We start from the raw sequence: 144,179 nt of genomic DNA on the forward strand, positions 1-144,179 counted from the left end.
CAGTGCTGCAAAACTGGGTAAGTGCCTTTGCTCTTTGGATATACAAGAGCCCATAACGTAAGGTATTCTCCCTAAAAGTAGTCTAAATCTCATCTGACCAATACGGACACTTCCTCTGCTTTTGTGCACTAGCAACAGGGCTAAAATATGAAGTCTCGGTCTATATTTTGTAGGCATTTGCTTGGGGTTATTTTTTTTGTTTGTTTTTCTATAAGAACATGGGAGAAAGCCTCCCAGCCTTATTCAGCCTTTATGTTTACTGACCCCAATTCATGCTTGCCATGTTTCAGAATGAAAACATTAGTGCAATGAGAATGTAATGAATGTGGCCACATTATCATCAAATAACAACTCATTCAACACACAAGGTAATCTAAAACCTAACTTAGCTGCAGCCACAGTCTTGTGTTGTATATTCATTGTCTAAATACTTCAGTGCATCTCCAGCTACTGAAGAATTAAATAAGCACCAGCAATGGCACATCTGCAAAAATACCTCAGTTGATTTCAGAAGCATCCTATAGCTTCTGGTTCTTGCAGCACTCTAGCACTTTGCTGCAAGACGACCAGAAATCTGGTGTATTCTAAGCTTGAATGTTTTTGAAACGATCTGGATGTTTTGAGATTTGTACCAGGGCAGTCCCCATTGACCAAAAGCAGCTCCCGCAGCCCCCATGGGTCATTCCTAGCCACTGCATAATTAAAACAATCCACCTGCTCCAAAGCCATTTCCTCAGCTGCGGAACGGTACACACAGATGTGATACTTTCCTATTACAGCACCCCTGTTTGGGGATGGCTTGGAGGCTGTCACGCTCACTACAGTCATTCTGCCTGTGAAGTTCGGCAAAAAACATTAGACACCAAAAAACTCCAGCAACTCCTTCCCTTGAGTTACAATAAACTTGCTTCCAATTTGTTGTCCATCCATTGCTAATTTCATTATCGTTTCACGCATGGTAATGAGACATATGCTGGTCACATGACCTTCCCCCTTCCCTCTGGGGCCTAATGAATATATATCATGCATAATTAGGGAGGGCCTGTTTTGGCATACAAATTCATTAGTGTTTTAATATAAAAATGCACAAAGGGGGAATTAATGTTTCATGACAACAAAAATAACCCTTTCTGCTAAAAATGTGACCACACTGAAACCATCTATTTATATGTTTTTGTTTTCTAACGAAGTCAGCATTTAAAAATCTCCAGAGCGCACCACTAAAGACTAGCTGAGTATTTAGAAGATGATGGTGTACAGTTTTTGGCAGATTTCATCCAGATCTCATAATGTTTCCTAACGCTCTGGCATGACTGACATGAGTTTCCTCTATTAGTGCAGAAATTTCTCCGCCTCCAATGGTTTGCTATCAATGTTTGAAATGGAAGCTGTAGCTTCAGTTTGAATGCCACAACAAACAAGCCAATAAGGTTGTCATTTTTTATTTTTAAGCTATAATTCAAGTGCAGCCTTGTATCACTGTAGTAAGGATCTCTTTGTGCAGCATCTACGAAATCAGCTGTCGATTTGGGATTCTCAGATTTTTAGGAGGAAAAATGAAAAAGTGAGAAGTCTGGAAAGTTGTTATTTAAAGTGCACATGGTGACTTAGCTTTTTAACCCTTTCATGCTTGTTATGAGGATTTCTTAATACTATATTAAAATGTAGCATCCTCTGCTAGAGTGCACACGTCTGGTAACACTGTCAACATTCCACTAGTCCAGCACTTCATAATCAGCAGAACTGTTTTGGATATGACCAACTCCACAGCAAAGGCTCAGGGTAGCCTAAACTCAGTCTGACTTATGACTGAAAAATGAGGAAAATGAGAAAGATTCAGATGATTTCTGTGAAAATCGGGGTAAAATCTAAACCTCGTATGTCAGCAGACTTTTTTTTTTGGTACACTTGGACTGAGACACCCATCTCCAGCTTTGCTGGCCTTGAATTCTAAATATTTTCACATTTTCACAGAAACACAGTCAGACTGGAAGACATCTCAGCAGACCAGCCTCCCGCCCAAGGGTAAACACTGAATTAAGACCAAGTTGCTCTAGGTCTTCCAGTCAAGTCCGAGAGATCTCCAATGACAGAGATCCACAGCCTCTCTGGAAAACCTGTTCTTGTCTTCACAGTGAGTTTTTTCCTCCTTATCTCAAGTCAGAACATTCTGTCTTCCAATTTATGGCCATTGTGTCTTGTTCTCCTGCTAGACACTTCCATAAAGCACCTGGCTCCACTTTTTCAGTAACTTCCCTGCAGGGCCGGGCAGGCTGCCACCAGGACCCCCAAATCCATCTCCTCACCAGGCTGAGCCTGCCCAGCTCCCTCAGCCTCTCCTCAGAGGGCAGGGTCGCACACCGCGATGGGGACGGGCAGATTCTTCAGGGATCCTTGGAAAGATGACACAACAGTGTCGTTGTCACGATTAGAACCTGTATTTTAACCCAGATCCTCTGCAGATCGGGTCATTTTGACACATTAATATTTAACACATAAGGCTCACACTGCCTGTGGAGGAAGCAGCCGCTGGTGCAGGTGCCCTGGATCTGTTTAAAGGAGGAGCGGGTACATGACCAGCTTGCCCACGGCTAATGGCTGCCCACCCTATGTGATGGTGCAGCAGGGGCTAGGAGTTAGGGGGCACGGGCCCCCAGCAGGTGCTGCAGCTCCCAACCATCCTTGTGGCCCTCCACTGAATGCTCACCAGTTTATCAATGTCTTTCATTTTAATTAATAGCTATTCTTCTGCAAGCATTAAGGAATAATTTCCAAAGTACTAAATGCTGTGATTAAGTCCTGCTGCCTGAAGGCTCCCGATTCCCAAGAGGACTCTGGGCCAAGAGCTCACTGCTTTCCAAACCTCAGATTTTCTTTTTTGTACACTTGGAGTGGGACACCCATCTCCAGCTTCCCTAGTCTTGAATTCTAGATATTTTTACCTTTTCCTCAGCCTCACTGGATGCTGCTGTTTTCATTGGTCCCCTCAGCAAGGCATTAGGCAACACAGGAGGCAACGAAAGCTGAACATGCCCAGCCAGAACCACTGGATTTCAGGACAATGTGAGCTCAAAGCTGGCTGAGCTGGTAAAAAGTGCCTATAGCAAGTCACCTAAAAGTGCTGAAGCTCTATTCCTGAAAGCATAAGCAGTAACAAGTTTTTTAATACAGGCTTATGAAGACATACACTGTTTATCTGTTTTAAAAGAGCTCTCATAACTGTTCTTCACAAAATTTGAGTGTCTTTATGTTCTGCAGTAAGATGATGAAATTTAAGAGGCTCTGTTCAAGTGTGCAGGACATGTCCTTTGCTACCCCTGTAAAAAATATTACCCAGTTGTGACTGAGTTCAAGCCTCACTCAACAAAGTCTTGGCACTTTCAGGCGAGCAGCTAAGCGTCCCTGGCTTGCAGATGCAGTGGCTGAGCAGGGCTCACCCTCCTGTGCCCACTTGCCTCCTGGGGCACTGCAACTGCTGCAAGATCATCCCTCTCGTACTTTTGTGCCACTTGTGCGGCATGGAGGCTGGAAGAAGTGGGCTTCCCAGGATGGACAAAAGACAAAATCTTGGATGGAGGGAGTGGCAATAGAGGAAGTAATTTAGGACAGAGCTGAGGAAGGCTATGACTTCTTCAGATGGGGATAAGAGATCTTTGGGCATAGAGGCTGGAAATGGGATCAAACAGTAGAAGGGCAGACAATACAGATAGAGGTTGATGTGTAGTAAAAGGGTAGAAATCAAGATGGGAACACAGGATGATCTCTCAAGGTCCCTTCCAACCCAAAGCATTCTATGATTCTATGATTCTGACTGGCTCTTACGGCCTTGTCCCCTTCCCCATACTTGTTTAGTCTGCAAAGGTGCATCTACTCCACATATTCCCACTTACCAAAGGCCAGAGCTCCCAAGATCCTAAGAGAGACTGGGAACATGTGGTCAAAGATGTGAAGATTCAGATGAGTAAAAACTGGAACAAGGAACTGCATTGGTACAGGTGGATACTGCTGAGGTTGAGGAGACACAGCCTCTCCTGGAGGCTTTTTCCTCTGGAGTAGAAACCCAGATACCCAGAGCTGCCAAACGTATGAGCTATCGGCACCTATCTGTGAAACTCACTGCCTTCCTATGCCTCCTCCAGCACCTCCTCACGTATTAGATGACAGTCTGCTACTGCTGTTTCTTACTCAAACAGCAGAGTCTGTAGCACGGATCCAAAGACTCAACCCTACTGATAAGGAAGGTAATGCAGTAACACACACAGATTTTTCACCTGCTAATACTTTTAAGAATCTAGAAAAACATATAGGTGAAAAGTTGAAGAATTCATGGTGCAATCCCAATTTTGATGCAAAGAGGGTGTTGAATACATTTAGGGAAAGCTGCATCACCTTTTTTGTTATTGAGAAAGGAGTAAGCATGGATGAAGACAGACATTGAGTGCTCTAAGCAAATTCAACACACAGCTATCTCCCACTAGGAGAATTCCAGCAAAAGCATCCAGCTCCTGCCAGCAAACTTCATATTTCTAGAAGAAAGATGATGTATGTAACTACGTTATAGTCATAGAACATAGCATTCATCCCACCTAACTGTGGCCAACTATCCCAAAAGAAGCCCTTTAGAGTCCCCTTCATGGGCAATGGCAAAAAATTTTGCCTGATCCTAATCCTAATTCTTCTCTTTATTTAAAAAAAAAAAAAAAATTAAAAATTCAGATTGATCAATCAATCACTAAATTGTCCCATCAATTGTAAAGGCAAAGAGGATGAACAACTAAAATGTAGTTGGTCTAGATTAGGTGAGAAATATTTTACTGCTAACCACTCTGGAACCACTGTATACTTGCAGTTCCTTTGTTTTACGATTTGATTTCCCCTCAAGATCACAACATGAAGCTTGAAAACATATTTTTAAATGACTGCAGAATTTATTTAGAATCACACATTCACCAGCCACTTGTAAGGTAAAATGTGAGCAGAAAAGATTAAATGAATCTTGTTGGACACACAGAGAAAAGCAAAAATTAAGTTGAAAAACAGAAAGAGCAGGAAAAAGCAGTTCATGCACTGGCATCAAAATGTTCAGAGAAAAATTCTGCTAATTAAAAGTAGCAGAAAATGTATAATGTTGTCTTTTCATCAAATTACTTAATGCTTGTATGGTAGAGATGGACTGTGAAAATTATGTTGCTACTGGGAAAGTAAAATCCAGTGACATATATAATAATAATAATAAGTACACTGACCACTCTATGAAGTAAATGCAGTAAGTGGAAAAAGAATTGTTAGAAGCCTTTACCAGAATCTTTTACTCCTCTGCAAGTTCTTGAATCTAACCCTGGCCTCTCAATAGGTGCAAAGGAAGACAAAAAGAGCCAGACAGAGTAAAATGGTCAGGTGTCCAGAGAAGGACAACTTTTAGACTTTTACAATTCTAATAATGGGAGTGAAAAATCAGCTACCAAATGGGGTTTTTGTCATGGAGGATGTGAATCCAGTGTCAGAAAAATTTGTTCTTGGAAAGGAAATTATGTTGATCCTATAAATGAAAAAACTATCAATGAGTCTGAGCCAATGTTCATATCTGCAGCAGAAAGCCACAAATGCCAATATGAGACCAGGGAACCTTAACAGAAGACAAATTCAAGGTCATCCAAGTAGCAAAGCAGACATAGTGAAGTTAAAATCCCTCATCTATTGACAAGCTCACCCACAGGGTTTATTTAACTAATAAACACTTAAAAACTATGAAATATACTTTAATGGACTGGCTTGTGAGTTAATGAACCAGCACATTCCTCTAAATAGAATCAGAACAGCTTGGCTGAGATTCCTAAGCCATGATGGCTTTCTTCGACTCATGTGCCAGATGCCTGTACTTTCAGGCCAGGTATTCTTGCTGTTTCTCTGAACTTTTAAAAGCCCCTGGTCTTTTGCAGTGACAATTTGTAATTTCCGAGAATCAATGGGTTTTCTTTCTGATCGCTGATTCTTTCTTACAGTGAAAAGTTATTTTTTTAGCTCTGTTTTGCCTCACTACCTCATGGCCTTGCTCTGCTCAGTGTTTTTTCCCTAATAAAAAGGCATAATTTTTTAATAGTGTAGCTCTTTGTGCAATTAGGGAGAGCGATCTTACACTGCAGTTTGTCTTTCAGACTGCAGTATGATGTTTTTACATGCTTCTCTGTAAGCCTTACCCCATACAGATTATTAATTCAGCAAAACTTTTCTGCTCAGTGTGGCTTGACTTAAGAATGGCCTTTTAGTGCACACAGATACACCGTGCTCAACCGGCGCTCAGAGGCGGAGCTCATCCTGTGGGCCTTGGGCCATAGAAGGACAGCCCTTAGTTGCCCAGCCTGTGCTGCTCCTGGTGGCCTTTTCCACAGGACAAGTCTTGAGAGTCCTAAATGCCGGGTAGATCATCATGGCAGCATCAGGAACCTACCATGGCTCTCAAGGTTGTTTGTCTTCCTTTCCGACTTCTTCCAGGGTGCCCTGCATTTAAATGGGAACATGCAGCCAAGCCCACAATGCTCCGAGGAGGCGAGCAACAGAAATGCTGCATCTCCCAGTCACAGATACAGCTTCCTAGAGGCCTTCAGAGCCCCTCCTGTACATATGGATATATAACTTCTATGGAGAGGAAGGACTTCAAGAAAAGGTATCATAACAAAAAGAGGAAGGCAAACACCTTCCCATAACCTTAGAGATGTTACCCCTACTACTCTAACTTCAGTGTTCATGCAGAAACACCTGACTGCCAGCTTGCTGCTGTGCCAGATGTAGAAAGTCTCTCAGGTTTCCTTCACAATTTAAAGAGAGCACTAGCACCAGCCAGGAGACACTGCCAGATGCAGAAAGTTTTAGGGCAAACTAACGGTGTTGGATACTCTCCTGCTCTAATCTCAATTCAAATTAGTAACTAGAGGCAACACACCAGGAGCTTTTCTAGTCTACTTCCTCAAGAAGTAAATCAAATCTCAAATAAAATATTCAACATTTAGAGGCTGAGCACAGAATGCTGCAAGTCTGAGCACAGCCCTTAGTGCGCACTTGAGGAAGCACTTTTCCTAAGATGCTGGAAATGTAGGCAGCTCAGTTTGACACCACATCCAGTTTTATTTGTTTTAGAATATATGACCCTCTGAAGGCATGCGAAATGAGCCAGGGTGCTGCGGGGTATTTCACTGCTACCTCTCTTCACCCTTGTACTTTTCTTCTTCTTTTTGATCTGTTGCTATCCACCACCTAGGGCTGACTTCATGTGCTGTACAAACCATGATCTGACCCATCCTCTTCTATCCTGTTGGCCACAGCCAGCCCATCCCACTACACCCAAACTGCCGATACTGTGGCAGGTCCCAAGCCAACACTTCATAAGCCAGTAGTTTTTATCAGGAGGAGATAGGAACCCCAGCACTGGCAGCAGTGCCAGCCCTGGCCAACAAAAATGTTTTTAGAATTATATTCTTGGCACTTTGCAGGATCTTTAACAAAGCTGGCAATGACAGCTGAAAACCTGCCAGGTAGATTTGCCCAGAAGGAGGAAATGGGATGTGGTAGGGTGTGGTGGCGAAGAGAAGAAGATATTTCAGAGCATTTTCTCACACATATTTCTCACCCCCTTAACATTTGGGAAGGGAGGGACATTACTTAGAGGGGCATGCCCCATTCAAACAAACAAGACAGAGGTAACAGACCAAAGAGATCCATCAGCCTTGTAAAAACCACCTCTTTTCCAAGTATGACCTAACAGATCAGTGCAATACTTAGGGGGCACAAGCCCTGTCTAAGTCAATACTCTGGTAAGCTCAATAGCAAGGACAAAATGAATTGTATACAAATGAAGGTTCAGACAAAAGATCTGGGTTTCATATCAAGATCTTCTGCTCACCAGCTGCACAGCTTCAGATACATATTCTTAATGCTCCATGCAAATAAAGCCAGAAGAACACATAGCTACAAGATTAAAGCTCTATTATACTTCAAGACCACATGCTCAACTCCAGTAAAGACTAAAAGTAAAGTCTGAAGACCCTCACACTGCAGCTACTTGCTGAAACTCAGCGACGCTCAAATAAAAATGCATTAGTCTTAAAGGGACATATCCATATAACCATTAATTTCAGCTCCTGTTCTCTGTAAAATGTGGACAACAATTGCTTTCTTCCCTGGATACTGTGAAGTACAGTGTTTTAACATTTGTCAAGTACTTTGTGGTCCTCATGCAGCAAGAAGTGCTGCTTTGGGTACTGTGTTATTCTACCAGACAAAATAGTTGGCTCTCACTGCCAAGGTGGTTAAATTTCTCTGGGGTAAGTGAAAGCAATCACATAAATTAAAATGAAAAACCAAACTAGAGACTTATTTCAAATAGGAAAACAAATATAACCTTGTGAAAAAGATTTTAAAAAAAAAAAGGGCAAACAACAACAAAAAACCCTCTTGACACTGTAACATTCCCCTGCATTCCCTGGTCACAGCTGGTAGATTTACAGAAATACTTGGCCAAATAGCTATGCTTCTAGTGTTATTGACTGGACAAGACAAAGGGAGCAGAGAGTGAACCACAAAACAGCCGTTTTCATGTATTCTCCATACCAAAACAACATTCAAAGAAGTTTCATCAAGAAGACCATACAAGTTCTTATAATAACACTTACCACCACAGGGAAAGTGGAACTGAATCCAGAGGTTATTTAGCTACAGAATTAATTTCTGTAAATCCCATGAAGTCCATACAGCCTGGCATACCAAACACAAGCTTTGGGTTTACACTCCCCCCATCCTGTCTTGTGTCTAGCACTAAGGACCTCTCTTCCATGCAGGAAAACCAGCCATGCCCAGGGAACCAGTTACAATGTGGTTCTCCCTGACACTGACTCAGCAGAACTTTATTCTGCAAAGTAAAGAAAAACTAAACGGTTTATGGCTTTGCTTCTGGAAAACACTGCCTCATGTACTACTTGCTTTTTAGGCCAAGGGCAATAGCATGAATTGCAGGCATGGTTAGAGCACACTTGTGTCTGTTCTGCAAAGTACACCTGGTTTCTCTAGTAGCTGGGACCGGGTCCAAAGGACACAGCTCTTTCTACAACACCACCTTCTGCAGCTTCTGGTAGGCACGGTCACACTGGAAAACTGTCTAGGACTGCCTGACTTCTTTCCCCAGATTTGGACCCAATTAGCACAGTGCATGCAAGGATCACCATGTTAGTCATCCTCTTTTTCTATACCGACTACTATGGCAACAATATACAAAAGCAGAGTCTGGTTCTTCTGTTTCAGAATAACCCCATCAGGGAACAACCAAGATTACCTCGTAGTCTTCAACCAAGGAGATGCCTGCATTTCATAGTGGGCAACAACGGTGTCAGCTGGGAGCACTGCATCCGTATGCCTGACTTGCCCCTAATGTACGTCACACAAACTAATAGGGACATTCAGAGGGTTTCACAAAGCCCTTCAACGTTGGTGACAGTGCCACATGACTGCATTTACCCGTGAGGCAACTGAATATTTTTTAATTAGATATTTCACACCCCTGGAGGAAAAACTGATTCGAAGTGTGCATCTGTGCCCGGGAGTTGACTCTGCAGAGGCTGGGGAGAGCGCCTGCACGGGGGTGACCGACCGCTCGCCTGGCTGGCGAGGCCGTGGCGTGCCAGCTCCGACTGCCGCCTTGCAGAGCGCACGCGGTCACTGGCCTCTGCCGAGAGGAGCTGAGCAAGGAAAAAGACAATTCTGTGAGAGGGAAAACACCCAACAAAAGAGGATGAAATGGAGTAATTAGCTTCTTCCTATGCAATCTCCAGCACGCTGCCAAACTTTCTCGCTGCCGCAGGACAGGCAGACAAAAGGCTTTTTCAGCTGTAACACGTTACACAGCCCTGGCCAACAATGGCAGCTATCTCCTAGTGCCTTTTAGGGACTTGCACGCATGTGCTGCTCTATTTGCAGGCCAAGGGAAAAACAGCCTTAGCATATCAGATGTACGGATACAAAATGCTTGTTGCAGTACTGCTGGCACTCAGCATATGGTTAGCCTGATTTATTTCTGTTGAAACAGAAGCCAGTGTTTCTTCATGCTGAGTCCTTCCATGGTAAAAATAAGGGACGGTCTGTGTCCTGGAGAGTTTAATTCAGCGATAAGGATGACATTTTGTCCTTGCCCTTTTCCATCATTTCTGGATGCAGGCACTTGAATAAAAGGAAGCCAAAGTACCGTATATTATACCTCACACATTTCATTTCCTAGGAACTAAGCGGTGAGTGTTGCTTATGCAGCCTTAAAATGAAAGCGTGTTACAGGAACAGACTGTCCATTTTTGTATTTATATCACTCAGGAAAAACATTTAAAAAGATTCACCCAGCAGCAAGACATTTTTCCTGCAGGACTGCTGGAACATTAGGTTTCTATTCTGTCCATATGCGTGTCTGTATTTCTCACAGACGCTCATGGGAGCTATGGTTTTCAACTATGTGCAGAGGCAGCAAGGGCAAATTAGCATAAAATTAACATGCCATGCTTTGGATTGTAATCGACACAAGGAGAATGACAAACCCACGCTCCCTCTTCCAAACCCTGACTAGATCCCCAAGCCTGACTTCATTTAACGACAAGCAGGAACAGCATGGGAGAAGTGAGGCTCTGACCAGAGCCAAGGGAACAGGGCTCACCTCTAGGTCACCAAGGCTGGTCCTGCCCCACTAGACCCAGTCCTGCCAAGGAGAGGGAAAGCTGACGGTCAGCTACGATGGCATCAGCTGCCCGCGCAAACAGCTCAGACAAGCAGACCTGTGCCATTGCCGAGCCAGGCGACAGGGATGAGGTAGCCTTCTTTGAAGGCAACATACATCTAAGAGCTTCGTCCCCTTGGGCACCCACCACGACAAACCCGCTGCTGCCAATGTGTTCTCGCAACAGCTTCCACCTGTGTTACATGCTTGAGAATTAACGAGATTGTTTGAAGCAGCATTTTGCTAAGGTATCGGGCCAAATGGTAATGCATTCCCTCATGTACTCCTGTAGTTTAAACCACTACAGCATTACTCTCTGCTGCCTGTCCTGAAGAGTCACCATGCAATGTGAAACAACTGCTGCATCGCGCCCTTGCAGAGGCAAACTGTTCCCAATATATACAACATCTGAATGCCCGAGACCAATTGGGACAGAAGACATTACAGAAATAGAGGTTATTAATAACAACAGGACAATATGTAAAATTCAGTGACTCGTTCTCAGGATGTACCTCACAATACCAGTCAAGTTATAAAATTTAAACACAATTACATTCTAGCTGAATATATTTGCCTTATTTTGCAATATACAGTATATTAAACTTTCCCTTTCATGTTTGCATAATAAATCTGAACAGAGCTTTCTATTGCATTCGCACTTGGATGATTGCTTTTGGTTATTTTATAGCACATGCTTTGTATAGGGGGAGGGAGTAAAATTAAGTTTTTATTATGAAACTGTAAAACAAAATTAAATGTGAATGTTCGCCTGCTGTAGAAAGGTGATTAACATACTTCGTGTTAACTCACAGGTGGCACTTTTTATCACTGACATGTAACCACTGATGATATTATAGTTATTGTTGTTATTATTTTGGGGTATGTTTTAGTACCAAAACATAGAACAAAATATGGTTCCACAGTTTCATTTTGCCAGAGGTACACATGCTATGGTGAGGCAGCCAGCCACAAGTATCTCCCATGACTTACCCACAGAATTTGTTAAAGGAGATACAGCGGGTGAAATTCTCCTGTTGGCAGAAGGCCTGCACAGACCCTGAGCAGCATGCCAACCTCTCATCAGCTGTATAGGAGAACACAAATGGGTCTTACATGACTCAGTTGTGGTGGTGGCTCTCAGGAGAGGTGAATTCCCACCTTCTTATTTCTATTCCCAAATTTCACAAACTTTGAGATATAATTCCAGATACAGCTGACTCAGCTGCCAAAATGCCACACAAACTGTGAATGAGAAAAGAAAAACTTGGGGTTTTTCACTCCTGCAAAACAAGGGTGAAGAACCTGCTCCTTGCTAAGGGTCAAACAGATCTTTGAAAACCTTTTGGTAAGTCATATATTAACATAAGCAAAATATACATCACTCGGGGGGAAAAAACCACCAACATTAAAGCAATTCCCTCCCACCTCCCCCAGAGAAAAGCTGTCACAGTAAACTGCAGAATAAATAAGGTATCAGAAGTAAAACATTACATTTGAAAACACAAGTCTTGTACAAACGAGAAAGCTGAAGAAAAGTCTTAAAGAACAACAGAATAAAGGCAGAAAACCTGATATAAACATTTCCAAATTTCCAAACATACCAAGAACAAGGAATGTGAGAGGCAATCTATAGAACCAGTAGAAGATCAAGAAATACGGAAAACCACGAAACTGGTACACTAGAAGCAAAAGTCCATCCAACTGGAGGTCCTGTCTCTGACAGTGATTGGTATCTGGTAATTGAAAACCAGGTTAAGAGAAGGACCAGTATATTTCTTCTCACCTGGCAATCCGCTAGTTAGAGATCTAAAACAAAGCTCGCATCTGCATCTCCCCAGTTTTATACACCTTTGTCATGTATCCTAGTCACCTTTTTTCCAAACTGAAAGTACCGAGGATGAGGAAAAGTATGAAAAGTGTGAGGATTAAGTAACTGGGATACTTCAAGTAAGAAAAAAGATTGGCCTGTGGGCTGCTGGCAGAGATATCTATACGGTCTCACCTCAGGATGGAGGTTAACAAGGGATGATTAGTCACTGTTTCTTAGAATGCAAGAAGTAGGGAGCATTAAAAAGAAATAGCACATACATGCTTTAGAAGCAAGGAAAAGTGGTGTTTTTTCAAGCCACACACGCATTGGGGAACTCACTGCCATAGGACGTTACAGATACACAAAGAATAAACGTGTTCCAAAAAGACAAACTCACAAAAGAAAAGCCTGTCAATGACTACTGGTTATCAAAGGCTCCCTTTCTTCAGAAAGTCCCAAAAGCCTTACCTAGCTGAAAGCAGGGAATTTGTGTCCAAGAGAGGTATGTCTTTATGTAGCCAGGGTTAATATTGTTTTTCTAAGCAACTACTACTGGCGCTGGGCTGGAGGGATCCTTGGCCTTTCCCAACACCCCCAGATTTACATGGGAGAGTAAGACTGTCCCATTAAAACACACATAAATTAAATATCACAGAGCTGCGGCATTATGAAACGAGCTTGCAGATTATAGCTAGGTCTCAACTCTCTTGTCCATACTCCAACTTTCATGCACATATAAATATTAAAATACCAAAACAATGCACTTGAATTTGTAAAATGTAGGCTCATCACCATTCAGAAATGTACCTTTTGTTAGTATGATACTGTGTTATCTGACATAAGTCATTTATTTGCTCATCAGCCCATCATGATTTATGCAAGCCCAGTAAAAGCTATCATGCCATCATTTCCAAAATGGCCCCAATCTCAGTATGCAGTTCTTGGTTTTACACAGATGCTAATTGTTATAACTGCAGGGCAAATCAGCACAACATGACCAAAGAAATAAATTTTGCTGGATGCATAAAAGAAAAAACCCACACCCTGTACTGGTTGGTTCTCCAGAATCACAGTTGCACAATGTTAATACTGTACTCATTATCTTAATAGAAAATAATCCCTTGAAAATTAATTGCCACTAGACATTAATAAGTACTTTGTTAATTAAGCCAGTAAGCCAATTAGGCCCAAGGTGAACTTGAGGGCAATCAACTCCATAAACAGTGTGAGCTATGTCTTAGAAGTGCACTTAACTTTTAAAAAGCCTGTTTTTAGAGACTGGATGGCTTGTGGGATTGCTCATTACAGAGCAAAGCAACTGCCCAAATTCAGCCCAGGTCAGGAGCAGCCAAGAGCCATTATCACTCAGCAGCTTATCTGTGCCTTCAGAGCAGCTGGTCTAGACCTCATTTGAGACCTTACCAACTTGTAATTAATAGCTTCTCTAAGTAAACTAAACCAGAAAGCCAGCAAAAAGTAATTCAAAACTGCCTCCCAGGAAAGATCCTTCTTAAGCTATAAACCAGGGCATGGTGCAGAGAAAGCAATTTACAGCTGACTGTCTTTGGCTCCAGGTAAGCATCAGGCAAGCTGGCCATGCTCCTTCCTCTAGGCTTTTACAGACCATGGGGCGTTCGCAAAACCTGCAGGAGTGAACAGAAATGGCTCAAACCTTTCTGAGGAGATGCAAATGGTTAGCAGCTCTTCCATCTCCAAAAGTCCATATTACGTGGCCTTCCTTATTCACTGGCTACGAATGGAGATGGCACAAGCAGAAATGCAGATACCTCAGAAACAACCATTTCTGCCTTTCCTTTACAGCTGAGAGGAACAGAACCGTTCCTGGGTTTCCATTCCTGCTGAGAACCCCGTGTTTCTCAACACACGGCAAACAGGAAAGCTGATGCGGAGCACCTCGCTGAAACCGCTCCTCTGCGGGCATGGCTGAAGATTTTACTCCCTCTCAAACTCCTCCTGTTGTGGTTTCATTCTATGTCTTTTCACAGGTCTCAGCAAGCTCAAATACTTCAAGCTAAAAGCATCAAACTTTCCTTTCTTCTTAGTTGAAATGAAGGAGGTTTGTCCATGTAGTTAATTTGGCACAGCACTAGAGAAAGCACATTCATTTCTTTAATTGATTATGTTTGAAAAAAGACACCATTAATACTTGCACATTTGTTGACACTTATAAATCTGCCCTAGGTTTTGAGCATGAATCATAACATCTTACAGGTTTGGAACTCTCAGCTCCACCACTGCATGCTTTCTTGCTTCTTTTTTCGGTGGTGTTTCTGAATTTGAATTACCACAACATTTCCGACAGCAATGGGGCAGACCATTGGCTGGGCTCTGGTCCACTGTACATTCAAATCAAAACAAAGAGGATGGGGAAATCACAGTTTCACACCTGGACCTCTCCAGAGGATCAGGTGTAGAATATGGGAAGAACAGTGAACCCGTCAAACGGTTGGTACATGCTGGAGGAATAGTGCCATGCCTTATACTTTTTCTGGGGCTAACTATGCCCACATTACTTCATCTTTCCCACCAGAAGCATGGACTGCAGAGCAATGTATATGAGAAAGTAATACGTATGTAGCTAAAAGGCCTTGAAATTCACAGAATGTAAATGAACAGCCAATTATTCTGTGAATAATGACGAGCTGCTAAGTTGGAACATGTTCAGGTATGTGCGTAAGTCTCTGTAATCATTTTTATTAATTTTTAAGAATACTGGATCATCTCATCTGAAGCCAAAAACATTAATACTTGCAATAATTAGTGTTCATAATACAGTATATCTTTTGAGTTTTACTGCAGTCATTTGAATCTTTCCTTCCAATGACTTTCTAAAAAAGATCACCTTGATGAAGAGGGTTTAGGTTTGTTTTCAGCCTGGTGAAAAATATTTTTCTAGAATAGGGATCTGTTTCCTGCCTTTGTTTTTCTTGTCTGTCTTTTCTGAGTGTTTTTTTTTGTCTCTTCCTGCCTTAGTAGAATATGGGAATAATGATGTAGGCTTGACTATGCATATAAATTGAATAATTTGCAATAATGCTCTAAAATGCCATCGGGATGGAATTCAAAGGGCTGTTTGCAAAAACAATTGCTTTTTTTAAAAATTAATTTCTGAAAAATAAATGCAGAAAGTGGCTAGATGGCTCAGGGGATTGAAAATGGCATAGAGAGACTTTCATCTCCCGGTCACTGCTTCAGATCCTACTTAGGCTGAAGAGCAACTGGAAGCTATTATGAGAAAGATATTTTGGGTCTCTGCAAATTTTAACATAATAATCTGTGCTGAGGTTATGAGCAAGGTTGGAGTTCACTGAGAAGAATAGCAAAGGCTCAATTCTACTACATATTTTGGAGAGTTTATTTTCTTTTTTAAAGTCATTCTACTGATAAAATATAAATCTATCTTTGTTTTTAAATAGCAATCATTTAATCACAGAATTTGTGAAGCAAAACAGCATTCATGTCCTTAGCCATAACTATAACTGGTTACTCCTTCTCAGACCTATATACATTTTTTTGCTGGTGTTATCAGTGCTGCTGATGTATTTTCATGAAAGTAATCACATGTGTCAAGTTGGTTCTGTAACAGGAGGAGGTAAAAGACATTTAAGCCACTTAAATCAGACTGAAAGAAAAAAGAAATTATGTTTTCAGGATGGAGTCATGGTTCAATGGTATTAAGAACCTCAGGCAGTTTAAGATAAATGCGCAATCACTTTACAGTCTTCATCTATTTGGAAGACATCAACAAACACCCTTTTCCTACATAAAATTGCAATATTTGGATATGTATTTCTGTCTGCTGATTTCTGGTCAGGACCAGAACTAGCATTAGAAGCTTTAAAATTATCCACCTGGTTTTATGAATGATCGATCTGGATCAGGCATCAGGTCCATCCCTTCCACAGAGAGAATCAGATGCTTCAGAGAGGTGCTTCACCAAAAGCAGGAATGCCTGAGAATGGGAGGATGCCCAGGCTGCTTTTGTGGATAGGAATGACAGGCCATTGCCTATGGTTTTCCACATGCTATGCCCAAGTTTCACAACCAAACCCCTGCTGATTTCCAAAGCTTCCTATAAGTAGAGTGAAAACATCTACAGGAGCATGCACTTCAACACTCGCTAAGGTGTGTAGTAAACAGCTTAAGAATGTGGTTATTTTTTTCTGGTAATATCTACAATATCTTAAGAGATTTCCAAACAGCAAAGGAGGAATGGACTGTGGCCCAAAAAATAAACAGATTGAAGATTTAAAGGATGTGATGCCTGAGTGTTCAAGAGCTGCCAGTAGCAGCTTTCTACTGATGCAGACATGGTGAGTGGCTACTTTAATGTCAACACAGAAAAAGGTTATAGCATTGGTTTTATTTTAAGCTTGAATAAACCTATTGCCAGATATTCACATAACTGTGCACATCTATCTGCTCATTTCCTACAGAGATGCATCTTCAGGATTTCAATGAGGGGGCAGCAGGATCAGGCACAAAGGGAGCAGGAACATGACCACATGAAAACACGTCAATATAGCTGGCCTTCTAGAAAAGGCCAAGATGATTGGGTTAACCTTGAATTAAATGAGATCCAGATCTGAGCAGAGCCAGCATATTCCCAAGCTTTGTTTGCTCTGCAGTTGCTGCTCTGTGGAGGGTGGATGTCACCACCCAATGCTGTCCATCCAGCACTTCACACAAGTAAAGAGAAGAGAAGATGAAGTGGGAAAACCATCATTGTCACTTCTTTCTAGAGAGGATATTAGTCTCTGCTGCTTCTGAGGAGGGCAGAGTGATTTACCTCAGCTTTATCAGTCACTTGGAAAGTGAGCTCCAGAGCCACAGCTCCTGGCTGCTAAGGACGATACTGTCACCAGAGCTGATCTTTCTGCTGTGGGAACAGCAACAAGGCATGAACTGTTTCTGTACGGCTGTGACTACCCTCTGACCTCCCTTAGATAAAGCGCTGCTCTGTTACAAAGGTGGTATAGCAAACACAGAGAGAAACACAACCTCTTGGGCAGGTAGAAGAGCTCGGTTAACTTCCCTGAATGCCCTTCACAATTAGGCAGTGAAACACTGCATGTTTAATCATGGTGAAGGATAATAGAGATCAGAGAACCAGGGAGACAGCTCAACTAACTCCAGGCATGCTCTGTTAAATGCTGTATGATATAAAAATGGTTTATAGCCCATGCAGCATACTTCCCCTGGATAAGGACCATCACACACTGAAATTAAAAGTAATTAGTGTCCCTTAAGGGTTTAAAGAGAATTGTTTTTATAAAGCATTTCCTTCAATCTTTATATTTAGCCAAAAAAAAAAAAAAAAACCAAAAAACCAAAACGTCAGGAAAGGCATTTTTATGCAGAGTGGCATTTGTTTATGTTTAACACCTTAAAAGATTGGAGCTGACTTTCAGAGCAGTTATTACAGCTACAAAAAAGTTGCTGTTAAACTCCCTAAATGATACCATTGAGACTGACTGGCAGCCCATGCTGTGCGAATGCAAAACACACTGTAATCTGCTGGTCCCAGAGCGGTTTCAGAACAGAGGCGGGGGCTCACTCTGGAGACCCCGCACTTCTGCACTCGCGCAGAGAGAGCATGTAACCCTCACCTTGGCAGCCCAACGCTGCTCAGACGTGGGAGACGGCGCGGTCGTGCGGGTGTGGGTTACAGCCTGCCTGGCCAGGCTAGCAAGTGGGAACCATGGTGCCTATTCTGGTAGTTACTGATGGCTGGAAAACCAGTACAAGCAAAGCCTTCATGACTAAATGCAGGCCTTGGAGGAGGAAGGGGATACGTAGAGGAATGTACTTGTGGAGTGGATGGTGATCCTTCAGATGAGCAAGAGCTGCCCCTTACAACCCTCATTCCACGGTATCCACACCAGAGGGTGGCACGGAGGAAGCATTTCCTATACTTGTCCTCCGGACCTACTGGAAGTACAGGGGTATTACAACATATTTCTCAAGGTTACCTCAAATCACAGAAAGAAAAAGGCTAATACTAATGATACTACCAACAATCTGAAGCATGTTAAATCTTGTTAGAGTTTCATAACACTATGGTGTGTCTACGTATGCAGAGTGGCATTTTTTTTTTTAAAAGACTGGAGTGCTCAGGAATTTGATGCTGACTGGTAATGAACTCTTTCCCCTCCAAAGACTTTGATTCAGCCACCTCAACAAAGTATTTCTGCTTTATTTGGTGATTAATCTGAAGAACTGATTTCCATACTAACATTTAAACGAGCAGCTCGATGCTGAGAACACAATGGCCTACATTTTGCAACTTGAAGAATGATTGCTGTGCTTTATTTATGAGCTATTGGTTTAGCAACTTAGAAAAATACCCATCAAAAGCCACAGAGGTTAAACAACATTAAGAAATGAAGTACAACTTAATAAAAATAAAAGCACTGATAGATTTCCACTCATCATTAAACCTCACATCACCCCTGTAAAACCATGTCCTCAGACAAAGATGAAGAGTTTGAAAAAGTACTGAAATTTCTTTGCCCTCTTTTTAATGCTTTATTAGTTTAGATTCTACCGCAAATTGCAAGATTTACAACCAAATGCTCCAGTGCTGTGTAACAGTATGATATCTTCTAATGTTCCACTCTCTCTGTTTCTAATTGCTATGCTGTATGTACTGCCAAAGCACTACAATGCTTTGAGCTGGACTCCATCTTGCAAGGCTTTCCTACAATTACAATAACATTTACTGATCTTTAAAATTGTTCAACATCCAGAATCTTCTCCCAGGTTAAACCTTAGGAGCTAGCCATGGCATAATGGAAGTTAGCATTTCTATAAAAGGCACTAGATTTGCCAGCGTGAGAAATTGTACTGAATCACAAAATATCTCAAGGCAACAGTAATGACGTTTGCTTTACAGTAAATAAACGTGCTTCAGCTTCATCTGATAGTTCAGTTTACAAGCTCGTTTGATCCTTGAGCCTGCTATTGAGAAAGGCAATACAGCTGCCAAATGTGATGAGGTTTTTGAAAAAACAGACACAGCCATAATGGTAGACAGGAGCCTGAGAGTTTACAACCCCCACCATTCCTCTCCAGGATGTGATCAGCTGTGCCTGAGCCGTTCTCCAGGTGCCTGTCACATCACTCCTGAGCAAGTGCCAGCAACACAGACTATACAATCTCCCCTTGTACATCTGTTTAACAACGCATAACTATCATTACTGTTTCAAAGCTTTTCATCCAACATCTAACTTTCATCTTCCTGTCCGCAATTTTAGTCTATTACCTCTTGTCTTACCAATAGCGTACACGGATAAATACGTGCATGTGTGTCTCCTTTAGAGTTATCTTTGGGCAGAAATATTAATCTGGGGACTTTGAGACTACAATATTATTTAATCTTCTAAACACTCCTTTACTTCCTTCACATTGTTATGATTGAAGAACCCATTAGCTGACTGCACACACGCGCACAAGAAGAAAGAAAGAATTATAAGTACAATATTAAGCAGCATATGGTAAACCCATTTATGTCTGTCTGTCTACGGCAGGTCAGGTACTGAATGGGACTCATTTCCCGGAGTCATTGTTAGCAGTGTGGGGACTACATTGGTGGGTAATGGCTGGAATACAGAGTGCTCTGTGACTAATTGCATATTTGATATTCATGAGATAAATTAATTAGCTGCTTATTCCCAATGAATAGCCTGGACTCAAATAAAGCTGTCAGATGTGAGGTATGGTACATGTACACGTGTTAAAAATAGCTCCTAAGGTGTGTGTGTGTATATATATATATGAGTCTGCTACTACAAAATTTAATTTAGCTTTGCCCTCAGCCAGGAGTTGCCTGGAGACTGGCTAATAACAAAAGCACTCAAGATATTTTTTTCTTTTTCTATTTTATTTCCTTTTCTTTTTGAATAGATGTATTTTACCACTTCAGCCTTGATACAAAATAGCTATAAAAGCTGTTCAGCATGGTATTCATTTATGCAAAATCTAACCTAAATAATGGATGGGGGGGGAAAAAAATTGCTGTGGCTTTTACCTAGGGTAGGACTAAAACTGTTCCTGGTTTAAGTCCCACTGATGCGATTTAGCTGGCTTAGGACAATAGTCTAACCTGGATTGGCTCCAAGGTTGCTTCCTTTTAAACTGGGAATAGTCCAGTACTGCCAGAGTGTCAGCCTGAAGTGGGTTTAGTTCTTGGAGGCTTCAGCAATCCAGGTGGCTGCCCTCAACCTGCAAAATGCCTCTCCCTCTTCTGCTGCCATGTGTCCGGGCTGTGGGTTAGAGTCACGGCTCCAGTGACACAAAAGGGCAAGCTGCTGCACCATGCCTCCCTGGCCACACGTAGGCCAAGTACATTTTGTTTGTTGTGGTTTTCCTGTCAACCTGAAGTCCTACAGAGACAAGGTTTGTACAGTTACTCCCTGTCTCCATGCACTTCTGTTTGTATCCCTTGCCCAGTAACTTCTAAGGCTTTTGCTCAGAATCAGTGAAATCTGACAGAGGAGTAAGTCTCTCAAAGTGAACTAAATAACCACAATTTTCCCAAAAATAAGCGGCCAGGTAAAGGATGGAGATCTTATTAATATTCCCACCCATGAAAAAAATGCAGCTGCACTAGCCTGTTCCTTAGTAAATACTGGAGAGTACATTGGAAGACAGGCTGGCCAGTCCCTGTCAACCCAGAAGAAACGTTCACAGAGGTTTTACCTTCTCATGCTCTACTGCACTAAGATATAAAAGCTCAAACGTAACTAAGTTTTGTTAGTGCTGGGGCTTGTATAATTTCTCAAGTGTTCTTGATGATGGGACTCCACCACTGTCATCTAATTTTGTGTTGTAGTACCTGGAGTTCACACCCAAGGTGAGGTGTTTGAGATTAGAGGTGTGAAAAGGCTGGGAATTCCACCCAGGAAAAGTTTTTGAGATATTAAATAACAGAATTGGTTTCAATTTAAGAGACAAGGGGAAAATGTATTATTCTCCGAGTGAGTTTTCCTGACTTTGTGGACTGAAGCTTGAAAGGACTTCCTTCTGTAATCTGCAAAGTCTTTTTTCAAAAGAGGAACATTTCATCCTCAAAATGTGTGAGTATAATACATCAACACAAGATGAGTACAGGATTTTTCCTCTGTAACTGAATTTCTGCACCACCGACATCATTTCACAAAACATTTCAAGTTCAGCTATACTCTTTTTTCCAACCAAAAGTGCTTCAGGAACAGCTTTCCCATAGCCCTACCTGCCTACATAACTGATGAACTTTGTAGTGCCTCCTGCGACTTCACTTAGCTCCTACAAAGAAAAGTACTGAGTGGGGCAGCATGCCTCGACTTTAACTGTACTGCTTTGTGCTCAGCTAGGAGGATCTGAAAACAGCTGGAAGTGTTCACAGTGCTTAAAAATACCTCAGAATCCCGGTGGGTCTAGAGGCAGGGGGAGAAATCTCTGCTCTGCCAGCCCCAGTTTCCCTGCTGCTGGCATTTTATAGAAGCCTTTGCAAATCTCATTTGCTGCAAATTCAGTAAACTTTGGGGGGGGGGGGGGGGGGGGCAGCATGAATGCTGTTGTAACACCCAGCAACGCAATGTGCTTAAACCAGATGACACACGAAGAACAGAAACTAGCTGCCAGGATCTCCACAATGTGTGTGGATAGCAAGACCTCCTGCATCCCAACAAAAAGTCTCCTTGTAGCAGAGGAATTAGAGAGGTAGGTATATTAAGCTAACGTACAGCATCAGGCAATGTTGTCTTGGCTAAGTACTACTACCAGTCTTTAAAGATTACGGTAAACATAACTAACTGAAATAAAGATGATTACCACCATCACAAAAGGAAATCCTCAGATTTATATTCTGCCTCAGAGCTAACCTTCAGGACACAAAAAGGATATCGTATACCTCGGATCAAAGCAAAACCATTCTTGTAGCTATTCATCTTTTGAGAATAATCAAAATGTAAGAGGAGGAGGAAGGCAAAGGGATGCCATTTAAAACTACCTCACCCAGAGCTTCCAGGTATGAGAGAGAAACTGCAGCAGCTCAGGCTTGGGGGCTGTGCTTTTGTGGTGGGTTTTGTTTGTTGTTTTTCTTTAAAAAAAACCCCAAACGCTAATGAGCTTAACTAAATCCTAAATTACATAAATTAATTACTTTCTAAGGAAAATTTGAAATTATAAACAAATGGCTTTTTGATTATACTTTTATCTGGATAAAACTGCATCAATTACATACCTTGCACTTCAGAAAATAGTTCCCCTTAAGGTGATTATATCTTAAACAGCTTTATCTGTGAAATTCATAGCTGCAAATATATTTGTCTGCAGCATTTTCCAGGTACAGCCAAAAAAAAAGAAGAAATCATTAGCTTCTCCCTTCAGTACCAGCTTTTCATTATGAAAAAAACATTATATGTAAACAGAAATCAACTTAGCCTTCAAAGAAAAAAACCTAATCCAAACCCAAGGCTTTGGTTTCAAATTGTCTAATCCACAGGTTGCTAAAATCAAAATAATCTTCTACATTCATTGTTTGACAATTACCTTCAGCTTCTTATTTCCTTTATTTTTTTAATACAGGATTGATATGTGTAAAATTTTTGTATGTACAGTGAATTTATAAAATAATAATAAAACCACAAAGGCTTGCTCAGAACACTAGGCTGCATGACTAAGCACAGCAATATCAGAAAGTGCTAAAGTTAAGGCTGCACTCATACTTTAACTGTGCCTTCAGCTCTCTTCAGTACGAGTTACATGATAACGTTATAATCTGATTTGGCATGTAGGGACTGCTCAGTGCTCAATATTTTGAGTATTTTACAAATGAAATACTTAATCTCTGGTCTTGGATGTGTAACATGGAAGTTTCTTTTCTTATAGCCTTAATCTTCACAAACATAAATTGCATGCTATTCTTTGAAATAAAGGTGCCGAATTCTTAAATCAGGCAGGCAACGAAGTGGATTGTGGTCGTTCTAGGTTATGTTTTCATAAGATTCCCAAGCAAAGTCCATTCTGGTCACCTCCTCTTCTCTCCTAGCACAGGACCTATAGTGCCTTGGTAGGTAACAGTTGTTCTATATGCGGAGGGGAGTCCAACACTGAAATAACTATGGATCAGGTCAGGAATGAAACAAGGACTGGCAGATGTCCACAGAGGTGCCTGGGCTAGGAAGTCACATGAAATTTTCTGTTTTATGAGCACCAAACATGCAGAAAGAACAAAAGTGAAATCCACTCATCTCCAGGGACCTGAATCATCTGTGCAAGGAATATTTGACTGGTAGCTTTGTGTTTCCTTAAAAGCTAATAAGGATATTAGAAAGTTCTAAGTAGTATTTGGGAGGGGGTTTCTTAGAAATTACTTCTTGCCCAAAGATAGTACTGTTCCCATAGTATGTACTTGTGGAGCCTAAAGACAAAACAGTATTTAAGTATCTTTTACGAAATACTCTCCACTAGCAGCATTTTCTGTTGCTGGTACTCTTTCAGATGCTTTCTGTGAATTGAAACACATGAAACCATTGCACTTGGTAGAATCACAGGAATGGACCTGAGATTTTTCTCTATGCAGCTACAGTTTGGGCAGCAAGGTCTGCAAGGCAGAGCGGGTCGAATGAGGCTTTGGAAAGAGATGCTGGAGGATCACGTTCTGTCCCAGTGCCACCAGGTTTCCTGCACAACCACATTTGTACTGTCATCTACTGTCCTTATCTTTATTAACAAACCTATTATGTTACTCTTGTTGCTTATGTGAAACCTTTCCTGACTGACAGCAAATCAGTAGGATACCGAGAAATAATAGAAGTTGTTCCTTTTGGGAGCACAGAATCACAACTCTGTTTTAAGTATTGGCCAACATTCCCCCCCCACACCCGCCTTCTTTTTTCTTCCCCATTATTCTTTTCTTACTTTACTAGATACACTAATAAAAATAATCTAGGCTCTTACCAAATATATTGCTTTTATTACACCAACAAAAGAGATCAGCATCCATTATTCCACTTTCCAACAATCTTTGTCTCATAAACAATACATGAATTGGGGACAAAGACTGGTGTGTCCATAATATAACCAAGACATGGTTCACACGTTCAGACTTAAAGGGGTTTTCACACCTTGCTCAATGCACACTTGGGTTTGCTACTTTTCAGGTGTCAACCGTAAATGCCATGGAGTTCTGTTTAATCAGCTATGGCTGCTGTTATTAGTGTTAGTGTTTAGCTCTTCAGAGATTCTCTCTCATTTATGCCATGCTCTCTGGAAAACTGTGGGAGTGCTGCTTTCTGAATGCAGGCTGTGGGTTAATGATTTTATGGGAGACATCTCTGATGGAGGCTGACCCAAGAGCAGAGCAAATGGGTCCCAGATTAGAAATTTTTTTTTTCCCCACAAGATTTTTATGAAAAGGCTCTGCTAAAGGCACACGCCTCATTATTTGCTGCAGCTGGACTAAATTCAGAGATAACATCAGTGGTTCTGAGAGCTACAGGATTTGTTCAAATCAAATTTAGGGAACTGAAAGGGTTGGGTTTTTTTTTAATAGCATTTCTCTCTTTTCATATCAAACTAAGTTATTTTGCACTGTACTTAAGTTTATCAATCCACACTATTATTTGAACTACTGCTAAAATGAGGAGATCCTTGAGGCACGGACCAGACTTTATTTTGGTGTTGTCCAGCTTGAGATCTTGGTTAGTGAGCCAAGCTCCAAGATACTCTCAGAATACAAGCACACAAATCAGTGTATTTTCTCCTTTTTTCTTTGTTTTTGCAATCAGCCAAAGTCATTCCTCCACTGAACTGAATATGTAGAAATACAGAAGGAAGGACAACCAGTGGCCCAAAGAACGAGTAGTTCAGTTATGGTGGACTTAGTGCTCAGCCAGTTCTCACTGACAATGTGAATGCAAGCATACTTTCCCCAAGGGATATGCAGGCATTTTACACATATTGTATATTTGTAGATTCACATATGTGCACAAAAATAAACCTTACAGATGAAAGGCAGTCACCTGTTGGGTGTAACACAGAAGTTGACAATTGCCACAGACATTTTGCTTCTCTGAATAAGCAGGAATGCCTAAGTTGCTCCTGCAGGGACAGAGCTAACGCTCTGCGCAGTCAGTGAGAAGGTTGTCCCTCTTCTCAATAGGACTATGAAGCAAAACTCTAACCCAAGTACAGAAAATGGGCCTGAGCCAAAATGCACTCTGACTAATGCAACCTCCATTGAACTCTGTGGACCGTGGATGAAATCCTAGAAGTATTACAGTGTTTTTCACTGCTCATGCTGAATTTTTTCTACCATAGTTCCTTTAATACTTAAAATTGCTAATTCAATGAAATCTTTTCCAGCAGTTTATACGCCCAGCTTAAGTACATCTTTCAAAACACAGGATTTTCTCCATAAACCCCTCCTATAATATCCTGAGATGAGGCAGAAGAGATAGTCTAGTGATACAGTAGTTAGGATGTGACATTCCTGACTCCCTAGGAGCAACTGCATGAAAGCCTGAAGAAACTTTTCTAGGAAGACGTGGGAGGTGTTACGGGGTACGAGTCTTTTCCTTAGGCCTAAAGAAACTCACAGCACTTTAAAAATATTGCAGATAAGTTCATCCCACTTTCATAGCCTCACTGGGACCTACTCAACTCAGTATGAGTCACTTTTCTTTCCAGAAGTGCTTCACAGTACATGAGCATGAGCAGACTTAGAAAACTGTGAGTCACAGCTGACTAACAACTCATAACAGGTCAGTGAAACATTGGCATGACATTGGCAAGGAGCCTTTCCAGAAATAATTAACAACAAACAGCCATTCACTCTTATTATCCGAGTGATTATATCAGAGAAAAAAAATAGGGGCTTGTTTAATAGGGTTTTTTTTGTGTAACTGAAGAACCATTAAAGGGACACATAAGGGGACACTGACATATGCCGCTCTAAACCCAATCCCACATGCTACCCAGGTGTTGTCCCTCTGATCAAACTATTTTACAAGAAACAGTCTGTAGTACCTGGACTGTCAGCTTTGGTCTACCGGTGCTGGCACCCCCCAATCAACCCGTATTAACTACTACAATGCATATGTTAAATAACAGTCACATGCAGTGTTACTATCTGGATGCATGTTTATGAGCATGCCTGCGTTATCCTTCAGCCTCTGATGAACGCTTTAAAAAAACACCAGTACATGAATTCACACTACCTATTCACAACCTAATAGCCAAGTACAAATACCTGGCCCAGGAGCCTGACAAACCTATATTTTATTGCTGAAATTGCTACTTAGCAGTGCTTACTAATTTCAAAAGATAGCTTTCCTCTTCCTCCTGCTATCACGGAGTGGTACCCTGGATACCTCAGCCACTTTCCTGCCACTCGCAACAGGAAAACAACTGACAAACTTGGAAAGGATATCTTGGCAAGCATCAGTGAGAACAGTAACCACTGTGTGTTCCTACACATCCCCTTTTACTTACACGTTTGTTGATGCAAGTATCTATCTATAAGTTAGACACTAATAGTGCATGAGGAAGCCAACATTTCAAAATCAAACCAACTGGTCTATGTAAACCTATTTGTCTTAGGACTATGTGTGCCATTAACTATTAATAACCAAGCATACACCATAGGAAAAATCTAAGAAAATAAAATCAGTTGTTAAATCCACTAATTTAGTGCATCCATCAACCAGCCAATGCTAGTCCACTTATATTTGGCTCTTTTTGTTAATTATGCACTTTTTTCTGTCCTTGTCTAAAAAAGTATCTCTTTTTTTTTTTTTTTCCCTGGTTCCTGAAAGTGTCAATTCAGTTGAAATAACAACAAAAAATTGGGGACTTTTTCCAGAAGGTTGACTGATCTGGCCTGATTGATAACTCTGATAAAGTGCTATGTGCAACAAGCAGTGCATGTTAAGTTGTTAGCCTCTATGGGTTTCATGTGAGTAATTTAAAAAAAAAAAAAGTTTTTTTAGTCTCTTATCCTCTATCATTATTTTTTTCCTACATGAATAGGATCTGTGCAAGGTTCTTAAAACTTTGAGCTATCCACACAAAATGGAAAGACAAAGGAGTACAATGTAGAGCAGTTTGTAAAAATATCAGTGCTACTGTCCTTGTGGTAAAAAGAAAACAGCAGCAGCAGAAAGTATCTCCTCTCAAAGCTTATAGCAAAACACAAATAACTGTATGTGTGTATGTACGTACGTATATATACATAAACTCATATAAATACCCACCCACCATTTCTAATCATTACTGTCCTTTAAAGTGAGATGCAAATGAATGCAAACTGCTGTTGTCTAAGCACAGTAAAATAAACAAAACAAACAAAATTATCACACAGACTGAGTTTTGCCTGAACAATAAGAATAAATAAATTTGTCAATAAATGTAATTTTTCTTTTTAATCACATAATGACTGCAACTGGAAATTTTAATGTACCTATTTGAATTTATTTATCCAGTTGTTCTCAACTCAGACACATCTTGGCGTATGGATACTTGTGAACTGTATGCTATCAGAGTTTGATCTGCAGAACTAGGATGGTTCCGTTTGTGTTGCGATTGCTTAAGCTGTCATTGGGCGAGTTTTGTTCCTTGACTGGAGAACATCAAAACATTTGGGAAGTGGGAAAGGTGGTGGTCAGAAACACGTAAGCAAATTTAGAATTAATTTTTGCCAGTACATGTGGAAACTGCACAAATCCTGCTTTGAAGTTTGCTTTATGTGATCCCACACACTGGCTAAATTTGATTGCCGAACCAAACGTTAAAGGGTCAGAGGAGGAAGAAAGCATAAAACTGTCAGCAGTGTTTGCTGCTCGGAATCTAAGTTCAGCATCACTGGAGTCTGGATCAGACTTTAAAAAATTCATGGAGGTCCCTCCATCAACTTCAGTACATTTCAGGTCAGATCTTTCTGGAATACAGACATTAAAGATTAGCCAATTAAATACAAATAATCTTCCTTTGGGCAACTCCACAAATCTGCTATTTATATAATGTGGTAAAGGCTGAGCTAGTTTTGCTTATCTGTATCAGCAGATTGTCCCTTCCTCCTTATGGAAGGGCTGGCTGACGCAAGTCTGTGTGAAATAAAAGCCAGTTAAACCTAATCATGTGTTCAAGAAGATAACTGGAACAGGGACAGTAGAAGCTGAAGAAATACACCCCCATGCCCCCTGTCCCCCCCACCCCCCAAAAAAAAAAAATAAAAATCAAGAGTTCGTTAGGAAGGTAATCTGTACTCATGAGAAGTCTAGTAAAACCAAACTGGACACATGTATCAGCATTTGCGGACTCAAGAGTTATGGTGTCATTTGCCATCCTGATGACTATGCATTAAAACTGGAACACCAGACTCACAAATTAAAGAAAGTTAGCGTTAAAAAAAAAACTATATTACATATAGGACAAATTAAATAAATGTTGTGCCAATATACTTTGGTGTCTGATGCAATAGTTTTAATGGAAGCCTAGGACATAGGCACCTAAGGATTTTGAAAGCAAAGATTTGCAGTATTCCTCCTGTGTACTTCTCGTACAGCGTCTGGTATGAAAGCACATTGGTCTATAACTGGTCTAGCCAAGGTGCTAGCACAGTACGAGTTACTATGCTTACTACAGTTAATTTTATTTCAGTAATATAAAAAACAGTGATAAATAGAAAGGATGTTTCCCAGCTTTTAAGTGCCTGTGAACATAAAAAAACCCACCACTCACAGCAGCTTCCTACAGAAGTTCAGCTGCAGCCCCATCCCAGATTCCTGCATGAGCTCCTAATGCTGCAATTTGCATTGGAAGGAGATGTATTCGGAAGCGTCTGTTGTGTTAATAGATGACAATATAATCAACACTGTTGTTCTCCTTTAGATAGTTCATATGCAACAGTAGCATACCCTGCTGCCTAAAAGAAAAGGCAGTAGAGCACAATTCTCAGATGAAAACCTCTTTTTTACTTTTCCATTATAAAAGTGTGTTATTTCTTGTATTACCTCACATAGAATATAGTAGATGGGATCCCTAAATTTTTATCACAGATCAAGTGCTAAGAATAGAAAAAGTATTATCTTAATGAAAGTATGTTGTTAGAGGACATCAAGTCCTTTACCTAGACATCATCAGTTAAAGCCATCTTGAGTCAGCTCAAAAGCCACAGCAGAAGGTAGTTTGGTGACCCATTTTTATAGTACAGATGCCAACATCAAAAGCTTCTTCAGCTCCACAAATAGCTAAACTGGGTCCCCCTGCCAGCACAGAGGGTAAAGTATTTACATAAACTGAGAAACTCTTAGGAGCATTCTTTCCAAACCAAAAATGAGACCCATTTGCATCACAGAGTGGAGTAAGTTTGCTTCACAGCACCAGCTCTACAGCTGCTCTATAGTATGTAAAAATCAGCCCTGAAGCCCCAAGCTCACCTTCTGTTCCCAGGGCATGAGGCAAAGGGAACCAGAGGATTTAGAGAAGCGCACTGACAAATGCAGTGTTTTACTCCTAATACACATACACAACCACATTGCAACTATAGCCGCAACCCATGTGTGCATAAAGTAAAACAAGACTACTTGTTCCAGGCTCTTACCCTTTGCTATTGTAATGGCATTTAGGAAGCTTTCAGGAAGACCAAGTACAGGGACCCATCTATGTAAGGGGCCGAGATATTGGGAAACGCACTATGTTACTAAAACTCTTATTTACACATTCAAGACTTTGGCCTGGCTCTGCAAGCATTTGTGCTCTTTGAAGTAGGTTCCTAAGAGCAAGCCCAAGCTTATCTTTCATGCATTCGCACTACTCAGACACAACATGGTCATGCTTGGATGTGAAAAGACTTACCTTCCTCCTTAAGGGACTCAGTTACCGAAGGGTGTTGGTGCCTGGTGTCATCCTTGGGAGCACAGCTTACCCTCCACCGCTATGGTTAGCATAACTATCTCCCAACACTCACAGTACACTCATAACCAGGTCTTTAAAAAGCTTGAGCTGGAATGGCACATTTTCTGGAACACTCTGGTTCAGACTGTTGTTATTTAGGAAGAAGAGCTGGTGGCCCGAGTCACACGCAGACTTCACAAACCCATTCCTCAGACCCCAGTTAACCTGCCTGCCCTTGTATCCAGACTCACCCTGAGGATATTGTTCCAGCTCCGACTTCTCATTGACCTCTGCCCAAAAGCACCACGTGGCAAAAGGAGATAACTCACACCTCGACCTGCAGCAGGTTGTGGGTGGGATGTGCAGCAAGAAGGTTGGAGACCAGATGGCACACCATACAGTGTGCTCATGTGCCACTGTGGCAACAGCATCAATGTTGTTATGCCAGGGTTTGCTTTGCATAGTATCTGGATGGGTGAGGATTTACTGCTTCTTTTTGAATCAGGAGTAGGGTTGAGACACTGCTGGTTTAGCAGCACCTGGAAGCGCAGGCACCACAAATACGTCTGGGAGCAGAAAAGCCTGAGGCTCAAAAGAGGACTCATACTTCCATCATTGCTGAGCTGCCCTGGGGAATTGCACACTGCAGCAGTCTACACACAAATCTTTGGGCAATTGGGTTTTAGTGGGATTATGAGAACATTTGACACTACATTAATGCCTTCAAATACAACAGCTTGACCCTTCCTTCTTTCTGACTTGTATCACTTGTATGACTTGACTAACATGTATCACAACCAAAGCAATTCATTAGCAAATAAAATAGTATCTAGAATAGCACTTTAGAAGCACAGTAGGGACTCCAGTTGACAGTAAATAATGTGGGGTTTTTGTTTTGATTTTTTTTTTTTTAAATACAAATGCACATGAAACCTTTCCATGGGGTAGAAGGAAAGCAGGTAAATCAGCCCAACTACAGAGCTAGTTGTCAAAACGCACCTACTTGTTTTTCCACAAGAAAACACACATAGTTGAGTAGACACAGCATGAATTTATCTATGAGACTCCAGGAGGTGTTTTGCAGTCCAGCCAGCCGCTGAATCAGAGATGCCTGAGCTGTGCAGGACACAACAACACTACCAGGTATTTCAGAGGAGAGTCTGTGGGTGCTGGCATTAGTCTTGAAGCTGAGAGCAGAAACTGCAGCCTGGCTGACTGCAGAAGTGGGTCATCTTCTCGCCTCTATTCTGGTCTTCCAGGTCCTCAGGTTGTCCTTGAGGTACCACTCACCACATTTTCCCTTCTCCCAGGGGTCTCACCTGTGCAGGCCATCAGTAGGCATTTCACACAGATCTCTACCCACCCAGGGCCACATCCCCTTTTTAGGGCCAACCCCTTTGTCTGGGGTTCCCCATAGCACTCTTCTTGCTCTTCTACCTCTGCCTCAGAAACTAGACCACCTCTGCTTTGCAGCCTGCTGTGCAGGACCATGGTTTCTGTTCTCAGGGCACTGGGGAGGATTCACGCAGATTTGTGCCTTTGTCTCTTTTTATGAGGCTGAGGGATGTTCTTCAAGCTTTTTTTTTTTTTAAGCCCTATGCCCCAGACAGCTTTTAGTTTGGTTTCCTCCCACCAGCTTTCTTAAGACAGATCTTACAAAGGCAAATTAGAGCTGCTTCTACTATTGTGGTTTTTACTGTATTTACATCAAAAGATAACTAGATCCCTGGTGAAATTCCCTGGCTAAGTATTTCCCTATGGCACCGCATTTTCTAGGCTCGTTTTGATGGTGTGAACCAAATATTGATTAAAGGGAAGAGACATCCGAAATAAAAACATACAGATATGTAAATATGTACACAAGCACCAATATACACTGTATATAAATCAGAAGTAGGTCTGATGTCAAGAAGGTGATGGCTGATAAGTAGTAGTGGTGTATAGGCTAGATCGTACAGGGGTTGTGCAAGGACACACAGGATTCCTACAGCTTGGACTCCATTATCTATTGACGTTAAGGATGCCCTATGAAAGTACCTAGACCAGAGCCTACTGTAAAAAATAAGCCTATGAATTAACTTACAACCTCTCCTGTGTTAACGAGAAAAGGTCACATCATTCATAGGCTTTGTCTAAAGGCAGTTTAGGTTGAAAAAAGGTTGGACTAAAACTGAACAGAAGTAGAAATATGACAAATATAAACATAACCCAGGATGAAACCAGCAAGGACAGATATCTGTAGGGACTGAAGACTACTGAAATCCTATCATCTCAGGTTGCTGCAATCCTCAGACATGGATTTATTCTGCCAGTAAATTTTAAAATGTTCACAAGTGTTTGTAGGATTAGGGCCTCTGATACACTAGACAAGGAGCTGGTCTAATTCCTAAGGCAACGCCACGGAGGATCACGGTGCCTTCAGGCTGGCGCATTGTGCTCAGCATACGATTCATTTAACAATAACCCAACTTAACATATAATTGTATTTGATCACAGTGAGCTAGCTAAGGTTGAAAAAGAATAATCATGTCTTCTGCTATCAATCATCAACTCCACAATTATTGGATTAACATTGTTCATTGCTCTGGTTTGACTCACTCTCTGGAAAGAGAGATACAGCCTGGAAAGGCCAGAATGCACAGGCAGCCCTCATTCTGCCATTTCCTATGTTTGGAGTGCTTGATGCAGGAACTTTTAATATTCAGTTTGCATAGTTCCTTGAGATACAGTAGGTATTTCTTAAAATTGCAATAGAAATGAAAAATACAGAACTAAGTGAGGCCATCTTGCTTGAAATTCTTTCAAAGCCTACAGCAGTCTGCTAATAATATTAACACTTACCGACTTCTGATTTAGTGTACACCGCATACTGTGATGACCAAAACTAGGCAAAGAAATGTTTGTTGAGGGTAGGGTATAGTTTGGTAGGGAATGCTCACTCTGCAATGCCTGGGCATGTGCCTCAGCACACAGCCAACCATCATGCTTAATAGGGATCTTTTCCTACACTTCACCTGCCTACTGCATCACTTCACAGCAAGTAAATGCACAGTCTCATATGAGAGGAGACAAATCATAAAATAATTATATGTAGTGAAAAGGCTTTAAAGAATCATTGCACAATCCAGTACTTAGAGAGGTCATCTCAACATAGGTATAAAAGCAGCTGAATTAACCATAAATCTGCCATTTCCTACATTTTTAATGCTTAACTTGGATGTTCTCTTAGCAGAGTCCAGATGTAGCACACCAGCATTTTGGTTCCTAAATAATAGAGGTGAGGTTACACACAATTCAGGAGGGCTACCTTTCTTGAACAAATGGAAGGGGTAGTTTGAGCATGTGTTTTGGGAAAGAAGACTGTTAAACTTCTCTTTAGAAAAGCCAAGTCAAGAAGCAATACTGAATTCATTTAGCATGACACTTACTGCATGGCTCAGCTAGGGATCCAGTCAAGGATCCAAAAGGCCTGTCTATAGTCCTATTTCAACAGCTTGATTCCCCCTGATATTCTAAATAGCTTTATCAAGAGGTTAATCACTCTCAATTTTCAGTAAAACACATGTAAGATTAGAGACTCTCTGACATATTCCAGGATCAGACCCAGTAGAACTGATACTACTCAGAAAAATAGAGAGCTTATTTTAATGTAGGCATAGACAAAGAGATGTGGGCAATTGCTGTGTTTACGTAAAGAGAATAAAAGGAAAAATTTCCTGGCAGTAGGAGCTACGATAGCTTAAGTAGCACATGGCATACTCAGAGGGACTAGCATGAACAGAGAAGAACAGAAACTGCTTGTAATGGATGCTTTGCATGCCTAGTCATACCTCTGGTACATGAGCATATATCTATACATATTAAAGACACAAACAGGACATGGTACGGGTGCCAAAAGCTGAGGGAGTTTGTTAAAAGTAGCTGTTGCAGACATTTCTGGCACATGGTATTTCTTGTTCTTGCTAAATCAAAATTCTCAAAGGAGAAGTGATGAAACCTGGATGGATACATATCAATAGCTAATTGGGGTATTCTCATGGACTCATTTATAGTGGAAACCTTAGAATTCAACATTTTTCTGTAACTAAGTCAGACCGTAGTACCTATTTCACAAAGCTTTGTTTATTTTTCATGAGATGCAGAATGAAAGAAAATTACACCATGGGAGTCTTCAGATTCTAAGCAAATGCACTTATTAGTGGAACAAAGATTTATAATTGTTTTTAAAAAAACCAAAAACACACCACCAGCATGCCTCTGAACTGCAGGACATCTACCAGATTTCTGTGAGGGAGGAGAGTTCCTATAGCCTCTTGCTGTGAGCCAGGTAATAACAGAGACCATTGCCAAACATTCAGCTCTGGGGTGTGCTGGCCCAGGTGAAAGGCAACCACACGTTCAGGCATGTTCAAGGTCTGAGGTTGGACTCGGAGGAAGAATTCAATGCCAAAACAGGCTGCTCTTAGCCTAATGCCTTATGCACATTACGGTCAGTTCTTACTAAGAAGCAGCCTGAGGGGCAAAACTGCATGAGCTGTGTGATGCTCAGGGCCAGGAAAGTGCAGACGTACAAAGACAGCAGTAGGAGGGCACAAGAACACCACCCATGTACAGCAGCCACCAGCAAGTTTTCTCCTACAGACTGCACCCTTCTACTCACTCCGCAGCGCAAGCTCAAACGTGTTAATGAGGGCGAGCACCCACTACCTCCAGGCTGCTGGTGGGGAGGCAGGCAGCCAGCTACGCTTCCTCAAGGGCTAGGGCTACCCTGAGACCCCTCACTGGGGCTGGGCAACGCTTTGCTCAGTGATCCAGGCTCTGCCCCCTCCTGCACAGAGCCAGGCCCAGCTGAGCCTCGAGCAGACATCAGGTAGCTGAATATGGGCATGGACTGGCAGAAAGCTACGTGAGCATGCTGTTCCGCTAGGAACCTGGCGCTGGCTGCAAGGAGGGATGGGCTCCCTGGAAGCTCGTTCCTTCACTCAGGTCTGCAGGGGCAATGCAGGGCTGCTGGGCACGGGGTGCCCAGTGGCAGGGCCCCTCCAAGGCTCAGCTGGGCAGCAGGGGTCTGGCACGGACTGCAAACCCAGATTTATTGCTCGTCAGCAGTTCTGACATTATCTAATACTTTCTTTGGAAATCCAGGTCTGCCTCTGCAGAAACAGTCTCTTGTTTGCTTCAGCAAAAGACAGCCTATTTTTTTTTTTAATCAATTTTTGTTTATTTACAAAGGAGATCCTGACCATCAACTTCTCTTCATAATGGAAAAAAACAAGACTTAGACTAACAGGACAACAGGCTTTAGACAAAAAGGGGTAATGGTATTCATTGACAACATAGATGGATTAAGCCACATTTTAAAGGGTAGCTGGTGTAACAAGAGACAGCGCAGAGCATGAGAGTTTTACCATTCTGACAGTGTAGATACTTGCAAAGAAAAAAAAAACCCTAAAATCAAAAGGTCTTTCCATACATTAGACAGAGTAAACATATTAGTGCTTCTAATTATAATTGCAAATAAAAACAAACATCCCTGGGGAAAGTCCATTACTGTCACTGTTTTTCTATCTGCACAGAAAAAGATCAATTTTGGGACTGAAGGGAGGGGGAATACAACTTTCCTTGGGCTGGACAGCACAGGATTCCGCTGGAAGCTGCTGCCTCCCACCAACCTGCCAAGCAGGGATGCTTCTGGCTGGCAATGCAGGGGGAGACCTCGGGGCATGGCTGGAAAACTGAAATCAGACCAGTTTCCCAATCTTCATTAAGATTTACTGCAATAGAAAATGGTAACGCACAGATCCTGCTCCTCACTATCCCCAGGACCTCTCACTATCAGCTGTAGTGGAAAAGAAGAGTTATCCCTTGCCTAATTCCTCCTTCAAGGGCAGGGGAAATCAAGGGCAAAACCCACATACTTATCAGTGAAGGTCTTTTTCTCATGACTTGTTTGGGAAATAAAGCATAAGGAAGGTGATCTAGGAGACAGAGGACGAACATGCAATCACCTTTGAAACAAGTGGAAAAGAATGTAAGGGAAAAAGAGTCAAGATAGCAGCAGGAAACAAATAATGTAACAGCAAGAGAAAGTTACAACAAATCCATGTTTAAACTGCAGCAACACAGAGTCTAGCACCAGCACATTGCTTCATATGCATGTCAGGGAACGTGCCTCTGCAGAGGTGACAGACTAGAGAACATGATGTGGGAGAGAGGGAGGTGGAAACAGAGATGCAGGGGGCTCCGGGGTCTGATGGAAGCTGCAAAGAGCAGCCTGGGATGCTTATGCATGTGCTGAACCAGTTCTGCTTTCAGATTGCATGGCCTGCCAGACTTGGCTGTTTGGGTGCACTGAAGTTTTAACTAGAACATGACTTGCCAGAGGCAGATTATAGTTTAATATTCTTCTTTTCTTCCTCCCCTCTTCTTGGATAAAACCTTTCCCCTTGACTTGGGGGGTGAGGGGAGAGAGAGGCCTCTCAACTGGAGCAACCACACTGTGGAGTTCAAGATTTTACATGGAACAGACTTATTAAAAAGTGTAGCTGTAACATCCATACTCGTTTTCCTCTATGGTAAAGTCTAAACAACAGCTTGATGTAGCTCAGGAGAGCAGAGAAAGGGCCATGCCTCAGAGCCATTTGGTGAACTTTTGCTTTGCTTTGTCATAACAGTACAGGGATAAGATGTGCCCTACGCACTAGATTTTTTTAGTCTACTAAAATCTGCCTTCTTTCTAACTGATTTTGCACATATACAAATAGCCTATTAAAATTTGAGGGGAATGTAATGCCATATTTTTTACAGTACAATGCCTTTCTGTATGCATTTTCTGGGCAAGAATGATAAACTGTTTAAAAACAAGGTAACCATGGTTGCCAGTTGAAGGCCCCTCTAACAGCCTTAGTCCAAATCACTTTAACTTCTCACCTCTGACCTCCCCGTAGTAAAGTAATGCAGGTTACGACCCTGTGCAAACTATACATAACAAGTGCTATTAAAAAAAAAAGTCATTGTTGCTATTTTGCTTCCTTGTCATTGTCCAGAATACAGGTATATATCTAAGGTTGTATAAGGCACAAGTCATAGTTACTTGAGAAATGAGATATGACCATGTAGCGGTAAATCATAATACCAGCGCAAAGACAAAAGCAGGTTTAGGGTTAGAGATGTTTACTCTCAGCTCCAATTGCCTGCCTGAGGGGAAGGGGAACCTGGGCAATTGGCACAGCACTTCAGGGCCATCATGACAAATAGACTAGGCAAGTTCTCCACTATTCCCTCCCCTCCAATGTGACCCACTCCAAACTGTTTCTCAGCTTTGGTCTATCACTTACATTGCTGTGGACAGGATGAATAAAACTAGGGAGTAAAGTGCTACCATTTCTTTGATAGAGGTACAAATGTCTATACACACTCTAGGATGGTAAGGAAAGAGTACTCAACTAAAATTTAAGGATAAATTTAGCATGCCTAGTTTTTAGAAAAGTCATAATATTATGCAGTTATATTATCCCTGAGGGAATACAGAAGTGGTATCATAATCTCAATTTAGAAACTGATTTTCAGTCTTAATTTTCAGAGGGCCTTTAAAGTCAGGTTTACAGTTCTACTCGTAGAAATCACAATTTTACTAAGCATACACTTGGAATATAGTAGGTAAGTTGTAAACCAAACCCATTCAAACACCTATGCAGGACTATGCCCCTGCACATCTACTTCCTGTAGCCTGGGAACTGCACCTTTTCTGAAGGACCTCCTGAAACTCCTGCCCATTCTGCCTTTGAAGATGAGGACAAAGCCAGAAAAACACAAAAGGGAGGAAAGCTAATTTGAAAGCGCAGCTCCCTCCTTTCTGGGACCTGCCCAGCCATGTGCCTTTTGTAAATGGCTCTGCTCAAGCACCATGATTTCCCTCAAGCTGCCACCTTCGCAGGGTGTGCAGTGCTTTGTCCTCCCAGCTAGGCAGCAGCCTTTCCAAACACAACCCTATTATTTCACGTGGTAGGTGGAATAGCTCATCTCATTTTCCAACAGGGATGAAAATTAAAGACTGCTGCTTATGTGCCACACTTATTAGACCTTACATAACTGACAAAGACCGCCCTGGCTCTGGCTGAAAAGAAGCCGGGAGAAATCATCTGGATAGCAGGAATTATCTACTATAAATAAATCTCATGCATGCACACAAAGAGCAGTTCTCATCCAGACTAAACACTTTTCTCCAGGCGAGATGTCTGCTTTGTGCTCCGTGAACAGGAAAAATCACGTCCTGCACTCTAGATAAAAATGCTCTGTGGTAAAGGAGATGGGATAATCACTTACTCCAACTGTCAGAGCAAGAGCTTCGAAAATTACCCAATAGCTAAGTTCTACTGTATTTCTAGCAGGTCCAAAGCCCATACACTTAGATACAGAACAGCATTTTGTAAAGCACCTTTTACACTGTCTGTGCTTAATTTTAAATGGCTCATTCACTCCAAATTACCTCACCACCGTTCTGGAAATTGTTGCGCATGGGTTTTTGCAGTCATCACTTCCCTCCTTCACAGTACACGAGGACCCCACCCCGGCAGCCGTCCACACGTGTCTTCCACGGCAGCCAGACAAGCGAGCGCTCCTCCCCGGCAGTAGTGGTGCTCCTGAGCGGTGCAAGCTGTACGTGGTCTTAAACTCCTCTCGGTTTAACTACTGTGATTTTACTGAAGCAGCACTGTTTTGACGCAGCATTCACAAGAAGGAAATCCAACCATCGATACAAATTCGTACTCAACTGCACCGTAACAACTCAGCGGCACCAGGCGTCAGCATCTTACTCCTGCTGCAAGGGCTACCTACAGACTCAGCTTCTGATGATAGCACAACATTTAATAATTCTCCCATCAGAGAGAAAACTCTGCTTTTCTGAGTGCGGTTCAGAGGTAACAGTGTTATTCCCAATTCCCCAGCCCAATTCACTTCCCCGGCGCTAGCTCTCTTTGTGACCTTGGTCATGTCACTTCGGCTATATCCGAAGAGCAGAACGACAGTGTAGGTCATTGCCTGCTTACTCAAACTCCCCTGCGTAACTGTAGTAGCGACGGCAGCTGGCGCAGACTGCCACACGCAGCTGGTACAGCCTTTAACACACCATCTACCCAGGGCCCGCAGAGGGTCTGCGCACTGCTTGCCAGCCCAAGCTATTCTTACCCTTGCGAGCGTGGTACAATTAACACCATAGCCCATCACATCTTTATTCTGCAGCATAGCCAGTTTTCAGCCTCATCTATAAAATAGCTGTACTTACTACCCCAGAGGGGTACCATGGGTTTATATTTGTTCAGGGCAGTGCAGGTCTCAGATAACATGGCAGCTGGGGCCATGGGACTACCAACAAAGGACAGACGCTCTTTAGGAACGTTCTACTTCATAGATGCAGAGACCCACTGTATAAAGAGCAGATATAAATAGTCTGGCAATGGTGATGGCTATGTTGCTGCTATTTAAACTAGGTGTTATTTAAGAAAATAGTCTTCGCTGGAATCCATGAGACTGCACCAAACGTATATCTTTTCACAGTCTGTCAGCCTTTCTATCTCTCTGGCACAATTTTTGCAGCTCAAAGAATGGATCATCTTGGAGACAAGTGTTTTAAATAGGAGTCCAAAGGAGAACTCACTGTATGGGGAAGAGGATTTTCAATACACAGATGTGACAACAGCCACAAGCATCCCCCCCATCTCCTCTGGGCACTTCTAAATAAGACCCAGAAGCAAGGAGCTGAAAACTGACTAACTTCTTGTGACCGCATCATCCCAGGAAAAATGGGGAGTTTCTCTGGAGAAAAGATTATATATGAACAGCTTTCAGAAGTTGGTCACAAAGGCAACAGCAGAGTTATGGGAACCATAAGGCCAGGCCTGTGCTGAGCCACACTGGATTCAAGACCAGGTCTTCTGGTAAGCCAGGGGTTCTCTGTAGAGATGCCTTCAGGTAGCAAATCTCCAAGACAGGCAAAGGTAGGCAAAGGGACAACTTGCCAAAGTCAGGCACACTTCCATTATGCATTAGCTTGCTGAGACATAATACTGAATTTTGCCATAGCTGTTACTGCTTTAGCTTTACTAGCAACAAAATATGCATTACACTATTATCCAGACCATAAGAGTGTTTATCACTAATTTTATCTCTGAATTTCCTAAAGAAAAAGAATGTACCAAACCCTGAAAACAACACCCACAACCACCCAAGGAGGAAGGGGAAATAAGAGACACATATTAGTCTAGAAGGATATCATCAACAAATGACTCGGCACCTATTGTGAAATCCATTCAGAAGCTTGACCGAGTGCATGCCAGGGCTCAGGTCAGTGCTCAGAACTCTTTGGCTTCTGTTCCTGTGTCCTCTCCTCCTCTGGAGGAGGATTGCATTCCTGACTATCAATGTCTGATGTAGCCTCATTTCTAGACCAAAGAGACATTTGGTTTCATTTCATGTTTATTAGAGCCGTACCCAAAATTAACTATTTGAAGCTGTTGGTTTCCCTTCTGCTAATAAAGCAGCAGCAAAAGTAGTGCTTAATGCTACTTCTTTAAACTAAATTACACTTGATGTGAAGTAAGGCCAGTTGCCATCACAATAACTTGTTTGATCAAGGTCATGCTAATTATTATTACACTTATTATCAGCTTTAGTTCTTTCATTTCTACCAGTGGAGTGATGCCCTAACCTCTCCAAACACTCTGTGATTCACAGCCATATTTTCCCATCACCTTCCTTAAAACATAATTTTACTGTCATCTTCAACATATCAGTCAGCTCAGGAATCAGAAGAGAGACAAGTTATTCTACATGGAAGTAGTAAAAATGAAACACTGGCTGAAGTTGAACTGCAAGGATATGAATTAAAGTCAGAGATGCTACTACTCGCAGGGCAAATTTCATGGGCATTCCCTTCATTGTAAATCAGATGAACTGGTAGCCTCCAAAGAGAGTTGATGCTAAAATGATTAAAGTATTTATCATATCACAATTCCATTTTCCAACACAAGTGCCCTAGGCTTCTGATGTAGGCTTTCCATTCTGAGGAATGGAAAAAGATCAATGGAAAGTCCTCAGATTAGAAGGAGAAGAGCTTATCAGGAGAAACAAAAGCAGAACAAAAGAGAGGCAGCTGCAGGAGTACATTGTCTCTTTTCTGCTTTGCTTTCTGTTTGCTGGAAAATTCCTCCCTTTTAGTACCCTCCAACATGAAAGGAAGCTTTTGCTGGTCTCTAGCACCTTTTACCCTGCTGCTGTTCCCACAGCCCATTCAGTTATCCCCTGGGCAGCAGACACCAGTCAGGTAGAAGTGGAAGATTTATCTCTGAGAGGCTTCATCTATCACATCCCCTGAAATATTGCCTTTTGATAAAGCAGCAAGGAGAAAGCTTCTTCTCCCTCTCAAAAGAAACATTTCCATTTGGGATTTGGTTTTCTCTCTACCACATCCTTGGAAAATTTTGTTCTTTTGTGACCATTATGGTATTTTGTAAGACAAGCAGCCTAGATGGATTCCTCTACTGAGTTCTTGTTTGTTAATCAATACAGTTGCATGGACCAGATTCACTGCAATGCACTGGCTGTTTCACATTGTCTAAAAGGTGTAAAACAGATGGAAGCACATGAATGAGTTACATTGGACATCAAGAAATACTCTAAGTCAGCTGTATGGCCACTTTGTATTAAGGGACAAGCAAAATTCAGCTTGGAGTAGAGATATGCAAAGGAAAGGATTGCGGGAAAAAGAAAGTGGCTCAATAGCAGAATCAAAAGCGGGGGAAGTCTTCATTGTTGGCTGAGATGGTTCGTTCAGTCTGAAACCAAAAGTTGCATTTAATTTGCATATTTTTCAAAAGTTTTTGCCAATTTCAATTAAAAAAAAGTTTTCACACAAAAGTGTTTCATTTTTAAAAATCCTTCTAAGTGAAACATTTTTGCTTTTTAAACAGTTCTTCTATCCCAGCCTAAAAAGCTTCATTGTTGAGCTAGACTCATATGAATAAATATTTTTAACAATTCCGAAATGCATAGCCTGAATTCACTAGAAAGTGTAGTTTGTTCAACAAGGAAGAAAGACATTAGAAATGTCCTGGGATAAGTCTGAAATACAACCAACATCATTGCCACAGAAGAACTACTGAGCTAGTAGGGATGCAATAAACTACTAAGTGAAACTTACTCAAAATTTTTAATTAGACTGACTAATAACAGCCTTTCTTTGTGCCCAGTGCTATTCAAGACATACCATCATAGTACAGTAAGAGAAATTTTCATGTTGTCTTAAAAATTTAAGGCAGGACCTATACAAATATCTCCGAGCACTACTGGCAGCAACAACAGCTATTCATTTTGTAATATTCCACAAGAAGAAGGTCCAAGTAACCAGAAGCAGATGACAAGATGAAGACAGAACTGGCTGGCAACAGCAAGCATCAGGAAATTTGCAACCACAGCATCTAAGATAGCAGTCTTATTTCCTAACACTTAAAATAGGATGTAATGGTAGCGTTTATGGAGTTACAATGCAGCAGCTCATTGCAAATATTTAACCCTTTCATAACAATGTCCACATAAAAGGTGTCAACCATGGACTTGATTTTTTAAAAAGGACTAGATCACAGACCATGCCGTCTGTTTGCATTTTTCAAAAGACCTGTCTCCTGAAAGAAAAGCACTGGGGCCAACAAAGCCAGAAAGTAAACATCTTCCCACCTTCCCAGGGCTGCTTCAGAAGTACTGCTGCAGTGAAGCTTCTGCTGCAACCTAAGCAGGATTTTCTGCCGATTTAAACCCTACTCACAGCTTTCTATTCAAGCCGCTCATATGGTACGAGTGAAGTGCTGTTTTATTACCTCATGGCTGTAGTGGACTAAAAGAGATGGAAAAGAACCGTGAGAATGGCTGAGCTGCACACAGCGCCCTTGCTTGGGCACTTGGCACGATCCTGGCTGCAGCGTGCCACAGCCTGCAGGGTACTGCCTGGCCCAAAATGACTCGCGTGTCAAAGGGGAATCTGTCACCCTGCTGACGTCCCCATCCTGAAGCAGGCATTCGCAGCCACCTCATGCAGGAGTGGCCCAGAAAGCAGAGGAAAACCTCCCTCTTGCTCCAAATTCAAGAAAATATATACCTTAGGTCAGCAGACAGTGCCACTCAACCAGCACCATGATACCTCTGGGTGGTTTAGTAAGCTGGCCACTACTGGTATAGTCCATATGGGCAGAACTGACACAGACCTCCACTACCCATATTTACACACATAGCGAGATTGGTCATATATTTGATCAGTGTATGAAGAACAATACAGGATTTAACTGAGGGCAATATTCATGAGTGCACACAACTCAACTGGTTCAGCAGCTAAACCAAGACCCACTGCTATTACAGGGCAAATTAGAGGGACATCAGCTGCACCGGACTCCAGTGACACAGCACTCACCCAGACACCAGAGCAGAGATCAGCATCAGAATCTACCAGTAAGGAGAGAGGATTTATAAGCAATTGAATTAAACACAAACAGTCTGTGTAATGTATCAGATAATTCCTTGGCTGTTATTTGATATAATGTTACTGTATTTTCTAATGCTAATGTTATTTTATTCATCTGCATTTTCAAAGCAATATGTTCCTATTTAACAAATTGTCAGATAGTTTCCCGTCCTACTGTGTGAAGAAATTACAGTAGAGACTTTTATTTTATCAGGTTGGCAGTACCAGAGGACATAATACGATGCTCCTGGCACCATAAAATATTCAACATTGTGAATAAAATTCGTGATAAAAGAGCAGCAGAAAGTAGCATTTTATTAAATCAGTGTTCTTAAAAAAAGCATGCTTTCAAATGATTTAATTCAAAAATTAAACTGCATTTGAATCATTTGATTACTGTTTAATAATAATGCATAATTTATATCTAAGTGACTGCTTTAAAAAAAAAATCAGATTCTGCTCTGCCAATTAAAAAAAAAAGGATTAGGAATTAGAAATTTTCCCTTCCAACCAGGCAATTCTAATACTGTATCTTCATTCTGGAGAGCTCCTTTCTTGAGTTGCATCTTAAAAAGTCAGAACTTTTGCAGCTGTAAAAGGAAGTCATAGTTGGGTGCCATGACCAACCTGCTGCCCTGTGGAACTTGGCTGTACACACTCACCACTGGGTAACAGGCTCCTGCCTCTGCACTCAGCAGCAGTGGCTCTGCCACCATGAAGGGCAGCAAGCGAGCCCTGGCTGGGAGGAACATGAGAACAAGCCAACACTTTCAGCATTTCACAGCAGCGGGTGTTTGATGAGACACTCTGCACCCAAGACCACACAGCATTTTGTGGCTGCTGGTGAGAATGGATGCTTTCCAAGGACAAGTGTCTTTCACCTAGGCTAAAAAGAGCCTTCCTCACCTTAGTCTCAGTAATGTAAGATTTTTACATTTAGGACAGCTGCCCATCTTCCACCTGCAGGGCAAGTTAGATGTCCCAAGCAGAGAACTGCGTTGATACCTGTGCATCACGTATCAAGAAACTTCTAAAGGGAAATCGCTCTAATTTCCAGCAAGGAGCAAGTCGGCCCTGGGTAACCAGAAGGAACCAGCAAGATAAAAGGATGCTTTAAAAACTGCATTCTATTTACCTTCCTCTCATTTTTTATGTTCATCTGATGGTGACAAATGTGATTTTAACCTATATTGAAATTAGTTCTTTCTTTTTTGTCACAGGACAGATAAAAACAGGTGGTAGAAAAGAGAAAGATGTGGAGCTTAAAAAACTAGGCAAAGATGTTCAACACTTGGGATCTGTTTCCCCAGAGGCAAGGAACTGTCAGACTTGCTTCACAAGAGCCACCACAAGATTTCCGTTACAACTCTTCAAAGAACAATTTGTATTCATACGTGATATTTAAAACCAATCCAAAGCAAAGTGCTGTGTGAAGAGTTTCTCTCATAAAATTTCATATAAAGATTTTTAATATTACCATCTTAAAACAGGAAATAAACCCTGGGTTTGTTCTTTTACCTCTACCTACAGTGCATCTCTTTTCTTCCATTTAAAAAAAAAAAATGGCAGAAAAAGGAAGAGAAAAACACGATTAAGACACCAATCTTAGAGGTGCGGAGGGAAGAAGAAACTTGGGTTTTGAATGGTCCAGCTGGCTTCTAATGAAAAAAGTATTTAAAAAACCTAAAAATATTTTTGTTAGGGGGATGACAACACACACCCCATTTAATCCTAGAAAACAAAAGCTGTCCCACTGTTATCTGGACTAAATTAGCCTGTTTCCTTTCTGACAAATATCAGTGTCTTAACCACTTGCAAGCTTGAACCACAGTTCACCTTTTAGAAGTAACCTGCTACAGAACATAATTTCATAATTCCCACCAAAGGGAACAACAACTCCAAGTCACATAATGCAGAAACAGCTATGCCTCCAGGCACTTGGTAATAAGTATTGTTAAATATTAGCCAGCCAGTGTTACATAAAACTTCACATATTGCCCCCCCTTCACTGAACTAAACCATATATAATTCTATAACTGAAAGTACAACTTACTTCTCTTTCAGATTAACTGAAAGAGCTGATCTATAATCAGACCAGCTGTCTCACAATTAAATCTGTCCAAAATAGTGTATAAATCTGTGGGGAAAAGCTGTCCCACAAAGTAAAAACACATGCAAAGAGCATTACTCAGCACACTGTCAAATAACAACAAGAAATGCTTGGGAAGGGTTTTAGTTTAATCCACTTCTTGTAAATACGCAGGCAATGAAAACATAGTAAACTCCAAGTATGAAATTTAAAGCAAGCCTTTGACTGAAGGAGCTTCTGGCCACTGAGGACATTTGAATGCTAAGGTCATCCACTCTGTTGAGCTTTTAATGCTGGCTGGTCTGCATGTGTTTTACAGTCACATCTTTGGAAAACTTCAGAAACACTAAATGGGAATATAGATTATGCATTACAGATCCTTCCCCCCCCCCCATGGAAAACAGCTTCTTGCCTTCAGTAGAGGCGGGCTGATTTATGCCAGTCAGGATTCAGGTTCTTCATATTTCTCTACCCCAGAAGACAGTTGTATACTTAGAGAAGCTTTGTGCCATGTTATAAGTTCCTTAATTTATGGAAGTTTCCACTGTATTTTCTTTATACTCTCCATCTGATAACATTTTTATGAAGAAAACATATTTTTGCATGGCTCCATATGATTTTCAATTCTGCCTCTCAAATACCAGATAATCTCATAAAGGCATACTGTGCATACAGGTGTTCCCCTCCTCTCCCTTAATTTTTAATGGTCAAAATTTGCAATTTTCAAAGAAACCAATTAAAATTATTCATCAAAAAAACCCAGCAGTGACCTTTCAGGATGACTCAACTGCTTGAATTTATTTAGTTAGCTCAAGTCAGTGAGGGGAAACTATTTTTGAAGATGGAAGTCATAGAGTTACAAAATGGAAAGGGGATACCATACCAAAACAGCCCACGTTGCTCAGCACTTTTAGAACCAGGAGGAAGAGTGGCCAAGGTATGACATTTGAATTACAAAGAAAGCTAAGGGATCACTGAGAAGGCAATAAGCAAGGACAGGCAGAGACACATGGGAGCCACAGTGGGAATGAGGTAGAGGCAAGGGGATAAGCCAGTATTTTGATACTTCCTCAGGCAAGCTGAAATCAGGAAGCTTTCCTCAGATATGTATGCACACTACCCCTCTCAATAGGCTCTCTGGGCAGTAATGAGACTGTTCCTTTCCAGCTGCTACTTGAGTTGCAGCACCTAGCTGAGAAGGATGTTCACGCTGACTCCTACTCTGCTTCAGGCACTGCAAAGTTGAGTCCCTCTTGGGTCTGAATCCTTGTTTTTCCTTCAAGGGCCAAAATGCACTGTGGGGAAAACTCCAGATTTGGGGAGTTCTTCGGTTCTGCCTTTCTTCTCCTTGCCCTTTATTTCCTTCCTTCCTCCCTCTCTTTCCTTTTCCATTTTTTAAAATGTGATTGTCCACTTGCATAGTTTCACAGTTAAGTGTAGCTAATCAAGTGTGTGATAAGGATGGACTTGATGAAGGGGTTTCTTGAAGGTCAGCTAAAAATGGTCCGTGTAAAAGAATACTGTACCCATTTGAATCCCTATAAAGTTAATCCAAGCAATCAGAGGTAATTTCAAAGAGCCAGACCTTGGCCAAAATATGACATCATGTTGTGCCACTGATTTAGTGCTGGCTTCAGGCAAAGCTGCCACCTACTGAACAATCAAAAACAGTTCTGGTATTTTCACCATGTCTCCTTAATCACTCTCCCCTTTAGTCTTCAAGGGGATGCCCAGAAGAGAAAAGGACTGAAAACAATCCCAAAGGTTACTATATATCCAACCTACATACAGTCACTTGCATCCTTACTTTTAATATGCAATAGCTTCCTTTTTCTAGGCTCTTTTTGAACCAGTGTGTTATCAAAAAATCACTAGTGAAATCTTTCATCTGTGGTGGACTTGTGATTTTAAGATAAAATGATATAATCTTGCAAAAAAAAGTTACAGCACCCCCTCTTCATGTCCCCCTTACATAAAAAGGAAGCCCTAATATGTTTACATAGTTCCCCAAAGATATCTAGCTGAAAGTAGCTTAATGAGAAAGGCATGGCAGACACCAAAGGAAGGGTCACATTCAAGATAATGATTGGGACTGACAGTGTCATCACACCCTCAGTAAAAGAGAAAGGATGTTCATTCTTCAGTACTGGGAAGCTAAAAAACCTCACATGATGTCTATTCTTATGTTTTAGACAAGCAGTGAATCATAGTTCTCACAATGCAAATGCTCCGCAATAATTTACACATACATGGCAATAAGTAAATGACAGCATATGACTAAACATGACAAAATATCATGAAACAGAAAAAAGAGCCTGCTGCCGAGAAGCCAAAAAGAAAAAATCCAGATTTGTTTAGAAGAGCAACATGCTGCTTTGATATTATGCTTCTATTCCAATCTGTTATATTTAGTTCTATCAAGGAGAATGTGCAGCTAAGAACATTTCATATAGAACATGTTGAAAAAAAATCCATGGCACAATGGCCAAAGCATCAAAAGTTTTCTGAATTATTAAAAAAATGCATCACTTAAATTCTTCTAGAGCAGTGTGCAACAGATCCAGTTCAAAGTCTTAGTGAAGATGACTGCTCAGCTCATTCATCATTACTTTATATTCTCATTCAAAATTAAAGGAAAAGTTAGCAGAGGGTAGAAGATTTTGCTTAGTTGCTATGCACAACTATGGCCAAATCAAGTATCTTAAAGCTTGGTATACGGTTCACAAACTTCCTTTGACCCTTAGTTTATTTGATTATAATTTTTAGAAAAAAAATATTTTGATACTTAACATATATTCAGGTCCAGAGCTTGGGTCTAGGCCTATACCAATGAGATGCAAACAAATTTTATTTTGCATTGCATGGATACAAATGTTGTCAGTAAGCATTAAATTATCCTCTTAATTAAGCAACTCTTGTAATTGCAGTATGGATGTCAATTCTTCGTGCTCATTAATATTCTACTCTTTAAATAAGCATCACTGTAAGGAAAGTGGTATTCAATGGGGCATCAGGGCCACAAAAATGATCTGAGGGCTGGAGCACCTCTCCCACAAGGACAGGCTGAGAGAGGTGGGGTTGTTCAGCCTGGAGAAGAGAATGCTCCAGGGAGACCTTATTGCGGCCTTCCAGTACTTAAAGGGGGCCTACAGGAAGGATGGGGACAATCTTTTTAGCAAGGCCTGTTGTGACAGGACAAGGAGTAATGGTTTTAAACTAAAGAAGAATAGATTTAGACTGGATGTAAGGAAGAAACTTTTTGCAGTGGCGGTGGTGTAGCACTGGAACAGGTTGCCCAGGGAGGTAGTGGAGGCCTCATCCCCAGAAACATTCCAGATCAGGTTGGACGGGGCTCTGAGCAACCTGATCTAATTAAAGCTGTCCCTGCTCACTGCAGGGGAGTTTGGCTAGATGATCTCTAAAGGTCCCTTCCAACCCAAAGCATTCTATGATTCTATGATCTCTCAGCAATTTATATCAAAGTGCTCATAACCTTTTTAGCCATATATACTTAGCCTTCTAGTCGATACAATGGAAAATAGGAGGTCCAGAAAGCCCATGTAATACCCATTCCAGTACTCCACCGGACTACAAAATCCTAAGTAACCACTTACAAAAAAGTAAGACCTCAGGTACAAAAGACCAGAAGTTGCAAACAACAGCACATCACAGGAAGGTAAGAGACACCATGAGTATCTCCCAGATATGCCTCACTCCCACACTCACACACTTCTGTGCAAGTTGCCCATGTGCCAGGAAGCAGCCTACTGTCCATGTCGCAGAAGCTGGCAGAAGTACCCCACAGCCTTTGACAACCTGAAAATTCCTCCTTTGAGCAAGACTTGAGACCAAAATGAAACTGAAAGTTTGTAAGAATTAGAATTATTTCATTAATACAGGGGCTGAATTTCAAAGTTAGATCCAAACCTGAACCCTCCACTCTACCCCCACTGAGAAGGCTTGGATTTGATGTTTGAGCTCAGGGCCAAGTCCAATTAGAAAATACATTCACTGTCCCACAAAATACCTATCACTCTGAGCTTGTACTTTTGTGGCATCTGACAAGGGGAAAAAAGAAAGGAAATACAGATATAAAGGGAAAACATTTTCAATTTAGGAGATTCAAGCATAAAAGTATTTCATTCTGAGTAAAAGTTTGAAGACATTTTCTTTTCCAGTGATGTGCATAACAAAGTTGTGCTGAAGTCTCTCAAAGTCATTCAATCCCTGACACATATTTGGTTTTGATAAAAGCAGCAGAAAAAAAAAAACCATCAGAAAGTCAGAAGTCCAGTGCTCCAGATATAGATGTCCAAGACATGTCACAGCTAGCACATGGGGAGCTCTCTTACACTGCTCTACAAAATTCAACATTAGGCAAAGTGAGAAATGGCAACTGGTGCTGCACATGAATGACTGCCCAGTCCTGGCAGATAGTCCTAAGTAAGCTGGCTGCTCTTGTCTCTCAGGCTCAGTTGCCAAACTCAGAACCAGGTCCAAATCTTAAACACCCCAATCCTTCCCCACCTGGATTGAAGGGCGCTTTTTCCATTTGAGTCTCAGCAACTCATGAAGAAAAAAAAAAAATTCACCCACAGACATGTGCCCAAGAGCTGGCACACATCCATCAAGATGTAGAAGCTGATCTCCATATACTTTTACTCATTTATCCAATGAACAAAGAACAGTCTTAACTAAAAGTTGTGCTGATATCTGCAGGGATGCAGTCAAAGTCCCTCATTTCAAAGAAGCCAGGGAGGGAGCACTCAACTGTGCTCCATCCATTCATGGGTCACTAGTCTGTCCTGGCAATGGTAAGGAGGGGATGGCTGGCTGACTGATTAGCTTTAAGTTAGGATCTATGTACAATACAGGCAGAAGAAAATGAAGTAAATATTAAGTTACTTCAATTAAAGAGTGACTTTTATTATTAATTATTAAAAATTATTCTTTCTCTAGCTTCTAACAGGTCTCTGAAGCCTCTCTTCTTCCAATGTGCAGCATCCCAGGTGACAAGGTGGGAGTACAGGTAACAGCAAAGTGCCAACATACTAGGCTGAAAAGAAGAAAAACAAGGCTCCTTTGATCCCAGGTCACTTATACCTTCTAAGCCTGACCCAATGTGCCAGATGCTGCTGGTTAGGATAAAGATCAAGCCACACCACTGCACAGGATGCGACTTACACAGGGGAGACAGCTCCACAAGTGTACTGGGCACAGGCCCACCTGCAAAGGAGCACAAGGTGACAGCCAACTGCATGGGTCTCCTTCCATGCCTTTCCAAAGCATCAGGGTTTTACAGTTCAGCTGAAACCACTCATTTCAATTAAGTGCAGTTTTCTTTTATGGTCTCCTAGCAAGATTCTGTAGCACTGGTATAGAAACAGTGACTGAGAGCTTGAAGCAATCTCCACAAAAATCATCTGTGGAAAATCCCCCATGACATTAGAGTCCATGAACTGCTCTGGGCTCAGTCCTTATCAAAGACATCCCCATAGTGCTATACAAACAACACACAACTGCACGGAAAAGTAGCCTAGTTACTAACAGAAAGCAGTACCGGTAGCAGCAGCGTAAAGAAATATTATTGGTATTAACATAACATAGCACAGCATAAAAGCAAGCTCAGTTTCATACCAAACTATTGATGCTGTTTTGGATAACATCTCTGACAGTAACTCTCAATTTCACAAGCCAATAGCGGATGACCACTTTCAGCATAATGCTGACTTACTTCCTCACAGACTAGCATCTGGCCACAACAGGAAAAATCCTGGCATGTTCAGACATGTAATCAGCTTTGGTAACACAACACATTTTTGACCTGTCCTAGTGAATACTGCCCAGTCAGACTAGCTTAATCAGCTTTACAGGCTCGAAGAGAAACCCTCCAAAACATTCATTACCCCTTCTTTGCACTCTGCAGTGCAGTATGTTTCATCTTCCTTTGAGCCAAGATGTCAATCACCACATTGATAGTTAATACCAACTCTGTCTAGGAGCTTCCTATCCTTCAATTAAGGGCATACCTGTAATGCCAAACACACACCCAGCTGTCAATGTGTCTGGAGAAAAAGGTTTTTGTATTAGCCGTTCAGTTGGCATCTGCCCAAACTTCAAGCAACATTCAACAATACCATTTTCCTGTTATGAAGCACTCCTTATCTGTAGATCCCAAAGTGCACAAAAGGGAGACCCTTCCTTCCCATTTCATAAACTATCCCAGATATGGTTACTGAGGCATGGGCCAGGGGAATAACTGAGATTATACCTCAGATACCACTCCTCCAACAACTAGGCATTGTTGTCCTCTTCACCTCTCATTTACTGAAAGTAGGCTCAGAAACAAATTTATTGGTACAGACTCTGCCACAGAAAAAAAAAAAGTGGCACTTTCCTTTTGGCTCTGTATTTTGCCTAAATATGGCTCTTTCTTACCTCTGATCTACAGATGCTCAGTAAAGGCAAGCTAACAGAGGAACGGCCTCCACAGTAGTCCTTATCTATCAAGATAATACATGGGAAGACTTGCAAACTGTAGAAGAAACTGTGCTAAGAAGGCAGGGCTTGGTCCACAGTGTAGGGGAAAAGTTGTCTGAATTTTAGTTACAGCTTCAGCATCTGCTTTACAGGGCAGGAAGAGAAATTTGTTTAGTGCTAAAAACCCTCAAGGAGACAAAATCTGTACCACTGGCTTCTGTAACATTGGCTTTTGTTTTACCTTTTAGCTCAATTGCTTTAATGCTCCTTATTTAAATATATTAAACTAGGAAAAAAAAGATAGAAAGGGTCAGGTTTTAAATAAAATTGAACATACAAAGCACACAGTAGCCTCTGAAATCCCTCCTGCTGGAACTGTAATTTCTTTTTGTAGGAGAGGAAGACTGCATGCATGTGTTTCTGCAGCAGCTATGCCAGTTCTCCTAGCTTACAGGACTCAGCACAGCATGTAAAAGTGAATACTGAAAAAAAGCCAAAAAATGCCTTGGTCTGTCAGTACCCTGGTTTCTGTTGGCCAGCAAAACAACACAGAGGTGATACTAGAAGGCAGTGGGCTTGGCCTGGCACTGCACTCCCATACTGTCCCGCAGCTTGTCAGGATGCTAAATATGGATAACATGCTCATTGCATCACTCCAGGCTTGTAAGCAGTTTGTCAGCAACAGGACATCCCAGCACAGTGCACCTTGGAAGGACAGTTCCTTCGGGAGTCTAGTTGTGTAGGTCTGTCTACCCAAACACAGCCTTACATTATTGCTGCTTCTAGCACCGAAGCGCTGAAGCAGTCATTTACTATATGTGTCACGCATGCAGATTTATAGTTGTGTTTCCCCCATAAGTGATAGGGGAAAAAATAAAAAGCTTAGACTTTTCTTGGGAACAAGTAAAGGTCATTTGTCTCATCAAATTTCATCCCTTAGTAGTACGCCTGTTCCCTCAAGGAAATTTCTAATTGTTCCTCAATCATTTCAGTCTTTTGTTTCAGCAATGTTACTGAATAGTTATGTGATAGCTTTTATGAGCTTCTTCAGGAAAGAGTCCCTTGTTTGCTCTGAACAAATTCAAAGAGTAACCCAAACAAGAGGAGACTCTTAACATGCACCATTTGCCATTGAAATACATGACAAACGCATAAGACGCGGACTGTGAAGACAACATATGTACAATGACATACTACTATAGCATGTGATGTATCTCTCACAGCACAGGGAAAGGTACAGGTGATACGTTAGCTAACAAAATTCATAATTTCCAGAGAAAAGTCTCTGGATATAAAAATGTCATTTTTGTTTATTGGGCCTCTTGCTCCATAAGTTGATCTTCTCCCTTACATATCAGCATCTGCATTCATCTGCTCTACAGTCTAACCTCTTGCAAGGCTTTCTGCAACCAAAGACAAAAGACAAAAGATGCGGTAGCTCAGCTCAAGAGTAAACAAGCCAATGCACCCCACACAATCTCCTCTTTCTTTCTAGAGAGGGAGAGTTTGAAGTCATCACATATCTTTGCCAGTGAAGAGCCAAAGCCTCGTCTCGGTAAAGAGGCCAGTATTTGCAACGAAGAGGCAAGCACTCACCTGATTCCACAAATAGCCACTCACTCAGGTACTCCACTTCAATGCAACACCATGGGTTTGGTTAAACAGCAAAGTGACTCAAGTGTTTAGGTGACCCATGTAGACACTTATTCACAAGACATCCCTTGATCACCTACAAGATGTAGCCTAATGTCTATAAGACATCATGGAAAGTTTTATCTGGTATTTCACAGGCACTGTATTACAGAAACCTTTCTTTACCATTAAATTCAAAACTGCAAGAGAAAGAAAATACCTTTTTTTTACCACAGTAAGGCTCCTGTAGCTGCCTATCAGAAAAGATTCAGTGGAAAGAAAGGTGCATAGCCTACAAAATAGTTGATTAATTTTACCCAGCATTCATCTTTAGCTATAGGACAGCCTAAGGGCTAAGAACATAATCAAGACCTCACTGTGGTAGATTCTGGATAATTGTATGTTGTGGTGGTTCTGTCTCTCCAGCAGCGGGGACGGGTTGCCATTTTGAACACCTCATCTTTACACATACGCACATATTTCACTGCCATGGCTAGCAGAGCTAAGAATAGAATGACCATGTATAAGATAAGGCTGCTGAACTTCATGCATTTCTCTGGCAAGACGAAGGCAGCAGGCTGGGCAGAGCTGCCTCATGACTCCCTTCTGCAGTTACAGAACTGCATGCTTGCCCTTTGGGAAAGCTCACCAGGCTGAACAGATACAACCAGAAGAGGAGCTGGGTGGGAAGAGATTAAGCAGTCCACCCAAAGCCAGCACCAGGGCTGTGAACACAATCCATGTTTGCCTCCAGCCTACTCCCCAGTGCCCACATTGATGCTTCAAGAAGTTTTATACTTTCAATTGAATGATTTGACATTTATGCTAAACATATCCTTGCCTTACCTATAGGCATTTGCTAATGCATGAAAACAAGTTTTCCTCTTTGGAAAAGACTGACTGGCTTTGTTTCAATTCAGCATCCTCTTGTCCTCAGCTCCTTTGCTGCAAGAACCTGCTGTATCTGTACATAGACAATGCATACATCAGAAGTACTTTAAATGTCAGTGCTCATCTTTCGTAAGGACTTTCAGGCAAGTCTATGATTAAAACTAGATATTCAAGCAGAAGATGAATATATTATGTCTTCAGGCTCCTTAAGTCATGATCCATATTTATAATGCAAGATTAAGGCTTCTGTTGAATAATTACATCTTTTGCCTGCCCATTCTTCCTCCCCACCCCCATACGTATACACACACGCGCGCAAATGCACATATAGCATTTAAAGTGAGCAATTATTTACCCCAAAGACAGAATAACTTCTTTGACTATATGCATACTAGAGAGAGTTTAATTCTGTAATTATCATGCAAGACCTGCAGTAGCAAACCTAGTTCAGATTGAGACACCTTCCCCTTACTAAGCATGAATGAAGGTGAGAACAGCATGTTCCAGAGGGGCTAGAGCACTCTGCAATTAAAACCAAGCCCTAAGGAAAGGACTGTAGTAGCCACACTCATTCCTGCTCCAGGTAAATACTTTCCTTCCAAGCAGAAGTCTCTGATTTTAAGTTCCCAACATCCTACTTGGCCAGTGCTTCAGAGTGGAAGGTGCTTCTCTATGAATGAATGAAAGCCACTTTAAAATATTTGGCAGCCACTGAATTCAGAAATCACATGGAAAAAGATACAACAGGGTCTCAAATACTACTTTTCAACTAATGCTGATCTCCCCTTTCTTATTTTAAGTGATCTTTCTCAGCAATAAGCAGTGCTATGGGATGACACAAAGTCAGACTGCAAGAATCAGCATGCCCTTAAGGTCAGAAATTTGATTAGAATGAACATTTTAACCAGTATCCTAGAAGCTTAAGCCTGTATTTCTTTATGCATCCTCCTCAGGGCTACAGATTTCTTTATAGAAGAGGGAGAGTACCAGTGTCACTAAGAAGGATTCCACACAACTGTCGTGGTTTAGCCCCAGCCAGCAACTAAGCACCACGCAGCCGCTCGCTCACTCCCCCTACCCCAATTGGATGGAGGAGAGAATCGGAGGAGCAAGAGTGAGAAACACTCCTGGGTTGAGATAAGAACAGTTTAATAATTGAAATAAAGTAAAATAGTAATGCTAATAGTAACAGTATAATAATGATAATAATAATATACAAAGCAATTGATGCACAATGCAATTGCTCACCACCCGCCGACCGATACCCAGACAGTTCCCGAGCAGCGATCGCTGCTCCCTGGCCACCCCCCCCCAGTTTATATGCTGAGCATGACGTCATATGGTATGGAATAGCCCTTTGGGCAGTTTGGATCAACTATTCTGGCTGTGCCCCCTCCCAGTTTCTTGTGTACCTGGCAGAGCATGGGAAGCTGAAAAGTCCTTGACTAGCATAAGCAGTACTTAGCAACAACTAAAAACATCAGCGTGTTATCAACATTCTTCTCTTACTAAATCCAAAACACAGCACTATGCCTGCTACTAGGAAGAAAATTAACTCTATCCCAGCCGAAACCAGGACAACAACAACAGAGACAAGCACTGTATTCATTCCAGATAGCTGGGAAATGCAGCTTTCATGCATATGTGCATGTATATGCATGCACACACTTCCAATTCATCAGAAACTTAGAAGATTTTGAGTAAATTGGACACTCTCCATCTTTAGTAATCCAGTTCTGGAAGTGGAAATGCTGTCAGCAACATCAAAATAACATGCTGTGAACTAAAGTGTTTCTTGACAGAACCCTATGGTTTTCTGTGCCCCCCCCCAAGCGAAAAAAAAAAAACCCAAAAAACCACACACACCACCAAACCACCCCACTTTGTTAAAAAATTCCTGGCAGCTCTCATCACTCTGTTCACCTTTACTAAAATTTGCCTTCCAGTACACAAAATTAGCAGAAAACACTGGGAGCCTGCATACAGCACTCTCTCATGGTCTCCAGTTACCCAAAAGCAACTTTTATGGTAAATTTGTCACCATAGACCTGGTCTCAAGTAATCAAAGTTAGTGAAATGTATTTGGCTAACCGAGATGCCTCTGATGAGATTATTTTATAATCTGAATCTCTTAGGCAGAAGTATAAATCACAGTGACACTGGTCCACTAAAAAAAAAAAAAAAAAAAAAAATCACAGCTGCAACAATACCTGTCACATTCCAGTTGTCGACAGAGCCAGACAAGAGGAACACCCATGGAGCCGTCTTTCATTTGAAAATTAAGCACTCTAGCACTGAGCAGGTCATCAAGACATCATTTGGAAAGTAGAAGCATGGGAAATGCAAGTGATATCATGTTGCAAGGCGGGTGGGCAGAGCATTATGGAGGAAGCTACTGGCTTCTTGCTCTATTCATATCATTGCTCAAAAAGACAAATGAAAACACTCCTGCCTTGTCCCCATTGCCTTGCTTGTGGCTTAGCAGTATCAAAGTGATTTGTCTTTCCTCTTTTTCCCATCCACCTCTAAAAGAGATAAAGTGTTACTTCTCTTCCTAAAGGGCTAAACCAGAATTTTACTGTATGCCCTGATCAAGAAGCAGGGTGTAACCAAGCTACCCTGAGCTGCCTCTCATCTCTCGTCAGCAGAGAGAAGAGCAGAGAGACTTATTCGTCTTGACCTGCAACAAATTAGCTCAGCTCTTTAGCAGATGAAGGAAGCCAAGGCTACACCTACAGCCTCTATAGAGCAAAGACAAAAAAAGAAAAACATTCCTGAGACTGTAGCCTAATTTATCCCTGAAAGGTTTTTTTCTTAATTCAGAGGGGCTTCAGTATTTCATCCAAGCATTTGTGTCTGCCAGTAGGGCATACAAGCCACAAAGACAGGTTGGGCTGTTGAATTTTCACAGGATAAAGTTATGCCCCTAGAATATTTAGTTCCTCACCAGTAGGTTTTATATATACACGTAAGATGGATGTATTGTCTTTCACTGCAATCCAAACAATAGTGTTAGGTCTATCCTGCATCACTTAGCACACTGCAGTATTTCACACCAGGGATGTCTCGTTTCTACCATTCACTGCAATTGCAGCTGAAGACTTCATTTTCTAACCATAGTTTAGAACAAAATAAAAATTTTAGTAACCAATATGCATTTCTTATGATATTTGTACCTTATCTCAGTTAGAAATCAGGCTAAGTTCCTGGAATATTTTAATATATCTTGCTGCTGGAAAAAATCCACAACGAAATCCAGTTATTACATTTCTCTGCAACACATGTTCCCCTGTTTAGTCCTAAAGATGATTGCACTTGTCATCTCATGACACATAGGACATGTGCTCTGCATTTCACTCATTCTGCCTGCTACTTACAGTTTTATGTTGCGGGTTTCCTCACTGCTGCGTGTGTCTAGTTCTTGAAGACTAGCGTTGAATGATGCTCTATTTGGTGTGGCAGAAACAGGATGCAGTCCCATTAAGATACAGGAGAGCATCTGCATCCAAGACTTGCTTCTGCTTTGTCATTATGAATATATAATACCACAGCCTTGGGAAGGAAGAAAGCAGTAGCATCCTTGCAAGTGTTTGACAGGGCAGGTAAATCTTGCTTATAACAATAATTAAGAAGATTTACTTAGAGCATACCAGTATTAATTTTTGGAGATGTTTTAGCATTCACAAAAAGTCAGCTAAGATGGGGTAGAAGGTCCTCAGCAAGCCAAGGAGTGCAAAGTGGTGACGCTAAGTTATGGTGTGCTAAATTGAACAAAACATTTGCAAATCACCTCTTAATAACCTATTTGTATCTAGGCTATCATCACAAAAACATTAGCAATAACTGTGGTCCCATTCTCACCAGTTGGCTCATCTACACATTTTACAGAGTCCCACTGCTCACAAACCAACCCCATGTTGACTTAACCGGCTGGAAGCAGTTTGTCTGACTGATGTCTCCAGGACTGTCCTCAACACAGAGAAGGATTTGTTCTTCAGCCATTCACGTTTCTCCCCTGGGAAAGCCTTAGGCACTCTTGAAGAGGAGCTTCTTTAAGGATGCTACTTCTTTTGCCATCTACCAGTGAGCCCCAGCACTGCCACGGACCAAGCGTTGCTCCTACACCCCTGTCCTAGCACGGGTCTGTTCACCTGAAATGCGAAGCTGGGGGCTGAACATGCCTCTGGCAGAGCCTCCCAGGGGCTGCCAGCGTCTTTGCTCTCATTAGAGCGACTTCACTACCGCATAGAGCACACATGCTTTACAAGAGGATGCAGAAATAGGCACCCGGAAACATATGCCACAGAGGAATAGCAGAAGGAAAACATCCAGATAATTCACAGAACAGTTACTGAAGGCTAATATCAAACATCGGTTCCTTTCATGAACCTGTCAGTGCATTGAACATTTGTGACTCTCTGTATGTTTCCCTGCCCTGGATTTGGTCCTAGCTAGCAAATATAGGTAAGCTTGCATCTCGCACAGACGCACACTAAGCCCATTAGATGAGTGCAGTGAAAACCTACCAAGCATCCATATCCCAAAAGAAAGTTTCTGACAGTTGTAAGGACTGTTTGACTTCAAACTCCAATATACAAATTTAAGTGTAAATAAACCTTAAAATGTCTCAAATACACCCAAAGAAGTTTTAGCAGCACCTACATTAGCTTAGCATTTAGTAAAGGCAAACTAGCTCAGCTACAATAGAAACAAAGCTCAAAAACAAACCTGGGATTTAAGTCTTAAACCCCACTTTTCCTTATGAAACAGCCAGTCCTTTTCTGGCTGATTAGAGTAGCAGGACACCCTGAGAAAGGCTGCTTATATATTTCCTGGACTTCAGCAAATCAAAATTCTATCAGTTTTACTGAGATTTCATGCTCCTTTCCTAAGTGAAAAGATGAAACTCCAGTAAAAAAAAATTCTTTTCCCAGCTACAAACATGCAAATTATTATTTCAATACTTAAATTAACCCATACAAACTGTATGCTGGTTTAGAAAGCTTATGTTTTTGCCAAGATTGTATAAAATTTGCTTTTTACCATATCAACTTCTCCAGAGGCACCACCTCAAGGACAGAAGAAATCCATTCTGGAGAGCTGATGAGTTTTCTTGCCACATATGAAAGTGTATGCAGTAAGTGACCTTCTGTGATGTCTACACCATGTTTTTAGTAGAAAACTGACCCGAGTGATCTGGCATACCACGACATCACATTCACTGTGACATCAGAGCACGGTAACACGTTTGCCAACACAAGTTATTTTACCATGCACTGCACAGTGTCCTAACCTGGCACAGTCCTTTACCTGTAAGAGAATAGGTTTTTATTATTTCTCAAAAATAACGTAACTTTTGATACATTGACTTAAATGTCAAATATGTTAAAATACTTTCCTTTGATTTTTAAGTCTTACTGAATTGTTTGGGCAATTCTGCTCTAAATACTGCTTCATAAAATTATTTTCACTGATTTAATTATATATATTTATTAAAAAAATCACAAATATATTTTAGATTAAAATAATTTAGTCATCTCTATTGCTTTTCAGAGTTTAAAACATTATTTTAAAAGAATCTGGACCACAAGGTTAGACTATCCACCAAATCACATATTCGGATGCAGCCAGAAGATGCCAAGTTAACTAAGTACCTGGGCAAATCCCACCTTCATCTTTTTATGAGCTTAGTCTACACAGTACCATTTAGCTAAATCCCCTCTAGTCACCAGAAAAACTTATCAATGCAGCTTATCAAGCTTCCTACAAGGCTCATTTATTTTGCCTTAGCCAGACATTACCCTTGTCAGTGCCCCCAAAGGCCTTCTCCGGGCACACTGATGAGTCATTTTTGCAGCTGCTTGTCACCACTCATGTTTTGCAGTGTTAGCAAATATATGCCAGGGAGGTGCTTCTCATGAGCGTAACCCAAAACTCACCAACCCCCACAGGGTCCAGGGTCAAGACTGAGATTGATTTATCAGTACTTGTCTCCTTGTCTTGCTGCTGATCCCTGCCCTGAGAGTGGGGATTTGCAGACTTGCACAGCAAGGATGGAGTTCCCTGTAATCTCTCCTCCGAATAAGATAGTGATAGGGGTGCCATTCTCTTACTATAAGCCCTCAGTCCGAGGGATGTTTCTGATAGTAGCACAGTATTTGTTGGGGAAGTATTTGTAAGGGTCTAAGTTTGAGATCTTTGAAAGGGATATTTTATCATCCTTCCATGTGAAACTGCTTCTGCATCTATTCTTCATACACACCACGCAGCCTCACAAACACTCTCTTCACAGTGGCACAAGCATCGCAGAGAAGAGCTATGTACAGACCACAGACCTACTGTCAGGGGCTTTGGCAAGAAAGGGGCGAAGGCTCTGTAGCCAGCCTGCTGCACTTCAGCCAACCAAAGCTGGAAGGGGAGTTCGCATACTTCTGCGCGAGCAGCATAGAGACAGCTTCAGCGCTGGGGAGCAGCCCTCCTTCCTGCTTCAGGCTGCTTGTGCAGGTCCCAGTTCTGCAACAGCAGCTAGTGACCAACAGCTTGCAGAAGTGGAGTGCTTCACTAGGCAGTGAGCATAGGATTGCCCTTCCGCATCAAACACTGGCCAGCTCCCAAGTCAAAGTACCCAATAAAAGATTCCCTAGCAAAGGAAGAGCAGAGCTATCTTTGAAGACACTATGCACATGCATTTGCAAAGGCTACTGGCATCGCAGATACTTTAATATTCATTCCTTTAGTTGAAGGCCCCCCACAGAAAACTAATAGAAATTAGTACTTTGCCTTGATGTTTTTCCAATGGCCTCTGCATCAGCCTTTGATTAGCAAATCAATCTTTTAAAAAGCTACTACACCATCCAGGCAGAGCAGCCCAGATATCTGCCTCATTTCTTGCAATTGCTAGTAGAAACTCAGGAAGCAGGTGCGCATGCCTCAGCAACATCCTCAGGAGCGAGGGAGCTCAGATTGTTCTTCTGCACTTTGGTCTACTCTACCTGGAACATTCAAATATTCTATCAGTAAAAAGCCAAGCACAGTATCAGAGGTCTCATTTCCTATGCAGCAAGCATAGTGACAAACTTGATGGGCATCCAGGGTTCAACTTCTAATGAACTGTGAATGCAACCTGGAGATGCAGCAGCTGACACTGCTATAGGACTGTGCTAGTGAACAGATACAGTCAAAAGCCTCTGATTCTGCAAACATCATATTTATACTGAAAACGTCTTAAAAAAACCAAGCAAACATTTTTAGGTGCTGGGAGTACTTAGGACATTTTAATGAGGGGGGATTTTTTTTATTATTTAACAAACACAGATGCAATAAGCTTGTACCAAGTTGGAGAATATTCTTACAGCTCTTTTGCCATTTACATGGCTACATTTTTCTGGGTTGCCCGCCATATCTTGGTTTAAAATAAAGATGTTTAAAGATCAGCCTCTTTGTTTCTACCTTACCCTACAAAAATCCAGTATGTGCAGCATAGCAATATTCACGTGGGATTCAATACCCTGAGTATTACTTTACTGGTAACAAAGGGAGAACACTTTATTCCAATAGGCTCAAAACTGGTTTTCAGTTGCATTATTACTTCTGAAGAGACAAACAGCACTTCATTTGTTCCACAGATACTAATGTAATTTCAGGACGTCTTTGATCTTGTCCTAACCAAGATAAAAGGTATCCTTTAAATTATACTCATTAAAGCATTTTAACCCATTTTAAACAAAATGCAGTTTTTGCACAACCTAACTTTAAGCACATAAGGTACATGCCTAAATTAGGAGGACAACATCCTTGGCTACCTCCTCCAGAAGCTATCCTCACTGGACTGGGGAGACTGGAGATGAACATCTCCCTGCTTAACTTGAACCCTCTGGTCATTTAAGCATCCTCTACAGTCAAAGGGGAAGCCCCTCCAGAGAATGATTCCTCTTACATTACAACATGTATCTGTGAAACAACTTGCTACATCTACCCTTTCAATGACTAATGAGAGGACAGAGAACGCTCCAGGAATTTTAAGTTAGGAGAGATTAATCCCACTGCATTGATTACAGAGGGAGGACAGACATCTACCTAAGAACCACTTGGTTCTTAACTTTTTGGCAAGTAAATTTAGGGGAGATTAAGCCAGCCCTGGCTGGCTTAATACAGGCACTTAACATATCTGACCAAAGTTGATTCTCCTCCTGCTGCCAGTGCTTGGTCTACACACATTTCAGGAGTTATGTATTAAGCTATGCCTTAGATAAGAAAGTGTGGAGATGGGAGAAGTAGGAGCAGGGCCCAGTGCTCCAGTCTCCAGTTTGGGACCTCAGCTTTGGAAGAGAGACACTGTGTAACCAAGGGCTGCACTTGATCATGTGCAGTCAGATTTCCCACTAGCACTTCTATCTTCCATTGCAACACATAAGTACTGCTTTTCAAAAAATCTTGAAAAATACAGCCATTTGTTTTGGAGTCTACACAGATGTTTGACACAAGCCAAACAAGCTGCAGGAGTATCAAGAGTCTAGATTGCTGAACAGAGGAAGAACAGCTTTCGGCTCTTCCACTGTACACGGAAAACTTTAATATTAAAGCACTTAAAGCTAACTGCCTATAGAGTACTCCGTCTCCAGAAACTTTACAAGACAGAATCCACAACCTCTTGCTACATATCTTCACCCAGAAACAGGGCACCTACATTTTAAGCAAAAAGCATAGAACAGCTCATCTCAAAATGCCTAATAGCAGCTTGGCAGTTAGAAAACTCTCTCAGGGGTGGGAGATAGTGTTCAAATCCCCCTCACCAAGATTAATAGAATTTCATCCACACATGCTACATGCTGGGTGGATGCTGCAACCACAGAGCTCTCGGGTAAGAGGTGGAACAGCACTGCTTCCTCTGCCTCCTCTCTGTGTTTCACAAACCTAGCCTTGAAGCTATATTTCTTTTTCCAGCTGACACTACTGAGCAGAGTCACAAACAGTTTGAGGACAACCAAACTGCAGTTTGCAGCAAATTATCTCGTGGTCTATTTTTTAAAGTGTCAACCCCGCTGTAGAGATAGATGGCATTACTGATCACAGGGGACGAGATCGTCAGTTTTGAGTCACACTGGAAGGCACCCTTCTCCCCCCAGCCTGGTAGTCCTCCACACAACTGTGCTGTGGCTTTGATCAGATACCAAGGCAGACGAATCCCTCCAGGAGCACAGAGGCCAGCAGGGAGGACACCGAGTGGTGGGCACATGCAAAATAGTCAGCCACAAAGAACAAAAAGCTTGGGGGACAGCCGCGTGCCCTGCAGCCTTTTGCCGTGCACCCTGGCCCCAGGTCCAGCACTTGGAGCCGAGGTTCATCGTTTACTTGCACTTAACCATGGTTCCTCAAGCACAGGGCTACAAAAAATTGAAGCATGTGTAAACATGGCAATATTTCATCCTTATTGACTATTCTATTGATAAAGGAATCCATACACAACACACCCTACCCATGCACTAATCTGACCAAAACCAGACTTTTTTTGGAGGGGAGACAACTACTGCCACTTAATGCAACATGACCAGGTTTCGTACGTTTTGTAGCTCACATTTATGTCAATAGGTGTAGAAACTATAAGTATCCATAAGCAATTAATGAGAATTTAGCCACTGTTTGCATAGGTTTATATTGTACCAAACAAGTGTATTATACTATTATTGTGTGAAATCTACCAGAATGCAATTTACTGAAGCAGTAGTTATAAAAAGCAGAGGACATTTTATTGCCTACAACAAAAGCCTTTCCCCTCCTCCAGCCATGAAAAGGTTGAGTGCCTCCCCCATTTTAAATAACTGCCCAATAATCCTCCTTTAAAGGATGAAACTGTATCAGACTTCAACTCCTTTTAAAAGAAACAAAACCAACACCACAGTAGTTCCCCGGTTCCCCTCTGGATTATTCTAGGTACAGCAGTGCAAGACAGTTAGGGCAACATTGCATTTGGAAGCTCTCCAAAAATACGTATAAGTGAGAACACCAGGTTATCTTTTCATGAATATATTCAAGTAAATAGCATTACAATGTTAGTCACACAATGAATTATGTTCTGAAGCACACAGAAGAAAACATGCCCATACAAAACCTCAACTGTATAAAAATCAAATAGCGGTTTAACCTGCTTTCAAGGCTCAAACATTCAAACAGCCTCTATTATTCTTATATTGATCTCACCATTTTCTGCAGTGCCATAAATGCAGCTGTCAGAGTAGCAACTTGCTGATTCAAGCACTGGTTCTCACCTTGTATTTGTTCCAGTATGACTTGGTCAGTGTGTAATCTCATTTGTAGCTTGCAAAACTGCAATAAACAAACATACATACATACATGAGGGACTTGTAAAGCAAAGCAAGCTGTATAATTATCAGAGAGGAAATCAAATGCCAACATGATTATATGATGAGCCACACCTCAGCTGGCAAATTTCAAACACACAGCATGATGGGAGGGAAGAAGTGGCTCCAAATTTCTCTATATTAGGAGTGACTGTGGGAGACAAAAGTCTCATTAAAAACAAGCCTAGAAAGCATTTAAGGAGTAACATGTGTGCACACATTTGTTTGGATTTCCCTCAACACTGCAGTGCATTTTATCAGAAACACTTTCTTTCAGCAATTTAATTCTCCTACTAGAGCTTCTAATTAAACAGTATTACTACTACGTTTCCCTTACAATATATGAAACTTCTACACATGTAACATTTATTTCACTTTCATTTCTTCTTCCAATATGTTTTCCCATCAACACAAGATTTGAGCAGATTGGTGAGCTGTATATAGTAAAGCAACACACTGGGTATTAATTATGATGGGTTTCATCATTTTTCCTCTGTATACAAAGAGCACTTATGACTGCTAGTCTCAAAGATCTAATCTAGATTAAGGACAGCATCAAAGAAAATAAAGGCAAAGATGGCAGGTGAGAATAAAGTAAGCAAGGTATGCTTCATATCAGCTAAGGGATTTGTTCCATAGGTACAAAAGCCATCCAGGGAAAGGATGCAGAAGTAGACTGAAAACACGAGCATCAGGCGAGGGAGGAACAGTCCCAAGCAAATCCTTGGGAGGTAAATGGGAACCTAAGAAAAATTTTTCTATTCAAGTCAGCAGCACTGCTGGAGCGGTAGCCTGGGATCTTTGCCTGCTACCAATATTTGAGATGGTAATTATAAGTTTTGAGGCTTTTTTCCAACTGTAAGTGTATGGTTACATAGATAACTGGAAAATTACTTTTTATAGGACTAACCAAAACCATAATATTCAATCCATGTACCATTCAATGCATTAAGAAAAAGCCCAACCCAGTACGGCTAGCTTTTCTTTTTTATGTAGGTGTACAAGTCATCTTATTAACATCCACCTAGTTAACAAATTTTAATCTGTTATTCAAACTGCGCAATGATGATGAATGAAGTCAATTTTGGACTTAATAACAGTGTATTAAGGGAACCCAGTAGGCCAGTCTTTAACTATCCCTCCTAATTGGTTAGAGATTACGCCTCAGAAATCTTTAGGTCTGAGCAGACAACTTATGCTACTTTCAGACCTATAAAACACCCAAACCTTGAAAACATGAGTTTAAGACACAGCTGAGAAGCACACAGATGTTGCATTGGGCCTCTGCCCTAGCACGAGTTTCAAGTCCTTGTTTTATTTCTGCCAGCATGCCTAAACATCACACTGTCTCATTTTTTGGGTAACCAGTCTGAGGTCACATGGACCCAATGTGCCAAGAAGTCTTGAAACCCCACCTCGAAGCAAACAGACCTGCAAAACATGCTTCACTCAGTGACATGCAAGATATCACCCTGTTGGCACGCAAAAATAGGGGCACTCAAAACAGAGACATGAAATCAGAAAACACATTCAAAGAGCGTCTGAACACTCCCAGCCGCCCCACAATCAAGCTTTTTCACAGTAAAAGCTTTTTCTTGCAACAAGAGATGCTCTGATAAGCCACTAGCTGCCCTAACCTTCCTCAGGTCATTTTACAACATTTCCCAGTTAGGTTAGCTTTTGAAATAATTTCAGCAGCAAGAGGAAGATGAGGTGAATGCTAGCCCATCAGCTCACTTTAAGGCAACATATCTGCCTGGCTATATCTGTCAGTTTTGTCCCTGTGCTATTTACTGTAATTGGGTGCTATCCCAAGAAATGGTAAACTGGGGAAACTACAAATGTTGGGTTTGTCTACATACAAAAAACACTTTACCTCAAAAATCAGAGCATCAGATGACAAAACCAGGTGGCAGTAATCCTCAGATGTTGAATTCTTCAGATTTAATAGTGCTCAAATCTGAAGTTTCGGACAGCCAAGACTGCCATTGTCAATACTAGAAACTTGGGGTTTGCTCCAACCAGGAGGAAAAAAAAACATTCTACCTGGAAACCAAACATGTCATCACAGAGCTAGAACCACAGCTGGAGCTGCAGAGTACCATTAAAGGTCTGAGGAACACCAGTCCAGCAGCTCCAGAAACAAATCTGGGATCAAATTATGTCCAGCTTCTCTCTGCTGATCTTTTGGAGGTATAGATAACCCTGGACCCTATTCTCAACTCTCCTACAGTCCCACCACAATGCTTTTCTCCTCTCTACCTACCAGGAAACAGTACAGTGAAAAGGGGTGCCAAAGGGACACGTAGAAGATTGTGGTTGCATATATTATGCTATACAGACTTATCTGCTTCCAAAGACCCACAGGCATAATAGAAAGTAGAACAGCAATCAGCTTTGAAATTGCTCTTTGATATACCATGAGCCATGCAAGCTCCTGGCTGTCTCCAGATACAGGAGCCACAGAAGACAGCTTAACACCATCTTTCATTCTCTCAACTCCCACTTCCTGCTTCATGTGTAGGAGAGGAACAGCTGAGATTGGGGCCTTCAAAAGGACAAGAAGCAGCCAGTCCTTGTATGAGTAGCAAGCACACTAAAAATGCCAAATGCCAAGGAACTCTTGGTCCCAGTAAGACCTAGTCTTGTATTAAAACAGTAAATGAAGCTTCAAGTGAATTAAAATATAGTAAGGGATTTAGCATCCAGTCAAAACAGCATTTGCTCAGGACCCACTTTTTGGAGGTGGGGAGGGAATAGCTTTAGGTGCTGTTTGGGAAGGTCAGCTTCTTCCCAGAAATAGAAAAGGTTGTATGTTCTTTGAATCTTTCTAAAGGTTAGAAATATTTTTCACTAGTGGTTTTACTGGTCTGGGGACTACATTACCACTGAAGTAAGATAAAATAAGAACCACAAATATTAATATTAAAACCAACAAAAACAGTGAGACTTTTTTGTCTGCAGTCTTGAACAGGAAAAAAAAATATCAGACATAAAAGAAAGATTTCAAATCAAATGCTGTGTGTGTCTGAGGAAGGGTAAGCAGCCTGTGGGTTACAGCAGCAAATGAACAACCCAACTCAAAGCCGCTGATCCTGCTAGTTGAAGCCATTCCTGGCTGCACATCCCAGCAGTACCATGTGATTGCTGCGGAGCATGCAACGGATTGAGCAACAGGACCATACGCCATTACCTCTCCTGGGGAAGCCGGCCATAATGGCCATGGTGCTTACATACCACCTTCATCCTTTGATTTAAAAACACAGGGAAAGTAAAAGGTATGATTATCCTTCAGTGTCATATCCAATAAAGTATTGCAAAGCTCAAAATTAAGGCATGAAGAAAAGTATCTATGGAACAATTCTCTCTCCATTAAAAGTAAAGCATCGCTGCTTCTCACAGATTTTAATTTATGAATGCCTTTTCCAGCCATGCATCCTGGTCAAAATTTAAGATCCTTTCTGTCTAAAAGGAGTCATTTACTGAACTTTATGAGCAGAAGAACGCTGTTACTGATTGATTCTAGAAATTAATAAACAGTACTCTAAATGACAGTCTCCTTGATTTATCAGGGGGAGGAGAGGGCATAGCCTGGAGGAAAAGTGTTAAGTTATAGGAATAGGGTCATTTTATACTGCTGCTTAAAAGAAAAAAAAAAATCCTCCTCACAGCGGGAGGATCCTTTACTACATGCAAGATGCACAGTGCCATTAAGACTCTTTAGTCTTCCAATATTATAATGTCTCAGCCATTATGCCATAACCTGTTACATGTTACCTTTAGTTGCTTTGCATGATGTAAACCTCATTGTGTACGAAGAACGTTACTCACATTAACTAGACAATGTGTTTAAAAATTTATAGTTAAGAGCACAATGTTCTTAGAACAGAGTGAAAGGAAGAGGAACACCCAGGTTCTGTTTCCATACAGTACTGACTGAGCTCAATCCTGCAAAACAAACTTAATCCTCCTCACCAGAAGTGCACTCAGACTTAGTACAGTCATTATGAAAATTAATACTTCTATATATAAAAATAAATACACACACTTTGAGATGTGAAGTATACATACAACTAAACTGCTTTCAAAACTGGGGTGATAGTTCACTTTTAATGATTAGGTACTGCAAATTAAAATGGAAACCTACAGATTTAATTTGAAAGACCCCAATTGTCCAAATCAGTCAAGGAACATTCAACATTAAAAAAAAAAATCATTCATGTCTTCTGGATTTGTGTCTTAAGCAAGATTTTTGATTATAGAGTCTAGCTGAGCTCTATATCTGTCCCTACCGAAACTCAGGGCAACTGACAGACCCAAGACAACCCTGAAGGTGCTGAAAATCCCAAGAAGGAGGTAAGCTAATGCTGGATATTTCACTGGGTGCATCCCTGATGCAGACACCCTAGAAAAGTGAATGGCATGGGAGCTACCATGGCAACCTTACCAGGCATAAGATCTGCCAACACCAGGAGATACTCTCCAGTGATTACCTGATCTACTATAAAGCCATTTTGTACTTTCAGAGTGCTAAAGAACAGCTTTAATATACTGGTGAAACAGACCGAGAAGCTACTTAACTGCAGAGAATACTGGAAAGCACATATAAATTATCTTTTCCCAGGGAAACATGCTCTCAGGTTCTTTATTTTCCCACACACAGAGGGATGTTTTTAATACTCTCTTGGTGGTTATCACACAAAAAGCTCCTGAGCACAGTCAGTATTTGAAACAATCATAAAGGAAATAAGACACAGACAACTCTAACAGACTGCTAGTCTATACATCAGTAAGGTCTGTGGATAAGCTACAAGGTGGCCAAGACCATACTGCCAAGGTTCAGTCCAGTCCCATTACAGCACGGGAACTGGGCGAGGGATGGCAGAGCTGCTGATCTTGGGTTAGAGAGGCCACAGGGCAGTTTCTACATCTGCTTGTTCCTAAAGTGAAGTCAGCCTTGTGTTGATAACATCACTGGTTGCTATGGAAGCAATACAACTTCACAACTGATGGTATGCAGTGACCATCAAGCACTTTACAGAGATCCTTACTAAGGGTTTATGGAATGAAGGGATCACGCCCCTGGGGGCCTTTTCTCCACTGGAGAAGAAAAAGGGGGGCAGAGGGAGAAAAAGAACACTCAGACATGTCTGACCCTTCGGATAACTTACCACAGTTTTGAGAGGACTTGAATTGATATCAGGAGTATTCAGTCCCAGGCTTACATTCACTTGGCATACAGCCTTTCAACTCCACAAACTGCCTCCTTGGTATGTCCCTGTTTTACTGGGCATGGGCAAAGCAAGCAGAAAAGGGGAGGGGAGGGGGAGGGCACACAGGGGGAGTGACATTGCCCTCCCTATCTGCTTGCCCATCATCATGGCTGATCCCCTCTTCCAAGTAGTCCAGTCAACCTCCACCCTGTAGGAAGAGGTGGCTGCAAACCCCTCTTTACCCTTGTCACAGGTATGCTGGGGGGAGAGTCTGCTGCTGTGCAGACCACATGCGCCACAGCGGTAAGGGGAGCCACACTGTAGAAGCATTCATGGCATCTCCAAAAGTAAAATTTGTCCTAAGGCTTTGAATCCTCAACAAGGCCTAAATCAGAAGAAAAACAGTTTGACTTCCAACACCCAGGGAGAATCTATGGAGTCAGCAGTTAGGAAAAAAAACATCTCTGCAGGTACATGGAACGATTTTGTTCTGAAAGTCTGTGAAAGTCAATAAACACAGCACCCTGGAATGCTGTTTTCTAAGGAACTTCTCTTCAGGGAAGAGGGGAAGTGACTCACGAGCTCCAAAGGAAGGGCTGGGAACAGAGAGAGGCTTCAGAGAGAACAGGCACCAGCAGTTAACCAGCTTGCTGCTCACGTGTTCCTCGTCAGAAGCACAGCTTTTAACAGCTAGCATCTCTCAGCGCTGTGCCTGTCTTCTTCCTGTATGTTATTGGCATCAGTCATGTTGACACTAAGTGTGTTAGTTATGCTACAGGAATTTGAATTGCTGTACTTTTTGCTTAACAGTTACTTTATATCCTTTACATTAGATCTGTTTCACGCAAAGCTCTAAATTTGGGTTTTCTTAGGTCCAGGACTAGCAGGGAAACACTCAGTAAAGGTAGGGAATTATACCCCATATGTGATAATTTTGTTTATGTCAGGGCAGGGTGAGCAGAGACAGAAATACAGCAAGTTTTCTTTAGAATTAGTCAAAGAAATAAAATACCTTTTCAAAACCAACAAAGCACCATTTCTCATACACACACAACAAGCATCTCCATTTTCTTCCCAGCTCTAGGAGGTCCAGAAATATATGTCTAGTTCTGCTTACACAGCATTTTTGACCCTTTGCCAGCATACAGAAGGTAAGGAAACACATTCCCCATGAAAATTGGTTCCCTACAGGCACACACGCAAACTGCATAATGCAGCAGTAGGCAGAGGGCCCTGAGCCACTCCACGAGATTTGGTCCACCTTACTGCCCACAGTGGTACCAGACAGAACATCCAGCACTTGAATCCTGGAAGTGGTTATAGCAGGGAGTGAACCACACCATGGACTTAACTGGCACAGGCAGAGCATCCAGTGACACAGCTTGCTTGCTCCTGGTGACCAAGCTGGGTCACTTGGGCCTAGCTCGAATGCTTCTGCCCAGTTCTGCACCATTCAGTGCAGACAACCCCCAGGGCACGAGACAAGGCACACCTAAATTTAGAGGCCACATGATGGACAGTTATTTTAAAAACCATGATCAGGAATTTTAAACAAGTTCCCTAAACCTTAAAAAAAAAAAAAAGCCATCACAACCACCCCTTCCCCCCCAAACTATTGAGGGCACAGGCAGGGGAGCAGTTTTTCAAAGAGGAAAAAAAATGCTCCATTCTTTTTAGTATAGACCCAAGGCAAGAACTCTTCAGCATGAGCAGCTGGCACTCTCTGTTCCTGTCTGTCAGTTTGCAGTTCAGAACAGTAACAAGGGCAGTTTTTCCCTACATACAATATCTAAAGTTATGAGAGTACTCAGACATAGGTGGGTCCCAATAACTTATTAACTACATTGCTTGTATGCCACATATATACACAGCCAATCTGCTTAGCACCCAGGGAGCCACCATAGAACATGGGAAGAGCCTGGAGAAGAGTTCACCTACCCAAAGACATGCCTTGCGATGGCTGTATTTTACTGTGAAGGTTGTACCTTTTGCCTACAGCAAAGGGTGGTACAAACTGCAGTAGGAAGATGAACTGGTCTCAGAGTGAAAAGCAGTACAAGCTGAGAGAATGACATAAAAGAAGAGTAGGAGAAGGAAGGGCAATATGATCAGGCTCTGAAAAACCTACTGAAGCCTTATGTAAGGTGCCTAGTCAGAGGTGGTTACTTTCAACTTGCAAAGATTTTAGTGGTTTGGGATAACTAAGGAATCCTTCTCTCCTGTAGGAATAGAAACATAGGTCTCTCCAATAAGCATAATAAGCCCTGGATTTGTTCATTTCCCAAGAAGGAGCTCCAGAGCAAGCACTCCTTTCTTTGCCCCTCCTGATTCTCATCTTCAGTCTAAGAATGTTTAATGACCTACAGGATATGTTGCAAGCTCCCCCTGTTTTTAGGAAATCACCTCATACATACACCACTTAGAAATAGAAGATTCATTAATGCCTTATTGTGGTCTGGACAGCCACCATAAACTGGATTTACATCTTCTATTAATGCACTTAAAATACTTGGAGACTAGCTCAGTTACCTAGATCTTTAGAATACAGCCATGCAAGACACCTGGGAAGGAATGCCAATATTGTGAAGTCAAAGGCTAAGATGCAAAGGAAAATGTTGCCATGGCAGTGTTGTGGTTTAGCCCCAGCCAGCAACTCAGCACCACGCAGCCGCTCGCTCACTCCCCCTACCCCAATCGGATGGAGGAGAGAATTGGAGGACTAAGAGTGAGAAACACTCCTGGGTTGAGATAAGAACAGTTTAATAATTGAAATAAAGTAAAATAGTAATGCTAATAGTAACAGTATAATAATGATAACAACAACAACAATATACAAAGCAATTGATGCACAATGCAATTGCTCACCACCCACTGACCAATACCCAGACAGTTCCTGAGCAGCGATCGCTGCTCCCCGGCCAGCCCCCCCCAGTTTATATGCTGAGCATGACGTCATATGGTATGGAATAGCCCTTTGGTCAGTTTGGATCAACTATTCTGGCTGTGCCCCCTCCCAGTTTCTTGTGTACCTGGCAGAGCATGGGAAGCTGAAAAGTCCTTGACTAGCATAAGCAGTACTCAGCAACAGCTAAAAACATCAGCGTGTTATCAACATTCTTCTCTTACTAAATCCAAAACACAGCACTATGCCTGCTACTAGGAAGAAAATTAACTCTATCCCAGCCGAAACCAGGACAGGCAGGAAAATGGAAAAGTCATTTAAAAACAATGATTTAAAAGATCTGTCTGCTTTTGTTGTCTTTTTTTTTTTTTTGATAGAAAGAGCATTGAGTAGTGAATGAGAGGTCATCAGCTGAGACTGAAAAAGGCAGTATATTTAAAATCTGTTGCACAATTAACCTATAGAGCTCATCAGTACAGGTGACAATTATGATATACAAACAGCCATGAAGACGACAACTTTAAAACAAAATAAACATACTGTTAAGTATAGAAGGGGTAAATCCTCACATTTCAGTGTAGAGCCAACCTCCAGCTATCAGAGATTAGAGGAGCTTTCCCTGAGGCCATTTATTCAACCAGGGCCACCCATAGGGTCTCTGCCATTTCCCACTGAAGCAGCTGGTAGAGGCTGCTTTCAGAGGCCATAGTCCAAGATCAGCAGACCATTGCTTCAGTCAATTATGGAAAACCCTGTCCATCACAACTGAGAAATGCTGGTTATAGAAGTGTTTCCTCAAGTAATGTCCCCCCACTTAAGATAGCACAAGCCAAATTCCTTTCTCCTATACCAGCGTTAGCTAAGAGAAACGCTATTATAAGTCCTTCTAGCTTGGCACTTGGGCAAGCCTAACACAGGATCAGAATAAGATGCTGTAGTGGAGGGTAGTGACATGGGGGTGGGGAAGGGGGAATTACTGACTTGCAGTAACAAACACACTGGAGTGCAAAGCAGACTCCCAGAGGAAGTCAAAAGCTCTACACAGCTGATAAGTAAAGAGGCAGGAATAAATTACTTTTTTTTTCTTTATACATTATCATCACCAAAGGAATAATTGGACAAAATGAAGAGAAAGACCATAATCTTCCCTGAATAATACTTGTAAAGAAACACATTGAAATACATTGCCTGCTGGGTAGCAGAGCTATGAGTCACTGATACAGGTGCTGGATTTAAGTATTTAGAACAGGTAAGAATCTGAGTCTTACCTAGACTACTTCTTATGCAATATTTGGGAATACAGAAGTGTAAATACACAGCATTAAGTGCTTTTCTTAAAGCGATCCCTATTGGTAGTATTTGGGGTAACGTTGCTATAAACATAGCAGCCTTCATTCATCTCAAGTAGGGCAGATAAAAACAACACAGTGCTTCTGACTCAGCAAATTATTTAATTACCTTCCAAATATTGAGCATGCAGATAATTGTTAGTCAGCTGGGATTATCCCCTAGCAATAAGTAACATGGGGCTTCAACACCTCTCCAAACTAGGACTATTATTTCTATAACATCACAAACAGAAAAGATATACAAAATATTCTCTGTAACCAATTTTAAAGAAAATTTGGACAAGTTGAGAAAGAATCAGTCCATCAGTGGTTTTTGAACACAGTGACCCAGAAACAACTTCTGTCTCAGGAAGGCCCAAAGCAACAGCTTGCCAGAAAGAATGAAGATATTCAAGGGAAAGGCTAGCATGCCCTCTTGCTTTAGCCTTTGCTAAGCATCTGCTACTTGGCAACACCAGGAGATAGTTCTGACATTTAATTTCATCTGAATCATTAAGCATTTCTCTAGCATCTCTGGAGAAATTTATAGTCCATGTACTCTCTCTCCCCGTCTCTCCATGACCAGAAATTCTTACAAAACACCATTAAGCATAAAGAAATCATGTTTCAGCAAACAAGTATTTTCCAACAAGATGACCTGCTGAATATGTGCTGACTTGCTCTGGCAGAGAAAGCAAAAAAAAATTGCAGTTCATCTTACCTCAGTCACCTCTGAACTGGTGGAGGTGGGTGCCTCATCATGAATACAACAGAGATGAACTAAAAATAATCAGCAGGCAATAAAGACAAGCAACAGCTGCATTTTTAGGTTTTGTGACTAGCAGGTACAAACCAAGTAGAAGCAAAGGGGAAAGGTTGTCAGCTGCTGCCAAAAATCAAGCCTTCAGCCATGTGCCTGGATGGTGGAATACAAGAACACAACTTTGCTACTTTTTCCTCCTCTTCACTATTGCCTGGAGATAGTGGAAGCACAGCAGGTGGGAGACTGAAAGAAAACATGATTTCTTACCTTAATGCTTATATGTTGAATCCTAGCTCTAACAAATAATTACTTAGCCCTGTCTCGCTACAGGGAAAAAAAAATGTCACTTGTTATTCCCTAGTGGAGTGTTTTTCAATTATTTCTGCACTTCTTTCTTTACATGACCTCTGTTAAGTAAGGTGGATGCAAAGAAAGGATATTGTTGAATGGAGCAAATTGACTACAGAAAACAAGAACTACTTGAGTGTTAAAGCCTTTTCATCTTGCTCTTAAGTACTCCATAAAATAATATTATGGAAGTAAAAGTCAAATGCAAGTTTAATTTTCTTCCCCCTGTACCCTTTAAGCTTACTCCATTCAAAGCTCCAATTAGGTATTCTTATTCCAAATTTCTGCCCTTTCCCTCCATCTCCCATGGGCATCTGACATCCAGGTACCTTCCCTTTCAGACTACAGGAAACCTAGTTTACCCCATAATACCAGACCACAGTGCAGGTTTTAAAAGAGCAACTAGATCCTGTGGAAAAAAAAAAAAAACAAACCACCACCACACTACCCCAAACACACACAAAACAAGTCCACATTTTTATGTTTAAAATGGGTCTGGTGTCATTATAGCTGGTAGCACAGAACACAGAAATCTATGGGCTTCAGGAGCTGCCTCACCTTTGGAAACACCCTTGTGCATTATTTCTTGCTGCCAGGAACACTACTAGAACAGAAAAAGTCAATCCAGCTGGGAAGCTACTTGGGGAAAAATCACATAATATTATTGCTACTGGACTCATGGGTACTTCATACTCCTTGAGTCAAAGACAGAGAGGCACAAAGCTGTTTAAAACACAATTTTAAGGGTGGATTTCTTTAACCTCAATTCGTTTCACATTTTCTTACTCTCACACCCTTACCCCTCCTACTTCAAATGCTTTCCTTACTTCAGACACCTAGCCGAGACACTTTGTATACACCTCTCCCACAAACCCTTGTCTGGTCCTGCTGTCCCCAGCACAGAGCATCTTTCTTTTGAGACCCAAGAGGAATGACCTGAAAGCTGCCTCAAAGTTATCTCAACAGGAGACACGCAGTAGCAGAGTTTCTCTTCTTCTCTGGGCAAGTCTCTTTAGAGAGCTGCAGAGAATTCAGTGTTTTCTTGCCTTTTTGGTTTAGTTATTTGGTTCTGTTGCTGTGGCCCAACTGTCCCTTTGGGGAGCCCGGATGCTCAGGGGATTTGCGCTGCCAGCTTCCACATCAAAGCACAAACACAACTCAGCTCAGCAAGAGCAAGTCCTTACCACCAGCAGCTGCACTGGAGCTGCTGTGAAGGAGCTGGTAGTCAGACTTGTTGATACATATTGGAATAAGCTTTTACAAGTGGTACCCATTAAGTGGTTTTGCTAGTGGCCCCAGCAAGGCCAAGGATTAAACAAGAATCGGCAGCAGTCTGGTCCCATGGGAGGCCGCCCTGCAGGTCAGCACTGAGCCGGAGCAGAGAGAAGGCCCCCAGTACTCATGCCTGGCTACAGATTTAACACATGTCTTCAGAGCTGTCAGCAGACCACCTTTCATCAACACTAAGCCCACAGATATGCTAGTTTAGTTCAGCAATTGGGAGCATGCAGTGAGAAGGTGAGTAAGGACTCTAAGGGGAATCCCCAACCAACAGCATTTCCAGGGTGGGCTGAAAACTGCTCTAAAAATCCTTGTCACAAGGAAGAGCAGCCTCACTGCTGCTTTAAATTGCAGAAACTATCACACCTGCAAACAGTGAAAGCATATGCTTGTTTGGATTCACCTTCTCCCATCACTCCTTTTACTCAGGCCTATTTTGGGAGACTCTCACAGAGGTGAATTAAAATAATCAAGTGGAAGGAGATTCTGAATGCTGGCCTCAGCAGCTGCAGAGTATTTACCATTTGATCACAGACAAGTCTGTTTGACAGCCTGTAGCTTTCAAAATACATCACAAGTGTGCCAGAAAAGAATGTTATCATAAAGAGAAAGCATCACTTATTGCCTAGATAGCTCTCCCTCTCACTTTAGTGAAGAGTTAGTTATGGGCTGCACCTTCATGCCACCCATTACAAAACAGCATTTGCCACTCTACACTCCTTACTACAAATATACTACCCACAGAGATACTACAGACCTAAATCTACAGCCTGACTCCCTTCACATTAACAAGTCAGAGTAATTTTATTTATAACGAGTAGGAGTAACTCCAATGTAAAGTAATTGCAGACAGGAGTAGAATAATTTTTCCTTTCAACCTATATTAGGTTTAGAAACAACATGTACTTTCTAGTGTCTTACTTAGTCTTAACCACTGATTAACTGATTTATAGAAATATTAATGAGTATTTATTAGAAAGTCTAATGGGTCAGTAGTTAAACTAGCCTATCGGTAACAACCTTGTAAAAATCTCTGAATCACATAATAATATTTTAATTTAAAGACCTTAACACACAGCATTCCTGTACTACTTTACAGATGTAATTACTGTATCACATTACCAAGTTCTTAGAAATATCCCCCTTTTCTCTCGAGACAGATTTAATAATTATGTGATTTCCTTTCACTCAAATGCACAAGTGTCCTGGGAAGCATTCTTATCTTCTTACACTACTTGATATGGTTTATAATTTCCCACTTTATCTAGCTAAATGATCTTTCCATGGACTATTAGTTTCTCCTCAGGTCTGTTTCCAAAAAAACAAGAGTCTGTTCCTGCCTGTGATATCAAATGAACAAGTAGTGTTGACCATCACTTCTCAGTCTTTTAGACATGGCAATCCACCTCTGGCTCAGCAGTCTTCACAACGACCCACCTGGGTGGCAGCCTGGCTCTGGCTGGGATGGGAGAAAGAACCACCAGCTGCAAACACCAAACACAAAAGCTGACCCTCTCTCCCAGCCCCAGAGGTGCTGAGATCCTACCATCCATTAAATGCACTTAGCAATTCTCAGGCTGGTTTAAACATTTGCAGCCAGTAATTAAAGCCTGTTCTCACCCCTTTTACCCTGAAAGAAGTGAATTATTGCAGACCTCTAGAAGAGCAGCCACATGGCCTGTATCAGGAATAGTGTGGCCAGCAGGAGCAGGGACGTGATTGTCCCCCTCTACTCAGCACTGGTGAGGCTGCACCTGGAATACTGTGTCCAGTTTTGGGCCCCTCAATACAAGAAGGACATTGAGGTGCTGGAGCATGTTCAGAGAAGGGCAACAAAGCTGCTGAAGGGTCTAGAGAACAGGCCTTATGAGGAGCAGCTGAGGGAACTGGGGTTGTTTAGTCTGGAGAAGAGGAGGCTGAGGGGAGACCTTATTGCTCTCTACAACAGCCTACAAAGGAGGTTGTAGTGAGGTGGGTGTTGGTCTCTTCTCCCATGTAGTTAACGATAGGACAAGAGGAAATAGGCTCAAGCTGCACCAGGGGAGGTTTAGGCTGGAAATTAGGAAAAATTTCTTTACGGAAAGGGTGGTCAAGAATTGGACCAGGCTGCCCAGAGAGGTGGTGGAGTCACCATCCCTGGAAGTGTTCGAAAAATGGGTAGATGTGGCACTATGGGACATGGTTTAGTCTAGTCTACCCTTGATTGGTTTAGTGTGGACTTGGTAGTGTAGGTTAATGGCTGGACTGGATGATCTTAAAGGTCTTTTCCAACCTAAACGATTCTATGATTCATTGGCACCAAGCTGACTGAAGAGGTTTGTGCTTCTTCTTCCTCCCCACAAACACATAATGTTCCAACTACTGATTCTTACCCCTATGCTTACTGTTTACTGCTTCCAAAACTGACAAATAACCCAGGTCAAAAAGAAGCCCAAGACTCCTCAAACATCTCTTTTACAGTATGGTATCAAACTGTCACACTGTAAAAAAAAAAAAAAAAACCCAAAACCAAAACAAACAAGACGTCAGTGACACACCACATAGGGCCAGTAACACTACAAACCCACTACAGCTAGTGCTGTACCTCTGCCCAAACACCCTGGGACTTCTTTGAACCATTGCAGAACCCAGGAGAGGTTGAGACCCACCATTTGGGACGTACTAGCTTAGGTTTAACAGTGCTGCCAGGACCACCCTCCTTTCTCTTCCCCTGCCCCTCATTAAAGCGTCCGAGGTCCTGACAAGTTTATGGCAGACCTCTAAACATCTGCCTGAGGGGTCACAACCCACCACTTATGTTACACACAAAGATCAATCCAAGCAGCGCACTGCAGCACTCTGCGATGCTTGAACCACCACCGTGACTGCTCACTGGTGCTTGTGCATTCCCAAGACACATACGTACACACTCATTTTTCCTCGCACTCACCATTTTCCTCCTATTTAGGCAGCAAACACCCATTTGACAACTTGTCATCTCTGCAGTTGCTCACGACACACATTCAGTAAGCGCACACTCTCTGTTCCTGTAGGGATATAAGAATTTGCTGCTAGCCTGGAATATGGCAAAACACCATTTGCTTGTAACTAATCCCTCCTGCAGCATTAAAACAGCTGACTGCTGCTGCGGGGGAGCTGCTGTTTACTTGGGAGCCTAATTCACTCTACAGTGAGGTCAACAGAAAAGCCTCTGTCAGTTAAAAGTGGGCTTTGGATCAGGCCCCTTGCTCCCTACTGTAAGTGCACTGTCATTTCCACGGCAAGCTCTTGTTACTACTGCAGAGGTGCCAGTGTCATTACCCAGGCTCGAGAGTTAAACTGCATCTAGCCTGCTGAACTTCATAACCGTAAAAGAATAAATCCAAGGAAACAGGAATTCGGGTGTTACAAAACTAACAGTCAACAGCCCTGGCAGAGTTGCTACTGCAAGTCTTTTACACTCTCAAAGAGGGGATGAGGAGAGGAGCGACACACACACAAAAGGAGGTTTTCATCTTCTCTGCCCGAGCGGACGAGCAGACCGACAGCTCCAGGTAGCATGGAGGGATCTCTTCTCTGGCTGTGCCACAGGCAGGAGAGGGAACATTCAAAAGGGACTACCCTTCACCCTGCTGCAAGGAGACAACAGTGCCTCACCAGCTTTCACACATTTGTTTTAGGTCTTCAGGCTCCAATTCACGCTTATAACATGTGCGTTAAAAGCCTGGACCTTCTCTGGATCCTAGAAAAGTAGAAACACTTTCTCCTCTTTGAAGAAGAATTGAGGCCTAGAGGAGGGGGGAAGAATGATGACACACATACAGACATATTCATCACAGTTGATCAGTGTTTTAGGAAAGCAATATAACATCATAAAAGTATCTGTAAATGTTTTAATAAGGGTTCTTTTACACTGAAAAAATATTCCTTCTTTTTTAAATACAGAGTAATGTTTGAAGTGGTCTGATCTTACCAGGGAAACTGTTGACTTTGGGAGTTAATAGCTAATATAATATTAAGTACACATTTGCAGCTCATCAGGAGGAGCACACCCGCTGATCAGAAACATGATGTAAAAGAAGAGTTGTTGATGAACTGTGATCATTTACCTCCTCAAATTTCCCCACTGACGCACAACATCAGAGCCCCTGCGAAGAGAGCCAAGGCTGCTTCCCCTGAATCAAATAGCAAAGGGGATTTTATTTGAGAAAGCTAACCAACTTGGGAGCATAAGCCTTGCAGACTACCCCCACAGGGTGGAATTCATTTTACCCATGCCAGAGCTTCTCACCCTGGGCTCCCCCTTCACGGTTAAGGGAGGGAATTAAGTGCTGTAGCATACAGTTCATCTCACCTGAATATACATGACAGCAGATCAGATTAATTTCACCTTGCAACACCTTTGAAATTGCCATTCAAATAGTAACACATTATAGAGGGAAGAGAAACTGGACTAGAGCTTGTTTGCACAAACTAAATTTGGCACTAGACAGTCCACTGTGAATTTCACATAGCTGCAGTGGCCAGAAGTAAAACACAGTTCTTAGCCATGTTTTATACTAAAGGTACATCTATAACTAGCTAGTGGATGTACTAAAGTAATAATAGATGTTAGATTCATGTCTCAAATATACACAGCTTGTGAGCTGGCCAGAGAATAAGAGTCCCATTGACCACAGCTTTTGAGGTTTTAGTATCCGTTATGGTTTCGTGTTGGAAACAAAACAAGAGCTTTAGATAAATTATTACATAAAAGTATGCAAAATAACCATTTATTGGCAGATTGGTTAATTTTTGTAGTTCAGACCACAGCACACCCTCTGGACTCAAGAACATTTCCATTGAAAATTTCATAAAAGCAGTGAAGGTTTACAACTTTAGTAGAGAAAAAAAAAAGAAAGCATTACAGAAGCTATTATCCCATCAGTGACATGTTACTAGAAACAGAAGCACTGATCTTCCTCTTGGAAAAAAAACTAATAATTATTAAAGATTTTATGTAAGCGAGTCAAATACGGTTTTAATCTATATATACATTCATACATGAAAAAAAGAAAAAACATCTTTGTTGAAATGATACCTGTTCTACAGACCTGTTGACAAAACACAAATATAAGGTGTTTCCAAACAACATTACTCCACATGGTGTTATGTTTGGCCATTAAAATCAGAGCCTGTAACGAGAGTGGGTAATTATGGTCATCGCAGTTCTTAGTCTTGCACACACATTGTACCGAGGCATGTAAGTTAGGATAATACATAGTCAAAAAAAAAAACCAAACCCAAAACACAACTGGATGAAAGCTTTGAGGAGGCACACAAATCATAACCTGATGTGGCAAATAACAGTTTCAGTGTTATTAGTTCTGATCTATTCCCTCCCATCCATCCACCCTCTAATAAACAATCCTTCAAATCACAAGGATTCATTGATCTGTGAAAAGGTCGTATAACATTATGCATTTATGGCATGTAGGTTGCTAATATATGGCAGCTGCGTGGGGGGCATCATAGGGTGCTTAATTTATCATTCAATATCTGTTTCTACAGCTGTTCAAAAAAAATTAAAATTTTAGTTTGATTTTCTTGGGTTGTTAGCTTTGTTTCCTAAGGAAATGAAGCTTAGGCAGCTTATTAACACATGCACACCTGTGGATGGGTATGCACACACACACACAGAGAGTGCTCCTCACCTCCAATAGCTTTGAACTTACTGGCTAATTTTGAACAGGTTTTATAGAGCAGCAGAAATTAAGCTTAGTGCCCAGACAGAGGGGAAAAATGCAAAATTAGTGCCTGACTGAGGGAAAGGCTACCATTATTACTTGCCAGAGAATCAGCTCAGGGGTGAGTGACAAGAAACAAAACTTTGTAAGTTGTACTGCTGTCTCCTGTATGTAAGTTATGACCAAGGATAAACTTGAGAGACATGATGAGTTCCTTATAGCAAACCCAGAGTTATTTAAAGCACTCATCTCAGACTTTTTTTTTTTTGCTTTTGTGGATCCTTGTACTTTTTCCAGCGGAAGTGCAAATCTGTTTAGGGCACTTAAGCCTGTTGATAATTATCTTTTATGGCCTCTCAGAAGGAATCCATGGATCCTCCAAGACTGATGTACTACAAGTTGTAAAATAACTAATCTCATGCAGACTTCTTGTAGCTGAAATTTGGCACTAGAAGTTTCAGAAAAACCCAAGGAGATCTGCAGTATTTCCTAACTCTGGCTGAACCAGAAATATGGCTGAGCAACCTCTCTAATATTTGTTTCAGCCATGATCAGAAATGCTGAAACAATAAAACTGACAGCAGGAAGTAACCTTAGCTTTGATTCACACCCAACATGATTTTTCAAAGAAGATTCAAGCCTACTTTTTAACAGGTATTTTTAATGAAAGTCCTTTCCTATATCTCAACCAGACATCTCTAGTGCTCTGTTGTGGGATAGGTTACAGCAAGGGCTTAGAACTTTGCAACCTCTTCCTCTCCTCCCTATCCCAAAAGGCCCGTAAGCCTGGCCTTAAGACTTCATATTGTAGTATGCAGCAGCATGCCCCTTCATACACAGACAGCCCTAATGAGAGTTGCTCCTTAAAAAGGCAAAAGTCCTACTTTGATTCCATATATTTTTGCTAAGCTAAAACCAGAAGAATATACAGATTCTTTTGGGCAGCATTTCAAAACACTTAACGTTGTTATTTGTTTGTCAGATACTCTCACTTAGATTTTCTTATTAAGGGTCTTTTGAAGAGAAATAACATTTCAAATGAAGATGCATCTATTAACTTTGAGGCATTATTATTTGATAGCAGAATTGATGCTTTGCTAATCAACTGTTAGCACAGGGAATTAAAGAGAAATCCATGAGAACATGACAAGAATAATACAAGGGACACATGGCTTAGAATAATATAACACCCTTCCTGGACCTTCTCAGACTTCCACGAATTTGCATATTTTGAAAAAGCAAGACACATTCAGAACTTCTGTTAGGATGACTGGCTCATTTCACTGGGCCACAAGACTTATGAAAACTTACCCAAAGGAACATATTTTCAGTCCTCCTATAAAAAGATCAGCCAATTATTTACATTATCCTTCTGTCTTGTTTCTCATATACACACACACACACTTCATTGGCATATTATTTTCACTGGTTTTTGGCTAATACATTTCTGGTGTCATTTTTCAGAAAGCAAACTGTTGATTAGGAAGAAAATTGTAATTATGCTTTCTCTTGAAAAAGGGAACTACAAACTATGCTTTATGACAGCATGTTGACTAAAACAAAAACCCCTTCAACTCTGCACTGTATTAATAGCATTCTGGCTCTCAGAGCCCTGAGGGCACTTGTGGCCTTAATGGCTCTGGCCAGCCTCACCCAGGACCTCACACACTCACCACCTGGCCCATGGGCCCCATTGCAGCTCAGCCCTAGGGCTTCAGTCCTTGCTGGAGCTGTGGTGCTGGCATGCCTGTGCTTAGCCCCATCCTAGCTCGCTGACTGGGCTTCCCAAAAAGTGCCAGACCTGTGCTGTAGGTAGCCTTATTTCCAGTCTTGTTTCTGATGCTGTATGCTGGATAATTCTTGTACCGACACTCTAGGTAGCTCCATCTCCAGTCTGGTCTCCTGCTGTTCCTAGCTGGACTCTCCTGGACATATCCCAGACCTGACTCATCATCTCACCTTGTTTAGGTCTGTCAATGGAGCCTGCCATTGTCACCAGGTACCACAACCCTGGGCTCTGGGGAAGGAGGGTCTTGCATGGCCTGTGCTGGCATCACCCTTGGTCACAGCTCACCACCCCCATGTAGGGTAGCCCCTATCAGGCTGCTGCATTACATGAGGTTGATACAAAACCGTAAGAATTTGTGTTCTGACCTGAATAACAAGGTTATGTAGAATATCCAAAGAGAAACATCTTTCCCCTTGATCTACTTGCATGCTATGTATGCGCAGCCCATCCTGCCTGGCCACAGCTAGCCAGTGCTGTAGCAAGGCAAACACTGCTCATTCCAAACATGCAAGAGAAGAGATCAAAGACTTGCTTCAAAACACTTAACTGCTGCTTTCAAAGGCTTACAGTCAGGAAACAGGAAATACTGCATGCAGAGAGGCAGGTAGGGCACAAGCTATGGAAGTTCAGACCAGAATTTCACCCACTGACTGCTATCACTACTTACAGGTAAATGAACTGGACAACCTGAGATACACAGAAAGCCCAGTGGAAAGTGCCACTGTACTTGGAACTAAGGGAACAGCAAGGTTTTTAGAGTGGAGAAAAAAAAAAGAGGAGCTGATGTCTCAAAATATCTTAAGACAGTCAATTATTCATATGCACTAATGGAGAGGGCAAACAGCAATATTTCCAGTTCAGCATCAGCACACATTTAAGGTGCTGTGAAAAAACACCAGAGGTGTGAAACAGCTGTCAGTCATATTGTAAAAGGCCAGGACTAAATACTCCTCTCACCCAGCAGTTTTAGTCTAAGGATAGCAATCACAAATCAGTCATTCAAAGCCCACAGAGGGCTTATTCCAGGAAGCCACCCTTAAAAAGGGCCAAGATGGTTTGGAAATACATACAGACAAAACCGCATGAACAATCTACCCACAAACGGATATTAACAATCTACAGACTATATATACATACACAAACAGACTGCTCCAAGCCATGCTGGGTGTGGGGCTGGGAGCATATCCTCTTATTCTGTCTTCTCTAAATGGGCGACTGGGGATCTCACTAATGTAGGAAATGGAGAGGAAGGAAACAGAGAAGAAGGAAACGTCCTCATGCCTCATCACAAAGGGCAAGTCCAAGAAAAGTAGGGGTTTACTTACAGTCTTCTAAAGTCCCTGCCTGCCAGATGGTCCTTTAGGGCTCCTCGGCATGGCCCAGCTTAGAGCAGTGTTAAGACTCCCCAGAGCTGGGCTGACCCCACAGCAGGAAGGAACCAGGGAATTGTGCCAAGGGCCAACAACAAGATGACACCGTACTGTACCAGGTGTGGATGACATCATTTTCTGTAGAAGATGGCATTAAGAAGAGAGCTGTGCTTTTTCAGGATTGGGGTAAGGAAGTAGGAGGTTACTTTATAGAGAAGAAAACCCAAAATAATCCTGGGAAGTACCCCTAAGAGTTTATACTAGATAGAAGCCTAACTAACTACACTTTGTTCTTCTGGAAATACCTTCCTCCACCCGTAGCAACCAAACCAGGACCCCATATTGCCATTCTAAGTTAAACATAGGCCTTATTGACTCTTGGGAGGCCAGGATTTAAACCTCTTTGTTTTCATAAAGCAAAACATACATGCTTGCAGAAATCACTCTCTTCTGATTCATTTCCTCTGGCACTGTATTGTTAAGTTGTTTAAACAAAATGTTCAGTTTTCTCCTCTTCCTCCCTGTCTCCTTCAGGGCCACTTTTTCCCCCAGCTGGGAGAAAGTCTAACTTTCTTAATAAGCCGTTACTGTAGCTAATAGCCTAGAGGGAGAAAAGCACCCTTGTAAACCCTGAAAATACTGTGTATTAGCTCTTGTAAAGTAGACAAATGAAAGCAGGAACACATGTTATACATTACAGGCTCAAATTTTGATGGTAGGCTGCTGCAGCTTACTCTTGAATTCATTTTGCCCCTGCTTCATTGGCTTCTCAAGTTTTCTGAACTTTAGCCATTAAATCTGGGTTTGTGTCACTCAGTTTCTGAAGGTTTCCTTCTAGGCGGACAGAAAGAGTTTCTGACCACATGAGCCCCAATCTTGTCTGCTGGGATTTCTAGTATTTTAAGTGATGAGAGATGAATTGAGACAGTCTTAGGGACAGGCTGTAAAATCTAGTCAAACATAATCATATAGCTTTTATTACCACAAAAAAATGAAAAATAAACTCACTCAGGTTCTGTAGCTATGCATCTGCTGAAAGAAACCAATTATCTGATCACTAAGCCCAGTTTTAAGGGAGTAACCTATAATACGCCTGTGCTCCTTGATAGACTCAATTACAAACTGCTGTGGGCAAAAGGGCAGAAAGGAGAAAAAAAAACAAAACAAAACAAATCTAGCAGCAAACATAGGATTTACTATTCTTTTCAAGTCCACAGAATAAAAATGTTTCAGTTGCAACCTACTGCTTCCCAAGGACTAAATAGATACATTAAAAGTAATGTAAAACTGTTCAGACCACACCTTTCCGTTAATCATCTATAAAAGTCAGCAGCAGGCTTTAACCCCAAGCAACGAAAACTTGCCTTAAAAATGCTTTTATCATCACGGCCAGCTTCCCCATAGCCCTGTCCTCTGCAGGATCTCTTGCTTTTCAGAGTAAGGGATGGCTTGTCACCATACACATGCCAAGCCACATTAACCTTAATAACTTGATGCTCTTAAAAATAATGGAAGATGTTCTCACATATCACACCATCATCTTGGTGCAGAGCTGCAAATTACAGGACAAGCCCACGGTCTTCTTTCCACAATACATTGTGATAACACATGAGGAAAAGACAACCATGAAAAAACAAGAGATGTGGGATTGAATTCAAAACCAAAAAAGTAGGGAAAAAAACTTGGGTGTTCTTAGATAACCCTTCATTCATGTAAAACATCTTTGCTTATGCAACAATACCAGATATTAATACTCCAAGAATTATCTTTCAATAACAAGCTCCAGCTATTTGTTTTACATTGAAAAACCCTATGTGATACTTACTGTTGCTGAAAAGCTGAAATTCTACTCCACTGAAAAGCAATTTTATTCATTATTATTACACACAAATACATATATATATATATGATATGAATTGCATTGAGTAGCCGGGTCAAGCAAATCATTGCTCTTTTTCACTGCCTCAAAGCTGTAGTTGGAGCTAAACTGCATGTAATAGTTTACGCTTCAGATAGAATCACTCTTCTGGAGTGATAGTAAGCACTAGCAGAGATACAGACAGATGGCCCAAGTGCTCTGTGCACAGCGTCAGAAGTTAATCCCATCTCTGTGAGGAAGGGGCAAGGGAGAAACAGCAGTCAGAATTAGAGAGGGCATGCTCAAACTCCCTGGCTGACGAGATTCACAGAGCTCTTTAACACATGTTGGGCAGTTACATCATACACATCATTCTGGTTCCAGCAGTCTGCTTAATGCATCAAGAGCTGCTGTAGGGGAAAGGAGGCAGAAGAGCAAGCAAACTCCTCATCAGTGTGACCTCAGTTAATGCTGCAGCCAAGTCTGTGAGGTTTGGATCCAGAACACCTCCTCCCAGCACCCAGATCTAGAGCCTCAGTTACTGCCATTACAGAATGAGGGGCCAACAAATAAATAAATAAAAATCAAGCTTCAGCTCTGACCATATCCCTCGTGTACAAAATGTAATATGCTTTGATCTGTGTCCATCTCTCCTTGGTACAAGAACAGTCCAACCAGCAGCAGAGGACTTCAGGAAGACCAGCAGAGATCTTCCCCTTCATGCCAGGGGAAACACTTCTTGCCTTTGGCATTTCCCCCACACACATTAATTCACCTCACTTCATGCTTTTAAAAAAAAAAAACACAAAAAAAAAAGAAAGAATAGGGGAAAAAAAAAACCATCATCATTCAATAACAGCAACATCAATTCACCAGGGGAAACAACAAAGGCAGGGGAACACAGGGAGGAAATATTTACACATGCATAGGAACGGCCAAGAAAACCAACTAATGAAAAGACAGAAATAAGCAAATCCCACCCTGCCCTACTCACCCCCCACCTCCAGCTGCAAACCAGCCAGGACTTTGTGTCAATCTGGTGCAGGTGCCAAAACTTCCTACTGGCAGCCACCCAGGCAGCCAGGTGTTTTTGCTCCCCCCCCCGCAACCCCAGGCAGAGGGAAAGCAGGCAGTAACTTTGGGCAGCAGAACAGCATGGATAGTTAAAATAGCCATGCCCTGCTATTTGCCTTGCTTGTGGTCCACCGGGCTCGCTGCTAACAACTGCCACGGAGGAAGTGGTCCCAGTGCAGGAGGCTGCTCTTCCTGTGATGGGGCTGAGCACGAGGCAGGGTGGGCAGTGGAGAAGGGCAGGCTGTCATTGCCAGCCAGCAGGCTGCCCTTCCAGCCGCAGGAGGAGGTGACAGCAAGCTCATACCTCCCTTACACCTGCAAGCACGTGCACAATCCAAGTGCTGCCATAAGCCTCACGTAAGGGGCAGCCAACTCACAGCCTGTCCCTAAATACATTCCTCTAAGTGACTTTGTTTCTGTCATCGAGAACCTTTCATTTCCCATTGCTTCTTTCTGCTCTAAGGGCTTTATCATACTCTACGTAGAGTAAGCACCTTGGATTTGGAGTGCCCCACACTAGGCAATACTGTCACAATGCAAACCACATAGTGTCTCCCTGGTGACAGCTGCTCAAGGGTGGTGGCAACAAGTTTCCACAACATCCTTCTAGTAGCGAGTAGTCCATAGCTGGCGACAGCTTTACAAATGGACCCAGTAACTGATTCTGGCTGAACTAAAGCAAATCCCCAACTGCCATCAACTCACTTGGGCTGACCCCCACTACTGAAACCACCTCATATCCACCCAGGCTTTGAGATCTCCTGCAGGCAGTCCCCAGCCTCACTACCCTGAGGACTTCCACTAGGAAAGGCTAAAACACCTGAACAGGTCATAAGTGGCAGACTTTGTCCACTCATAACTAAACCTCTGCCTCCACACAGAGTGACAGAGACTCCAGGGACGAAAGCTTTACTTCTGCTTTTGTGTTGTATTATAGAAGTGCCAACAGAGATGGAGAGGGAGGGGAAAGTGGCACAGAGTGGTGGAACACCTTATAGGAATAGGCCTATGCTAGTGATGCAGGAAACCTACTTGTGCCATAGCCAGCAGTCATGTACCTGTGCCATAGTCAGCTCTTACCCAGGTCCACAAGAGAAGGGGGAGGGTGGCATGGGAAAAAAAAACTTGCACAAACAATAAATATTGCACCCAAACTCCCCCACACTTTTCTGTGTTCCCCTTTCCTCTGGAAGCAGGCATACCCAGTGCATTGCAAGAGACCAGTCACATTTTATCTACCTGCTTGCAATGCTGGAGTGTTAAGAATCAGCTCTTTTTCAGACATGTTTCTCTTTCACTCTGCATGCAGGCTGAAGTCATGTTCTTCTTGCTGCTTCTACTCCCGAATGTACCTGGAGTCAAATCAGTTACTGAGGAGCACTGAGTTTTACCACAGAAGATAGGAAAAAGAAGAATGAAGGTATACAGCATTCAGACTAGCAGTGATTTCCCAGAAGGCATGCAGGGCTATTCAAAGTTACGTACAAGACAAGACCAATGAAGAGAAAATACTCATCTTGTTTCCTGTCTGAAGGAAGACTCCAGTAGTCTTCTGTTAGCTTTTTCCTTCTATGTACCTTTAATATCACTGGTGTTTGTGCAAGGTATTAAAACCAGCAAATACTAATCATTTGCTTTGCTGTTCCCATTCAGATCGTTAACTTAAAGTCAGCGGTCCTGCTTTTGGCACTAGCACATACTCTATGCCTCTGAGGGAAGGTTGAAGACTTCTTACTGTGCATTAGCTCCTTTGCAATGCGCATGCAGAACAGGAATTCCTTTCTGGCCAACGCTAGAAAGCAACAGGTTCCCTAATCAACAGGTTTAGCTCTCATCTCACCTTCTGTGGTTTTAAGTGTTCTAGTGCATAGAGTGATCCCACACAAAAAACTCCAAAAAACTCCCTAAGCAGTTACTGGCATGACTCTTAGACTGTTCCCACAGAGAGTCTCTTCTCAGAGTGAATGGCTGTAAAAATGAAAATAAATAAATAAATACTGTGTAGACTGTGCCAGAGTAAGCTTAAAAGGCAAGTGAAGTTATTTTAAAATTAAAAAGCCTCCCCTGGGGCAAGATGATCCTAAGAAATAATCTCACATTTTCTTCCCACTTTCCAAAAGGCTGCGCAGCTCCAGCAGCCTCTTGTCCATCTACGTAAGGAACCTAAGCAACAACCATTATGAGAGCATTCAAGCACCTTATCATTTTAGCCAGCAACCGTCTAAGGCAGGGGGTATCTCACTTTTAGACAGAAAACACAAGAGATATACTAAATACAGGACACAAGCATTCACATCCTACCTGTCCCCAGCCTAAGCCAGTCTGTTTACATCTAGGCACAAGGAGAGAGCAGAGCCATAGTTTAATAGCTGTTCTGGAGACATCAATGGTGTTTAAAAACAGCTTATGAAAGCCTCGTGTGAGGATTCAGGCCTACATGGCTTCCCATGGGCTTCATTTCTTGCAGAAGCCACCAATATTCACCTATTAACGAGACCTCATGGCCTCACAATTGGCTTTTCCCCACCCAGCTGTGTTCTAAAGCAGTTCTTGCTTGCATAAGGGTACAGAGATGGAGAGAAATACTCACTCAGGTCTCCAGAGTACAAAGCCAGAAACCTAAACATCGAACCACTCATTTTCCTTTTGTTGGGCTTTCATTGTCAGCATCATGAGTGTCATTATGGATCAGCAAGGTGACTACAAACACACACAAAGGGCTTTTTGTCTTGTGACTCTGACGCCATTCTCTCAAGTGTCTCGCTAATACAAATGCTAATTCATGCTTTGCTTGTTCTTTTGAAATTCATGCACAGGAAAAATTTCTGTTGCCAAACTGTTATTTTAGTAGTTTCATCAGAAAACAAAAGCTGATTAAACAGAAAAATTAACCCTGAGGTTTCAGGAGGAAACCTGGAAAACCTGAACCTGGCAATACTGATCACAACTGACATAGTTTCAAGAACACTATTTTTGGCATAGTATCTGCAGTTTGATTTACTGACATTTCAAGGACCTCTCTTTCACTTACCTTTGACCTCAGGTTTTCATTGTTGGGCATATTTTCTTTCAAAAAAGAAACAAAAACGATCCCAAGTGATCTCAACTCTGTTCTCCATCCCATTCCATTGTTCCTCCCCCCCTGCCAGCTCCTGTGCTTCAGTTGCAGTGAGTTAACAGACCACAACCAAAAATCATCATCTCAGCAGGAAAGAAGTTCTGCTCATTTACAAGACTGATAGACGCAGTTCCAGAACTAACAAGAGCTTAAACATCCCTCAGTCCTGGTGGGGTGGGAAGCCATCAGTCCAGGTGGAATTATTCCCATGATGCTCACCAGGAATAAGATTTAAAATTAAAACACATTTTAATAATCTAAGTGCTGACAGACCCTTTAATGAAACAGCTCTAACACTCAGTTTATAGCAGGTTAAATAATAATCTAGCCCTGAAAGCTTACAGCATTAGACCATTAGTAATCTCTACAACTCTCAAGCAACTTCTTCATGGAATTTAAAAACACTTAGCAAACATTAATGAATTAAGCATCACATCACCTTCCAAATTAAATGACTGAAATCACCATGATAACATATTGGCTTTTCCTGCCCGCACTTCAGGTTATTCAAACAATTTCCTTTCTCATAATTCTCCTCAGATACAACACGCGCTCTTCCCTTAGCAACCAATGCAGTTGAACCCCCTATAGATGCAGAGGCATGCAGGCATTTTGAATCAATGAGTTAAAAAAGGGATTTTCACCTTTTATAAGCTCAGTCATTGCAAAGTCCAGCATTATTTTCCCTACCATCAGCAGGTGGGCTCCAGGGAAGTAATACTGCATGCTGATCATAAAGGTCGATCTATATTAGATGTTGTTAGAACAGAAGATATGCCCCAGAAAAGCAGGCTTCCCACCATCCCCACTCACTGTGCTTTGGTTGATAACACAGAGAGGCTGAGAGCCCATAGAGCAGACTTCTTTGAAGTGAAACTAAACAGAATGATCAGCTCCATTTGCTAATGGACATTCAGTCTGCTGGATGAAGCTAAGAGTAGCCCAAAATACACATACCATAGATACCAGGTCTTAAGCAACAGTTATTTTGTGCTACAAGTCAGTTCCTATTGGGCCGCTCAATTTATTAATAGAGATACAGCCAAAAACAACCTACTCCTGAGAAATAAGTGCTGAGGATCTTTAAATTCACATCTTAGCAGGGTAGGAAAGTCAAAGCATCAGAATGGAGTTTTCCATTTCTTCCTTTCACACAGCAATTTGCAGAGTAAAAAGGCTTTCTTAAACACACACAGAGGCAAAGCTGGTTGCCTAGGGCAGCCAGCAGCCGATGGAGCCATGGCTTTCTTAGCACTTTGAGAACCCCAGAGAGCCAGCTAGAGTAATGCCCTTGGAGGAAAGGGCCTAGATCTACAGAGTAACACCTCCTCCAGCCCAGACAATTTTCCCTCCTTCCTGCTGCAATAAGAGCACCTACACCCCAAGCAAATTTGAAGTCTACCTATAATGCTGAGCAGCCTTGAGCCATATCTACTCAAAGGATATTTATTCCTCTTGTAGAGGACCTGTGACAAGTCACCAATGAACAAGTACGAAGGGAAATTAAGGAGAGCACATACTGTCTGACACTAGGCAATAGCTAGCATCTATTGACTGGACAAATACACCTCTGCAGTTAAGTGCATAAAGTACAAAGTAAGAGCAACTTCATATTCAGGCAAAATCATTCACTATCTTAAAGCACAAGAGTTACCTAAGGCCTAACATACTTACAGAGAAAACCTCTACAGAAGCCAGCTTCACATCACAAGCAGACTACAAGACCAGACCCAGGATCTCAACTTTCTCACTCTACCAAAAAGACAACACTGCCTGGCCAAATACAAGGGAGGAAAAAAAAATCTCTACCAGGAAGCATCAGCAGCTGTGATTGATACAGCAATGAGGCACAAGGGCTTAATTTGTGCCAATCAGCACCAAAGATAGCTTATTGAGTCCCGGTAATGCAGAGATCCAGCTGACAAAAATGGTGAGAAAGCCTAGAGCTAGTGCAAAATTGTGCACTGTGGGGAATTTCTTGTTCCTTAGCATTTAAGAGTGCAGTCATTTAAACGCTCTCTTGCACCACTGCTGCAGTTCAGTTGTGTTAATCTGTGCTAATCTGCTTTTGAAGGCAAGTCAGCTCTGTGGGAATAAGAGCATAATTAAGAGGCACTGAAGATGCATGTTTTAAGGGCAAGGTAATTTTTCTCACCTGTAAACACTTTTGTCTTTGAATTTCCAGCTGGTGTTGGAGTTGCAGTACCTGGTCCTGTAATTTCAGTCGCTGGAAAAACTCTTTCTTGTGCCTAATGTTGAGGGGATAAGGAGAAATAAACTGATGTTGGTTTTGTTTGGGTTTGTGTGGGTTTGGGTTTTTTGGGGGGGTTGTTTTTTGGGTTTGTTTTTTTTGTTTGTTGGTTTGGTTTTTTTTACAGTGAATCAGTTCCAGTGAGTACTGTTGTGAAAGCACAGATCACTAACATTGGGAGGTGGGGGTAGAGAAGGCACTGAAATCTTGTGTGGCCAGTATTGCTTTGTCTCTCAGATACCCCAATTTGTGTCTGTTGAGTAGCAGCCATGGTGGCAAGGGGGCAGATTCATCAGGACAAACACGTTCTCCCATTGCCTTCCTGCATCCCTGCTTGTCCCAGGGCCTTTTGCAGCACGGGCCACTGGTCTCGGTGAAAGCAGGATTTTGCTCAGTGAGCCTTTCCAGAACAGGCTTCTGTGAACATTCAGGGGGTCATCATACCCAGTACAGGTCTGCTAGCTTGTAGGTTAATTTTGATTATTTATAGAATCGACATGACAGAAAAGCAGCAGGCTTTGCTGGTTTTTTAAAATGCACTGATTTGACTGTGGAAAGAGACGAAGAGAAACCAAGTGAGTGCAAACAGACTTAGATCCTCCCTTCTTTGTTTCTTAACAAGCCTGTTGGAAGCACTCACTTGGCTGAGAGGAAAATAGTTATTTGCATTAGGACCCTCTTAGTCAATGCTTCTTCACTCTGAGCCATTGTTTTCCTCCTCTCTTATAAACTAGTGCTGGGGGCCAATTTTGCTGAAGTGACTGATTGTGGAGAAGGCTTTTGACTTCCTGGCTCAACTTCTGGCAAGCAAACTACTTGCTGCAGGGTGGTAGCCTCAGGTAGAGAGCAGCTAAACTTTGAGTAGTTAAGAAATGTTATTACACTGAACCCTGATTCAGCAAGAACTCAGAGAGTCCTCCCTTACCAGACTCAAGCTCTTCTTTCTGGGAGTAGTAGAGAGGCAGTCAGTGTAAACAAGTCACACGTTGTCACTGAAGAAGATTAGAAACTGCTGCTTGTTTATTTTTAATTTTAATGAGTGGAAACTTTTTAAAAAAAATATGTAAAACATTAGCCTGAGGATCACAGAATCTGGCCCGAGATCTTTCCCAATTTCACTGGCATGGTTGAATAGACTCTGCAAAAAGACAATTGCATCGTATAACATAGCCCATCACTATATAGAATACCTAACCAGAGGGATGATTCTGATGCTGAAGGCACCAGAGAGGCAAATATAGTGCACTAGGTAGGGCTTGCTTAAATCCCTATTATGCTTCTTTTTCTGAAGGGGAAAAAGTGTTTTCAAGTAAGGAAACATTTTTCTCAGAAGGCATCTTTTCTTCAAACACATTTGGAAAAAAATCTCTGCTTTGTTAACACATAATCATAATTTTTCTTCCACTGAGCTATGTTGCAGGAGAACTTGTTTCCAGCCTTGTTCTTGAATTGCTGTTTGGATTGGCCTCAGACATGACTTGTGACCTTGCTTTTCCCTGGGGTTCACTGGACTATGGACAGGAGCTGTTGCTATCACTGCCCCAGCTCTGCTCACAAAGCTCAGATCCAGTGGGTCTGTGCCCAGTGGCATGGGGAGTGCGTGGTTCTGGGGTCACCCTCGGCTCTCTGCTTGCCCTGCCTGCATGGAGCAGGCCTCTTGGGCTGCTCCCCGATGCTGTTCAGCTCGCTACTTTGCCCTTTTCTTGGTCAAGGAGTTTTCATGCTGTTGCTTGTTTATTGTATGTCGTTACACAGTTGTGCAGTAGGTTTTTCACTGGTAATATTAAGGCATGATACTTAGCAGAAGGGCTGGTCATCTCGAAAGGTTACAGCAAAGAATTCAGAATTCTTAATTTCTGTTATTCATAACACTGTATTCAAATCAAACTAAATTCTTTGTTTTCCTGGTACCTCACTCTTACTGTCTCTTGGTAGGAGTAACACTGCTTATCTACTAGTTGGCTTGTCACAAAGCTTAAATATATTTTACATTCTTTCAATGTAGATGAAATAAAATATTGCCATTGTGAAAATAATTATTTATACCTGCTGCAGTGCCATCACAGTCAAATTACTGTTATTATACACAAACACCAGGGTATATTCACATCTGATGTCTACAGAGAGTTGAAGATGTGTAGAAATGCCTAGGTTTATGCTGACACTGAATACTTCAACACCCTGCTCAATGTTCTTGAAGTCCCAGGACATTCAGCAGTGATACCTGGAGGCAACTCTTGATGGCTTGTTGGCAAGGAGAAGGCTTATGAGCTTCATGAGGCTTTTGTTCTTTTCCTTTTTTTTTTTCCTTTTTTAATAGGTATGCAAGGAACAAAAAGTCAAGCTGAGAGAATTTTATATTTACCTAGAAATACACAATAGCTACAAGGCAACTCCAAGCCAAGACTGCTGTTGTCCCAGCTTAGGTGATGGCTGGAGTCTCGGACGAGTGACATTTTGTACCACACCAGTGCTGTTGACTCAACAGGAGCTAAGCTGAATTCTCCATGTGTCACTGAGACTAAATGCCCCTTGACTCCAGAGCAAAACCTGCCTGATCAATGCCTGAAGGATGCAGCCCTGAAGTATACAGGTCACTTCTACTGCCAATTAATTGAGAATACCATACCCATCACTGACTGGGGACCATTTCCCCTGTATCGTTATTAACCTTTACAAGTTTTGCCAGTGCCTAGAAGGCTTAACTGAGTTTGGAGAGACCATGTGTTGGGCAGGGTCTCAGTAAAGAGATAGCATCTGTCTCCAGGAGTCAAAGGGCAATACCTCTAGGAGCAAGGCAAAGAATAATATGCAATTCCTCTCACTTTCTGCCCTGGGTCCTGTCCATCAGAATGCATTATCTTCCCTGAACTGAAACCAAAACCCAAGATTACTAGCTTTACCTCCCTCTGTTTAACATGGAAACTGCTAAAATCATCGAAGTTCAGTCTGGTACAATCACAGAAGATACTTTTTAGTCAGGCTGGTCCTACAATATATGCAATAGGTAAAAATGCTTCTTGACATTCCAGCACGGAAAAGACAAAAAGTCACAAATAGAAGGAGAAATAGGGTGTGGTAAATTGCTACATTGCTAAAACCTGATTTTTAAGATTTTGCTTCCAGCCCTGGAGAACTGCCAGGTTGCTTTGCAATGCAGTGCTTTCCTTGGTGTTTTGCTTTCCTATTACCAGGTGCTAAACTGGCTAGGCTTCACGCTTGCCTCTCACACAACAATCTTGGATCTTTGAAGTAATAATACATGTGTTCAGATGTTGCACAAATAACCATGTCATGTTTGCCAATTATACTCTGCTTGTCTGTTGTTAACAAACCATGCAATTTCTAGTTTCCTGTAATAAATCCAAGTATAATTATCTTGTAATCTTACAGGTATAATTAAACCAGGGAAACATAGTAACAATTACCAGGTAGATACCAAAGACACTATGTTGATCCTAAATGCTTCTGTATGATGCTAATCATGTCACATGGTATTTGCATTTCTTTGATACTTTCCTGAATATCTTTGAGAACAGCCATGTGAAACCGATTATCTTGTACATTATTAACTGGGGCCTTCAATTTAAATTGACTTTCCAGCTTGCAAGGCAATCACAAATCTTACATGGGACAGAAATGTGGCAATTTCATTCCTAGATAACAACACAAATGTGAGACTAAGCTATGAATAACAATTGTAGTCGCTCGCACTAAAGTAGTTTCATGTTAAATCACATCACTCGGTGAGTTTTTTGAGATAGCAGAGATTCCTATGCCCTGCCTTGACTTCCTGACAGGAAATGTCATCTGCCAAACTTCCTGCTTGCCACAGTGGGGAAGAAGACGACAATAAACATTTTCTTTACCAGGGCCATTGCATGGCACAGGACATCTGTGGGGAACCGCTCCCAGCTGGGCAGGAAGAATGGTGAACAAACAGCAAAAAGAGATGAGACGAGACAAGTACAGCAAGGAGGCCAAGTTCAAAACATGTGGGACCTCTGAAAACAATTCACCTGGAGACCCCTTCTTTTTCTAACATAGTATGAAGCTGAGACCAGCATGATTTTGTGGGTGTCCCTGTACTTTCTGAAGACATAGAACAGTTCAACAAATAATGGTTTTTAAAGCCCACAAAAGTACTAATGTTTTAGAGGGAAACATAAGGGCTTCTCAAACATATCCTAAGGTACAGTAGTAATATGTCTTCCTAATAGGCAAAGCCAAAAGGTCAGAATTGTTACGTCACGTATGCCTCTCCATAGAGGAAAGACAGAAGGTGAAGGCCCAGTGCATCAAAAAGCTATTGCTCATGCAAATGCAGACATGGCAGCAGTTTTGTCTAACTGTTAACAGAAGCTCTGCTGGATTTTCATCTCCCCGGGGCTCTTTCCCACTTCATCTGCTAATATAGCAAGTTATATTGAATTGATTCTCGTCAAAGTTTGCTGATCAGGATCCAGACTTCCAAGCTGGCAGCAAGCCTTGAGTATGGATTTGTCACAATCATAAGCAAGGCTGGGATATTTTGAATAAACATGGGCTCCCTTGGTGCAGGGCCAATTTGTCATCTGAATATGAGAAGTGTGGTTATGGGTAGTAAATGCCAGAACACTAAAAGCTTGGAGACTCCTGAGAACCCTACCATGAGTCAGCTCCCCTATCCTGCAAGCCTAAGCAAAGCAAAAGAGAGAAAAAACCTGGATGGTATTTGCATTTCAAAAGCATTTACATTTTATTTAATAATATTTGTAATGCATTCAGTGAATAAGCTGCAGTGAATTTCAACAAACTCTTTTATATCTAAGCAAACCTGAGCTCCCAAAGGGGCTGCCGACTCGAGTTAGAGGCCCAAGCAAAGCAGAACTTTACATGAGGCAGCAGACTGCTGGGGGCAACGGCATGGTCCTGCTGCCCGCTGCTTGCAATGCCAGGCTGCTGCCTGCTGCTGCCCACAGCAAAAGAGGGCTCCACCTGTACGGGGCAGCTGTAACTGCTGTCTGGGAAGAGTGAGAGGAGGAGGATTCCTTCTTCAGAAGGAGTAGCCACCCTCTCACGCTCCCAGGTTGAGAAGCAAAAGCAAACGCGGCTTTCAGAGACTTCTCTTTGCGTCCTCCCCTGTCTCCATACCCCACGGCGGCTTTGTTGGCCCTTCTCCCAGACCATGGCCCATTGCCCCCCAGGCAGCAGAATTCACTGCTACCTGAGCAGCCAAACAGGAAGACATCTTTTTAAAGGTCAAACGCCCTCACAGTGGCATAGGTGCTGTTTGCATAGCCGTGCAATCCTCAGTCAGTGAGGAGTGCATTAGGTTGCTCCGGTCGCTCTGTTGGCAGCCAGCCAGCCAGCTGGTTTTTAAGGGCAGCGGATGCCATGGCAGATGGTCTGGGGCAAGGGCAGAAACAGGGCTCTTTAGCTAGCCAGTGTTTCTTCTTCTGTTTCGGCACTGACAAGCTGGTGCCTGAACCCCGGCCAGCCGCTGACACACGCACTGCGCCTCCTTGCAAGCATCAGCTGCAGAAAAATGTCTCAGTGTGCCATGGGCTGCTTAGGATCCACGCTCACCCAGAGCAGGGGATGGGACACCCCCCATCCTGATGGCAGTGAGTGGCAATTTATGCCCAAGGCTGTTATCACACCTGGGAGGTGCCGAGCACACAGGAGAGGAGGCTGAACGTCCCACACTTGATGGCGCCTTGCCCGTTAGCAGCTTTCTGTGAACACCCCAGACGTGAGAAACCCTTGTGCCTTTTTCTGAAAACCCAGCTTTCTTACCTTCTTCGAGGCACCATGATGTGCATATTTTGCTGCTTAAGCTCTTTCCTGGCAGAACCCAGCGGCATGGAGGGTCCCCTTGGGGCCTTTGGCCTCCACAGGTTTCCCTCCTGCACTGAGCACAGTTGCAGGCACCTCACCTCTTCATCGCTCGCCCGAGCTCCAGCACTGAGCTCCTCCGCCCTGTATATGCACAAAAAACAGCTTTATCTAGTAATGGGCTGGGATTTTTCTCCTGTGTAGGGACACCATTTAGCCCCCACAAAAAAAAAAGCTCCCCTTGCTGCCTGAGAGCTGCCATTTACCTGTGGCTATCGCCCTGGGCCTGGCTGGAGCCATGTTGTGGCTGCATCACAGGCTGGCCCCTGCCCGGAGCCATGTTGTGGCTGCATCGCAGGCCAGCCCCTGCCCGGAGCCATGTTGTGGCTGCATCGCAGGCCAGCCCCTGCCCGGCCCCATGCCCGCTGCTCAGGACCTGCTCCTGCCCCGCGGACGGACCTCGGCCAAGCCCGCTGCACCCCAGGGTGCCCCCTTGCCTCGTGGGGCCTTGGGCCTGGTATGGTGCAGGGGAGGCTGTCCTCACCATTGCTCTGCTTAGCTAAGAGAAGGGGCTTCTCCTTAGTGGGAGGAAAGAAGTGCCTTTCCTTAGGAAAAGTGGCTTTTCCTCTGTAAAAGGCAGCAGAGAACAAACCTGGCTTGGTACATGATTTCCTCTGGGGTTTTGTTGTTGTTGCTGCTAATCACTCTTCTCCTCTTGCCGCTTGCCATATGTAACTGCTTTTTGTCAGGGCCAGCAATCATCTCATCTTCTAAATGGTGAGTGCTGGACGAAGGATTCATCTGTCTGGGGAAAGTGAGGATATGTGACCATTCATCAATCCTAAAGGATAACTTAGCGAAGCTATGCCTCCGACCCGTCAACTGTTGCTTTCACAGCGCCTCAGACCCGGCCCTGCAATGGCAAGTCTCTCTGACTGATGGGGGTAAAAGATGTAGCTCCCCTTTCTCTCCTGACATCTGAACTATCCAAACTCTGAAGTTTTATCTTCTGTTGCGTCACCTTGCTGCAGCCTTCACATGCTTGGACCAAAACAGTCCCGTGCCCCCTGATCGAAGACTGCAGACTGCTTAACTCAGCTCAGAGACTTCTGTGGTATCCCTGGAGCGATCCGCTCTTGCTCTTCCTTCCCGTGTGGGGAAAGGCTAGCTCTGCCCAGCACTTCAAAAGCTCGTTTATTGAGCTTATTGAATAAGCACAGCCCAAAGCCTGCAATACGAACTTTCACTAATGTAATGCAATCATTTCTAGCAGTAACTAGCCATACCTAAAGCACATCATGTTCCCCACAATCATCAAGCAAGAACAGCTCTCTGCTGCAAGGTAGAGTCTTGTTTCACTTTGAACAAAATCCTACCTCATTTCTAATATGAGACCCTCCAGAGGAGAGAAGGCAGAGTTTTCTTCTGATATAGAACAGCTGCTCCAACTCATTGATTCATGTGGGACACCCAGAAACCTGCACAATGGTGTTTTGTTACAGATGCTGTAACACAGACTGCTAAAAGCAATTGCAACACGACATTAGCACCTCAAAGCTTCTACTGAGAACCAGGGCAGTATAGGGAGCAGGCTGGTAATACACACGTTAAGAGATAAACTCTTCTCTGAACAAATGACAAACTAAATATGCAAGGCAGGCATTATATGGAGTTATTTTGATGTTTAACTGGAGGACAACCGAGGTAGGGTGAAGAACGGTTTTCCACAGGAATGCGCGTAATGAATTTTGTTGCATGTACGTGGGTCTTTAGTTAATGTACACTGATGCAGCTCTTGTGAATTAGATGCAAGATGCAAGCCTACTTTCACCTGAAAAAGAAGTATATGGAACAAAACCTATGTCTTCAAGCACTGGTACTGAGTGTTGCTACCCTGACGTCCCTGACTTCAGCTCTACAGCAAGCATAGACAACTCACAAGGAACTGATGCCACTGCCTCATGTATATGCAAAGAGGGTGAAACTCACCCTTAAGCAGAAAGGTCTGGGTATCACATCTCACTTAATCTTTCAAAAGACACTTTAGCTGATACATAGATGTTGTGAATGAACTGCACCCCAAGACGGCAGCGTATCTGTACTGAAATCTTGATCTAACAACTTCATTTCTCCAAAGGAACCCCAAAACCCAAGAGGTCAAGCAGCAGCTTTTATTCTTGGCTAGGTGTAGCTATGAGCATTAAAACATGATGACAAATCTAAATTCTGATGAAAAATTGCCAGAGGCCCATAAAGCTGCCAAAGTACAGTAGGCAGGCTTTCACATAATTGCAAGTCTTCCTTTCTCAAATGCCCAACCTGATTGACCAATTAAAGTGTTTAATTCTCTGAGAAAGAGTCTATCATTAACTGTAATTTGTTCTAGTCTCACCGGTCCTTTCATGGCTGCCTCTGGTGAAAGAACCATTATGTATGATCTCAATCTCCATATTATAATGTGGAATTTTTGATAGTTTGCTATAAATAGGAATTGATTCATAAGGAGAATAATGAATTCATTGCCAGTCCTTTACCAACTACTTAATGGCTGTCAATATACATTAAACATTCTTAGCCCTACACTGGGGCTGAGCTTATTCTTGGCTAACATATCTGACTGTATTCTGCACTGAGTGCATTAATGCTAAGTGAAAAATGGTCTCAGTGACTATGAATAAATTTTAGAGTGCTTTATTTCATCATAAATATTGACAGTGATCATTATAAATGCCTTCCAAAAGAGGTGATCATATTGACTAGATAATCTATCATCATTAAAAAGAAAGAGGGGATAAAAAAAAAAAAAACCCACCCAACAAAAAAACTCCCCAAAACCCCAAGCCAAGTTAAAACATCCAACCCAGTCCAGCATATCATATTCTCACCAAGCTCTCCTGGTTATTCTCATCTGAAAGAGCTTGCCACTGTGCTAGGCCCTGTACAAGTTAAAGGCATTTTTTAAGCTGTACTACTTGCTAGCTGATTAGTAAGATAGTATAAACCCATTTGTATCTTTACTTTTCTCAAACCTCACTTTCATGCCACGTCCATGCATCAGTGTAATTACTGAAGTGTATTGACCACCACATTTAACTTCAGAACACAGCAGGCATTGCTCGAGGGTCACAGACCACATCCCCTGCTCTTGCCCAGTCTCTCCTCGCAGAACCAGCTGCAAAGATTGAGCCCAGGGTCTGAGAGGATACACAAGCTCCTTGATCTTCTGTGCTATCCAGGTGCTCCCTTATGGCAGGCTCTTGGGTCCCCAGGGAAAGGTGCTGCAAAGGTGTCCAAAAAAAGCCTAAGATATTGCCATTGCGACAGGGAGAGTCAAGGGGACAGGAAAAATATTGTTGAAGGTTGTGTGTCTCTTCCACCAGTGTTCATTTCCAGCTCTTGCATTTACAAGGCCCAAGGAGGAGTATCTGTTATTCTACAAGAACATAAATCCATACTATGTATTTCTAAAGACAAACGAGTAGAGCTAGGCAATATGGTTTACAGGGAAGGTCTATGATGTACAATTACACTGCAGAGCATTAGCCTGCATAATGTATATTGGTACTGGGAACAACCTGGAGGCTTCTCTGTGATTGTTTATGAATTCAGCATGAGACCTCATTATTTGTTATATGCACTGGGTACATACAGTGTGTTAATTCAATAGCATGTTGCCAGGGAGCACAAGGAGGATGGATGACTACAGTCCAGATTACAGTCTCTCAATACACCTCCAGGATTACTAGGTTGCTACCTTTTCTTTTTCCCTTCTCCAATCACTTTAAATAGGCCAAGAAAGCACAGAAGAATGATAAAGTTTGTGGATGCCTCCAAAGACATTTCCTAAGAGAAAAGGGAACACACCCAAACTTTAGAGCCTAGACCAAATAGGAAGTTAGAGCTAGCTAAAGAAGCCATCCTCAGAAAGAAGATGATAGCGACAATTTTCTGAAGGAGCTAAGGGACTTAAGCACAAGTTACTGAAAGCAGCTTGGTATTTTCTAGTGGAAGTGACTGTCGCAGCCAGACAATTGCTCCAGGAAACTTTGCTTGGACCATTCCTGTCTTTTCTCACAGGAGCAGTGCCAGCTCTACCTGACCTGCCTCCTATCTGCTCTTGCTCAAACAGGGCACCCTGAACCCACCTCTGACCTGTGCCTCCTTTGCAGGGAGCCAGCCACTTGCCCAGTTCCTAACGACATGCAGTGGAACCTGGTTCCTCACGTTTCTTCTAAAGTCCCACCTCATCAGGTAATAACAGCATCAGATCTGGGCAAAGAAGAACATCTGCTTGTGAATTCCATGTATTCATGCTAATCTCCGCAATACATTTTCTGCTATGGTACCTAGTCTCCCACTGATGTGATCAATGTCAAATTAAACTTATCCTTGTAATTTTTAATGAAATTAATCCCTGACATTTGAACATGGTACAGACACTTGAAGCTTTACTTCACTCAGTTCTTCAATAAATCATGAAGAGATGGAAATAACAAGCCTTGTAACCTGGATAAAATATATATACCGATTACCAGTCAAAGAGAAAGGAAAGTCTTTAGTCAATATTCTGGAGGCAAAAGCATTAAAAATATATATTACCTTGTATATATTGTATTATATACAAAAAGGAGCTGACACAGCTTGCTGGCAAGTAACACTAAAAACATATACACTAAGAACTACTGTCTCAGTTTATCAAAGCACTCACCTTTCCCCAGATGCATTCACTCATCAGTGACAATCCAAGAACTGTAATCCTAGTAAATTAACACCATTTGCTAAATCGGAGAGTATCACATTCAAAATATGTTATCTTCTGGCTATAACAGGCCCCATGTCCTACAAAAGCTGCTTGCATATAACAGCAGTACAACTAGGAAGAAAAGATTACAAATCAAATTATTTAAATTCTGATTCAAATGAGGCTGAGGAAGCCTCAGTAATAAATCACCTCAAAGCACAAAATACACTTTTATGGAAAATCTGGAGTAGTAGGCAAAGCAGCGGCAGATAGTATGAAAACAGACCCTTCCTGGTGCCCCCAAAGCAGAAATTTATACAATAGGCAGACAGGGTCTAATGTTTACACAGGTACTGAAGCATGATGTATTCCAATTAAGCCCAACCACTGTTTAAAATGTCCAGTGACTGTTAGCGTAGCAAAGACTCTGATTGCTAAGTGCCATTTTATCTGACAGGGGGATACGCAGTCTTCAGTAACATCCTTTGCATTTCCCTCTCCTTTGTATCCCTTCTTAAAGGAAGTGCTCAGTAGACAGTAACAGAAGAAAGACATATGACCCTAAATAATATTCCTCACAGTCGCAATGCCTCAGACTGCAGCAGCGTCTTTCCAGAGGATGCTTAAATCCAAATCATCTCAGCATTTATCAGCACATATACTATTATCAGGCCTGTTCTCTATTCTGAGAATAAAGACTATTCCCAATATTGGAGCTATCTTGGGAGCACTGATGAACATCTGTCTTCCTGCAGGTGGGAGGGAATGGAGAACAGGCTCAGGCATGAGGGTGGATGTCAGGGAACAGGACTCTTCTGGGCTCTGCCACCAGCCTGCTGGGGCACCCAGGGCAAATCACTTCATTTGTCTGAGCCTCAGATGCCTTAATGATATGTCAGAGATAAGAATTAGAGCTGCCTGAAAGCTTATGAAGCCAAAAAGAAGCCTTGGGTAGAACAGATGCTGTTTGCAAGAAAATTCCTATTTTTGTGTAAGTGTTTTGGCTGTTTGTAATAAAAAATCACACAAGCCAGATTTTTTTTCTTATTATTTTTGGCAATGAAAATTCAAAGCTTTTCAATGAAGTCCAAGGGAAAAATAAAAACTATTTCTCTTCCCAAAACCTTATTTTAGTTCTGTGAAAAAACAACAACAATAAGAAAGTAAATCTTTGACTAGCCCTAATGAATCTTACTCATCATAGAAAAACACTTTGGCTGAAAGGCAGCATATAGGAGCCAAATACTGTTACAGATCAACTCTCCCTTGATAGTACAGTTATGCTCAAGTTGTAGTCTAGCTGACAGCATCCTGACTTTCACAGGTCAGGTTGGTCACACAGGTGGAGACAAGGTCAAGTTGTGTTGAAAGCACATTAAAGTCCCATGCTGAACCATTTTGCTCCCACTTACACAGACAAGATTAAACTGAGCTGTGTCAAGGTTAAATCACTATTTTGTTTGAGCCAGTGACTGAGACATTAAATAAAATGGAGAGCTGATGGTACCTAAAACCTCTTTTTCATGATGATCAAGGAAACCATGCCAGACCCCTGCTTATTAAATCCTTGTTTAAACACAGTTGTCACTAGCTTCAGTTTCAGGCAGAGTGAAGGCTCTGAAAAGAGTGAGGAACCCTGGGCTGTCTTAACAGACCCGTAAAAACAGACAGACATAATTGTGTTTTAAACTGCTTTTCTGTTCCAACACAGAAAAGTAGCCTTACTGAATGAAATATCACAGCAATGGCTACAAATACGTAACTTTAAGAACATACAGTGTTTGCACGTTCGGACACCCAGCAGCACTGAAAACCTATTAGCCACGTTGGGAAGGAGAGACAAAGGGATCTTCAGAACATGAACACATTTATTTCATAGCACTTTCCCAAAATAGTTTTAATGGACGTGGTGTTAGATGTTCTTCCCCCCCAGGGATTTCATTTGGATTGCCCAGGGTAAATGATTCTGATAATGTTGCCTCTGCTTTCTGTGGTTTGTAATAGAGCTATTATTTCCAAATGGACTTTCCAAATAACAGTGGAGATGAGAGCCCATCAAACAAACATCTGCTGTAAGCCTTGGGGATGCTAACCGGAAACAGTGTCAGAAGCACTTGAATAGGCAGTCAAGAAAACACCCATTTTGATGAATGTGTACAGGCATTAGTCTCAATCATCATTTTCTACCAAAACAAAGACCTTGGAAATGAAACACTTGAACCCAGCTGTACACACTGCTTTGGACATCTTCATAATGTCTCTTTCAAAATAGATCTTGCTGGGCTACTTTCCTTGACCTGTCAGAAGAATGGACAATAATCTGAAGTATCCTAAATGCAGCTAATTGGTCTAAACTGTGTCTAGGCACATAACAGAAATAAAAGGTATTTCTCTTTCCCAGTAGAAATCAGCTACAGGAATTATTCATGTGGGGGAGAAAAGAGTGTTTCTCATTTGACATAAATCAGTTCCCTTTGATGTTTGCAAAACAGAGCAAGGCCATAACATACGAGCAGACTGAAATTACAGCTGAATAAATTTATAGACTTGTTTTCATTCATTTTAAAATGAGATTGTAATGTCTAAAAGCAATCAACTGATGATGGTTTTGGTCCACTTCTGTCTAATCACTGTTTCAATGGATGCATCTCCTAAAAATACTTGAAATTGAAACCATCAGATGTTAACAGTATCTCTTCTTCTGCCATTAGATAATACCCAATCAGTGATTATGGGCAGCAATGAAGCTTCTTAATTCAATGACTACGCACCACCTATCTTTCCCATTTTGCTGACTGAAGATCCAGCTGTTTCTGATTCGTATCAATGTACTTCAAACATTGGCAAGTATAGCTATGAATCTAAAAATAGGAACACTCTGTATCCCACATCAGTCACCCTTTTGTAGTACAAGAATTTCAGGAAGTTCTAGAATGGGACAGAAAGACAGAATGGGATTTATTTTTAATAGGCAGTAGACACTCACACTGGTAAACATTGTAATATATTTGCTCCAAGTAACAACAAATGACACCCTCACTGGTGGATGGGTTGACTCTTGGGCTGCTTTGCCTCCAAAAGCATCATCCTATACGGAGAGACTCTTTTATCCTGCTGCATCAGTCTTTGAGCCAATACTTGGCTGCAAAGTGGCTTAGGATTTGATCCATGGAGACAAACAGTTCAGCTCTTTTTTATTCCTCTGTGTCATGGCTTCTTCTCTGAGGCTATGTTCACTGTAAAAGTTTAAACTAATAAAGTACACGGGGAAACTCAAATCAGAGACAGCCGATTCACCTTGACTGATACTAGGATTTGTGCCTTTCTTGATGTGAAAGGTGGTGACACTTATACCACATCAAAGCTCAGGCAATCATTTCTGTAACCAAAGGGTGTTCCCACTCTATGGATCTCGCTGGTGGGACTGCATAAAGATGAGTTAGTTAGTATATGTAGGTGTCAAAATTACTGTACAGCAAAATCAACTCGCAATCAAGTAGGCCTGCTTTGAGAATAAAGAATGGTATTAACTTTAAAATGTTCTAAAGAAGTGTCTGACCACTGACTTCCAAGAGCTGAGAACTGTTTTAACCACAGTGTGTACAGGACAACTCTAGACACTGTGTTAACTCAAGGCAGTTTGTTTTAGTCGCCACTATTTTTAGATGTCTGTAAAAAGGGCTACTTGAAGCAGGGACTGTGATTACTTTATGCATTTATTCAGGGTTTGTGCGGTACGCTGAGCTCCACTGGCACATGTGCTCCTAAATCTGTGAGGCTTATCCATGAATATCCACCACAGGATATTTGTATTGCTACATAAGTTCATGTACAATGAATGCAATCCTGAGGGCCTGCTCAAATCAATTTTTATCAGGTCCTTGAGGGCACTGCCAGCCATGACTGCCCCTGCTCAGCCTCCCCCAGGGCTCCCCAATCCTGCCCACAGCCCAGCACCACATTTCAGCCCAGCCTGGGGCCATCAGTCCCTGCCCCAGCAGCACTGCAGCAGTGCCACCAGCTCATGCCATCCCTGGCAGTTTTATGCTGGGACATTGTGACACTGTCAAAAGGAGGGCACAAATTACGGTGGGCAATACTCCATACTATGTTCTTCAACATAGAGACCACGGGAGGCACAGCATCAGAGAGGGCAAGGACAGTATCGATGCCTCTTTCCACTTTTCAGAGTAGAGGTGCTCCTCTAGATCTATCTGTAAGTCTGAGAAGCTGCTCTGATTTATGGCACACCTGCCCAGCTGCACTCAGCTTCTCCAGGGTACAGGCTTCTGGTCTGTAGTGTGCCCAGGTCATTCCCTCTGTTTCTCCCAGCCCTCCCATACTGCCAATGCAGTGAGGAAGCAGTGTGGAAAGCCTGTGACATGCTTTTGGGTGGGGAGATCCCCCAGGTCCTCCCAGCCTTCTTTCTGCTATGAACAGAGACCAAAGGGCTGCAGTCTAGCCTGAAGTGCTTTATCTGACTTGTCTCTAATAAATACCACAGTCCCAATAGCAAATTCTTGCAGAGAACTATTTATGGTCAATTCACAGCCTGAAGAATAAATGCCATTAGAGAATTAAAATACTTTTGAATTACAAAGCTGACAAAATTGTGTTCTACTTTCAGAGAGACCACAGAAAAAAAGAAGATGCCTTCATCATGCAGCCTTTCCTTGCAAACTCTTGCAAGGAGGGGGAAGCGAAAGCAACATCAGCATTGCCCCCAGGGGTCTGCTACAGGGTCTGCCGGGTCAGTGCGGTCCGTAGGGCCCCTGGAGCCTGCCTGGGAGCACTGCGCTTCCCAGAACTTGCTTCTGCCTAGACTGACTTCAGTCACTTCTGTGCCTGTTGTCTGTCTCTTGTGGCTGGTTTTCCTTCTTCCATCCCTGCTGGGTGTGGATTTACTACCAGGAGCAATGGTACTGAGCAAGGAATGTAGCTTACCATTTTATTGTATTGTGTGTGTCTGTGCACGCAGATGCACGTCAGCCCGATCCCCTTTTCTTTGCCATCGATTTCCCACCATGGGAACTCAGGATATGATTTGGGTAGGACTACCATACATATGCTTGCATTTCCTGGATATGGCCAGATTTTCTAGCCAGAAATTTTATCTCAGAGGTTAAAAGGGGAGTTCAGACATATTCCTAGGATCTCTTTACATTTCCAGGAACCGAGTCAGAACAGTATTTCTGTCCAGACAGTCTAATATTTAACTGTGCTGCATAATTGGTTACTCTGTACATACAGACACACCCTACAACACATCCTTAGTGGGTCCTACACATCTTGATTGTATCAGAATTACTGTGCATGCACAAACCCTCTGTGCAACAAATGTGCAGTGCCTTCAGCATCTCTATGACATGCTGGACCCTCCACATGTGTGCAGCCCAGCACAAATGATTATTAATGCATACTTATTCAGAAAATACCAGAAAATAATACAGGAGCCCCAACATAAAGGAAAATAAATTCAAAATATATCTAAACCTATCTGAATGCAAGCCACAGGTATGGATCTATATAGTTCCCTTTAAGTCTAGCATTTTTTTGTATATTGGGTATTTGTCTAGCACATTGGCACTCAGAGGGCTAACAGGACCTACTCTGTCCCAAGGGCTGCATGGCATGCAGAAATATGGGAGAAACCAGCACTGAAACTGGGCTGTCCAAAACATGGCATCTTCAATTCAAAGAGATTTGTGGGGCCCTCTTCACTTTTTGATCAAAACTATGGTAAAAATGAAGCTGAAATAACTGAATTTACCTAATTGCCATGGCATGGCCAGAGGACTATCCCTATGGATAGGTTATTTTGTAGAGACAAAGTTCCCCCATGTGAAGTAAAGCTGTGTTTACTTGTGCTAGAAATAGATGAGTTCTCAGTACTAGGGCAACCAAATGTGAAATTGGTATTTTCTGAAATGGATAGGAGGGTTAAAGCTGCTTTAGCTCTGCCTGCTGCCTTGTATACCTTTTACAACAAAGTCCTTCCATCCTAGGCAAAGGTTTTCCCTAGGCGCATGATACTGATCAGTCCAGGTCTAGATGCTAGATGTATCGTCTAGATCTGCTAGACACAATGGCTTTTTCTCCATTCCAGCCATATTTGAAGCCTTTGCATGGAACCATACGAAGCTTTGAGTGCTCATAAATTAGCCTTTGCTCAAATGAGATTTTTCTCAATTATTAAATGTGCTTCCCTTTTCCCCACCCTCTTTGATTCTTTTCTATCTTTTTGCTCTAGGGAGATTTTCAGAGGTCTTGTGTGAGGATTACAAAGGCAATAAGCAGATTATGGAAAAGTGGCTTTTTGATGTACCCAGCATAATACAAATTAGGATTGTTTATAACTTTATTCCCTTATCAGTTATTACTGTGTGTATGCTGATGTACGCTGAGGTCTCTAAATAAACTGAGAGGGCCAAAGGTAACTGAATTATTTTAACTGGCACATTAAGGAACGCACTTGCCAAAGAACAAATCATGTCTATAATACTGTTAATAAGCAAAGTTTGTCTTATTGTTAAAAGAATCTCTGGGAAAAGGAGTAATCTTGTGGAGAAGGAAAAGGGGCTTTTGCAGGTCTAATTTCTCTGTCTGTGAAAAGAGGGCTGTCCCTGACTTTGACAACTCTCTGGTCTCTGTAAGTTTTAAACTCTTCAAGGCAAGGAATGCCTTCTCACCTAGCCCAGCAGAGTGAGATTCTGAGCTTGATGGAGACCTCAAAATGTTCACCTAGTGTTAATTAATATTGTTTAATATTTCTCCCTTTATCTGCTGAAAAATCTACTGTATATACTTCATAGGGAATCTAAATAACAATAAAAATTCTCTGTCCTATCACCAGGAAAAACTGGGTATTTCATTTTAGGCTTTTCTACTTTCAGCTGTGCAGCACCTGCTACCTTCAGGAAGGGTGTTGATGCCCAGACCTACCAAATGATGGACCAGATGCTCAGGTAGCAGAAGCTACGCAGTTCCTCTGGCTTTGAGCATCCCTGTATCTTTCAGGCAGGTGTAAAAAGATGGGGGGGAAGTTAAAAATGAATTGCTCTATCAATGGAATGAATATATGTCCGGCAGAAGTGGTCAGGCAGTTACTCTGCAGCAGAGTTTATATTGTTAAGAATGTCGATAACAAGGTGCAGTGTACTGCAATGTGGTTTTGCTAATGAATTGATGGAAGGAGAGAATTATTTTTAGATTGTGAATAAGTGTGAGAAAGTGAGCTCTAAAACTTTTCAGGGGAAAAAAAAGATTCCACTGTTTTCAGGTTTACCAGAACTGAATGCCATTCCCCTATCTCCTCATAAAAAATACAAGTGTAAATGTCAAGCCAAGCCAGTGATGACCTCTGACTTCTTTGAAAATGCCATGATTATTTCAAAAGAGCACTAGAAGAACAGGCTGAATGACTAACTGGTAGATCATGCCCTCTGGAAAATCCCAAAGACAGTGTTGAAATTGCTGAACTTCCCCAAAGGCAGGATGAGTCGTACTGAACAGAGATGCTGGGATCTGTGTAACAACAGCTCTGCCTCCCTCCAACACCACAACAGGCTCCTTCCCCACATCTGATGCTCAGGGGAGGAAAGGAATGAAGAGAAATCATCCTCTTCAGCTTTTTCCCCCTTGAAACCTGAGCCAATTTTGAAGTGTAAGTCCATGTTTTCCATTCTTTTCCTCTCCGCCTCTTGTTCCCAAGGGCATAGGTGTTAGCACAGGGGCAGCTGCTGAAACCCACACTGCCCTGACCTAGGAAAACATTTTGGGCTGGGAGGGTCAGAATCCATAATCCCTCTGCTGACATCCAGCCTCAGAGACTGCCACACTTTTTTTAGACCCTCTCTGTGGGAGGCAGCAACTGGTCCACCGTGGATAAGGCTTACAAATGAATGCAACTCTGTATGCATTCCTGTGCTTCATAGTCTTGCAGCTCATGCTGTCTCATTTTACTGTGGCGTGAAAGGGCAGAAGGTGGTCCTAGGTGAGGCTGGAGACAGTACTGCACCCATGTCAAGGACTACCTGGTACAGGTATCAAGAGTCAGATATGGTTTCTCAATACAAATATATATGTATATAGCACACACACCTATACATATACTATAAATAGATATATATTTCTTCCCTGTCAAGGTGTTTAAGGTTTTATGTAACAAGTCAGCAATATTAACATTAAAATATACTACAATTCAGGCTATTAGAAAGGCTGACTGTGACATTTCCACTCCTGCAGATTTTCAGCTAGAAGAAACCTTGCTGAGGACTGCAAGACAGGATGTCCAGTCACTTTTTTAGCATGCCTTCCCCCGCCGCAACTGAGACAGGCACCTCAGATGAGGAACCCCCTGGTCATTAGTTTCCAGGCTGGCTTAGGGTCTCTTTCTGCTTAAAGCAACAGTGACTGGGGTGCAGCCAAGCTGGAGGAAACTCTTATCACACCCTGCAGACATTACTTGATACTTACTTTCTTTCTGGAAGCTCCTACAGGTTAAGTCTTCCTGATGCCAGGAATTGTCAGCTGAACATCAATGTAGCAATAACCTTGTACTCTCCATCCCTGTGGCTAACTCAGGCAGATTTGTTGTTGGTTGCTAAAGGCAACTAGTTCTGATTGATGGTTTCCATGAACTTTCCACCAGCAGGGTGGGGCCTGGGCTATCTCGTTTCCAGGACTCTGCAGTCTGGGAGAGACAGTCGGAGAAAAACAGGGAAACTGGAAGACCATAAAGGTACCTGTCCTAATTGTTCAAACTTCTACTTGTGAGTGGCTTGTAACCACAGCAGTGTAGGGTGGCAAAGACTCTATGTGGGAGTTTGTAAGTGATACTGGTTGCACACTGTATAAAATAAAGTAAAACAAAACAAAACAAAACAAAACAATTTGTAAAGCTCTTTTTAATGCATTAATATTAAACCCTTGCTCTTTCCACTTTCTCATACTGAAGTCATCCTGGTAAGACAAATCTCTTTTTAAATATTTATCAGGAGAAAAGCAAAACTGTATGAAAGAGATCTGCACAAAACTTGTTTATTAGTCCTGGGCATGTGAGCCTATCTATCAGCCCTTCCGTGACTCTTGGTGTAGTTTTCTCTGTCTAGCTCGTGTACTTCAGATGATATGAAAGGATTTCAATGTGCACTTGAAACATTTTTTTCCAGATTTATTCTACCAGCATTTTTCTTTAACATGCTTATTTGTCTCTTTCAAGATCTGCTTTACATTACATAGTCTCTTTGTATTCTGTGCAGATGAAAAGCACATGTGTTTCCACTCCTCCCTTATTATAATGCTACTTTTTGAAGAAAAGCATCTCATGTGTTCTAAAAAAATGCTGTTATTACAAAGTTTTAAAAAACCTGTTGATGACTCATTGGGAAATAGTGAACAATGTAATTTTCCCAGCTTTGCCTTATACCCATGCAATCTTAGATCTTTCTGCCAAAAGGGTGCAAACCACTTGTAGGTAGTGCTGGCAGCTCTATTGTTAAGATTGCTTAAGTACATTTACCAAACATTAGATATTTTAGCTAAAATTTCCACGCTGAATATTTACCTAAACCTGAATTACATGAGGAAACTCTTAGTCAGAAGTTTCTCTTATCTCTAAGACCTGGGCTAGGTTATATTTTGCCTTGCCAAAATAGTCTGTAATCTTTCTCAGAGAGGTTTTAATGCCCTTGCCCTTTGAAAAAGGAACATGAAATTTGCCATCTGTGAAAGCCTGTCCCAATTTGACCACATTACAAGGCTTTGAAAAACCACAAGCAGCACCATCTGACCAGAGACCACATCTCTCTGACCAGCTGAGCTTTTTTTTGAGGGGCTCTGGGATAACAGAACAGGGAGGTCCCTGTCCTGCTCCTTCTCCTGGCCAGGTTGTCTCAGCCCTTTCCATGTGTCAGTTCTCACACTCCTCAGGCCCCTCCATGAGCTCCCCTAATTCAGCTCACTAATCCCACAGAAAGTGGCTAGATTAGTTTTCTGCCAGTGATCAGAGGTAGGTCCGAGGGATACAAGCGCTGGTGAAAGATAAATGGTGGCAGCAGGCCCTCAGGAAGAGGAGGTAGGGAGACCTCACATTTGCTGGCAGTGAGTTGTTAGATCAGCACAGCTATGTTTGTAAAATTGAGCCTTGATAAAGCTTCACAGCTTGATTTTCTAAAGATTTGCTAAAACTCATCAGCACTGCACACCTGGCATCCTAGGGGCAAGCAGGACTTTTGCTTTAGTTGCAGTTCTGGCTCCTTTAGCCCATGGATTGGGGCACCGAAGCAAAGAGCAGGCACTCCTTCCCTCCTGCTCTCCCAGGATTTCCCTCCTCCTGAACATACCCCAGGAAGAAGGAAGCTAGCAGAACTGTACAGCAGTGTGAGAAGCACAATGGGGAACAAGAGAAGGAGATTAGACCGTGAGACAATACCTGAGGCGGAGGACAGAGACTTGACTTTTACAGAGGTTGGATGGGGTGCCTGGGGTAGCAAGGGGCAATCTGGGCACGACATGGGGGTCAGGACGTGGGACTGGAGTCTGGCTGTCAAAGAGACCAAGAGTTGGGGAGAAAAAAGATGCTGAGACCAGATGAGAAGTTGAGGAAGGGTCAGTAGGGATCAATGTCGTCCTGGGGAGGGGGGCTATGCCTGCACTGACTGTGCAGAGGAGAAAGATGGCTAAGATCAGTGAGCAGAACTGCAGCGGGGAAGAGACAGCACTAGGTGTATGTATGTATGTACTGCACACATTATTTCCATTGCCACTGGTTTTCTGCTGTCAGGAAGTACCTTCAAAACCTAGCTCCAAAGTGTGTCACGCCTCTCCAGTGGCAAGTTCATAGTCATTCTTGGCATTCCACAAGCCCGAATAGCAGAAATGCTTGAGCAGAAGAGAGGGTCCCCTTCCTGCTGCTGATCACTGTGGACAGCCACATGATGCTCTGTTAACAAGGCTTGGAGGGGCAGGGGAAATGCTAATCCAGTGTAAAAATAGGTACTTGAAATTCAGAAAGCTCCAGTTCTCAATATATATAATCTTGCTTCATGTTCTTTATGCATATCACGAGGTTCAGCAGAGTAATAGCTTTTTATTTCTGTCCTTGTGACCCTTAGTACACAGAGAATGGGTGTGCAGTAGGGACCAGTTTGGTCGGGTTTATTTAATGAGGCCATTGCTTTTCTAAAGAAGAAAAGTACAAGGTCATGGAAGTAAAGATATGTTCAGAGTGGCTGTGAACAAGGGACCAGATAAAGGTTTCAGTGACCATGTAGCTGTCACCTTTCCTGGCACTTAAGAAATTGTCTTTTCAGAGTAAAAATGATCTTTTAATGGTTTGTTTAATGTTTGTGCTTAGTCACACTGTTATGCCATACTGCCATATAACCAATCCCCAAAGGTTTAAAAGCAAATTTGACCCCAAAACTGCCATGGTGGCTGCAAGTTTCCAAGATTTCCCTTAATTTATCAGCCATGAAAGTCTGTTTGAACTAAGCCATGGGACTAACCCCTGAAACAAATGAACAGATGAAACAAGTGCTCATATGACCTGTTCAGCAGTTCTGCTTACATTGCTACATTTCAGCTGTGAACACCTCAGCACGGCTGCGGACTAGATTAATTCAATCACTTTAAAAACTGACCAAATTGGTGCAAATCAAAGGGCAGACCTCATCTGAGGAAACTAAGTTAACTTCATGTAGGCTACCAAGCATTTTCCAAGAAGTAGCAACTTGACATTCTTCCTCATTTGGAGTTGGTTTTAATCTGGTGATTCAGAATTGAAACTCTACGCTTCACATTATTAACATCCTCAGATATTTAGCCTTGGAGAAGTCTGTTTTCCCAAACTGCAACAATTAACAACTTCTTTCCCATGCCAAAATGTATATGCAGGCTTCTCTTTCTGCCCACCAAACCAGATAAGGAACACTGCAGCCATTCCAATTAATGTCCTCAGTTAAAGCTTTACTTAGAGGAACAAAACCAAAAGAAACAGAGCGACCCAAACCATTAGACAAACAGCCAGGTCAGGCTCTTTAGGTTAGACATGACCAATCCTTGGTGAGTTTGGGGACTGAGGGAGAAACCTGTCCCCATATGCAGAAGAACCTGAAGGTTTTTTGAGCACTCCCTCCAGGCTGGATGTAGTTTAAACACCTGAGCAATGCCCCTCACTTGTTTCCCAGCCCAATGTGGCACTGTTTCAGAGGAGGCCCTGCTGCTTTCCCAAGTCCCTAAAATCCTGTTACTGTCTAGGTATCAGGTGTTACTGCAGTGTGTAGGGATGGCAGTAACCCTGGTGTGGTCAAGCTGTCTGTGGTGGAGTGACAACTCTTGACCTGTGATGTTCAGTTCCCATTGTATCCAGATGGGGTATACTGCAATTTTGAAGAGATTTTTGTGGTTTTCTTTCTCTTTGCATCAAACAGATGATCTTCACTTTCATCTACTGCTCTTTACGGTCCTACAAAGACTATTTCTCTTACAACCATATCAAGCACAGATTTTTCACTCCAAAGCCCCTCAGCCACTGACTCCTGTTACCTGTCAGGCCCCACCAAGGCTAATGCCCTCAGCCTTTGCCCTGGACTGCCTCCCTTCATCCCATAGCTCACTGAATCCTTCCTTCACATTTTTCTCAGCAGCCCGTTGACTGCTCAGTGTGCTGTCCAAAGCCTTTTTCATGTTGTGTTTTATTAGCTGATATATCATGCTGTAGCTATAATATGCAGAGTAGCATTTCACTGCATAATTTCAATACTGGACACATTCATCTTTTCCCCAGTCACAGCTCAGAAAGCTCCTCTGACTGGCTGATTAGTGAGTCAAGAAGTTTATTATAAGACAAACAACATACCAAGGTAAAAGCTATAAACACAAAGCAAATCGCTTATGGCTGTTCTTCTTTCTGGTACCAAGAGTAATACAACCTTTAAAGCTGTGTTTGATGGCCTTTTCCTGGCTCTCTCTAGTCCCCTCAGGTTGTCATTCTTGTGGGCTTTAATAGAGAATAGAGATGAGTTAAAATTTGCTAGAACAGAGTTTGTCCCAGAAGCAAGCATGGATCTGGATCTGAAATCCACATATGTTGCTATATAATTTTATAATGTTATATTTTGACAGTCCTGGACAGATCGCTTCCTCAGGTTTTCTAAGGCACTCAGCTGGCAACAAGCGGGACACACCCACCCACACACCCATATTTCAGTATAAAAAGATTTTTTAATATTTGGCTTATAATTTGTAGAGGACCAACATAAGGCATGTAATATCAGGAAAAAGTCAGGAATGCATCATTACCAACATCAAACATTCAAAAATTCTAAACTAGAGCTCAAAAATCAGGAAATTGGCTTTCAAATTAAAAAAAAAAAATTGAATACTAAACATTTACAGTTGATGTTTGTCAGCTGCTTCTGAACACAAGGAGTAGATGCTGCCTTTTGTGCAGTGTTTGAATGATGCTGGGACAAAGGGCTCCATAGAAAACAATAAATATTTTGAGGTATGTCAAAGTTACAGTTTTTAACCTGCAATCTCTGTGTTCAAAGAGTGTTTTTAAGGGGTCTGCAGAGGGTAACTAAGAAAAGCAAACCTATTTTCTGCAGTATTAAATCACTGTACAGGAACTGACACTTCCACGGGAAAAAAAAGTTTTAAGGTGCTGCAAATTGTAAAAGGTTGAAAAACATGATTCTGGCGATTCTGACTCGAGCTTTCAATTATTCAAGCGATGTGAGGGCCCCAGTTCTACTGAAGTTAACCGGGATTTGTTCTAAATCCCACAGGTACTTTGGAAAGTTCAAACCAGAGTTTCTGGATGAGTGGTTCCAATTGTGTACAATGTGCAGAGCTCTAAACTTTTTTTCCTTTTTTTTTTCCAGTGAAGGTGTAAATCCCTGTGTATAGAATTTAAGCCTATGCATAGCAAGCTAGCATTTTTTTATTACCTTCTGCAGACCCCTTCCTGATAGTCCGTGAGCCTTGGCATTTCCAATTATACAGGATGTCTGAGCTTTTAGTGACTTGCTCCTGTCCTTCAGCTAATATTTCTGGAAGGGATTTCAGTGATCTTTTTTGGCTTGGGAGTAGTTAGTTAAACTGTCAAGGAAATGATGAATGGAATCTGCACCCATGTGTTACCACAAAGATGCCTTGCAGACATTTCCTCAGATTTTAAGGCATCTGGCTAGGACTTTCTTACGTCACCAAATACAATAGAAGAATAGTAATGATTAGCAGTTGTATAACAGTATACTTCTCCAAGGCCTTTTTGCTTGGATGTTTGTAAAGCTCTGCTGGAAGAAAAACAATAGTTCACAGATGGGAAAACTAGGGAAGGGTGAAGTTGAAGTTCCTTGTTTAAGCTACAAATCCATCTCAAGTTGGAGCCCAAAACACAATTCAGATTCTCTGCTCAGATCAAACCTTCACAATAAAGACCTTTTTTTTTTTTAAATTAAGCAAAAAGATTATAGTTTCAAGGCCCCAAAGATTTCTTGACAACAACACTGAAAAAAACCACATTCAGTTCGTCAGAAATCTTACAATTCAGAAACTATGAGCATTAATTTTGCTGTGTGGCTTTCTCGCATTAAAAGTTGCTAAATACGAGAAGATGAGCATGTGAAATAATTAGGCTCTTCCTTAAAAAAAAACAAACCAAAACCAAACCAATAAACTTGTGCAAAAGGAAAGCAAGCAGTTCCTGAATACAAATGATTTCTTGGTGTTCCTTTTTGGCTCCTATGCCTAAGGCCAAGTCACTCCTTTCAAGGAAACATCCACAGGAAGGGCAAGGTTGCTCACACTCTGAGTCAGGGTCTGTCACTGGGTTGCTGCTGGCGAGCTGCCCAAATCCTGCCTCCCTGCTCCTCCTGCTCCTAGGTGGGGCAGGAGGAGGCTGTGTGTTACTCATGGGATGGGATGATGGAGCCTAGAGTATGTCTTGCAGGAAAATATCTTTGCTCTGGCCTCTGGTCTTTCCCGCCCCATGGCATTCCAGCTCTCAGTTTTCAGCAATGGCTCCCTGTGAGTTAGGGAAAGGCAGATAATATCAGAGCTTCCCAGACCCTCTCAGAGGTTAAAAAGAGAAAATGTTTGGGGAAAAGGTTTGTGCTGACAGTGTGTGTTAGGAGCCAAAGATCTGGAAATGATTTGTGGTCTCAAAACAGTGGACATCAGGTAGGGCACTTAATGCTGAACTTCAAGGGTGTTATTTTTAAATTCTTAGGACTGCCTTAGAATTGCAATAATTAACAAAATAATTTCCACGTAAAGCATGTTTTCTTCATGTTCCTTATCTCAGCCCTCTCCCTCTGGCCTAGTTTGGGGCACATTCACGTAAGGGAAATCATTGTACAGATTACCCGGCCATTACTGAAACTCAGCCTTCACAGCGATACTGTCCCTGCCAGCCTCTCAGCCCCAGACCCGGAGCGAGACGCTGGCAGGAACATCCCCACTTACACAATCTTGCTGACACAGAGGCCAAGTTCAAGCTCAGACCAACTTCCAGGGCCTCTCACGCTGCCGTCTCATAACATCAGCCTTTGCTCTTTCCTCCTTACTCTTAGCCACAGGTTTTCCATCATGGTTGTCTCTATCCAGGTCCTTCCCATACTGCTGCAGCAACCTCTGCAATTCAGCGTTGATTCCAACAAGGATGCTTTTTCCCCCTCTTTCTACGTAACAGTCCTACACTCAGAGTTTCTCAGCGAAAGCAGCGGACCTGCAGGGATAATCCCAGTGCACTGAGTGAGACTGAGGAACCAGCCTTCCTCCAGCTCACATCTGTCACCTTGCTTCTTTGCTGACGCTGCTGCTTTCCAGCATGGTGTTCATCCAGTGCTTGTTACACTGAAGCATCTCACTCCCCAGCCAAGTTATTAGCCTCAGAGGCTCATCCTCTCACTGATGGAGTTTGTGTAGCCTTCAGGTTTGAGTTCTGAAATTGCTGCTCACACATTTTCTTGGCTGACATCACATGGGCTGGGAACACAGCCATGTTCCCTTCACCTCAGCCACTGTGATCAGGGCGCCTTCGTATTCCCACAGGGTCATTTTAACTACAAACATCTACCAAGAGATAACTTAAGAAAGGGTTATTTATGCTGCAAACCTTCTTCAAATCTCCTGACAGGCTAGTTACTTGATGGGGCATCCACACTGGTTTTTTGCACATTGGGATTGTGAAAGCTCTTTGGTACAGGAGCTTTTTATTTGCACATGGCTGGACAGTATTTGACACATGCTAAGTGAAGTTAGCGGCCACTTCTGTGATGTGTTGCAATGCTATCCAGTAAATAAGGTTTGATGTGTTTCCTTTTTTCTGAGTAGGCTCCACTGCTGTGTCTCTCCATGCTACCTTCCCAAACTATTATTGCCACCACACCGCACCCCTTTTCCTTGATGAAAAGGCAGCTGTCTCATTGTATGCTGTTATCAGCTTGACTCATCACAGCCAGACCTCTAAAGCTTCCCTGGAGTTTCTGGCAGATATTATCTCTTCCTAGATATAATACATTACCTTTTAATAAATTAGTATGTGCCTAATTTTAATGACCCAGGAAAATGTAAACTTTAAATTTATGGTATGTATCCTTTTTAAAGAATTTAATCAAAGATATGTCTTATATAAATCGCACAGTGTATTATAGTTATAACCACCTTGAAATGACTGAACAGTCTCCCTCCAGCTTCTAGGATTTTTACCTTTTCTAAAGGTACATCACAGAGAACAGTTCCAACCTTCCCCTTTCATTGCTTCATATACTGTAAAGGGTGCTTGGGTTCACATCCCCTCTCTGGGCTATTTTGCTACTACATAGTTAAAAAAATGTAATTTTGGAGTTATGCACTGTAAATTCACTTTGCCATTCTTACTGCTGCACAAACAGTGCTGCCCATTTAAGGGCTATAAAAGTGCCCTCAGTCACAGCATGGGACTCACATGAGTCCCACTCCTGGCACCGTTTGGCTCTGAGCATGTTATGGGTTGCAGGAAACTCGTAACAAATCCCATTTCGGGTATCCATGTAAATTTGTCAACCAGTAACTGGTATAATGGTGTTTGAGGAACATACCATTCATTTGTTAGGTCTGTTTAGTTTGCTGGAGTCTATGAAGGAGTTTAATTTTTCATACTCTTCATTAAAAGAGACCACAGGGAGGAGAAACCATGAGTAAGCAGAGCCATTAAATATATTACAGATGTGTGGCGTTTTCCTTGGGGACCCTAGTCAGAAATCATTTGGCCAGAGCTGTCTGACACTCGCACTAGTTTCCTGTGTCATAGGTGTTACACAGAGGGATTTCTCTGTTACACGGAGGTAAGGTCACAAAGGGTGCATGCACAAGGCAAATACGAAGGGTACCTGATTGTACCGGCAGACTTTGCCAGTACCAAAGGAAAATAGGTATTTTCTCAGAACAGCTTTGAAAGCTAATGCTGGTCTGGGGGATTTCTGTGTCTACACAAATTAGGAAGATGGAAACATATAAATTCACTCAGCAGAAAGCATGGTGTTTTGCTTACACTCTAGGAATTTTCATGATACTGAGTGAAAAACATTTCCTTGACATCCCAGATGATGCCCTGCATTAGCCTGCCATGTAACAAAACATATCATCATGTCCTTGGGCTCTGAAACTACCGCCAAACCCTGAAGGCCCACGTGATAATCGTACACTGTTCAGCCCTCAGATATTGAGGCATTTCAAGTCTCACACGTTGAACACAGGACTTACAGAACAGGCCACTACTTCACATCCCTCAGCCCCCTGGCTTCTCTCTCACACATTTACACTGTAGCTCCTTGGCCTCTCTTCTTCTTTGGGACCATGCCAGGCATAGCTGTTTGTCCTGTGTATGATCCCCCAGCGGGCTGTACCTGGTTCAAGGGGCCATGAATCAGGGCAATGCCTGGGGCAATGCACTGCAGGACATCTACCAACGCTTCACAGGGACAACAGCCCTGCTCTGAGGCACGCTCCTCAGTTGTATTCTATCTATGCAGGCATTTCCCAGGGGATGATCAATAGCAGCACTCTTTCCCCCACTTGGAAAGCAAATAATGACTGCGAGAAAACAAATTAAAACAGAATACTTGCTCAGATATGCAACCTGCCCTCTCTGTCAGTGGAGGCCCATAGTACCACACATAAAATGAGGCTCTTCTGAGAACACTTTACACTCCATTCTTTTCCATGGAACAGATGCCAGGCTGGGTCTTCTGGGTATCTACAAATTGCTTGTGCGGGGCAGGGAGAGGGGGAGAGAATAAAAAAAAATCAAAACCATCCCAGATGCTTCATTGTAGCATTTCTGAAATAAAGCATTGATTTTTCAAAGCAATGTTTGGTTCTGTAATTTTTTTCAAGGTTATTATTCCTTTGAAGTTTACAAACATTTAATACTGGAAGAGAGAAAAACACCCCTCATTTGTCCCAAAATTATTTAGATCCTTGTTTTCATGATGAGTCTCTTTGGCAAGGCTTGTGAAAGATGAAATATTCACACAGTGCTAGGTGTATGACTTTGCCAAACTTCTGGGGAAAGTTTGGTGTGAAACAGGGATGGGAACATTGTTTTAGGAAGAGTGCCTTTGGATGAAAGAAAAAGCCCTCAGAAAACAAAAGTAGTTTCACAGCAGGGCATAACTGGCAAATAACAAACAGGATCATCTTTCATAAGCCTCTCACTACTAAGAAACAAGACGATGTCTAAACCAAATTTCCTTACAGTCAGCCTGCCTCTCTCTATGTGTTCCAAGTACCAAGGCCCTGTTATTGCTTTCTTTCATTTTACAGGCTACAGGAACTATTCTTGCTTGCCCAAAGTGCCTCTGATTTCAAAGCCAGCCTGGGTAAGGGAAGCTGAGCTGGAGCAGACCCCCAGCTCCTATAGAGACAGCCAAGAAGGTATTGATCAACAGGAAAGACTCGGAGGGATGTGTTGCAAAATAGCTGTTAGTCAATCTAAAAATGTATGTTTCAACACAATTTCTGACAGAAATGCTCCTCAGGTGTGGCACGCTTAAAATCAATGAAGAACCCCAAAGAGAGGAAGACGCTGAACGGTGGGAATCCAGAGCGAGGTTAAACTGTCCTCGCTCAAAGTGCAGGAGCAAAACGGAGCATCGGCCCCTTGATGCCCCTCTCACTGATGTGAGCCATGACATGAAGGTAGGCTGAGGTGAGAGGGAACTAACTGCAACCCTGCAGACAGACGATAGGCAGAGTCAAAAAGACCCCAGCTGGCATTCGGGCTCTGAAACAGAGCAAGGAGTTTTAATCTGCCTTCCTCTCATCCCTTCCTGAGATCAGATCTGGTATCTAAGTGCAAAGGGCTTATCATTACTTTACAAGCAGTGTTTGTACAGCACAAATAAACAGAATGATTGTCTTATAGCAGCTTGACTCTTCCTTTGTTCCTCTCTGGCTGAAAGGCCAGCTAATTAGTTGAGAAGCCCTCTTCTGCTACAATACCTAAAAATAAGTTGATCTTATTCAAGACTTTCTGGTTTTCAGCTTTCCTTAATATTACGATCCTTATAACTCTGCCATCTGTAAGTACAGCTCGTAGAAAACAAATTAAAAGTGACCAAGAACAAAAGATCATTCAATCTTTTTATTTAGGCATGACACCAACAGTGACATGAAAAAGCAAACAAACAGCAGAATAAGTCAGGGACAGGTCAGAAAAACAGAGAGCTTAGAGGTTACTTGCTATTGCTTGAAAGAATAAAAATTGGCCTAAATCAATTTACTGCATGTTTACTGCTTTCCTGCTTGGCACGCTGTTTGCCTTTACTTACTGACCAGACCCTTGAAAGCAGCTTGGGGCTGTGATTTTACAGCAATGAAGAAGAATACATCCAGTATTGATCCAGTTAGTGTCAGAGGGCTGTGCTTGGATTACTTACACCTCCCGTGCTTACACTTCAATAGAAAGTTTTAGTGCACAAATAAAATGATGTCTTTGTGTTGGAAATTTCTACCCTCAGTTTCTACCATATCAAATAACAGATTCCTTTTACAGCTGAGTTCTTTAGAAAAACATCAATAATTTAACAAAACTGGTTTGCTGTTTTTTGACCACCTATAATTCATACTAACTTTTTTCCTGCCATTTAGCATTACAGCTCTTTTTCTGCTTTTACACCCCTTTCACTCTCTCTTGAGGAACTATGCTGGTGGGCTGTCTGACATAAAAGATATAGTAAAAAAAAATGTACATCAATAATCAGATTTCAAGGAAATTCACTTACCTAGCAGACTACCAGGAAAATGTAGGTACTTAAAAAAAACAAACAGAGCCATTCTCTCTAAAGCTATTACTTTCTCTCTTCTTCTGCTTCCTCTATTAAGAAATTAAAATCCATCATGTCCAGGACATTGGAATATTCATCATTCTGTTCACTGGAGGGTTGTGTTTCAGGCTATAAGGAGCAGTGGGGAAAAAACTTGAAACCAGTGCTCATTTTTACTTGGTATAGAAAGTTATGGACCAGATCCTCATTTAGTATAAATTGCTGTAGGCCTTTTCGAAGTGATGCTGCGAATATGGCCCTGTACCCAAAATTAAAATTACCCTTCTCTAGGCATTATAGTTATGTGCATGAACATTTTCAGAGTTTTTTTAGTTATATTTTCAGATATGAGCATGCTATTTTCTCTCGGTAAAAAAATATTATTTTAGAACTGAGCTCTCTTGTGGATTTATATTCAGGAGAAGGTGCCACTTGCCTTTAACCATCAGCAGATGGTCTCAGAAAGAAAGTTCCCTCCTACCAGGACTCTGCTGTTCCTTCTTCTAGGAATGCCCCAGAGGACCTGCGTACCTCGCAAGATGAAGCCCTACCTCTTTGCAACAGGGGTGTGCAGTCCTTACTACAAAGGGACCCTACGTGGGCGTTTAGATAACCACCACCATGACGGAATATAAGTAGCAACAACCACCCTTCCGATAGCTCTGTGCAGCTCCCCAATCCTTCCCAGTTACAAAATGATGTGGCTTTGTGGAGCCACAAAACGGGACCTGGCTGGGCCAGAATGGGCTTGCTATTGAGCAATAGAGCTGCAGTTTTAAATAACTGCTCTAAAATACTTCCCTAGTATAGAAAAGAGTACATTGTGTTCAGCTTATTTCCCAGAAAAGTAAATTAGCTTGCCCTGATCTCAGGTCAGACCTGACCTTACACCACCACAGTTACAGCTATTCTTTAACGGCCTGGGTATCTCTCTACTGTGCTTCGGTCAGTCCTGTGAGCATATCCATACCCTAGTCTTCAGCTAGCTTGGGTGAGGCTTTCTCCCTTATATCAGGATGTTGGAAAATGCACCTTTCTTATGCGCCCCTAAGACTGAGTGTTGGCTGTGCAGAAAACAGCCTGTAGGAAAGAGTTTGCTTCTTCAGAGGCACCTCTGTGCAGCTGCGCAGAGCTTCGTCGGGCATTGGCCCTCGGTTGTGTCTAGAGCTGTAACTCTGGCTATAGAGTTACTCTTGATTGTGGGGTGGCCCAGTGCTGTCAGGCGGTGAGAGCACACGATTTCAGAGCCTGAAGCTCAGCTGCCAAACTTTGCTACTGGCTAGCTGAGTGATTTTTAACCAATCAAATGATATTTTCAAACACTTGATCCAAGAGAAACTCGGATCTGTGCCCTCTTCTTAAAACTGGCCTGCTCAACTCCTGGGTATAGTTCCCACCCACCCATAAAGCTATTATGAACCTCAAAGGAGTATTATCATTTATAGTCTCCAAGATCACTGGGTCTGCTGAAGCGAAATTTGCTGATACGGATTCTTCTTTATCCCTGGCAGCCCATTTGACAGCTTTGATATCCCTGGCTCTCTCCTGGGCCAGGAAACGTCAGCCCAGACATGGGTTATGTGAAGGTACAACCAGGCGGCTGTGCCAGGCCACCTGGCCAGCCTGTGCGTGGCATCAGGAGGGAGGCTCCCACTGGGAAACCTCTCCATGGAGCACCGCAGGGACACTGCAGCGCAGCACCCTGTCCCAGCACAGCCTCTCCTAGGCTGTGAGTCCACATGCTACTGTGTGACTGATCGGACCCGTCAGTGCTCCCAGCGTAGGGTGCCCCAAGGAGGCCGAGGAATGATGGTGCCGCACAAGGAATTTGTAAGATTTGGGAGCTGGGGGTAAACACAAGGCATGAACCAATAGCGAGAATTTCCCAGTGTAAAAACAAAACTGTTATTAAAATGGGGGTTAGATGCAACACCAGTAAGCTAGGTATTTCCAATAGAGGTAAGAAGCCAAGATACACGCTCTTAAAAGTTTAACATAGAAACCTCTAAGCCAGTGAGGATGCGTATAGATCTGTAAATACACATGTGCTTGTGGATGGAGCCTCACACAGGCACATAAGTCTTCTGAAGATTTTGGACTTAAAAAGACACCATGTAAAAGGAAGAGAAGGGACAAGAAAAGCAGCAAGAAGGAAACTTTAATCCCAACAACAACTAGTTTATAATGTACATATCTGAAACCTTCTCACAAACCTGCTTTTGGTATTCTCTTTGCTCTTTTTCAGTTGTGTCTGAAGTAGACACAAAAAAAAACCCAAACCCCTTCTCAAAAACAAAGTGCTCGATGAGAGGCAACTACAGGTAAAGCCAGGAAAGAGCTTTTCACAGCTCTGATTTCCCATAACTTACTTGTAAGGCATTGAACTACCCAATTATCCTAAAATAGTAATCCAATTTGTTTCTCTGTGGGGAAGCTTGGCGCGCTCAGGTCATAAGGATCAGGAAATTAGTTCTTTGTTGAAAGTGTGTATCTTGCCCTCTCATGTTTCCCAACTGACGGACCACAAAAGCAAGGAATGAATCTGAGAAAAAGACTTTACAAAACAACAGGGAAACTGTTTTCAACAAAGAAATTCATCTGCTGAATTCATGTTAAATACAGACTTTGCAAAGCAAACTACCAATTTTTGCTGCAACAGATTTGCTAGGATGACCTAAAACATCTATCACAAAGCTTTGAAGATCTGCTGTACAGTGATGTTTTAGTGTTTATTCCCAAGCTTTTCCAAAAATCCATGAGAAGCAAAAAACTCTTCTTTTTTCCCATGCAAAATTCTTAATATGGAAACCTCAGCAGCAAGACTTTGTTCTGGTTTCTTTCCTTCTCCATTTTGATGTGTGCTTTTGAAAGCCCTCTAGGCATCTATTTGCATTTTCCAAGCGCTTTGGAAATCTGGCCCTAACTTACTTATGAAAATGGGGCTTAAGCTCTGGAATTACTGAAGTGTTTTTGAAATTTTGCACTCTTTGTATTTTAAAGTATATTAGACTTGATTTTGCTGCTTCGGGGGACAGGTAATTCCCATCATTTTCGATGGAGATGAAGTACTGTGCAGTAAGAAAAACAGAGGTTTTAGAATTTATTGACAACGGCAAAATATGAAAGGGGTTTCATATTTCTTTTTATGTGCATGATAGAAATCTGTGCATAATAAAAAAGTAGGCATGTCTTTTGGCACATTTTTGCCAGCTTTATGGAAGAGTAACAAAACTGTGAGTGAAAGTGAATATAGTTATAAGTGTATTTAGATATATTTAAATGCATTGCTCATAGAGCCATATCTTACACTGGAAATTATAATTGCACTAAATCATAAGCAATAGTACCATGACAGGCCCTTCAAATGTTGCTGGTTTGTGAGCTTCATGGAGGGACATCTTAGTATCTTAAAGCTTTGTATCACACCTGAAGAGAAAGGGGTTTCCTCTATGTTTCACAGGAAAAACAAACAAACAAACAAACAAACATTGGAATCACAAAGATTTTACAACCTTTCTGTGTATTATAAAAGAATATTCTTGTCTAAATGTCCTTGATCAGAGAAGGACATAGATTTCCAGACAACAAGCAAATTAAGTCCTACATTAAAAAAATCAAGTGCACATTTCCAGGTTTCCAAATTAAATCTTTTTGTCATTCACGCCTAGTTAAGTCAACTATTTTTGTCCCTGTCACTGGATTTTTTTTAAGGTGTGAGGTTTTTTCTGTACTAAACTAACTCTTCAACAGAAGATTCATTTTAGGTAGCTTGATCTTCAGATGGTTTCTCAGTCCTTGGTTAGCGCAGTGGTACTGTCACCACTTAGCTTCTCTAGGGAAGACGGATGAGAGTTCACATAGGGATGTTTATTTGTTTTAGCTGATATCTGCCCATACTTTATCAGAGCTATAGCAAGTAATTTTCTCTCCTCTAAGAGAGGAGATTTATACTGATACTTCCTGCCAGGATTTGGCAAAAAAGATGATGCAAAGTACTTCCACAAAACTTGATAGGCAAAGCATTTCGTTGTCATTCACATTAAAATTAAACGTCTAAAGACTAATATTGGTCTCCCCCCGTATCATATGACATTTAGATTTCCTCTTATTTGCATTTTGGTTTTGGAACTGCCGAGCTTCACACCTTTCTTGCTTTTCTTTGTAACCATGAAAACTACAAACTTACTTTTTTTCTAATGAAAGCCAAGACTCTTGTGCAATGATCTATGGAAGACAGAACTTTAAGAAAAATGTTTTAAAAATTATGGTTTTACAACCGACCATGCCAGATAAGTATTGATTTAAACAGGCCAGTGAAAACTTTAAAACCTGGTTTATAGGTATTCATCCGGATCTTATAATCTTATGGCTAATGCACAGGGGTGAGGTCTGCTAGTAATATTTCAACCCTTTGAACACCCCCCTCCCTAGATTTCAACATACTCCTCTAACTTGAGTGAACTGAGCTGTCTCTGAAGGAAGGAGATGACTTTCTATTAATCAAGGAAAAACAGAGGAAAAGAGCCATTTATTGATTAACCCATAGAACCAGGCTTACCTGATTCCCATTCCTGTGCATTAAACAGAAGAGCCACATTCATGAGTAATTAATATCTTGCCTGTCAGAACTGTAACTATCCCAAAATATATTCATACTGTGCTTAGGCTGGAACTATGAACTGGGGGAGTTACCAGTTATTACTGCTGGTATTGACAACAAAAATATGAGTATAGGATCACCCTGGTTACTTATTCAAGGTTAGTTCGCCAACTAATGTGAGTTAACATATGTGGTCAGGTCAGGAAGAAGGGGGAGGAATTTTGTCGGGATTTGTTTGTTTGTTTGAGCTAATTTGGATTTCTTCCACAGAACTGAGTCTTGAAATCTGCAAGTCTCTGGGAGCATGCAGAATCTGTTGCGTGAAATGAAAATTGAACATATTTCACATCCTGGAATATCAGTCTTTTGCATTGTAACTGTTTTAAGACAGAAATTGCATTTTTCTGTATATCTAATACAGCATGTCACTCATATTCAATAAACAGCAAATAACAAGGTGAGATCTAGAAAACCCAGAGGAGAAACAACCAGGAATCATTGCTCTTCAGGCTCCAAGAAATAAATATTAACTGAAGAGAATAACAAAATTAAGAAGGAAGAGCTTGAAGAATGCACTTAAATTCTAATCTGATGTTTGTTTGCTTCCCCTGAATTTCAGACAGCAGCTCTATTTAAAAAAAAACAGCCTCTTGAAATGTTCATTTTACAGTTAAGCAAATACACTGCAGGACATAAATTAACCCCACTCCAAATTAGCTTGTTTTTCTGCTTGTTCAGTATCAGTTCAGATTTATTTGCTATGGACCAAATTCAACAGAGTACTTAAGCACATGCATAACTTTGATCATGCAAGCAGTCCCGTTGAGACTATTCACATGTTCAAATATATGTACACAGTTAAATAATTTGCTGAATCCAGACATACTTTATGTTTTCTGAAGAAAGCATTTGCAGAGACAGAGTTGTTTTATTCCAAACATGAAGAGTTTACTGCAAATACATGATACTGAAAGCTGCATTGATTACTTGTAACTGGTCACACAGAGCTGTTCCTGTTCTCAATGAGCCTGATTTTATAGTCTGGATTAAATTTAAAGAGCCCACCGAGACATTGGATTTCTCAAGGTGAAATGACAGTGGAAAGGGCAGCAGTAGGTGAAGATAGATCAAGGAGAGGAGGAAATTAAGGAACCTCAGAAACATTCTCTTACTGGTTTTGGTCAAAAAGGCATAATTCTTGGAAAACTTACATAACCAAAAGGCATGTAGGCCTATTTTCTCCTTTTTGTCCTCATTAAGAACATATGTGTAAGACTGTGTGTGTGTGGCTGTGTGGTGTAAGGAATTCCCTGTGCAACACTCGGCGCTAGCATCAAAAGGGTGTCTTACTCTGTTCCTGGGATACTTTAATTACCTCTTTGGCAAAAATGAAGCAGGATCTTTATGGGAAATCTGCCTCCCAAAACATCAACCAGTGATACAGATCTTAAAACACCTCTGGCTAGATCCTCAAGATTTCCACATAAATGTAAGGATCTGCTTAAATGTTTTAATGAATTAGAGTCCCTACCCTTCTCCAGCAACGTGCGAAGGAAGGATTGACTGAAGGTGAATAAAACACAAATTATTTAGGATTACACATAATGTAACTAAGTTAGGAAGCGATTGGGGTGGGCACCAAGAGCAAGGAACTGACTGCCACAGCAGAGACATCCTACAAAGGCACAAAGTTATGTCCTTGGCTGCTACAATTTAGCATCACTCCATAATATCTTTGTAACCAATTTTCTGGGGAAACAAGGCATCTTGTTCTTTCAAGAAAGCTCAAAGAGCAACAAGGCTGCTATATTACATAGTGTGTATGTGGGGGGGGGTATTTATAAATTTTCGCCCCATTTCATGGCTGGGTTTGAGGCTCATTTCCCCCCTTTTTTTCTTAAATGACCATAGTCGTTTTCCCTGTTGGAGATAGCCTTGGTCAAATTCTATATGTTTATGCAATCCCAGCAATACAGAGATTTGATTTTCTCTTTTTGCCACCACCTCACCTTTCCAAAGAGTTCCATTTTTGATGTGAAAAATCACTCTCAAAAATGTATTTGATGCCCTCCCTGGACATACTGGCTTATCAACCTGTGCAAAAATTACTCTGAAAATTTCACAAACATTATTTTGAAGCAGCAGAAATGTGTTCTCTTCGGTGCCTTCGTAACAAAATTACAAAAGGGAAATAGGAAAAAGACGACTTTAGAATATTAAAAATGCCAGTGCTCTTTCTAGCTACAAAAGCTCTGTCACAGCCAGCAAGTGAAATACCACGCCATTAGTGAGCATAAACATTTTATGCCTTGTTATGCATGTTCTGACCATCTTCACCAGAAATGTCTCAGTTATGGCCATTAATTTCTCCTCTATAAAAGGGTGATTTTCATCCACTAATGTAAACTTTCTAACAGGAAATTATACAGCAAGTGTAAAAAAATTATTTGTTGGGTTTGAGAAATGAATGGGCAAGCTAGCTTTCAATAGAAAATGTGATGTTTGATGTTCTGGCTCCCAGTTCTGCTGAACACCTGGAGTGGTAAACAATACAAACTCAATGACTTATCAAGTACTTGTTTTCAGTAAACCATTAACTCCTTGAAAAAGGCTTTTCTCCTTCTAGCAATAACTTCCCAGGTCATATAGTTTCAACAGTTCCCCAGATCACTTGCCTTCCTTCATCGGAGCCCCTGAGAAGCCTGGGTTTTGAGGAAGGATCTTCCATGAGTTTTATAGCTCCTGTTGTGCTTACAGGCTTCACGAAAAAAGGAAGCAGTGGTATTCTGAGCACAGTACTTCTTGGGGTCTTTACAGGAATATTTGGTTAAGTATTTGCAACAAACAATCTACCTGGAAAACACATCCCTTTTTCCTGCTTGTGTCTGCTGACACTCTTGAAAGTTATAGTAAAAAATACTTAGCGCAATCAAGTCTCATCCAGTAGATTACAGGAGAACCGGTCATCAGCACCATTCCTTTCTCCCGGAGGTATCCCTCCAGTGTTGGTTTTTTTCAGTTTCTTAAGGTGAAGGGGGGTGTGTGTGTAGCTGACCACATAAACCACACGCTCCCCAACAGATTCACCTAATCTTTGCAATTTCTTCCTAACCACACCTAATTTCGCGTTGTGCTTAAGGTGTTTTTCACAGACTGCTTAGCACCTCTTCCTGTCTAAAAGAGCATGAAAAGGCATAGACACAGGTCAGAACTAGAAGCGATAACCTTTGGTGTCCGGAAAACTTTTTCAGCAGGAACTTTACATCTTGCCAGGTGTGCTTACGAAAAACACACTCAGTGGTATAAAGCCATGAAGGAAGTTGTGATTATATAACCCAAGATCCAGACCAACTAGAAATATTTGTAGAAACATCCCCAAACCCAAATCTTGCAAATATTTACATGCTTGCATTTAAATTGGAGCATGTGTATGCTCTTGAAAATGTTCTTCGTGTAGCATCAGCCCGGAGTCACGCGGAAGCAAAATCCTGCTCTCAGCTAAAGGATCAGGACTTCAAAAAACCACCAAAAACCAGAAAGCGTGCTACACTCAAAAGCCCGCAAGAGGAATGGTACGGGAATATTGTTAAAATGGTGATAACACAACAACAAAAGTTCTCTTGATGAGACTCTTCTTTAAATGACAGCGTGTCCTGATCCGAGAGCGTGGTGCACAGGCAGTTTTGCCAAGGCCACCAGCCCAGGGAAGAGCTGGGAATGGCTGCTGCCGCCCTGCTGCCGGCCCCGGAGAGCAGGCCCAGCGCAGATGTTCGCAGACAGTGAAAAATGTCGGCGAAATCACACTGCCGAAGTTCATTTTCAAACAGGTTTGGCGTTCTTTTTAGAAACGGTCATTTTTTTCCTATTCCAAGTTGCATATACACAAAACTGATTAGAACTTCTTATTCAAAACTTTCTGCCCAAAATAGCCGCCTGCTTAGGAGTCTTCGCTCCTCCGAGGGTTTTTTTGGTTTTTTCCCCCGGGGAACTTTCCATCATCAAAACCCAGAGCAGAAACAATAGAAAACACTGACTGCCGGCTTTCCACGTTTCAGTTTAAAAATAAGCACCAAAGGCATTCTTGCTTCTTCCAGAAACAATAGAAAAAAATCTCAGGGAAAACCAAACCAAACCAAACCCCACGCCTATGCCGCAGCCAGAGCCCTCAGTCGTCTTCCTCCTTTGGGGCCGGAGCTCCCCCCCGGTCCCCGCAGCTCTCCCTCCGGCGAGACCCCCGGCTCCCTCCCGGGGTGCGGGCTCCCTGCCCGCACGCCCTCGCCCCGCCCCGCCCCGGCGGAGGTGCCTGCGGGCGGCCCCGCTCTCCCCAGGACCGGCCCCGGGGCCCGCCCCGAATTCCCCCTCGCCGGTACCCGCTGCCCCCGCACGCTTTATCGGCCGGTCCCAGGGACTCCGCTGCGGGGGTTATTTTTAGGCAAGGCGGTAGCGCCTCTCCTTTAAAAGGCTACCGCTGCTGCTGCCGCTGCCTGCCCGCCCCCGGCGGCGGCGGCGGCGGAGGACGCGACGCGGCGCGTACGCGCCCTCGCCCGGACCGGCGGCGGGGAAGCAGCGGCGGCGCTGGCGCTGGCGGCGGGGGGCAGCGGGCGGCTGCGGCTTTAAGAGCTCCCACAATGCCGTGCTGGCGTCCCAGTTCCGTTACATGTCTCTCCCGGTGAAGGGGAGCGAGGCAGAGGCAGGAAGGAGGCGGGGGCGGCCGCTCCTGGCGGAGGACACCCACGCGCGGCCGGGCGAGAGGAGGCGGCGGCGGCGGCGGCTCGGCGGGGCCGGGGGAGGAGCAGCAGCAGCGGCGGCGGGGCGCCCCGGAGGGCCGAGCCCAGCCCAGCCCAGCCGAGCCGAGCGCCCGGGCGCTGCGCCGCGGGCCGGCCGCGCCGCCCCCCGCGGGGCGCGAGGCGGAGCCGGCGGCCGTTGGGGCCGTTGGCGCTGCCCGCCGAGCCGGCGCGGGACGGGCGCCCAGCCGCCGCCGGGGCAGCGGTAAGTGCGCGGCCAACTCCGGCGCGGTCTCGTCCCGCCGGAGCCCGCCCTCCTTCCCCTTGCCCCGCTGCCCTGCTCGCTCCCTCTCCCGCCGCAGCCCCTCTCCCGCAAGCCCACCCGGCGCCGCGTCCCGCCCCGCTCTCTTCGCCTCCCCGGCGTCTTTGGGCTCGTCCCCGCTGCGGGGTTTGTGACCCTGCTCCGCCGCCTCTCCCCCGCTGCCCCCTTCTCCGCTCTGCCTGCACTCGCCAACTTTCCCGTCCGCGTTGTCCGTTCCCCACTTCCCCGTGGATTTTCGATTTTTTTTTTTCCTTTCCCTGTTTTCGGCTCTCCCGTTCTCCCTTACGCGTCTCCCCTGCTCGCTCGCACTCGTTCCTGTCCTTTCGCTTCTTCCTTCTCTACTTCCCCAGCGCCCGCCGGCTTTTCCTCTCTCCTGGTATTTTGTCTTTCTCCTTCCTTCGGGCATCGTGTGGAAAAGTAAGGGCTATTTCTCTGTGTCCTTGGGAAAGGGAGTTCAGAAGCTACTTTTCGTACACAGGGAAATCTTTGTAGTAGTTTTCTCTTTTTTCCCTCCCTCTTTCCTGTCCCCGAAAAGAAAATTAAACCTATCTTTCTTTTTCTTATTTTCTTTTTTTTTTTTTTTTTTTTTTGCGACGTGGACTGTTTGTTTTGGTCTTTTTTTTCCCCCCTCTCCAGACTGTGCGGATTTATTTCACGACTAATCTCCCTTATTCCTGCCCCAACCCCTCCCTCTCTCTTTCTGTCCCCCCGTAAGAAAAAGAGATTAAAAGAAAATCTGTTTTGTCAGCAGAGAATGTATGGGGTTTTTTTTGGTGGGGGAGAGTGGGGGAGTATGGTTGAGAAAAGCTTAAGCAAATACAGTGCAGTAGGACAATACGGAGGCATGAACTTTAACGGGTAGGAAAATGGATTCTGCTCCTTGGTTTGTACAGCTCTAAACTATTGTTGGGAAGGTCCGGTCCAGGGGCCGGTTTGGGGTTGTAATAGTCCAGCGTGTGCCAACCTATTTTCTGTTCAGCAAAGTGGCGTTTTAATATGCCAGCAGAGCAGTGCGCTACATTGCGGTTCAGTATCGCTCGTGGGTTTCACCAGTGTGGCAAATCAGGAGAGGGAGAAGGCTACGGCTTTCAGTGTCCCCTTTAGAATTACACCTGTCACGCTTTCCATCCCATAACTGCAGGTATATCGGAGGTTGACACGTTAACAAAAATTGCTAGAAACTGCTTACGTTTGTGTCAAAAAGTGCTGTCGTGTGGTTTATGAAGTCTGGTTCAGACCTCACGAGCTTCTGCCTCAGCTCCAGTCAGCATCGCATGTTAAGATTAAGTATGTGCCGGGCTGTGGAGGGCAAGTAAATCGATTGCCTAATGATTTCTGCAAAGACACCTGTTTAAGGGTTTTCGAGCTGCCAGTTAATTGTGTTTGGTAGTGGTGTGATTGTGTTAAGTGTTGTAAAAGTAAGGAGCTATGTCTTTTTCAGTAGAGAATGTGTAGTTCATGAATAAAATGTCAACCTTCTAGGTCAGAAGGAAACAGCGTGGGTCTTGGTTGTGTTGCATTACCTCTGTTGACAGATACCATTCCAGAAGACCACAAGGTTACGTGGCTAAATTGCAAATGAAGTAAGCCCTACTTTTTTTTTCTCCTTCTTTAAAGAAGAGAGAAAATATCATTTCAGACTGACTTTTGTTTGATGATATCTAATTAGAAAGTAGGATAGACATTAAACTAGAAGTACTTCTCTTTGTCTTATAGCAAAAAATTATTTGATGTGTGATGAATTGCTGAGGGAACTGAAATGATTGCTTGGTATTCATAGCGTTTAGTTGTATGCCCTTCAGGACAACTGAGAGAGTTAAGGTGGCTCACTTCTTACAGTTAAGTAATCCCTCCATCCTTCTCCTTCCCCACCCCCATAAGCCCAAGAGAATTTGATCAGTTGTTTGAATTAATCTTGGTTTTCCTGGAGATGAAAAACTTCAGGATGGGGGGAAATAAAAGGAGAAAAATAACAAGTCATATTAGCAAGAAGTTCAAGTCTTTTAAAACTGTGCCTTGGACTGTTTCTGGAAACACCACCAATAATTCTAAAGAGCCAAATTAAGTTGATTAGCATCACTTTTTAAAATCCTTTTGAGGGAAGCCCTGGAAAGGAACGTGTTAGAAAGAAGGGGGTTTAGTTGCTGAAATGCAGAGTTGAGGATGGTGGGTTCTGTTCCTGCTTCTGTTCCTGCTTCTGCCATTGCATGGCAGTATGACCTCTGCCTAAGCTGCCTTCCTGCCTGCACCTTATAGGATACGGGGGTTTTCCTGAATCTCTGCTAAGTGCTTTTAGACATGATTTTAAGGATAATTATGTGTAAACATATTACTTCTTGTTTAGTTGTGGTTTTGAACGCTGGTTGGGTGGTAGTTTTGCTTGTGCTAATACTCGTTCTTTGAAAGTTGTGGAGTAGAACTCTTGATCATCGCCATCTTTTTTGAGTGGCATAAGATTTTTGCATTGCTGTAATGGTTTTGAGACTAGAGTTACTTTTATCCCCTGTATATCTCTGACAATATCTGTGTATGCTTCTCCTGTGGTACCTCAACAGTCTGCCTCAAGTGGAATTTGAAGGGCACTGTTGGTCTCTCCAGAAAGAAACTATTAAATTGAATTGCAGGGTGGAAAACTGTCTTATGGGGACTCAGCTGAGGACCCCCCTCAGCGTGATGCATGCAGTTCCTGGTTTGGTTTTTTTTTTGTGAGCCCTGTAATTATGAGATTGGCTTAGTACATGCATTTTTTTTTTGTTTGCTTTCTAATTTTAGGGTTTTGCCTGGGTTTTTAAGTCTTTAAGATCTCTATCTTAAAATTAAATGTAAATGTTGTGTGGTTTTCTAGCACTTTTTTGAAAGCTCAGGTTTTCTTGTGATGTTTTTGTGCCAGGGTTGGGACTTTACAGTGTAATGGGATGTATTATAATCTCAATGCCTGCCTTCTTGTAATGTTTGAGGCTTGTAAACTTTGTAAATACAAGGCTCTACCCTGTTGCAGGTAGTTCTTCTTCCTTGTGAAAACGAGAGGCTTGATTCTGTAGAAACTTGCTATTGGGCAGCTGCATCAGCTTTGGGTTGTAACTTACTGTCCTCTTGCATATGCACATAGCTAGCTCTGTGCTTCTGAATCTGGACAGTTAGGCTAGTTTCAAATTCAGTTTCATAACTAACTAATTCTTGCTATCCTTCCTAACCCCCTTCAAAGCATATGGTGATCTCACAGCTTTGACAAGAATAGTTTTCCTGGCTGATGAGAGGATGTTTATGTTGTTTTCTCCTGTTACTGTTCTGAAGACTGTATGTCATCTTTCTCTGTACTGATAAAATATGGGGGGGGGGAGACTGGTCTGCATGTACTGAGCGGTGCCGTGCTGCTGCTTCTTTCTCTGGTTTGTTACCCGTGAAGTTGAGATCATAGAGCTTGTCCTGCTTGGGAAAGGAAGGTGGGTTGGAGCTATAGCTTATTAGGGGCCTGTCACATCTGCTACGGGGACCGCAGCCTGGGCCCCTCTGGGCTGTTATTTACCTCAGATCTCTGTAAGCATCTGGTCATCTTTGTGATAACATAAATAATGGAGAGTGTTGAATATATCTGAGAGGACTTGAGGAGATGGGCACCCTAAGCTTTTGGATGGGAGGCACTTGAGAAATCTGCTTAATTCACCTCTTTACTTTTGAGTTACTCCTTAAAGGGGGGAGGATTCTGTTTACTTTCTTGTCATGCTTGGAAAAAGGGCTTACCCACAACAAAAGGCATTGTAATGCTTTCTGTAGTCCAGGATTATTGAACAAAAGCATCTTGCTGTGCAATATTGTTGCTGCGCTCAATGTTGTATGATAACACATGTTTCTCAGCTGTTGTTGATTCCTCAGTGGCACAGACTTCAAAGGAATGTGCTGAAAGAGAGCCGTGGCCAGAGAAAAAACGAGTTTTGTTCCAGTGGCCTGTACCATCCATCTGTTTAAATACTTTGCTGAACTATTCCAGAGCGTTCAGGCATCCAGTTAGGGCTGACAAGCGATTACAGCTGGGAATGGAGCCTACTGCAAAGAGACCACCTAGCAAAGGCTTAAATGCTCCCCTCCGCCTCTATGGGTCAGAGCCCCCCTGCTGTCCCAGCCAGTGAGAAGAGATAAGACTCATCATTTAGGGTATCTTTCAACATGACATTGTCTAATTCTTAATGCTATTGAGGATTTATTTATTTTTACTCTCTATGCTATCTTTAGCACAAGAAAGGAAGAATGGTAATGAGGACAGAAGGTCATCTCTGTAGTCTCCTTTTCCTATGTAACAAACTACATCTGTAATTTAAATGAGTAAATATAAGTGAATACTTTTTTCCCAAAACACATGGGAGAGTTAACAGATGACTCAAGAGTTTGCAAAGGTAGCAATATACATTACTGAATTAGCTTTAGTTCTCAAACATTACTAGTAAAGTCCTCTATCTATCTTAAAAGATTGGAGCCAATTATATTGTGCTGTTTCAGAATGAGTTTGGGGAAATACTCCACAATTCAATCCACGGTAACACATTAAAGAGAACCTGTGTACTTGTGTATTATTCAATCCATGGTAACAAATTTAAAAAAAACCTGCATATGATAGGATGCTGCCAATCCCAGGTGCCATAATTCATGTTTTTACTTAAATTCTGATATTGGAGTCCACTGTGCAAGACAGGTCTCAACTTGTGGTTGCCAACTGAGTCTTAAAATCTTGGCCTATGTGCTCTCTGCAGTCCCAGGTACTGGAACTCAGAGGGGAATATTTACAGGTTATCAATAGTTTACTTGTAGTCTCTCTGTTAAGATCCTTGGAAGTCTTTCTATGTGGGACTGACATTCATTTTGAGGATTATGATGAGTGCTAGATAGACTAGATAACTGAAACACACATTAGTCTTAAGAGGGTTTAACCTTCTTTATGAAACCATCTTTATGCAGATGCACTAAGAGGATATTTGAGCTTTGAAAAACTGTGAGGCACTTCAGGATCTGTTTTTTACCTGCAAATAAGCAGCACAACTCTGAAGGTAACCTTGAATGTTGTCCTCTGCTGTAGTATTACTTCTGCTTTGTACTGTGATATGACATTTATGCCTTTGAAAGGATGGTTCTTTCTCCCAGTGTCGGCAGTTATGATGGTTTTTTTGGTATTTTGAGACATCAGACTTTAAGGCTTTACTACCTCTTTGAGCAGAAAGTGGAGGGAAACTTCTAGAAACGTGTAATGTAACTGACTTCCATCCAGCTTCTGCCCTTGCTCCAGGGCTGACATTGTAGTTTGAATTCATTTACTTGCTTTGAAAGCTGTGCTAGGTGTAGCCTTGCATCTTACTTCCCTTACTGCAACGGTATCTGATTGTGTTTCTAGCATGCATCTTGCTGTGTCTCCAGATCATCCAGTTTTAAAATGGTGAGGCAGTGTTGGTGCTTTCTTTTTATTGTAAGCTTCCCTTTAATCTTAAGAGCTGTAACTTCCTTTTGTTTCAACTGAACTGAAGGTCTTTTGCCAGAAGATTTTTGGACTCCTGAAGTGTTTGTCAATGTTTTCAAGCCGTTACTCAAAGGGGGTTTGGAGTTTCCGGAGCAACCTTTTGAAACTTTACGTTTTATCGTCAGTCAGCAGTTTCATGAGCATGGATAAGGAAAGGCTGTAATTCCACTAGGCGGCCAGATGTTTTGTGTCTATGCCAAAGTGGGGAGACAGTATGGCTTTAGGAGTTGGAGAGTCTGTTGTTCTTGTCAGTGGACTGTTTGGGGATCTTCAACAGATCGTATCTGCTTTCTCTCCTCTCTCTTCCCCTCCTTCCTGACATGCCCGTACTTATTGTGATCACCTCCTCTTAAGTAAACTGAGATTGAAAGCCAAGCATTCTTTGTTGCTTTCTAAAAAGTAGATACTTTGTTGTCAGTTTGTTTCTTTAGTATTAAGCTTAAAGCTGTAGAAAAGCTGCGTGTAATTTGGCAATTAGTGAATTTGTAGCTATTATCCAGTAGATTAATACTAATGTTAACTCTGACTAGTGTGGCATTAAGCGGACAATATAAAGAAAGCAGTTTTCAATGCAAATAGAAGGGGGAGACTCAAATCCCCCAGTTCTGTACTAAGTTGCACCTTTTTTTGGCCAGTACTTCTTAAAGACTTGTGAGATCCTTGTCTTGCTTCTATGTGGCATGTGAAGGAAAGACAGACAGTAAGGAACTCATCAGATTTCTGCACGTGTCAAACTCTTCCTGGAGAAGAAAGTAAGAAGATGCCACAGCTAATAATACTTAGAGGTTGATATTGGGAAACAAGATACCAAACGCTTACATGTGTTTTTGCAGCTGTATGGCTGGCAATATTAACTAGCATTACTACCTGGAATAACTGGCATCCAGAGAGAAACATATGGCAGTAGTGGAATGCCCTTGTCCTTGCTCATCAGAAGGCAATTGTGTGGCTTTTTAAAACATGTTCTCACTCATCAGAACTGCTCCCTCCACGTTGTGTGTGTTTGTGCTTGCTTTGGGCTTCATCCATGGCTCCAAGTCAATCAAAGCCTTTGCTCTAGTTTCATTGGGAGCAAGGACAGAAACTTCTTAAGAATAAACTGCATGTTTGAGACTATGTATTTCAAGTAGTGGAATCTGCACTGGCGAGTAACAGGACTAATGAAGAACAGTCGCCAAATACAATGCAATGCTTTCAAGCTATTAATGGGATTGGAATTGGTAACCTGATACTCCAAAGAGATAACAAAGGCTATTTATCATACAAGGGAACATTGATTTTATTTTTTTTAAGGAGTTGGTAAATAATGTAGGAAAAATCTTTCATCAGAACTCATCCTAGTGAACAAGATCTGTCAGAAAATGGCTGAATTAACAAGAATTTACAAAATAGTCTGAATAGAAAAGTAATTTTCTGTCTTATAACCAGTGTTCTTTCACTGCAGTTCCTGTACTTGCTTACCAGTTTAGCTGCTCACCTCATGTCCTGTGAATTTAGCCTTTTTTTTAAACTGAGATATAATATAAATAAAAAGTGTTTGGGCTTTTCTTCTTCCAAGAATGGAAAACTTAAAGGGATGAGAAAACGAAATACATGCAAAGTCAACATAACAGATATGGTATGTGACTGTTCCCTTGTTTCCCAGGAACAGACCAGAAGGCAACCAACTTGGTGCAGAATACAGAAGTGGTACATGGGATTAAGCTATTCTGTGTGACGCTGTGGAGAACTCTCTGTAGAGGCCTTTTAATACAAATGGGATGGACATCTGCAAGGGTGATCTGGTGCAAGAAGACTCAGTCCAACCTCATAACTCCAGAATTAAGATAGTACTCTACCTTAGGCCTGCTGCTTACTAGCAGGAAAAGCTGACTACTTGCCTCCTATGTGTTTGTCATGGTTTAACCCCAGCCAGCAACTAAGCACCATGCAGCTGCTCACTCACTCCCCCTGCCCCAGTGGGATGGGGGAGAGAATTGGAGGAGGAACAGTGAGAACTCCTGGGTTGAGATAAGAACAGTTTAATAATTGAAATAAGTAAAATAGTAATAATAATGATAACAATATAATAATAATATACAAAGCAAGTGATGCGCAGTGCAATTGCTCACCACCTGCCGACCGATACCCAGCCAGTTCCCGAGCAGCGATCGCTGCCCCCCGGCCAACTCCCCCCAGTTTATATGCTGAGCATGATGTCATATGGTATGGAATAGCCCTTTGGCCAGTTTGGATCAACTATTCTGGCTGTGCCCCCTCCCAGTTTCTTGTGCGCCTGGCAGAGCATGGGAAGCTGAAAAGTCCTTGACTGGTGTAAGCACTACTTAACACACTGATGTTTTAGTTGTTGCTATCAACATTATTCTCATACTAAATCCAAAACACAGCACTATGCCACCTATTAGGAAGAACATTAACTCTATCCCAGCTGAAACCAGGACAGCGTTTTTTTACTTAAGCAGAGGAACTTGCAGTCCCTGCAGGCAAGGCAAGAAGATAAAGGGAGCACACCTTCAAGAGGTGATACGTGCTATGGGAGAAGACTTGATTGTGAGTTTGCTGTCCATGAACTGAAGTTCTGTACATAATGGGCCGTGTTCTGTAGCAGAAGTTAAGGGAAGAAGCTCGCCTCTCGTAGGTGGGGTGGGAGGGAGCTGGGCTCTCACCAGCAGCCAAGAATCACACTGTAAAAAGTACTCAAGTGGTGGTTTTGGTTTACTTAAACTTTTGGCAAGGCAGAAGTTTTTTTTGGTGTTTGTTCCCTTAAGGACCTGCTGGTCTTCTGTTTGTGATGCATTGCAGAACAACTCATTAGCAATGACTTGTTACTGTAGTATTCGGAGACCTTGAATGAGATCCTGACCTCTACTGCTAGGCTCTGTGTGAGTGCTGGTGAGGTGAGTGTTCCCCTCCTGTCGTGGCCGGAATGGACAGCTGGTGAGAGCCTTGGCATGACCTGCCTGTGTGGCACAGCGAGGCGAGCTGGAAATGCAGTGTGGGTCTGCTGCCTTCCAGATCACTGTCCCACTCGGAGGCCCACTCAGTCACCTGCCTGTGTCATCTGTTGCAGGGGTGTCTGTAGTCCACAATATCCTCTCCTGGTCTGTCTTGCCAGATGTTGAATTTGCAATGTGCCTGTTAAAATATGGGGCTCTTCCTCAGCTCGATGGTGCTGCTTTCCCACTGCACCTGCTGTCATTCTGCTAACACTTTCAAGTACTGAATTGTTTGTGTGCTCCATATGTCTGATGGCACCACCATTTCTTTCTGCTCTGCTGTAAGGCTTCCTAAATACTTGTTCATGAACTAGTGGCTTTCTAGGTGTTTCTTTGGCTGCAGCAAAGCATTTGCTTTTTGATGGTGGGGGAAAGATACTGGGAATTTCTCTTCTCATTTCTCACAGCTGCAGATAGAGGCATTCCTCTAATTCCTCTGCTTCTGAGCTGTTTGGAGCCAGGGGCAAGGAGGACACTTGCTTTGCTGTTTCCTTGTCTGGAGTTGAGTTTAACTTACATGGAGCACCTGTCCTGTTGTGATTCTGACATCCTGTCAGTACTCATTCCCTCTGTTCCCTGAGAGATAGCATGTTTGTTTCTGGCAGCTTGTAGGAAAGCCTTACCCTTAGTAGGAAACCCCAGCCAGGAATTTTCTAGAATTCTTCTCCTCCCTCCCCTTGTCCTTCACTAACCTCTAATCATGGTTTTATCTTTCTTGAGAATATTCTTAGTTTCATTTATGTGCT

The sequence above is a fragment of the Pelecanus crispus genome, chromosome 1 (assembly GCF_030463565.1).
Source record: "Pelecanus crispus isolate bPelCri1 chromosome 1, bPelCri1.pri, whole genome shotgun sequence".
Taxonomy (NCBI): domain Eukaryota; kingdom Metazoa; phylum Chordata; class Aves; order Pelecaniformes; family Pelecanidae; genus Pelecanus; species Pelecanus crispus.